At 45.0% G+C, this 144,179-nt stretch overlaps 2 protein-coding genes across 2 annotated transcripts; one reads left to right on the top strand and one right to left on the bottom strand.

Moving 5' to 3' along the window:
* Positions 1–16,022: 16,022 nt before the first annotated feature.
* On the top strand, positions 16,023–16,330 carry LOC120918504 (anaphase-promoting complex subunit 13-like). The gene has a single exon (XM_040330115.1). The coding sequence runs from the start codon at positions 16,041–16,043 to the stop codon at positions 16,263–16,265; it is 225 nt and encodes a 74-aa protein (XP_040186049.1). The 5' UTR covers positions 16,023–16,040; the 3' UTR covers positions 16,266–16,330.
* A 27,870-nt stretch (positions 16,331–44,200) lies between these two features.
* CYGB (cytoglobin) lies at positions 44,201–127,900 on the bottom strand. Its single transcript, XM_040330114.1, has 3 exons — positions 127,560–127,900; positions 50,321–50,552; positions 44,201–45,365 (listed from the first exon to the last, which is right to left on the bottom strand). Exons 1-3 carry the CDS (start codon positions 127,700–127,702, stop codon positions 45,201–45,203), a joined length of 540 nt encoding a protein of 179 aa, XP_040186048.1. The 5' UTR covers positions 127,703–127,900; the 3' UTR covers positions 44,201–45,200.
* Between the last annotated feature and the right edge of the window lie 16,279 nt (positions 127,901–144,179).

The raw sequence follows: 144,179 nt of genomic DNA, 5'->3' as shown, positions 1-144,179 counted from the left end.
ACAGGACCGCTCTCTTCCTCCTGCTCTTCCGCTTGAGAAGTTGGGGTGGTGGGGGGGGGAATCTCCTCAGCTTGCTCCTCAGCAGGAGCTGGGGTTGGGGAGTGGGAGGGCCCTGGCTGCTCCTCTTCATCCATCTCCTCCTCTGCCGCATCCTCCTCTGCCGCATCCTCCTCCTCCTCCTCATCGGCCTGGCGCCTTCTGCGCTTGGCGCGGATAACTGGCATTGGAGCTTCTATAATAACACAATGTTCATATATTATAAAAATGTTTTCTAATGACGTATGCAAATTCTGTGTACTCTGCTGTATTGTATATGAATACAAATTGATTTATATAGACAGTTAACCAATGGGACAATGTTATATTAAAGGGTCTTGTGGGCACTACAGGGGACTGAGCGTGAGCTGGGATGCAACCATGTTAAAATGAGCTGTTTTTGTCTCCTTTGTTTTGTTCAGACCATCTCATGTTAAAAAAAGGGCCTGATGGAGCACACGGGATTACTATAACAACCCCACTCCTAACACAGGAATTTAGTGGTAATCTATATATATAAAACTCAACGTGTGTGTGTGCATAAATGTATGTATGTATGTATGTATGTATGTATGTTCCAGCATCACGTACAAACGGCTAAAGATATTTATATGAAACTTGGCACACAGGTTACTTATATGTCAGCCACAAACATAGGATAGGTGGTTTAAACCTTACCCACCCCCACTTGCCATGGTCGGGGTTTTTCTTTAAAGTCCCATGCAAAGCAATGGGAAAATTATGTTCCCACATAACTTCTGTGTTCCTGTCTGCTGCCCCATGTCTTTTTTCAACAGTACTATGAATACCTTGGCCGGTGGTGATATATGTTAGCACAACATGGCATCTTGGTTAACAACATCTGACCTTACATGAATTACATATGACCTTACATAACTGTCACCAAAGGAGCTGCGGTGGCTCCACGCGATTGCCACTGCACTGACAACTGATTCACCTCTGCAGCTAGGGGTTCGGATCCCGCTCTCGGCTACCTGTGAATTGAGTTTGGTGGTCTCAGCCCCGCCACTGGTGGGTGTGCTATGCGAGGTTGGGTTGGGAGGACCCCCTCACACCCGCCATTGCCAACCGGGGCATGGAGAAAGGTGGCAGATTGCCTCTGGGGGAGGCCTCCCAACTCCTGCAGGCCGGCTCCTCTCTCTTTCGAGTTCACGCACAAAATACACTTTTTTAAAAAAAAACATAACTGTCAACAATAACTTACCTGGATGATATTTAGCCCGAAGACGTCTGACATTACCCATTTGGCGCCTCTTGAGGTCAGACCACTTCTTAACAATGGCCTTGTGGTCATGTTGGCCGCCAAAGTCAGCGATTAGGGCGCTGACCACAGCCCTTTTCTGTGGCTGCCGCCGCAGGTCATCATATCCTGTTTCCAGGAACTTCTGCAAGATGAAGAACAAAGTATATTGTAATACTTCTGTTGACAGCCTTATGGATATATGACGTAAATGTATGCTATTCAACAATTGGAAGCATTCTCGCCTTATTAATCAATGACAGGGGTAACATGAAAGATTTTATATCCTGCCATTTCGGTCGCCACCTTTTTTGCATAAATATAGCAGCCATTATCATTTGCATAATTATGAATATATTATTAACAACACAGGATACACGTATAGGGGAGATATGCGTTGCTAACTCTTTTCCCTGTCAGGAGCCTAACGCCCCGGGGGGTCAGAGACGGGACCTTTTTCGGAGGACCACTGACGTATGTACCAGTCGCAGTTTTTTGTGATGTCACTCTTTAGGTGTGTGCACATTTTTCAGTGCATCCGGGTGGAGTTTTTGGGTTGTGTTTTGCACGCCACAGGCTTTTCAACAGGAAAAAAACAGCTGGAGGCAGAATGGTTGCAAAACACTACGTGTTTGTTACTTAACTCTGGGTTTCAAGACCAGTCCACCTCCAGCTGTTGCAAAACTACTACTCCCATCAGCCACGGTCTGTCAGTGCATGCTAAGAATTTTACTTTTGCTGCATTTAGGGTGCCACAGTTTAGAGACCCGTGCATAAAGGCCTGAAAAATGTGGGCCTGCAGAACTTACAATACTAGAAGTGCCAGCATTCCCAGGCATGCTGGAAGTTGTAGTTCTGCAACATCTAAAGGGCAATATGTATTCGAACGTCCTTGGGCCTTGAGGACACTGAAGTCAGGACGTTCGCATACGTCCTATGTCCAAAAAATTTTTAAATTCATTATGCTAAATAACAAGGAAAAGTGCCTAAATACACAATTGCCAACCAGAGTGTCTGCAGCTGTCCAGGCATGCTGGGACTTGTAGTTTTGTAAAAGCAGGAGACACTTTTGTTGTGAAATACTAATATATGATCATATATACTAACTTTTAAACTAGACTTAAATGCTGGGCTGGGCTGGGACTTGTAGTTTTGTAAAAGCAGGAGACACATTTTTGGTTAAATACTAATATCTGATCATATATACTAACTTTTAAACTAGACTTAAATGCAGTTGAAGATGATGAAATAACAGTGGTCAAAATACTTACACAAATCAGCAACTTTTCCTCAGACTTAGTGAAATTGCTTCCAACCATGTTGCTGTGTGATTGCGCTGCGATCATAAGTTGGAAACTGGCAAGGCTCCAGGAAATGGTCGCGTGTTGTTCGCGTGTTGATTGCGCTGCTTGGACCGAGATGGGTCCATATGGCTTCGGCTGTATGGACCACAGTAACTCTTTTCCCTGTCAGGAGCCTAGGAGCCTAACGCCCCGGGGGGTCAGAGACGGGCCCTTTTCGGAGGACCACTGACGTATGCAACCGTCGCAGTTTTTTGTGATGTCACTCTTTAGGTGTGTGCAAATTTTTCCTTGCACCGGGTGGAGTTTTTGGGTTGTGTTTTGCACGCCACAGGCTTTTCAACAGAAAATAACCAGCTGGAGGCAGAATGGTTGCAAAACACTACGGGTTTGTTACCTAACTCTGGGTTTCAAGACCAGTCCACCTCCAGCTGTTGCAAAACTACTACTCCCATCAGCCACGGTCTTTCAGTGCATGCTAAGAATTTTACTTTTGCTGCATCTAGGGTGCCACAGTTTAGAGACCCGTGCATAAAGGCCTGAAAAATGTGGGCCTGCAGAACTTACAATACTAGAAGTGCCAGCATTCCCAGGCATGCTGGAAGTTGTAGTTCTGCAACATCTAAAGGGCAATATGTATTCGAACGTCCTTGGGCCTTGAGGACACTGAAGTCAGGACGTTCGCATACGTCCTATGTCCAAAAAAATTTTAAATTCATTATGCTAAATAACAAGGAAAAGTGCCTAAATACACATTTGCCAACCAGGGTGTCTGCAGCTGTCCAGGCATGCTGGGACTTGTAGTTTTGTAAAAGCAGGAGACACATTTTTGGTTAAATACTAATATCTGATCATATATACTAACTTTTAAACTAGACTTAAATGCAGTTGAAGATGATGAAATAACAGTGGTCAAAATACTTACACAAATCAGCAACTTTTCCTCAGACTTTGAGAAATTGCTTCCCACCATGTTGCTGTAATATTGGGAAACTGGCAAGGCTCCAGGAAATGGTCGCGTGTTGTTCGCGCAATTGCGCATGCGCGATCGAAAAATCGCAATCGCAATATGTATTTTGGTTAAAATATCATACATATTCGATTTCAGAGTGCTGCTACAGCAGTTTTCGAAATATCTGCAATAAATTTCGCATTCGCATGTTGCGATATTTCGATAAAATATCAGGAATATTCTGAGCCAATCAGAGCGCTCCTCCAGCATATCTCGAAATTGCGCAATAAATATCGCATTCGCATGTTGCGATATTTCCATAAAATATCACGAATATTCTGAGCCAATCAGAGCGCTCCTCCAGCATATCTCGAAATTGCGCAATAAATATCGCATTCGCATGTTGCGATATTTCGATAAAATATCACGAATATTCTGAGCCAATCAGAGCGCTCCTCCAGCATATCTCGAAATTGCGCAATAAATATCGCATTCGCATGTTGCGATATTTCCATAAAATATCACGAATATTCTAAGCCAATCAGAGCGCTCCTACCGCAGTTATTAAAAAAATCGCAATTATTTTCGCATTCGCAATAGCGAAAAATCGCATTCTATTAATTTCGATAAAATATCACGAATATTCGAATTTAGCGAATATATCTCGAATATTCGAATATATATTCGAGATATATCGCGAAATCGAATATGGCATATTCTGCTCAACACTAGTCAGCACTGCTTTCTTTTTTTTTTTTTTTATTTTTTTTTCTTTTTTTTTTTCACTTCAGACTCTACCTCATAGAGTGCGTGTTTTATGCTCATATTCTGCGTACCAGCCCATTGCATCTCTATTTTGGTTTGGCATCATTAGTGTTGCTTTTCTTTATACCCCTTTATTTTTCTTTATTTTTTTTTTTTTTTTTTTTTTTTTTTTTTTTTTAAATTTTATATATATATATTTTTTTTCCTTTTTCCTTTTCCTTTTTGTTCTGATTTTTCTCTTTTTTCTTTTTTTTTCTTTATATTCATATGCTGTTGTAACATGCACTTATACGAATAAACCAATATGAACCCAAATGTTACTCCATTTGCAAAAGAGCCAAGAAGAAACAACAAAAATTAACCATTTCAAATTTTTACCCCCCCCTTACCCCTACCCCTCCCCCCCCCCTGTCTCACCTTAGACATTCTCTTCATACCGGTAGGTCTTTCTAATTTTCTTCTAAGGGAGCGTTTAAATTTCTTCCCGTAGGTTTTCTGCGTAACTCCATGTTTTCTTGAAAATCCTCCAGTTTTCCCATTTTGTGCTTAATAAGATATTATTACCCTCTAACCCCTCTTTTAGTTCTTCCATTTTGTATGTTTCTTCGACCGCGTCGATCCATTCCCACATTAAAGCACTGCTTTCTAATATGGTTGTATGGCAGCTGCAATAAAACATCCACAATGGTAAGGAAGTGACAGCAAATGGACTGCTAAAATTCGTTAGATTTCAAGCAATGACCCTATTTCTGTCATGAAATGTCTTAAAATGTAACTTCCCTTAAAAGTAAAACCTCTACTCATCCTCCTCCTTACCCCTCACTGTAACATTATTGGTGGGTTTTTATTCTTTTCTGGAAGTGGGACCCTTTTTCTGACAGGTACCCATTCCAACTTCTGCCATTTCGGCCTTGACAGGATTCTCGGGCTGCTAATTGTCTTTACTATTTCTAGTTGCAGTCTTTAAAAAAATGTAATAGGGGACTTTAACACAGACTGCTGTGTCTGTGAACATTTTCTAGGACCTCCTGCAGGCTACAGAGTTGGTTATTTAGGACAAAATATCTCATGACTACAATGACGTTACTTGGGACTGTCCAGAGATATCAAAGATAGCTGACATCAATGTGTAGCACTACCCCCGAAAGAGCTGCTGGTTTAGATTTGGACCTGTAGTTACCTTACTGTTCCATATGCTCATCTCAGGGGTTCTCCTTGAAGAGTTGTCTACAAAATTGTCTGCACCAAACACAATGGGCCAGATTCACGTAGAAGTGCGGCGGCGTAACGTATCGTAGATACGTTACACCGCCGCAAGTTTTCATCGCAAGTGCCTGATTCACAAAGCACTTGCAATGAAAACCTACGCTGGCGGCCTCCAGCGTAAGCCCGCGTAATTCAAATTGGTGTGTGCCATTTAAATTAGGCACGCTCCCGCGCCGGACCTACTGCGCATGCTCCGTTTCGAAATTCCCGCCGTGCTTTGCGCGAAGTGACGTCATTTTTTCGAACGCCGACGACGTGCGACGTGCATAGCGTACTTTCGTATTCCCGGACGTTTTACGCAAGACACATTTTTTTTAAAATTTATACGCGGGAACGACGGCCATACTTTAAACAGCACATACGTGTGCTGTCTAAAGTTAGGGCAGGTCAAACGACGCCTAAAATTGCGACGGGAAACTATACTAGCGACGACGTACCGAACGCGAAAATCCGCCGTGGATCGCCGTAACTGCTAATTTGCATACCCAACGCTGGAATACGACGCGAACTCCACCCAGCGGCGGCCGCGGTATTGCATCCTAAGATCCGACAGTGTAAAACAATTACACCTGTCGGATCTAAGGGCTATCTATGCGTAACTAATTCTATGAATCAGTCGCATAGATACTCTGAGGCCCCGTACACACAAGAGGATCCATCCACTGAAAAATCTCAGCGGATCGGTTTCAGCGGATAGATCCCCTGGTGTGTACGTTCCAGCGGATATTTATCCGCGGATATTTCCGATTTCCAGCAGATAAAAATTTGTAGACATGCTTACAAATCTATCCGCTGGAATCGGAACCAGCGGATCGATCCGGTGGTCTGTACAGACTCACCGGATCGATCCGTCCGAACCCATCCCTCGCATGCGTCGTAATGATTCGACGCATGCGTGGATATCCTTATATGACAGCGTCGCGCACGTCGCCGCGTCATCATCGCGGCGACGGCGCGACACGTCACCGCGATGGGAATTCGGCGCGGATTTCGATCCGATGGTGTGTACACTCCATCGGATTAAAATCCGCAGAGGATTTATCCGTGGATACGGTCCGGCGGACCGTATCCGCGGATCAATCCTATCGTGTGTACCAGGCCTGAGAGATACGACGGAGTATCTGAGATACTCCGTCGTATGTCCGCTGTGAATCTGGCCGAATGTTTCTTTCAAGGTTTTTATTGAACAAAGTTCTCCAACAGAGGAGTAGAGGCATAAGGGAAGAGTCAGGTACCTTTGCTTTGCGGATCACGGGTACAACTCAGATCCAGAGGATTAATTCAGTTCCACACTGGATTTCAGCAACCACCAGATAGGCCTACTCTCACTGACCTAGCAGCTGGTGCAAAGCTCGTCAAAGCCTCTGCCACAGACTTGATAAGTGTTGTCAAACCGTCCCACGATCTTCTGCCACAAGATCGTGTAACCACTCGCACACTTTGTATAGTTCCAATAAAGTACACAACTCACAGTGCTAAGGCTCTTTCAGCCAGTCCTGCAGCACAGTGAGGTAAATTTGCCAGGATACGTCCTTCAATTGAATCCCACTTGTTCAGCTTCCTCCCGCAGGTAAGATAGCAAAGGGCCATCCCTGGATTAGTAGGCCCCAGAAACTCCTGGTCCTACTCTCAGTTGCGAGGCCTCGGACCAGCCGGCCTCGAAGCTACGAATCAGCTCACACTTTCCTGAGGCCAGGAGGGCCATCAGGTCAGGATCGGAAGACGAACCCCACCAAAACGGCGTCTGTCCCTTAACCACTTCACGACCGCCGCATGTAGATATACGTCGGCAGAATGGCACGTACAGGCACATTGACGTACCTGTACGTCCCTGCCTAGACGTGGGTCGGGGGTCCGATCGGGACCCCCCCCCCCCCGCTACATGCGGCGGTCGGAATCCCGCGGGGAGCGATCCGGGACGACGGCGCGACTATTCGTTTCTAGCCGCTCTGTTGCGAGCTGAAGAACAGGGAGAGCCGTATGTAAACACGACTTCCCCGTGCTTCCCTGTGGCGGCTGCATCGATCGAGTGATCCCTTTTATAGGGAGACTCGATCGATGACGTCAGTCCTACAGCCACACCACCCTACAGTTGTAAACACACACTAGGTGAACCCTAACTTCTACAGCGCCCCCTGTGGTTAACTCCCAACTGTCATTTTCACAATAAACAATGCAATTTAAATGCATTTTTTGCTGTGAAAATTACAATGGTCCCAAAAATGTGTCAAAATTGTCCGAAGTGTCCGCCATAATGTCGCAGTCACGAAAAAAATCACTGATCTCCGCCATTAGTAGTAAAAAAAAAAAAAAAAAAATCAAACTATCCCCTATTTTGTAAACGCTATAAATTTTGCGCAAACCAATCGATAAACCCTTATTGAGATTTTTTTTACCAAAAATAGGTAGAAGAATACGTATCGGCCTAAACTGAGGACATTTTTTTTTTTATATATATGTTTTTGGGGGATATTTATTATAGCAAAAAGTAAAAAATATTGAATTTTTTTCAAAATTGTCGCTCTATTTTTGTTTATAGCGCGAAAAATAAAAACCGCAGAGGTGATCAAATACCACCAAAAGAAAGCTCTATTTGTGGGGAAAAAAGGACGCCAATTTTGTTTGGGAGCCACGTCGCACGACCGCGCAATTGTCTGTTAAAGTGACGCAGTGCCGAATCGTAAAAACCCCTTGGGTCATTTAGCAGCATATTGGTCCGGTCCTTAAGTGGTTAAGAACCCCTCCCCAGAATGCACAGCGGGTTGACCACGCCCCCTGAGCTGCTTCTCTGAAAGAGATACCCAATGCATCCAGCCTGCTGCCTTTCCAACCTTGACCTGTGGTAACAGCGACAACCACCGAGACGGGGAAAATTGTGCAACCCAGCTGAACTGAAACAGAACCAACAATTTAGCATAATCCTTCTGAGCTAAACTACAGTTTAGACAACTAAAATTTAACACATAGCGCCTACTCAATGGGAGCATGGCGCTACAAATGTATGGAGTGATTTGCTATTTGGTTTCTACAACTTCTAAATGATATCTCTGAGAAAAGAAGCATAAAACTCAGCTACAGGCAAATTATTGATACTACAGTCGGTAGAAAGTATCCTCAGTAACTGATTTTTATTTTCTGTATATACTGTATAAATTAGACTTCTATTTTAAGCATGTCTTCATTTTTTTTAACCAGATTGCATTAAGTGGCCCAGAAAGTACTAATGCTAATATTTCAAATGCATACAGTTTAGCATGCTCTACAACTCACATTATTATTATAGAATGTTCTACAAACCAGATAATATTCCACGTCCTGAGTAACTGGCTGTGCAGTGCATTGCATAATTTGTAATGGGTTGTGCAATGCTCTGCAGGTCTCTAAGGGTCCAAGGCTTCCTTTCAGCTGTTCCATAGCTGGCTCCCTGCTCTTCCATGCGTGAGGAAGGGAGGGTGAGTCCTGTTTAGTGACCTCTTCTCTCTGGTGCTGGGGATGTGACAGCTCATACAGATGCTGCTTGTCACCTCTGGTTCTGCATGGTTCCACCAACTGTCACCCACGCACACATCGCACAGGATGATGCCTTAACCCTTCCCTGTCTCGATTTCTCTGGCAGTAAATGGGTTAACCCAGCACACAAGTTCCAAATGAAGTGAAGCTATTCAGTAAGCAGTAGCTTGGGATTAAAAAAAAAAAATACCACAAATGATAAAATACATTCCTTTATTAAAAGTTGAATTTTTTAAGCATAATTATTCGTTTCCTCATCTAATCAAAAAACATCCTGTGTATCCAACAAAGACCAGCTGCTGTTCCTGCTTGGTTATAGTGCTGGGTTTGCCTATGACCTTATGAATATAAATTATCAACCATCTAATGAACAATAACATCTTGGCTGCACATTTCTATGGAATCAGACTGTGTTGTGCGTTTGTTTAATATATGGTATTCAGGGCCAGCTAGAAAATCATAACCCATACTCAAGCAACTTCGCAGAATTTTCTCTGACATACAAAAAATACATTACAAATGTTGACTCTGTAACCCCTAGGCCACTTATCAAGACATACTAACGCAGTGGTGGGTCTGTTCATAATATGCTGGGATTAATACAATTTATTGTTTGGAGAGGAATTGTTATCTGCTTGCCAGAAGTAGGGTTGTCACCTCTGATAGAGAACAAAAATGCTGGCTTTCACATTGCCATCATAAATGCATTACTGATTATGAGGTTAATAAATTTAATTTTGTTGCACCCAGCTATGCTGTTTTGGAACAAGCAATGACATGCATATAGAAGGAAACACATAAATAAATGGTGACATCATTTCACTTAGGTTGGATAGCTTGTTTATCTGACCTCAAGTCATGGCATGCATTAAAAAAAATTATCCTTTTTTTATCAAGCTTGGCTATAGCAAATATCCGCTGATAGCCTTGTTACTTGATAAAATGGGCTTGGCATTCTGATAGGATCACATATAACTTGTTTGTACAGTTTAAGTCCTTAATGACCATAGCTATTAAATATAGCCGCATCCCCAAGACCAACCCAGACTTAGACATTGTTGCATGGTAAAAGTCTGAAGGGTTTGATGTTCTCTGGCCCTAAGAATAACCTGTTTTATGAACTAGTGGAGGAATGAAAGAGTTAATGGTTTAAAGCACATCTTAAAGCGGAGGTTCACCCTTAGAGAGCACTTTTTAGCCTTAGATTCCTGCTCGTTTTGTCTAGGGGAATCGGCTATTTGTTGTAAAATATGAGCAGTACTTACCCGTTTACGAGATGCATCCTCTCCGTCGCTTCCGGGTATGGGCTGCGGGAATGGGCGTTCCTTCTTGATTGACAGTCTTCCGAGAGGCTTCCGACGGTCGCATCCATTGCGTCACGATTTTCCGAAAGAAGCCGAACGTCGGTGCGCAGGCGCAGTATAGAGCCGCACCGACGTTCGGCTTCTTTCGGCTACGAGTGACGCGATGAATGCGACTGTCGGAAGCCTCTCGGAAGACTGTCAATCAAGAAGGAACGCCCGCTCCCGAAGACCCATACCCGGAAGCGACGGAAGAAGATGCATCTCGAAAACGGTAAGTACTGCTCATATTTTAAAACAAATAGCCGATTCCCCTAGACCAAACGAGCAGGAATCTAAGGGGATTTTTTTTTTTTTTTTTTAATAAATGGGTGAACTCCCGCTTTAAAGCAGACATCAAGTCAAAAACTGACTTTAGGTCTACCGTCTCCTTGAGGCTGGAATGCAAAAATCGTTCAAGTAAATTTAATGAAAAATAGCTGCTGACAGATACAAAGTGAAGGCACCTAGACTAGGGTGACCAGACATCCCCGGTTTCAGGGGACAGTCCCCAGCCCAAGGCTGTCCCCAGTTTTGTCCCCGGATTAAATTTGAACAGAGGCTGGGGCAAATGTTCCTCCAGTATTTTTTGATAACATACTGCATTCATCTTGCCAACAATTGTGACCAAATTTCCTGTGCCTTTGTAGCTCACACATCCCCAAAACATTAGCAATCCACCTCCGTACCTTTCATCATAGGCCTGGTTGCGTTTATGGTTGTGGTCAAAACGCTCAATTCTGGTCTCATCACTCCAAATGACTTTGTGCCAGAAGGTTTGAGGATTGTCTCTGTGCTGCTTGGCGTATAGTAAGTGGGATACTGTGTGGCATTTGCGTAATAATGGCTATCTTCTGGCGACTCAACCATGCAGCCCTTCTTTCTTCAAGTGCCTCCTTATTGTGCATCTTGAAACAGCCACACCACATGTTTTTATATAGTCCTGTATTTCACCTGAAGTTAGTTGTGGGTTTTTCTTTGCATCCCAAACAATTTTCCTGGCAGTTGTGGCTACCTGACCGTGGTTTGGTTTCAACAGAACCCCTCATCTTCCACTTCTTGATTAGAGTTTAAACACTGGCATTCTCAAATCCTGGATATCATTTTATATCCCTTTCCCATTTTATACAGTTAAACTACTTTTTCCTGCAGATCCTTTGACAATTCTTTTGCTTTCCCCATGACTCAGAATCCAGAAACATCAGTGCAGCACTGGATGAAAGATGCAAGGGTCTGTCAGGAGTCCAGAAACACATTGACCTTTTAGGCTGGGTTCACACTGATACGACACGACTATGACTATCATCCTACTTTTCCCTGCTACATCTGTCCTACATCGGTCCTACTTCCATCTGACTTGAATGAACAAGACAATCCCATTGTGAGATAAATTCCTTTTACTGCTGCTGTAATCACCATGTCGGATGTCACAAGTCGGATGGTTAGGAGGGATCCTACTTTGATCCGAATTCAATGATATTCAATGGGCTGAAGTAGTGCAGGGAGCATTTTTAAAGTTGGACTGACTTGTGTCGGACCAGTTAAGACGGCTCTTATAGGGAATCATTGATTTGCACATGTCATGCGACATGAGCTCCCAGTGTTGAAGAGTTTGTCATACCAGTGTAAACCCAGCCTGATACACACACACTAACTACGAGCAAACAGATCACAGGTGAGGATGGTTACCTTTAATAGCCATTCAAACCCCTTTGTGTCAACTTGTGTGCATGTTATCAGGCCAAAATTACCAGGGTATGTAAACTTTTGATCAGGGTCATTTGGGTAGTTTCTGTCTCCATTATGATTTAAAAAGAGTAAACACAGTTGATTTGATAATAAATGGCTTCAGCCAAACACTAACCATGAGTGAAAGAAATGTTTTTGTGTTATCATTCATATTCTCTTAAAAATGGCCAAGAAATCATAAATTCTGTAAACTTATATGTTATAATTCTCAAATCATTTTCTGCCACTGGCCTTGGCATCTGTTCACTGTTTTGTGAGTTTGTCTTTATTCAATACAAATATTGTGAAAGAAAAGTATTTTCAGTCTCGAGGCACCCAAGTCTTATGCCCTGTACACAGATATCCGATGAAGCTGACTTTCATCAGTCTTGCCTACACACCATCAGTTAAAAAAACTATCGTGTCTGAATTCAGTGACGTAAAACACAAGACGTGCTGAGAAAAATGAAGTTCAATGCTTCCAAGCATGCGTCGACTTGATTCTGAGCATGCGTGGATTTTTAACCGATGGACGTGCCCACAGAGGATCGTTTTTTTCTATCGGTTTTTTAACCATCAGATAATTTAAAAAAAAGTTCCTAGTTTTTTCACCGATGGATAAAAAACCGATGGGGCCCACACACGATCGTTTCGTCTGATGAAAACGGTCCATCAGACCGTTTTCATCAGACGAACCGATCGTGTGTACACGGCATAAGGCTTGGTTCACATTACTGCGTGTCACAGCATGCACGCTAAAATCGACACGCAGGGGTGTCATTAATTCTTCATGGTACCCCCACCGGTTCAAAAAGGCTGTTTTAGTGAATGGGTGTACATATTCTGTATTTTAATAAAAGTCACAGAGGAGAATCGATTAATGAACAGAGAGGAGTATAGTAATTAATCTAAAGACAAAGGGTTGCATAAAGAATTGAATAAGTCTAACCAAGGCCGCTGGTAGGAATCATGGGGCCCCGTACAGCCTACCTGACGGGGGCCCCCCCGGGCAACCCCCCTTCCCCCACACACACACACCTGATGGTATTCTAAACAATATTTTCATAAAAAACTACATTATTAATGTACACAGATGCCACTTCAATTCCCCCTCCCAGTACAAATCTCCCCTGCCTGCACAATTCTCCCAATCCCTCCTATTCACCCCGAATTCCCTCATCGGCTCCTGGTACACAATCACCCGCATCTCCCCTTCCAGCACAAATCTTCTTTCTTCATTCCCTTTCCTAGGACACATTCCCACAAATCCCTCCTCCTAGCACAACTCTCTCCCGGGGCAGGGGAAGAAGCTCAGCGGGGGCTGGCCAGGTTCATTATCCCTCCATGTCTCTCTCCCAGCAGCTAAAAGCCGACGGGAGGGACAGAGGGAGAAACCTGGGTGAGAGACACGGAGAGCATTGTTCTCCACTAACCCTCCTGCTGTCTGGGCCCCTCTGTGTGCCAGGGCCCCCTACAGGAGGGCTGGTGGTCCCCCCCTATCAGCGGCCCTGAGTCTAACGCACAAATAAGAAAACAGAAATATGTTAGAAGTCTATTTAACTGAAATCTGCAACATTCAGGATGACAGCTTTAAGAACCAATGCATACAGTATATACGTATACATAGATTTTAAAACATCTGGATTTAAAGAGTTTTTGTTTTTCTCAATTAGGAGAACTAGTAGAAATTCCAGACCCTTGCATCACCAAAGAAAAACTGCCTATGTCAAAAATAACTTAAGAAAGTAAATCACTAAAAAAATATATATTTATAGAACAGATGGTTAGCATATACATATGTCAGATTGGCACTTGAATACTGAGTGAGGGCCAAACAATCTTTAAGATGGCATCACACACAGCGGAGAAATACCATTTGGAGTTACAATAATATTACAGTTAATTTGTTGACTTAACTCAGGCTATGTCTATTATCTTAATATTTGTGTTTGAGAAGTAATGCTTAACTCTAGGATTTATAATTTTTGCATATTTACATTGGACAAGCTTGGCTCGTAAATTTACAGTACATTTGTAAGAATTCAAAGGCTTGCTGGGCATGCTGTATATGTAAATGTACTGACCACGGAGGTGGGGGAAGATTGCACGCTCAGCACCTCCTCCAATTATAGATTGCATTGTATTTTTTTTCAATAAATGAAAGGTGTTCTCTGATTGGACAAAGTGGAGATTGTGAAGCCACTGCCCCTCCTCTCCAACTTGTCCAATCAGAGAACGCCTTGTATTCATTTAAAACAATTATCACGTTTACTGTGAATGGCAGAGGAGTCAAGTGAGCTCCCCCCTCCCACGTGGCCAATGTGCAGAGAGGAATACACTGCATTCTCTGTTGGATTTAGAGAGGAGGGGAGTTGATCTCCAGCTCATCTAACTAGAGAACCTTGTATTCATTGAAAGAAATAGAATGCTTTCTATGAATGGCCCCAGTTCTCTACCTAGGGGGCTGCTAGATGATGGGGGTCCAAAGGAAATTGCCTCCACCCAATCTAATCCCATGTGTGTATGTATGTATGTATGTATGTATGTGTGAGTGAGTGAGTAACTTATATAGCGCTACAAATGCGAACTAAATCTTCTCAAGGTGCTTTGCATCCAGTGTCGTCCTGATCCTTCAGAAGAGGTGGGTCTTATGTTTTTCCTGAAGGCCCGATGGTTTTCTTCCATGCGGATGTTCGTGGGTAGAGCGTTCCATAGCTGTGGTCCTTGGACTGCAAATCTTCGTTCTCCTTTAGATTTGTAGCGGGTCTTGGGGATGTGGAGGAGGTTTTGATTAGTAGACCGAAGGGATCGACTAGGGTTGTAGTGTTTTATTTTCTCGCATAGGTATTGAGGAGCGTTTCCTTGTGTGCATTGTGTATGTATCTATCTATCTAGCTAGCTATCTATCTATTCTGACACAAGTATGACAGCATATTGCCCCTGCCCTATTCCAGGACCAGTAAGTCTCCTCCCTGCAGGCAGCATTCTCTTTTTTTTCCTCACTGCTCAGCCGGTTATGCTGCTGCTGAGAACAGGTTTTTTTTCCCCTTCATCTGGCCAAGATGCATAGGTGCAAGCCTCTAATGTGGCATAGTTCCCTGCTGTACAGGGTGTAAAATCTCCTATATGATGGAAACTTCCCCCTCTCAGAATTCAGGATGAGGGGGGTGCAGGCATCTGATCTAGGAGAGCATAAAATACCATTTGTAGTTACAATAATATTACAGCTGCAGGATTGTAAAATCGCTCATGCTGAGGCGGGGAAAGAACACCGGAGCGCCACACACTCCAGCCCACGTGTATCCTACACGTTACAGGACGGGAATACAGGTCTGCACACAGGATGGAGAGAGCAGACACAGAGGCTCTCTGCTACGGGAATCCCTGCTAGAGCTATCCACACCAGCAAATATATGACATTAAGTTTATTTTATTTTGTTTATACAATACATTATGGAGGTAGAGGGGGGGGGTAGGGTAAACAAGGGGGTCGTTACTAGCTACAAGGGAAAGCTGAGTAGGGAACAAAATAAGATATTAATCAGTCGCATGAAAGCGAGAGAGGAATATAACATTGGATTAATGGTAGAATATACATTTCTTTTTGGAGAATTGTTCAGAACCGGATGTTAATGGAGGGCCCCCTCATGCCTGCAGTGCCTGTCGGGGCTTATTATAGCGTGTCTGTGTTTTTTTTTTTTTTTGCTATGTTGGTCTTGTGTATTCCTGCAAAATTTGGGAATATTGTAAGTGGAATACTGTGGATATGAATAATATAATACATAGGTATACATATGTATCTATTATAGAGGGTGGACTCTAAAGAGATGTATATTATATTATATTAAAATAGGGTAGTAGCGCGGCGGAGGAGATCTTCAATGGATAGCGAGATTCAGAAGGACGGTCGGATTTTAGATTTAGTTGATGACGCCTGGAAGGAAGATAAATTACCGTATGAAGATGTGACCGTTCCACTGAATGAACTTCCAGAGCCTGAACATGATAACGGCAGGGCGGTGGAGTTTGTTAAAGAGCAAGAAATGAAATGGGCGGATCTGGCTTTGCAGTACCTGCATGAAAACATCCCTGTGTCAGGGAACTAAATGCCTCTGGCCTGCTCAGATCTTAAATGTTTGGAACAAGGTTTCTATTTGATTGGTTGCTTTTTCACTAAATAAATTGATAAATGCAAAAAAAAAAAAAAATAGGGTAAATATGGTAAATTAATATTGCATAAAATGTATGTGATTGAAGGTGTGAGGGGTGGAGGATATATAAAGATAGGGGGGAGATATACTAGGACGGTATTAGGAATAGTATTAGTAGTAGGAATAGTAATAGTAATAGGAAAGGGAAAATAATATTTATGAATGAGGGTGCAATATGTGGGATGCCGTGAAACTCCATTGGCGTACAGAGGGAGGAAAGTCGGAGGCGTTTTTTTCTTTTCATTTATTCTATCACTCGCAGGGTGCGCATAAACACCAAGGGTGGGAAGCCCTTTTGCGTCTGGGTTTTTTCTTTTTTTTTCTTGGGTCACAGGGATTTACCGGACTCTAAGATACAAGTTCTTTAATCTTTATAAAAAAATTTCCCTTTTCTACTTTTCTTTTTTTTTTTCTCTTTCTTCTTCTTCTTTTCTTCTCCTCTCTCTCTTTTTCTCCCCCTCACCTACCTCCTATTATTTTGGGGGTGTATGGTGGGCAGATAGGGTGGATCTCGAAGAAGTGGGGTCCAGTGATAGAACGTACAAAGAGACTGATTTTATAAATTTAAAAGGTAAAAAATCAAGGTGACTAGGATAACTTTTACATCCTATAATGTGAAGGGATTGAACTCTCCGGAGAAACGCAACATGTTGTTGGCGTAACTGTGGAGACTGAAATCTCACATTACTTTTCTCCAGGAGACACATTTAAAAGAAAAAAAGACTGGGCAATTATCGATTCCCGATGGTATATCACAGTGGAGCACAGACATCAAAAGCAAAGGGGGTATCGATTATACTATCAAAACAGATACTGTGGAAAGAAACAAAGTTAATTACAGATAAGGAAGGATGGCTCCTTATTGTAAAAGGGCTCATATACGATCAAAAAGTAACACTGGTGAATCTTTATTTATCTAATGAGGGCCAAGTGGTGGCACTGGAGACATATTTCACTCTAGTACGTCAAAATAAAGAGGGGATTTTGCTGTTGGGAGCAGACCTAAACATGGCATTAGACCCGACTTCGGGCAGCACCCACTTATCATATGTGAAACCATGAAAAGCAAAAAGATTACTTCAGGAACTGCAAATTAGGGATAGCTGGAGAACGCTCCACATACACGACAGGGATTACTTTTTTTTTCGGCAAAACATAAAACGTACTCTAGGATAGATTATCTGTTTATGTCTCAAAATGCCCTGCAGTGCATAGTCGAGACCTCCATTGGTACACGCACGCTATCAGACCATGCACCAACTAACTGCACAGTAGAATGGGAACAACAGCTCGAGAATGGCAATGGAAGTTAAATGAGACTCTCCTGAAAGAGATAGAATGTGAGACACAGATTGCACAGGAATTGGAAACCTTTTTTGCATTAAACGAGTCGGGAGAAGTGACCCCGACATGTTTATGGGAAACACATAAATGCTACATCCGAGGCATTTTGATATCATTGGGGGCACGGAGAAAATGACGAATGGGTGCTAGGCTAGAGTCCCTGCTTGCGGAGATCCGTATCCTGGAAATGGCACATAAGAAAACGCAAGAAAGCCAGACTGAGGAAAAGCAAAGAATTGAATATATTATTAATGAATAAAGTTAAAGCCACGATGACCCGATGCAGACGGGCTTTCTATGAGTGCAGTAACAAACCGAGCAGGATGCTGGCAAATGCACTCAGAGAAACGAGGATACGAAATTATATTGAACAAATTAAAACACAGGGAGATGTCCTAGTCAACTCATCCCAGGCAGTCGCAAAGGCGTTCAGAGACTACTATGTAAGCCTATATCAGTTAGGGGACCAACAACAGACCCCAAGGAGACTCAGTGGAGCAGAAGCTAAAGAATACATAGAGGACTCCGGAATGCCTAGACTGCCGCATGAAGGGGCTAAAGACATAGATGGCCCAATCACCATGAAAGAATTCACAGATGCCCTTAAAACATTAAAGCTTGGGAAAGCCCCGGGCCCGGACGGGTTCACTTTACTCTATTACAAAACTTTTTTCGATAAACTGGCACCCAGATTCTTGGAGGCTTTCAACTCGATACGAGAAGGGCAAATGATGCCAGAGGAAACATTGATGGCGCATATAACTGTAATACCCAAAGAAGGTAAAGACCCATCCCAATGTTCAAGTTATCGGCCAATTTCTCTTCTAAATGTAGATTTAAAGATTTTAACAAAAATACTTTTAAACAGACTATTGCCCTTTATTCCAGCATTAATTCACGTTGGGTTCACACCTGAGAGAGAAGGAAGGGAAAACACGCAGCGGGTCATAAGTGCAATACAATGGGCACAATACCACCAAAAATCACTAGTGCTTGTTTCAACAGATGCAGAAAAAGCGTTTGATAGAGTGGATTGGACATTTTTGAAGGCCACTATACAACATATAGGATTGGGGAGGGGTGTGCAGAATTGGATCATGAGTTTGTATTCTTCTCCAAAAGCCAGAGTCAGGGTAAATGATATACTATCTGAACCTTTTTCCATATGTAATGGAACACAGCAGGGCTGTCCACTATCGCCCATTATATTTATCCTGACTCTGGAATCATTATTGAGAACAATAAGGGCCAACCCAGATATTGGTGGTATCTTGGTTAAAGGAGAAGAACATAAACTGGCTGCCTACGCAGATGACCTTTTGTTTTTCATAACTTCCCCAGCAATATCTATGCCTTCATTATTAGCTGAGATAGGTAAATATGGGAGACTGTCGAACTTTAAGGTCAATTATAATAAATCAGAAGCAATGGGAGTTGAGATAAATAATACATTGAAACAGCAGCTAGCTACTTTTTTCTCGTTTAAATGGACAGACTCCCATATAGGATATCTGGGAACGAAAATACCAAAGAGATTAAATAGAATACTGGAACTCAATTTCATCCCCCTTGTACGACAGGTAAAATTGGATTTAAAGCGTTGGGATAAGGAAGTATTCACATGGTTTGGCAGAATCAATATTATAAAAATGAACATAATGCCGAGACTATTATATCTTTTACAGACCCTACCCATCAGGATCCCTATAGGTTTCCTGAGGGATTTGAGATCAAAGTTCGGGAGCTTTATCTGGGCTGAGAAACCAGACAGAATCCGGAGAAATATCTTGACCCTACCTAAGGAACAAGGAGGGGTGGGGTTTCCCGACCCAGTGGGTTACTACGAGGCTATACATCTATCAAGGGTACTGGATTGGTGTACATCCCCAAAAAAAACATGGGTGCAGATGGAGCAGGCAATGACTGAGATACCCCTGGAGGGTCTGGCATGGCTTATGAGCAGGGCCGCCATCAGGGGGGTACAGGCAGTACATCTGTAAGGGGCCCGGAGGTCCCCCAGGGGCCTGGAGGCCCACAGGACCCCAGATTCTTTTTTTTTTCTTTTTAGTTCTCTTATTTATATATATATATATATATATATATATATATATATATATATATATATATATATATATATATATATATATATATATATATATATATATTGTTTTTTTATTAAAAGGCCCAGAGGTTTATTTTTTTTATTTTTTATTAAAGGACCCAGAGGTCCCGGATGGCTACCCCCCTTTTTTTATATATATTTTTCTTTATTTCTTTTTTCTCAATTCGCGGCAGCACCCCCCCAGGCCCATGCCTGAAGCTGTGTAAGGGGCCTCATAATTCCTAATGGCAGCCCTGCTTATGAGCACAAGTATACCGAAGGCAGTAAGGCAACATCCAACATTGGGGACAACGCTCAGTTTGGTAAAAAAGACATTTAAAAAAATGTAAATGGATATGCCTTGGAGTCCGTTGACCCCAATTGTGGGTAACCCAGGATTCGAGCCGGGGGTAAAAGATAAAAAGTTTATGCACCTAAAACAACAGGGCAAAAATAGACTAATACATTTTTCAAAAAATAATCAAGTGATGTCTAGAGAGGAGATTGACCGTGAATTTTCAGAGGAATTAGATCCATTTAGGAGAATGCAGCTCAATGCATTCCTTCGAGCAATTTCTATACAAGTGAGAGAAATATCCATTCCCTCCAAGTTTGAGAAGCTATGTCTGAAGGGGGTGGAAGTGAAACATGCGCTATCTGTGCTATATGCGATGGTGAACGAGTTGAAGGCCCCACAAGAATTGGGTTTCATACAGGCCTGGGAAACAGACTTGGGGGTCACCTTTTCGGAGACACAGAAAAACAAGATATTCAGATATACACATAAGTCCTCATTAGCAACGAGATATCAAGAAGGGGGATATAAGATTCTGAGCAGGTGGTACAGAACCCCAGAAGTGCTGCATCGCATCTAGTATCCACAGGTATCAAACCTGTGTTGGAGATGTCAAGGCGCGGAAGGTACCCTGATGCACATCTTCTGGGACTGCCCGGGAATAAAAGATTTCTGGAAGATGGTTACTGAAACCATAAAAGAAATTACGAATGTATCTCTTGGAGAAAAAACAGCTACTTTCCTTTTGTTTGACATTCCGCTTTCAACAGAAAAGTATAAAAAAATCACTTTTACTACATAACTGAACTGTTCTAAACTAAATCCCGGGTGATAGTGCCTTGGGTACAAGGGGAGGGAGGGATCTAGGGAGGGGTGGGGGAGAAAATAACAGAGAGTTACGGCAGTCCAATGCAGATAATGATAGAATAGGATGAAGGAGACAAAAATAAAAAGAGAGCGAATCTAGAGGAATGATTTATTTTTTATTTTTTTGTGTAATATTGGAAAATATGATTTATGACAATATAAGGTAGATGAGATAGAAATATTTATTAGGATCGTTATATAAAATGTACTGCATTGAAGGTTATATCTATGTACATTTGAAAGAAAGACCAAAATAAAGAATTTATAAAAAAAATGACTTTCACTGCTTGGGTGACATCCTGCTGGTAGTCCACAGGTCTTGTTAGACCATCTGCAAACAGTCAAAGACAACCACAAAAAGCGCTAGTCGGGACAGTCTTGTGCGGACAAATTGTCAGAGGAAATCCATGGGATAAACAATATGTAAATTTATTGTTACCATATCATAAATTAAAAACAGTTTAATGTCATAATGTTAAAAATCTCCTTGCATGGATGCATGACAAAAAACGTGCTTCCTACTGTGATGGGACCTTATGGAGGTGGCCAGGGGTGGACTGGCTTGATGAAGGATTGCTGCGATGGTAAAACCCTCATGCAACCATAGATCCACAGAAATGTAATAGAGCTAAGGGCAGCCCTCTATATGCTGAAGGCATACCATACGCAGATTCAAGGGGCAAACAATGGTCCTCCAGATGGACAACAGAGCAGCAGTCACTTATGTGAAGAGACAAGGTGGAACACGAAGTCTGTCGCTACTGGCCGAGGTAACGCCTATAATTAATTGGGCTCAACAGAATCGAGCCCACCTATCAGCAGTCTACATTCCAGCTCCGCAGAACTTTGTAGCAGACACCCTGAGTTGGAAATCACTGGACCCCAACGAGTGGTCTCTGAACCAGTTGGTCTTCCACTGGATATGTAGACAGTGGGGGTACCCAGACTTGGACTTAATGGCAACCACAGACAATGTAAAATGGAGGCGATTTCCAGAGTGAAATTCCAAGAAGCGGAAGCAGTGGATGCCCTCAACTCCAGATGGAAGTGCAAACTAGCATATGTCTTCCCCCCAATTGCACTAATCTTCAAACTACTCAACAGAATAGGGGCACACCCAGGACTGGTGATAGCAATAATACAAATATGGCCATGCAGACCGTGGTTCCTACTACTGCAGTCCTTAGCGATGGAACCACTAATGCACTTAGCAAGAGCACCCACCACTAACCAGACCTATTCAATGATCTGGGAGAAGTTCAAATCTTTCGCGGAAGCCCAGAAATTTGATCCTAGAGTGCCACAGGAACCGCAAGTACTAGACTTTCTACAAACGGTCCTGGATAAAGGCTTTACGGTAAACACGCTGAGGATGCAAATTTCAGCCCTGACAACGCTAACACGGGTCAAGTGGGCTCCGAGGTGTCTAATCCATACATTTTTGAAGGTATGCGCAATAATTCATCCCGCAGAGCGATCATACATTTTGCCATGGGATCTTCAAATAGTGTTGGACTTACGGTCACAAGTCCCCTTCAGGGAGGAGCAGACCATGTCATTATGGGATGTCTCCTCGAAGTCGGTGTTCCTCATGACAAAAGGAGGGTGTCAGACATACATGCCTTAGGCTACAAGCCACCATACTGCTGCCACCTTACAGACAGAGTGGTATTACGGTCCCTTTCACACTACTGGCCAAGGGTCAATACATCCTTTCATCTAAATCAGGAAATAGTCCTCCCAACATTTCAGGCGGAAGCATCGGCAGCGCCTCACAGTCTGTACGTCGGATCCATCTTAAAAACCTACATAGAAATGACAGCCCTCCTTCAGAAGAAAAGAGAATCTGTTTATCATTCATGGAAAAAGCAGAAAAAGGCTGACGGGGATATCATTAAGATGATATCCCCGTCAAAGTCTTCCCTTCTCCCCATAAAGGAAATCACCCCAATATTCCACGAGGAGGGATATTCCTGGAATCGCCCAATAAGCCACACATGGGTCACGCTTACTGCTGGAACAAGACAGCTTTAATGGTACAACACAGAGCTTATAAGTAATTTACAAACTGTTACAATGACAAATCTCCGCCCCCTCACACTGGGGCTTCCATACAGATCATGGGCAGACATTTCGGAGCCGATTCTGAAAACACATTTTCTTTAGATAATGACATCAGTGAAGGTAATTACTAGTTGTACAGAATACATTATCTAGACAGCCTGACCCCGCATGTAGAAGCGATAATTACCACAATGAAGCAATCAGAATAATTAACATGAGCCCCTTCTAATAACAGTAGAACCACAGGGCTTCTTCACACAACACACTAGACCATTTACCCTTTGAACTAGGACTGGCTGAGGAAAGGTCATTACCATATCAACAGCCTGTTAGCCGAGGAATGAGTCACACCTGAAATCCTCTAACACACACACAGCATAACGAGCAGGGAGAATTAAACTGAAGCATCCTTCACAATGGCCCCCCTTTTTCTCCCTGCTCCGGCAACCCGGTTGGACCTTCCCTGGTCCAGTAGGGTTGACGGGTTCAGAGCTTTTAGTCCGAGGTGAACTCCGTTTGGCGTGACTGACCTCCCTTGGCAACTGCTTCCGACTCAGGTATGTCACCGGGTCGTCAGATCACGCGCCGGTCAGTCCCCAAGTCTTTGTGCGATCTGCACACTCACCAGAAGTCAGTGTGAAGACGGCGGATGGGTCTGTGCGCCGCCGTCTAGGTGTCCCGCTATGGGAGGGGGCAGGTTATGGCTCTGAAGTGACAATCACAGGAGATTCATAAAAAGAAAAAGTTATATTTGTTGAAGTGCTGTAGCACTGGTGCTCAGAGTTCGGGGGGGGGGGGATCAGTGCCCCATAGGGTCAGCTACCCCCTGCTCCCTCCGCAGCCGCCGGTTCTCCTCTTTGAGCTTCTCCAGCTCCATCGCCAGTTCATGGAGCCTGGGGGGGTCAGCCTGCTGTGACCTCAGGTGGTTGTTCTCCTCCTCCATGCGGCTTATGCACTCCTCCAGCTCTATGTACTCACGGATCAGCTCCTGCTTGCTCATGTCCTGCAGGCTCTCCACGTGGTCCTTCATCATCAGGAACTGGGTGGTGGTGTAAGGGGCCACCGGTGGGCCCTTGGCGAACATCTCGGCCCGCATCTGGGACGCCCGCTGCGACTCCCTCTCCCCAGTCGCTTCTTCTCCTCCCAGGTCCGCTTGTTATACGGCTTCCAGGACCTCTTCTTCTTGGAGGGTGGCCGGCGGTGCCTCTTTCTGCCCAGCTCCCTCCAGGGCCCCTCCGGCTCATGGCTGTCGCCCATGACCAGCTGACAATGGTGTTCCCTGTTGTCCGTAATAACAGATTGTACCGTGAGGATTTCGTAAATGGTGTCCAATGGTTCTTCCTGACCCAGCTCCTGGGGATCCCAAGCCGAGTCTACACAATGGGCTGCTGCTGGTGGGCAGTACCCAGGTCGAGACCAATTTGACCTGGTGTTGTCATTCATGGGGCAATTCTGCTTGAAGTGACCCAGCTGTTTGCACCGGAAGCAGCGTTGTTCGTTGTCCTCCTGGCGTGGATAGCGAGGGCTAGATGTCATCGGTCTGTTAGGAGGTTGGTATCTAGCGGTTGGTGGGTGTGAGGGCACCGTTGGTCGTGGAGGTTGTTCCTGTGGTGTGACCTGGTTCGTCTTGCGAGTATCCGCATATTCATCCGCCAACTTAGTGGCCTCTGGTAGAGTCATGGGCCTGCGAGCTCTCACCCAGTCTTTGACGTCCGTCTGGATGTGATTGTAAAATTGCTCCAGGAGCATTAGTTGCAAAATGTCTTCTGCGGTGGTGGCCTGGATGCTGTTAACCCAGTTAGAGGCCGACAGGGACAACTGGCATGCCCATTCCGCGTAAGAGTCTTTCGTGGTTTTGCGTGAGTCCCTAAACTTCTGTCGGTGGGACTCTGGGGTTACTGCTTAACGAGCCAGGAGCACTTCTTTAACCCGGGCGTAGCTATGGATATCCTGATCTGGCACGGTCCGGAAAGCATCAGAAGCTTTGCCTGACAGTTTGCCTGACAATATTGCAACCCACTCTCTTCTAGCTATTCGGTGCAGGTTACATTGTCGCTCAAAATCTGCCAGGTAGTTATCAATCTCACAGTCCTTTTCATCAAAAGCTTTAAAAGCGCTAAACGGAATCTTCCTTGTGTCTGCTGTGCTGTACTCACTGTTCGGAGAATGTGCGGCTGCTTGTTGGACTGCTGCCAGTTTTAACTGTAGTTCTGCGTCTCTTATTTCTTTAGCCTCCTGTAGCTCCATCACTCTCAGCACCACATCCGCCGTTGGGTTCGGACCGAACCATGCTAGCTTCTCTCTCATTACTTTGTTGGCTGGCGATTCCTCCTCCTGAATCACTGGTGTCTCCATCTCTTGTACTGCTGGGGTTGCTGCAATCCCTTCCTCCTGGTCTAGCTCCATTAATTCTGCTATGATGACCCGCTTGGTTTTGTTGCTAGCAATCCTTCCACGAACTTCCAGTAGTTCTTCCAGTGTCTGCTTGGAATCCGGGTGTAAAGGGGAATAGAAGGGAAAATCCCACTGCTGCCACCAGTTGTGACGGTATTAAGATGATATCCCCGTCAAAGTCTTCCCTTCTCCCCATAAAGGAAATCACCCCAATATTCCACGAGGAGGGATATTCCTGGAATCGCCCAATAAGCCACACATGGGTCACGCTTACTGCTGGAACAAGACAGCTTTAATGGTACAACACAGAGCTTATAACGTAATTTACAAACTGTTACAATGACAAATCTCCGCCCCCTCACACTGGGGCTTCCATACAGATCATGGGCAGACATTTCGGAGCCGATTCTGAAAACACATTTTCTTTAGATAATGACATCAGTGAAGGTAATTACTAGTTGTACAGAATACATTATCTAGACAGCCTGACCCCGCATGTAGAAGCGATAATTACCACAATGAAGCAATCAGAATAATTAACATGAGCCCCTTCTAATAACAGTAAACAGTAACCACAGGGCTTCTTCACACAACACACTAGACCATTTACCCTTTGAACTAGGACTGGCTGAGGAAAGGTCATTACCATATCAACAGCCTGTTAGCCGAGGAATGAGTCACACCTGAAATCCTCTAACACACACACAGCATAACGAGCAGGGAGAATTAAACTGAAGCATCCTTCACAGCATCCACAAGAATGCTAGCATTGTGGCTGATCAAGATCATACAGAGAGTTTATGTCGCAAAGGGTCACAATTATGGTGGAAAAAGTTCTGAAATTATTTATTTTTCAAAAATTTTTACATCACAGAAACCTGACATTTTAACAGGGGTGTGTAGACTTTTTATATCCACTGTATATAGAGAGCTACCTGTATATAAACATGACAGCATTACCCACCCATCTTGTCTGGTGATTGTTACATTCCATACATATATGCTGTCATGCTTGTGTCAGGATGGAAAGAGGAAAATGTTATACTTACCTGATGCAAAGCATGATGGCTTATAGGTCCCTCCCTAAAGGGGCTTCGCAATGATAATAAGTTATGAGAATGCTGCCTGCAGGGAGGAGACTTACTTATATAGTATAACGGGTCCTGGAATAGGGCAGGGGGCGGAGCCTACCCATAGGTATATGCTGTCATGCTTTGCATCAGGAAAGGAAAATTACCATCAGGTAAGTATAACATTTTCCTCTATCTATCTAACTATTTGGTCTCAAACAAAATGATGTGTTACTTATGTATTAATATTATTATGTATTTATTTATTATTATATTAATATATTACATGTTACTTACAAACTCGATCTAGTAGTTATCTGTATGTTAAAACAATTAGCACTCTTGACGTGATTAGGTATTGTTTGCAAAGTGAAGCTTTACCTAGTTTACTAAGCTCTGGAGCAACTGCAAAGTGCACAGTCTATTTTCCTTTAGTAAATCAACCCCTATGTATGTTGTTCTTGGTTTACCTGAGAAGACAGCCTTTCATTATAGAAGAGGAATAGTAATGGAAAACCACTGTTCTGCACTACTAAGTAGAAAGTACAGCAAGTGTATAAAAGTGAACAAAAAATTGCTGCATCTGCATACATACATACATCATATAACAACTATATGATTGGTTTCACTTCCTGTTTACATTGACACGCAGCGGCTCTGATATAAGCTCAGCCGTCTATCACAGTCATGTAGCGACCCATGACTAAGTCACGTGACGAGTGACGTAACGCATGGGGGAGGAGCCTATGTGACGGGACAACGATCCGAGTGAGGAGACCATCACACTGAGCGGCAACTTGTCTTTGAGCCTGTGTCAATCGGCGGATCTGTGAGTGCACACACCGTCGGTGTAGTTCCTGTCCCCCCCTCCTTGTCATACAATATTGCACTAGGAGGCTTGTCCTCTCTCTCTTGTTCTTTTCCCTATATATCGTGGAGCTTCTGGCTGAATCTGCATGAAGGTCGGTTCTATCTATCTGAAGCAGTGAGAAGGAAACGCCGGCTGATTGCCTGCAGGTCTTCATATGGGTCTATTCCATTAACCCATTATGGACTCACTGTCAGTTTTTGGATAGACGGTTTTCAAGAGTGTTGTTGTTTCTTATGTTTTATTTATTCACTATTGATTACCATAATAGCATTTATTGTACTCACCTTGCACTAGTTGATGTTAGCGCTATCTTTATTCATTTTATATATTTTTGGGTTTTGTTCACCTTTATGATACGCAGCTTATATCATTTAATGTTTTTTGCTGGGTTATTTTTCTATTTGTAATTTCTTCACATGGTAGTGCAGAAGTACCACTGTTTTTATATGTAAAAAGAGGCTTTAGAAAAAATATGCATTAAAATATAATTTTCAAAGAATAAATCATACTCATGCACATTTATAAAAGGCTTTATAAAACATATATATTCTTTTTAAGAAATTTTATAATAGAAACGTATTATTCAACCTGAAAAAAAGGGGCATTGTTTTCTTTATCAGATGACTCAGCAATGACCTCCTTCCCATCCTTACCAATCTACATTGTAGTGCATCCAAGCTGGTTGGCTTCTGTCCAGGTGGGTCCAGAGCTATGAGATTGGGTGAAATTATCTTGCAATAAGAATTAGTGCAATGCATCTATGTAACTGTCAGTTTTAGGAGTATATATGGCATATTTTTACACCACAATCAGTATATAATGAAGGGCGTAAATAACAGCGGAAAATGGCAGCTGCTCAGATCAATTTATAGAACAGGAAAGGTGCACATGGGCAGGGCAGTACACCGAACAATACAAACAATTTCCAGCAATGAGCCACATGCCTTGATATGTACAACATTCAGCAAACTATTTACTTCACTTTACTTTATTTAGAATTAAAATGAACTCAGACTAGGCCTGTTGTTTCCAAAGTCTACATTCACTACCACTTCCTGAAGAGTAACCCCAGGTAGTGATCATTGGATTGGAATAAATAGTGGGTGAGGCTGGATTCACACTACTACACTACTTTCATCCTACTTTGCTCTGCTACATCGGTCCTACATTTATCCTACATTGGTCCTACATCCATCCTACTTTCATGAACAGGATACTACTTTGGTCCGACTTCAATGATATTCAATGGGTTGAAGTAGGATCAATGTAGGACCAAAAGTAGTACAGGGAGCATTTTCAAAGTCGGACCGACTTGTTTAGGACCAGTTAAGACGGCTCTCATAGGGAAACATTGATTTTCACACGTCATGCTACATGAGGCTCCCAATGTAGGACCGTTTGTCGGACAAGTGTGAACCCAGCCTCAAGCCTGAAAGCTGGATGAGCGTAGCATCCAGCACTTGTGCGTATTCAGTCTTTCTACAGGAAAGAGTTAATATCTTTCCAATTACATCCCTCAGCTCATTAACATACATGGGAGAACTGGGGGTTGTTTGATGTCCAAGTACTTATCTTTGATCAGTCTTCTAAAAAGATTGATTATTAGAGGAAGTGCTGCTAAAAATAATCATAGAACTAAGTGGGTAGCCTCTTTGAAGGAATCATAGTTTTGGAAAATAATTGTATAGATATAATATACATGTACACGAGATCAGCTTGATGTACATACTATTTCAGCATGTTACTGTGTTGCAGCACATTGTTTCTGAGCCATATTTGCTCATTACATATATTATAGTGCTAGACAAACGTTCAGGTCTAGCGTCTCTCTTCTAGCAATGCAAGCCTATGGGCCAGATTCACATAGAGATACGACGGTGTATCTCCTGTATCTATGCGACTGATTCATAGAATCAGTTACGCATAGATATGCCTAAGATCCAACAGGTGTAACTGTGTTACACCGTCGGATCTTAACTGCAATTTTAAAATGGCCGCTGGGGGCGTTCTCGCTGATTTACGTTGAGAATATGTAAATCAGCGAGATACGCCAATTCACGAATGTACGCGGGCCCGACGCAGTCACTTTACGCCGTTTACGTAAGTATTTTCCCTGCGTATAGTTACCCCTGCTTCTATGAGGCGCAGCCAATGTTAAGTATGGCCGTCGTTCCCACGTCGAGTTTTTGAAATTTTACGTTGTTTGCGTACGTCGATTCACAAACCCGCTGGACGCAAGTTACGCTCACGCCGAAACCAATGAAGTCCTAGCGACGTCATTGGGAGCAATGCACGCCGGGAAAATTTCCGGACGGCGCATGCGCTATTCGATTGGCGCGGGGACGCGCCTGATTTGAATAGTACACTCCCCCTACCTGCGGAATTTGAATTTTGCTGGGGGATTTACGAGGTTTTGAGGTAAGTGTTTTGTGAATTACCCACTTGTCTCAAAAACTTGCGGCAGCGGATCTTAAACCACATAGGTTACGCGGATCTAAAGATCCGCTAACCTATGTGAATCTGGCCCTATGAGTTGGCTGACCTTCTCAAAACAATACACTTCCTGTGTAGCTTATATCAAATCTTAAAGGGGTTGTAAAGGTTTGTTTTTTTATTTTCTAAATAGGTTTCTTTAAGCTAGTGCATTGTTGGTTCACTTACCTTTTCCTTCGATTTCCCTTCTAAATGTTTTTTCTCTTTGTCTGAATTTCTCACTTCCGGTTTCTCCTCCGCAGGGATGTAGTCCCAAGTGAGGGGGCGAGCATGCCGACTAACCCCCAGCCAGAACGGCTCGGATGATGGGGGCAAGCTTACTGAGGAGAAACAGGAAGTGAGAAATTCAGACAAAGAAAAAAAACATTTAGAAGGGAAATGGAAGGGGTAAGTGAACCAACAATGCACTAGCTTAAAAGAACCTATTTAGAAAATAAAAAACTAACCTTTACAACCCCTTTAACAGTTTCTAAAGAGATTCTGTTGTTCTGGGATGGCCCAGTGCTGGTCAGGATGATCAGAAGCTCTGAAAGCAATAAATCTACTCTCATGCCTCGTACACATGACCGTTTTCCTTGGCAAAATCCATCAAGAAAAATGCTGGCAGAGCATTTTTGCAGAGAAAAACGGTCGTGTGTATGTTTTTCATCGAGAAAACTGTCGTGGATCTCGACGAGAAAAAAAGAGAACATGTTCTCTTTTTTCTCGTCAGGAGTCTCAATTTCCTCGTCGGGCTGGTTTAAGACGAGAAACACATTCATGTGAATGCTTAGAAACCCGCGCATGCTCAAAATAAAGTATGAGACGGGAGCGCACCTTTGGTAAAAGTAGTTTTCATAATGGAGATAGCACATTCGTCACGCTGTAACAGACTGAAAAGCGCGAATCGTCTCTCACCAAACTTTTACTTAACACGCAGTAACATGACATTAGCAAAAGCAGCCCCAAGGGTGGCGCCAGTGGAATCAAACTTCCCCTTTATAGTGCCGTCGTACGTGTTGTAAGTCACCGCGTTTGAGAACGATGAGATTTTGTCTTGACAGTGTGTATGCAAGGAAAGCTTGACAAGATTCTCGTCAAGCTTGACAAGAACCTCGTCGAGGAAAACAACGTTTCTTTTACGACGAGATTCTCGGTCATGTGTTCAAGGCCTCAAGCACACTGAGGCCCTGTACACACGACCGAACATGTCCGCTGAAACTGGTCCGTGGACCAGTTTCCGCGGACATGTCCGACCGTGTGTACGGCCTAGCGGACAGTTTTCCGGCCTAGCGGACAGGTTTCCAGCGGACAAAAGTTTCTTAGCATGCTAAGAAACTTGTCCGCTGGAAACATGTCCGTCGGACATGTCCGATGGTTAGTACAACTCATCGGACATGTCCGCTGGTTATGACATATAACCAGCGGTCCGAAATCCCGCGCATGCGTCGAATTGATTTGACGCATGCGTGGAAGCATTGAACTTCCGTGTTAGAGAACGTCGGTGTCTTCAACGTCACCGCGTTCTCTGTCCGCGGTGATTTTGGTCTGATGGTGTGTACACACATCAGACCAAAAGCTCCCAGCAGACATGTCCGATGAAAACGGTCCGCGGACCGTTTTCATCGGACATGTTCGGTCGTGTGTAAAAGGCCTAAGGTTTTTTTGCTTCTGCCCAGTGGGCTAAGCAGAAAAAATTACAGCTCGCCATACCAACACAAGCAATGTTTGGTACAGCGATCTCCCCCCACTGTGTTTTTGCTTTCTAACAAGGACCCCCTCCCCCCAGAATACACTGATTAGGGCTTGCAGCCATTGGTTGTGAGCTCTGACTGGATGTCTGTTTTCCAGCACATTCCTTTGACAAAAGCCAGTCATTAGACTGGCTTCTGTTGGACAAACAGTTGTACACACTGACCAAAATTCGGCAGGTTCCTGCTGAACCCTCCGATTTTCTGCCAGTGTGTACCCAGCTTCAGATGGGGTGAAGGACGGGACTGTGCCGCTACTTACTGCGCAGAGAAAACTAGGCATAGCAACGGTATCTGGGTCTGTGCTCTATTCACTATCACATTTTCTGTTGAATTTACCTCAACAGCTTCCCTACAGCAAATGATTTTTTAAGATCCCCATCCAAATGAAACATCAACTCAATGATGAGAGGTATTTAGGCTTGCATCAGCAGAGCTGCCAGGGGGCATATGAACCTGTTACATGGTAGACAAAGTAAGAGTAGCCTTGTATGCCTTGTATGCAGACAGTCAAAAGAGAATGTCTGTGTTTACGTACTGTAGGTCAATTTGAACATAAAATTGACCCAAAGAAGACAAGTGAATGTTTTTAACCACAATACTGTGCATTTTCACCCTTTCCTGCCCAGGCAAATTTTCAGCTTTCAGTGCTGTAACGTTTTGAATGACAATTGCGTGGTCAAGCAAAACTGTACCCAAATTAAATTTTGATAATTTTTTCCCCCACAAATAGAGCTTTCTTTTGGTGGTATTTGATCACCTCAACAGTTTTTATTTTTTGCGCTATAAACAAAAAAAGAGCGTACATTTTGAATTTTTTTTTTTTTTTAACATTTTTGCTATAATAATTATCCCATTTAAAAAAATATATACCGGTATGTATGTTTTTTCCTCTGTTTAGGCTGATATGTATTATTTTACATATTTTTGGTAAAAAAATTGCAATAAGCGTATATTGATTGGTTTGCACAAAAGTTATAGCGTCTACAATATAGGGGATAGATTTATGTCATTTTTATTATACATTTTTTCTACTAGTAATGGCGGCGATCTGCGATTTTTATCGTGACATTGCGGCGGAACATATCGGACACTTTTGACACTATTTTGGGACTATTGACATTTAGAAAGCGACCAGTGCTATAAAAATGCACTGATTGCTTTATAAATGTCACTGGCAGGCAGAAGCGGACTGACCATTGAGGCTCTTGGGCACTGCCTGAGGGCCCCATGCCACTAGGGGGCCCCATCAGGGTTGCCAGGCTCAATTAAACCAGGGACAGTATGTAAAAATCTGTGTTTTTTTTACATCTGTCCCTGATATGTCCGAAACCGACATGCTTTTGATGTGAAAATCCTGAGATTTTAGCTGCCCTGCCTCTGCACAGCCTCTTGCGTGGTGGCCATCTGTAAGCCCGGGGGGCCCCATAATCTTCTATTGCCCGGGGGCCCCATGAGTTGTCAGTCCGCCCCTGCTGGCAGGGAAGGGGTTAACACTCTAGGGGGCAATCAAGGGGTTAAATGTGTGTCCTAGGGAGTGATTCTAACTGTGGGGGAGGGGACTGATGAGGGGAGGTGACCGATCAGTGTTCCTATATACTGTACAAGGAACACACAATCAGTTCTCCTTTCCCCTGACAAGACGTGGATCTGTGTTTATGTCCCTGCTCTGTGATGAGCAATCACGGGTGCCCGGCGAACATCGCGCCCACCAGGAACGCGCATGGGAGCCTAGCGGCTGGGAAGCTGAGGACGTCATATGACGCCCGGCCGGTGGGACAGAAGGTTCCTGCAGGCATCATAAGAAAATGGGCGGTAGGGAAGTGGTTAAAAAAAGAAAATTCTCCACTAGACCTCTGTTCCTCCAGATGGTCAACTCTGTGGTAGGCTCTCTGTTCCCAGTGATACTTAGAGAGTGTTCCAAACATAAGAAACATTCTTCTTTATAACAGCCAACTCAAACTGAGTGCACATCTGGAAAGGAGGAAAATCCTAACTCCGGAGGACCGCAGAATTTTCCTAGGGGCAATCAGAATTGTAAGACCAACTAGGAGGTGCAGAGCCAAAATCCTTTACTGGGTGTAGGTGAATTTATTATTACATATCCTGGCAATTCAATTATTACTCATTCAAAATAAGCACAGAGTGGCTCTTTGCAAAAGAGAGGTTTTCTATTTGAAATACTCCATGGCTATGCAGCTACAAGTGCTGGAAATCAACCTTGTAGCTTTGTTAATACACTCTCGCTGATATAGCCTCCAAAGACTATGAATTGTAATAGTATATAGTAGGGGTGTCAAATCTAATCGCTGCATCGGTGCATCGTGATTCGGGTGCACCCGATGCGGCACCGATGCATGCGACCGTATTAATCGATGTCTGGCCCCGCCTCCGTCTCCGCCCCTCCCGGGAGAGCGCTCCGTTCACTAAGACGATGCCTTGTTTGTATAAGGCACGCTCATGTGACTGCCTGGCCCGCCTCTCTCCTCGTACGTCTCTCCTGGCGTCAGCCCCGCCCACTGACTGTAACGAACAGATCAGTCGAAAGGCGGGAGGTGCACTGCTGACGCAGAGACGTGAGACGTTGAGAGCATGGTGGAGAGAGGCGGGCCGGGCAGTCAGTCACATGAGCGCGGCACATTCAAACACCCTGCGTGCTGATGAGCTGGAATGGAGATCGGGGGATGGTGAGCACTGAGCAGGCAGATCGCCCATCTCATTACCGCCTGCAATGACGTAATGTGTAAGTAAGATTAGATAAGATGACTATTCTACAAGCCCTATTTTTTGTGGTGTGGCACCATCTATGTGATATTAAAAAGCAGAGCGGTCACTTAATGTATGATTCTCTAATAAGTGCTATTGCTTCTACTCGTGTGCAATGAGGAAAATACATTTGCCTGATTTTCTTATAGTGTGCACCCCACTTTAGGCTGGATTGTCACCATTCAATGCATGTTTTTATGCATTTTATTGTGGATTTTTAAAATACACTAATGTGCATTTTCAGTGTGTTTTTATGTACTGCCATTGTCATCAATACGCCCTTTAAAAATGCACAGATGACAATGAACCCTCAATAAAAAATATCAGTACAGCGAGGACTTGGACTTTTAAATACACTGAGGAAATGTGTCAATTGTAATAGAAAATAAATAACACGGTAGTGTATTTTAAAAGTCCAAGTCCTCGCTGTACTGATATTTTTATTGAGGGTTCATTGTCATCTGTGCATTTTTAAAGGGCGTATTGATGACAATGGCAGTACATAAAAACACACTGAAAATGCACATTAGTGTATTTTAAAAATCCACAATAAAATGCATAAAAACATGCATTGAATGGTGACAATCCAGCCTAAAGTGGGGTGCACACTATAAGAAAATCAGGCAAATGTATTTTCCTCTGTGCGCAGAACAGCATGCAAGTACAGAGGAGGAGGGGGTGCTTTGATCCGGGGACACAGGTGGGGTATGGGCATGTAGTGGAATCTGATGTGTAACCTGTGATAAGTCATTGTCACTGCAGGCAGGGACTGGGCTGTATGAAGGAGAAATATAGACCATCTCCTGTACTATGTCCACATTCTCTGATCATCTCCTGTACTATGTCCACATTCTCTGATCATCTCCTGTAGCATGTCTGCAGTCTCTGATCATCTCCTGTAGCATGTCTGCAGTCTCTGATCATCTCCTGTAGCATGTCTGCAGTCTCTGATCATCTCCTGTAGCATGTCTGCAGTCTCTGATCATCTCCTGTAGCATGTCTGCAGTCTCTGATCATCTCCTGTAGCATGTCTGCAGTCTCTGATCATCTCCTGTAGCATGTCTGCAGTCTCTGATCATCTCCTGTACTATGTCTGCAGTTTCTGATCATCTCCTGTACTATGTCTGCAGTCTCTGATCATCTCCTTTAGTATTTTGGGGGGAGAGCCAGGCGCACTTGCGCTGCAATCGTGATGCATCGCGGAATCTAATCGAATCGTGGACTTGATAATCGTAATCGCATCGAATCGCGAGACCGGTGAAGATGCGCAGCCCTAGTATATAGTAGACAGTTCTGTGCTGCTGCTCATTACTATGTACAAGTAGTTTTCAAACTTTTATTACAGAGACTTAAAGTGGATGTAAACCCACTCTCGTCCTTTCTAAACTACTGCCATAGTGCTGATCTATAAGGATATAGATGCCTCCTGCATGTATCCTTACCTGTCAAATGTCTCCCCTCTGTATGTTATAAGAACTGAAAATCTGCAGATTCTGTGGGTGGGTCTGTTGTCTTGAGCCCTGTGGGTGGAGTCGTGATGTCAGTAGACTCCCCGCCCACCTCTACACTCTTCTTGTCAACATGCATTTTATACTGTGTAATCCTTACACTACATTCTGCTATGATCACTAACATCCAGTCAAAATCCAAAAAAGTAACCACATGACTTCAGAAAAGGAGTGGGGGTGGGAATTAAAAAAGAATGCCTGTCTCCAGGCTAGTGCATGAGATATGTAAATAACCTGTCACTCACAGCAAGGGGGCGGAACCGACTAAGGTTTTTCTCTGTAAGTCTGTTTTATTTCACTGAACAATGAAAGAGGATTGCTCAGAGCTGGATTAACTTTGGGTGGCAAGACTGGGCACAGATGATAGGAAATCGTATACTCTACATTGTGACATTGTGGTTTACATCCACTTTAACCCTACCTTAATTTTTTTTTTTTAAATAAGCAAGGTAATTTTTCCCACATAGTAAGATAAAAATCTTGTTTTGGGAACTTTGACATTTAAAAAAAAATGATTAGGCTCTTACCCCTTTTTCTGGCCAGATACAGCAACATAACTAATTCAGTAAAATTTGTTAGTCACAGTTAGTTCATCTTGATTAGTGACTAACTACTACTAGTTATATAATAAGCTGAATAAATGAAAAAAAAACTCATACATAACACCTGCAATGCCACCTCCTGGATCTTACTGTATAAGAGAACTTCTTTGTAGTGGAAGATGGTTCTACCACATATGAAGATTTAAGAGTTTTGCTCACAGCAAGACCACATGGAGAAAAGAGTGACAACACCACCCAGATGTACCTCTTAACCACTTCAACCCCGGACCATTTGGCTGCCATATGACCAGGTCACTTTTTGTGATTCGGCACTGCATCGCTTTAACTGACAATTTGACATCCTTTTTTTCCCACAAATAGAGCTTTCTTTTGGTGGTATTTGATTACCTCTGCGGTTTTATTTTTTGCGCTATAAACAAAAATGGAGCGACAATTTAGAAAAAAAAGCAATATTGGCCCGGATTCACAGACGACTTACGCCAACGTATCTATTGATACGCAGCATAAGTTCATAGATGCGCCGTCGTATCTATGCCCTGTATTCAGGAACCTAGATATGCCTGAAATATGGCTTCAGCCGACCGACGTAAGTTGCCGTACGCCGTCGTATCTTGGGTGCATATTTACGCTGGCCGCAAGGGGCGCTTCCGTAGATTTACAGTACAGACCAAAAGTTTGGACTCACCTTCTCATTCAAAGAGTTTTCTTTATTTTCATGACTATGACAATTGTAGATTCACACTGAAGGCATCAAAACAAAATATAAAAATAAATAAAATATATTTCATATTTTAGGTTCTTCAAAGTAGCCACCTTTTGCTTTGATTACTGCTTGGCACACTCTTGGCATTCTCTTGATGAGCTTCAAGAGGTAGTCACCTGGCGCAGCACCCCATCACTCTCCTTCTTGGTCAAATAGCCCTTACACAGCCTGGAGGTGTGTTTGGGGGTCATTGTCCTGTTGAAAAATAAATGATGGTCCAACTAAAAGCAAACCGGATGGAATAGCATGCCGCTGCAAGATGCTGTGGTAGCCATGCTGGTTCAGTATAGCTTCAATTTTGAATAAATCCCCAACAGTGTCACCAGCAAAGCACCCCCACACCATCACACCTCCTCCTCCATGCTTCACGGTGGGAACCAGGCATGTAGAATCCATCCGTTCACCTTTTCTGCGTCGCACAAAGACACGGGGGTTGGAACCAAAGATCTCAAGTTTGGACTCATCAGACCAAAGCACAGATTTCCACTGGTCTAATGTCCATTCCTTGTGTTCTTTAGCCCAAACAAGTCTCTTCTGCTTGTTGCCTTTCTTTAGCAGTGGTTTCCTAGCAGATATTCTACCATGAAGGCCTGATTCACACAGTCTCCTCTTACCAGTTCTAGAGATGTGTCTGCTGCAAAAGGAGAACCTAGAATATGAAATATATTTTCAGTTGTTTCACACTTTTTTGTTATGTATAATTCCACATGTGTTCATTCATAGTTTTGATGCCTTCAGTGTGAATCTCCAATTTTCATAGGCCCAGATTCAGGTAGCAATTGCGTCTGCGTAACCATAGTTACGCAGCGCAATTGCTTACTTGCGCCGGCGTTTCGAATGCTCCTGATTCAGGAACCTTGTTACGCCGACTGCAGCCTAAGATATGACTAGCATAAGGCTCTTATGCCAGTCATATCGTAGGCTGCATTCTTACGATGGCCGCTAGGGGGCGTTCCCGTAGTGGTCAGCGTATAGTATGAAAATTGCATACTAACCCTTCACTACCGATCACTAACGATTCACTTTCCTACGCGAGCCCTGCGTACGCAGTTTACGTCATTTCCGTTCGTCGGGTTTCGCGTAAGGCTGCTCCTGCTATTAGCAGGGGCAGCCAATGCTACGTACACCCGTCGTTCCCGCGTCGCGAAGTTTAAATTTAACGTCGTTTGCGTAAGTGAATCGTGAATGGCGCTGGATGCCATTTACGCTCACTTTGAAGCAAATGACGTCCTTGCGACGTCATTTGCCGCAATGCACATCGGGAAAGTTTCCCGACGGAGCATGCGCACTACGTTCGGCGCGGGAACGCGCCTAATTTAAATGATCCACGCCCCCTACGGGATCATTTAAATTACGCGCCCTTACGCCGGCCATTTTTGAGGAGCGCCCACGCAAATTACGTGGCTACTGCTTCGTGAATGAAGCGTAGCTCAGATAATTTGCGGGGGCGCAGGGCAAAAACGGGACGCTGCGCCTCCGTAAGAAGTGCGCAGCGGTACCTGAATCTGGCCCACTGTCATGAAAATAAAGAAAACTCTTTAATTGAGAAGGTGTGTCCAAACTTTTGGTCTGTACTGTACGCGTAGAATATGCAAATGACCTAGATACGCCGATTCACGAACGTACTTGTGCCCGTTGGATTTAGCTACGCCGTTTGCGTAAGGCTTACGTCCGGCGTAAAGTTACCCCTGCTATATGAGGCGCAGGTAATGCAAAGTATGGACGTCGGAACAAGCGTATATTTTTACGTCGTTTACGTAAGTCGTACGTGAATGGGGCTGGGCGTAGGTTACGTTCACGTCGCATGAATGGACCCGGCGTATCTTTGTGAGTAAATTCGACGTGATTCTGAGCATGCGCGCGCATGCGCCGTACGATCGGCGTTCCATTTACATGGAGTCACGATTCATTTCCATACAACACGCCCCCTACCAGCCTACTTTGAATTAGGCAGGCTTACGCTGGCCCATATACGCTACGCCGCCGTAACTTAGGGAGCAAGTGCTTTGTGAATACAGTACTTGCCTCACTAAGTTACGTCGGCGTAGCGCATATGAGATGCGCTATGCCCGACTATAGATACGCCGCGGTACGTGAATCTGGCCCATTGTATTTAACTTTTTGCTATAATAAATATCCCCAAAAAATGTATAAATTGTTTTTTTTTCCTCAGTTTAGGCTGATACATATTTTTCTACATATTTTTTGTTAAAAAAAAATAATAATAAAAAAAAAAGTTTATTGATTGGTTTGCGTAAAAGTTATAGCGTCTACAAAATAGGGGATAGTTTTATGGCACTTTTAATAATATTTTTCTTAAGTGGTTAACAATTATACTACTAGTCAAAAGTGTTAGGCAGGTGTGAATAAATGTTGAAAATTAAAAATGCTTTTTAAAAATAGAAGTGGCAACAGTTTATTTTTATCAATTAACAAATTAAAAAGGAAATGAACAGAAGAGAAATCAAATCAATATTTAGTGTGACTAGCCATCAATTTTTCTAGGTACTTTTTCACCAAGTTTTTAAAGTAATTTGGCAGGTAGGTTGTTCCAAACATCCTGGAGAACTAACCACAGATCTTCTGGGAATATAGGCTGCCTCAAATCCTTCTCTCTTTTCATGTAATCCTGGACAGACCTAATGATGTTGACCAAACCACCACTTCCAAGACAATGATCTGTCTGTATTTCTCAGCATTGGGGGACACCATTGATCCTGACCAAATCTCCAACTCCATTAGCACAAATCCAGCCCCAAACAAGCAAGGAACCTCCACCATGTTTCTCTGTTGCCTGCAAACACTTAGGCCGGGTACTCACGAGCAAACATGTACGGTGAAACCGGTCCGTCGGACCGTTTTCACCGTACAGGCCTGCCAGAGGGCTTCTGTACGATGGTTGTACTAACCATCGTACAGAAGTCCGCGCGTAAACACTACGCGGGGCGTGTCCGCGTCGTCGCCGCGGCGATGACGCGGCGACGTGGGCGGGCCTGCCATTTAAAGGCTTCCACGCATGCATCGAAGTCATTCGACGCATGCAAGGGACGGCGGGCGCTCGGACATGTACGGTAGGTCTGTACTGACGACCGTACATGTCCGAGCGGGCAGGATTCCAGCGGACGGTTTTAAAACACGTCCAGGAATATTTGCCCGCTGGGAAAAGGCCCGGCGGGCAAATGTTTGCTGGAATTCGGCCCGCTCGCGCCTACACACGACTGAACATGTATGCTGAAACTGGCCCGCGGACCAGTTTCAGCATACATGTTTGGTCGTGTGTACGGGGCCTTAGGGGTTGGTTTACTAAAACTGGAGTGTGTAAAATCTGGTGCAGCTGTAAATGTTAGTCAATCAGCTTCTTCAATTAAGCTTTGACAAAAAACCTAGAAGCTGGTTTCTATGCACCAGATTTTGCACTCCCCAGATTTAGTAAATCAACCCCTTATTGTTGTACTCTCCAGCCCTTCGATGAACAAACTGCCTCCTGCTATAACCAAATATTTCACATTTTGACATCAGTCCAGAGCACCTGATGCCATTTTTCTGCACCCCAGTTCCTGTTTTCCTGCATAGTTAAGTCGCTTAGCCTTGTTTCCATGACGGAGGTATGGGCTTTTTTCCTGCAATTCTTACATGAAGACCACTTCTGATTTCTTTGGACAGTAGATAGGTGTACGTGGGTCCCACTGGTTTCTGCCAGTTCTTTGCTGATGGCACTACTGCACATCTTCTGATGTTAAAGGTAAGTATGCATAATGTGTCTCATCTTTTACATTAAGTCACCTTGGCTGACCACTGTATCTATGATCCTAAATGTTGCCCGTTTCTTTATGCTTCTTCAAAAGAGCTTGAACATCACATCATGAAACCTTGCTGATACAGTATAACTACCTTGTGTCTTGCTGTTGTGCTTAGTATTGCCATGGTGTATGACCTGTGACATGAAACGGTCTTCCACAACCTCACCTTAGTAGCAGAGTTTGGCTGTTCTTCATCCAGTTTCCAGCCTTCTACACAGTGGTTTCTGTTTCAGTTAATAACTGTGTTTCAGCCTACATATGAAATGAATGATCATTAGCACCTGCTTGGTATAATTAATGAATCATACGCCTGTTTTTTTTTCGAAGTATGCCCATGTTAGGCCCCATACACACGAGAGGATTTATCCGCGAATACGGTCCAGCGGACCGTTTCCGCGGATAAATCCTCTCGAGGATTTCAGCGGATTTCTCTGCGATGGAGTGTACTCACCATCGCAATGAAATCCGCGCCGAAATCCTCTGGCGATGATGTGTCGCGCCGTCGCCGCGATTATGACGCGGCGACGTGCGCGACGCTGTCATATAAGGAATTCCACGCATGCGTCGAATCATTACGACGCATGCGGGGGATCCCTTCGGACGGATGGATCCGGTGAGTCTATACAGACCAGCGGATCCATCCGTTGGGATGGATTCCAGCAGATAGATTTGTTTAGCATGTCAGCGAATATTTGATCTGCTGGAATCCATCCCAGGGGATAAATATCCGCGGAAACAGATCCGCTGGAGTGTACACACCATAGGATCTATCCGCTGAAACCCATTCGCTGGGATTTTTCAGCGGATGGATTCTATCGTGTGTATGGGGCCTAAGAATTGATGCCGTGAACACCAGGCCTCCCCAGTGGTATAAAGGTTTAAATCCTGCTCACAGTGATATCTCTAAGGAAGATCACCGGTAAAATAATGTTTAAAATGTTATACATTCTGGATATGATACAATATCTTTAGATAAATAATGTCATTTGTGGTCTCTATACAGTAGGAATTTGGCAAAAGAGAGGGAGAAAATCGTATATTCTGGTCTATTGTTGGTCACACGTTCACAGTACGGGGGAATGTTGACACACAGATCTAGTGGCATAACAATGAGAGAAGAAAAAGACCCTCTACAGTAGACGCTGTTGGGGAAAGGTAGCCAGGGCTGTCATGGGACTAGCATGCTGGAATTATGGAAGTCATGAATACTGATAAACAGCTAAATTCTCTTGCAAGTATGATGTACAGGGAATGTATACCATTGTTTTAACAGACCATACAAGCAATAATGATTACAAAGGTGTACCCCTATTGTGTTTTTCTGGTCAAAAAAACAAAACTTTATAGCTAGGGGTTGAAGTAAAATTGTAATAGGTTGGTTGGTTGAAGACTGAAGAAATGTATTTGGACTAGGATGACTAAAGCCTCATACACCCGATCGGACTTCAAACAAACTTTTCTGTGGATTTTTGTTCACAGGGCGTTGGCCGTGAACTTGGTATGCCTACACATGGCAGGACTTTTTCAGCCAACTTTCACCAAATCACGTGGGTTTTCTGCTCTTTACCGCCACCCTTTGGCCAATGGAGCGCACACACGGTCGGATTTTTTTGAAAACCCGCTCATTTTGAAGTTTGTTGTCAAAAAGTCCGACCGTGCCTTAACACAACTTCCTCCACCACTACCAGCATAATTGAGGCATAGTGACCCCTGTGAATTAGTGTCCTCACAGACATAAAATTACAGTCATCTAATCTGGTAAAATTGATCGAGTAATGATCTTGGGTGACCACAAGTCTACCAGCTAACTGCTTTTGGAAAGATCAAATAATGGGGCATAATTTTCACCCCTGAACAGCCAAAATCACAATCTGTTGAGCCCAGCCTATGAGTTAACAGACTGCAAACCTGCAGGAGATCATATATACTGTAAAGCTTTATTGGACAATAAGTTGTGCATTATGCCTCCAATAACACAGTCAATGATGGATTTTTTTTTTAATTGTAAAATAAAAAAAACATTTTAATTTCCATATATATATATATATATATATATATATATATATATATATACACACAGCACAGACCAAAAGTTTGGACACACCTTCTCATTCAAAGAGTTTTCTTTATTTTCATGACTATGAAAATTGTAGATGCACACTGAAGGCATCAAAACTATGAATTAACACATGTGGAATTATACATAACAAAAAAGTGTGAAACAACTGAAAACATATTTCATATTCTAGGTTCTTCAAAGTAGCCACCTTTTGCAGCAGACACATCTCTAGAACTGTTAAGAGGAGACTGTGTGAATCAGGCCTTCATGGTAGAATATCTGCTAGGAAACCACTGCTAAAGAAAGGCAACAAGCAGAAGAGACTTGTTTGGGCTAAAGAACACAAGGAATGGACATTAGACCAGTGGAAATCTGTGCTTTGGTCTGATGAGCCCAAACTTGAGATCTTTGGTTCCAACCCCCGTGTCTTTGTGCGACGCAGAAAAGGTGAATGGATGGACTCTACATGCCTGGTTCCCACCGTGAAGCATGGAGGAGGAGGTGTGATGGTGTGGGGGTGCTTTGCTGGTGACACTGTTAGGGATTTATTCAAAATTGAAGGCATACTGAACCAGCATGGCTACCACAGCATCTTGGAGAGGCATGCTATTCCATCCGGTTTGCGTTTAGTTGGACCATCATTTATTTTTCAACAGGACAATGACCCCAAACACACCTCCAGGCTGTGTAAGGGCTATTTGACCAAGAAGGAGAGTGATGGGGTGCTGCGCCAGGTGACTACCTCTTGAAGCAAGAGAATGCCAAGAGTGTGCCAAGCAATAATCAAAGCAAAAGGTGGCTACTTTGAAGAACCTAGAATATTAAATATATTTTCAGTTGCTTCACACTTTTTTGTTATGTATAATTCCACATGTGTTAGATCATAGTTTTGATGCCTTCAGTGTGAATCTACAATTTTCATAGTCATGAAAATAAAGAAAACTCTTTGAATGAGAAGGTGTGTCCAAACTTTTGGTCTGTACTGTGTGTATGTGTATATATATATATATATATATATATATATATATATATATATATATATATATATATATATAATGTTAACGTTATACAAACACCGCTGGGCACACACAACGACAGTAAGCAATGATGGCATGACACAATGAGACAAAAACAGATTCCAGTACAGATCCAATAGTATGATTTTATTTCTATATCACAGTAAAACAGTATATTGTATGGACAGACACATTTTGACACAAAATTTCACAGGCCAGGAACGTATATATCTCTATTCCACAATACAGCTCAAAAAAACCATCCAAAATATTCTGCCTCTGTGTCTTTTTCGTGGCTAATGAGCCTGCCGACTTCCTGGCCAGGGTAAAGATTCCCAGCTGATATACTGTAATATTAAGTAGATACTTTCTTTATATCATATACTCTAAAATCATTAATATCCTCTTATATTTGGTCCCATAGAAAGTTTCTGATAATCAGGCATAAAATTAAATGGTGGGCAAAACTGAGTGAACCCTTTGCATGCTGGTCTCATGACATTTCATCAAATGAGAACCAGCCAAGCTAATGATTATGGGAAATGAAGACGGATCACCATAAACAAGTGCATGCCAAGCAAAACTGTTGGGTTTAGGGTGGTGTTGTATCTGAGCCATGAAGACCTGTTAACCCCTTCACTTGTAGGGGTCCATTTTGTACTAGGAAGTGTTCAAGAACCATCTGTTTCTCATGCCTGATAGTACTTGGAACACGTGGACAATATGGGACAGAGAAGAACAGGGCAAGGACAATCTCAAAATAGCCTGGCTTACAGTGCTAGATTTTTCCGCTGGTATAATACTACATGGATGTTCAGAGCAGCCACACAGTAAAACGTTAGCTCCTCTGTCTGATATGTCTCTGTTCCCTTCCTGTTCCTCATGCTGTTATATAACCTGCATTTTAGAAGTTTGAGGCTAGTTCAAATGCACCATACTTTACTGCCATATTAAAAAGCCCATCCCACCCTTGTTGTAGTGACCCTGTAGTTATAACCGCATGCCCACCCAATTACCCACCCCGTATTCCCAACACCCGTACTCCCTCGCTGCCCCAGGTTCAGGAAGCCTGAGACAGCCAGGAGCTGAAGTCCTTGACTGGGCCCTCTCTGGAAAATGGATGGGCTCACACTGAGTTACTGGGGTACTGTGTCCAGCCCACCTCCTTGTATGTTGCTTGTATATGACTGCATATGAGGCTCCGTAATTTGCTCCAAGCTAGCTGTACTTCTGGGGTAAATTCTTTGGCAAATGCTTCTGCAATGACTTCCAGTATCACCCCAGTCAGGATCTAGTGTAAAACAAATTCAAAGAAATTAATAGCAGACAGCAATCTTAATGAACAGCATTATACAATGTGTATCTACAAAGATAAACTTCAATATTAAGTTTAATTTTGGGTCACCCCATTCAGCTTACACCTGTGTCACTTCACACATTTTGACCCTCTCGGGGTGCTGTTTGTGTTGGCTGCCATCGCCATTCAGCTCCTGGTTGTGACTTTTTGTCCGGTTTGTGATTTGCATGGCCGCACCACCATTGCGCAGATGTATATGTAAGTTTGTGGGCTAAATGTATATATGGGGGGTCTCTCATATCCTATATTTGCCCACATGTTCCCAAATTTCTTTAGATCACTGAAATTTGATTGTCTTTCTTATTTATAGATGATCACTATGGTTTTTCTCCTGATGAGTGGCTAAAAGGTCCCAAAACGCGTAAAGATAATAACTACCGATATGTGTATATATTCATCAACTTTTTATGGACGTTCCTTTTAATTTATTTAATCTTCATTTAGTGACACTTGAGTAGGTCATTAATCTGTAGAGGTATCAACTGCAATGTGTGTAAATATGCATCAACTACTCCACGTATTTGTAAATATATAAAAAAAAATTGTTGGAATGTTAATTACTGTGCAATATTTGGTTCTAATGTAATGTAAAAAATATTGATATATAGCAAAAATGCATAGAGCTTAAATATGAAATTATGACAATTTGAACCAATTAAAGGTTGTCTTTTATCCAATGTATCCATGTGCTTCATGTAAAGTCCCGCCTCTTGTCCTCTTTTTTAAATATTGAACCGGGATGGAATAGGGGACCCAAGCGGCCCCTTGAACCTAATTTAAAGTTCCAAAAATCCTTCTTCCTCTTCTTTTCTTTCAATATCAAGTTAAGTTATCTACAGATCTCTTTATACTATTGCTCTTTCACTAGAAAGGTCATTCTATAAATATACATGTTCTCATCTATACAAATGGGCATGTTTGCCCATTGAGAAGAGAGGAGGGAGGCACTGGGGCTCCGACTTTTAGCTCCTGGAAGAACAATAGCTGATAAACTTAGTTGGTCACTTTGTGACCTGAAAGTGCTTGACCAGGAGATGTCCACTTCAGGATTGGGAGAATGTTCTGTTTCTGTCGGCACATTTATTGACATTGGTAATAAGCATTATAATACAGTTTCTCTAAGTCCTCACCCAGATGGCACATAGCAGGGGCTAGTAGGACACTACTAAAGTAGATACGTCTAGTTCACCATCCTATTTCACAAAATTTTGAATATTTTTTTTTACATCATCACTCACATCTGTAAGAATACAGAATCTATTCTGGGGATAACTGCCATGCAATAGAGGAAGCGCAGAGCAATAGATTAGAAATATAAATATCTATGACCTGTCATAACCATTTTCCCTGACCATAAACTTATACTCTGGAGGGAGGAGAAGCAACCAACTGAGGGAATGTACAGCAAAGGAAAATGCACTGAGAGAGAACAGAAGACAGACGAAAACAGAAAGAGGTGGCTGCAAAGCCAAAAAGAGGTACACAATTCCGGCAGGAAGCTATGACAGAGTACAAAGGTGGTATATGATACCCATATAGCTCAATCCAAAATGTAGGTACATCAACAACATTATGGATGGTGTGTTGACATTAGTCGTTATTTTGACCTACCACCAGGCCCAATCCGGGCCTGGTGGTAGGTCAAAATAACTACTAATGTCAATATAGGGCAAACTGGGCACTTGCCCGGTGGGCTGCGTCCACCAGTCCTTGCGGGGCCCAAAGCAGCTGGGCTGCTCTTTGAGCCCGGCTGCCTGCTAAGCTCAGCCATCGGCGCTGTGTAGATGGAAACATGAAGGGGAAGGAGCAAGAGGAGACACCTGCTGCACCTTGGAGCCGAATGACTGAAAACATGAGTGCAGCCCCCCTGTAACCTGGATAGGAGGAGCAGTGGGTGCGGCTGCATATAAAACAATCATTCTCTCCATCTTCCTCCTGCAGTCTCTGAATGCCTGCGAGAGGTAGAGAAGAAGCAGGAGGAAGATGGACATAATTATTGTTCTACAGTATATGCAGCGGCCTCCACTGCTCCTCCTATCCTGCTTATTTCTGCTGCCCCCCCTGGGCTCTCCACCTCACCCATACTCTTTGCCTCTCATGCTGTCCACCTCCCCCCATGCTCCCCAGCCCCCCCCCCAAGCTCTCCACCCCCCCATGCTCTCCACCCCCCCCATGCTCTCCAGCCCCCCAATGCTCTCCACCTCCCCCACGCTCTCCACCCCCCCCATGCTCTCCACCTCCCCCAATGCTCTCCACCTCCCCCAATGCTCTCCACCTCCCCCAACACTCTCCAGCCCCTCTGTGCTCTCCACCTCCCCCCATGCTCTCTGCCACCCCCTTGTGCTCTCCACATCCCCTCATGCTCTCCGCTGCCACCTCTGTGCTCTCCACATCCCCCCATGCTCTCCACCACCCCTGTGTTGTCCACTTCCCCCTGTGCTCTCCACCTCCCCCATGCTCTCTACTGCCCCTTGTGCTCTCCACCCCCCCCCCCGTGCTCTCCATATTCCCCATGTTCTCCGCTGCCTCCTCTGTGCTCTCCAAATCCCCCCAGTGCTCTCCACATCCCCCTGTGCTCTCCCCTTTTTTCCCTGTGTTCTCTGCCTCACCTGTGCTCTCACCCCACCCCATGTTCTCAAGGTTCTTCTCTGTGCTCTCCACACCCCATGCTTTTTCCTGGTCCCCCCTCGCCACCCCTTCCACACACATACCTTTGCTGGGTTTCGTCAGGGTGGAGAGTGGGGAAAGGGGCGGTTAACATGTCATGGGCTGCTCAATCCAAAATGCCCAGGCTTATTTTTTGTCCCAGTGCGGGCATGCCTACCACTAACCAAAGCATTGGAAACGCTACAAAACATCAAATACTATGCTATAGCTTTAAATACAACGATTATAACATTTCTGTTATAACTTCTGTCTATGTTCAGCTTTAGATTTTCCAGATGTCCCCTTTGTTTTCAGCATTAAAGCTGTTGAATACCTGGCATTAAAGCAGGCTTGCTCACCGTGAATCTGTGCCCAGGTCTTGCACACTAAAGCCTCGTACACACGTTCGACAAGAAAACTGCTGTTCTCTATTTTCTCTTCGTTAGATTCTCTGCAGTTTTCCTGCCGAGAAACCCGAGTGTGTATACTTACCTGTCGATGTGGAAACCCGCGCATGCTTGAAATTACTTTGTGGGCAGTTTTCTCGTTGAGAAAAATGCTATGGAGCATACACACGAATTTTCACTACCAATCTAAAAAATGTCAGTTTTCTCGTCATGAAAAACGATCGTGTGTACGTGGCATGATAAGGGTTCACGTATACTTGTGAGTTTTATAACAGATTCTTACAAATGGTTTCTCATGGCAGTTCTGCATAAGTCTGGGACATTGACAGCTAATTATATAGCTAATAAACAGGGCCGGCCTTTGGGGTGTGCGAGCTGTGCGGCCGCACAGGGCGCCATGGGCAACAGGGGCGCTGTGCGGCTACCCAGAGGCGTACTAAGGGGGGGCGAGCCGCCCCCGGGTACCACACACTGGGGGGGTGTCAGACCGGCACCCCCCTCCGCGATTGTTTTACACCCGCGGTGGCATTTTTTTCCTCTATGTGTATGTTTAGGTGACAAGGGGGCGAGGGGTGAAGATGGGGGGGGCGCCACAGGATTAGGTCGCACAGGGCGCCTGAACACCTAAGGCCGGCCCTGCTAATAAAGCTTCCTCTACGGGAGCTATATAAAATAATACATCAATGCTGTAACTAAAACTATAGTCGACCCCTGCGAAGTTGCGTATCAGAGTTTGCAGCCTCAGTCGTTTGCAGATTTTTTCCCAGCCTAGAATTTCCGCATCACAAGTGCCAGTTCAGCTTGACAAGTTGCACTCCATGCAGTACAATTGAATCGCTCTAATAGGAGCGACTCAAGTCGTTCTGACTTAGAAAAAGGTTTGTGCCTGTACTACTTGGGGTGACTTCGGAGTGGCTTGCATTGACTTCTATACAGAGGTCGTTTTGCAAGCCGCGCTGAAATCATGCTTTAGAGTCGCCCCTGTGTGAACCCTTTATAGGCATTTTTTTTACCACATCCAAAATGTGAGGATTTTCACAATTTGCGGGTGCTCAAAGAACGTAACCCCTGCGAATTCCAGGGGTTGACTGTATATAGAAAATGTATAAATCATAAAGCAAGAAGAAAAATTCCCAGGCAGATTTGACTGATATTTTCAAAAAACAGTAGATTTTTTTTCTTCTGGTCTCTGAAAAAATACTGAGGCCTCGTACACACGACCGAACATGTCTGCTGAAACTGGTCCGTGGACCAGTTTCAGCAGACATGTTCGGTCGTGTGTACGGCCAACCGGACAAATGTCCAGTGGATCGGACAGGTTTCCAGCGGACAAATGTTTCTTAGCATGCCAAGAAACATGTCCGCTGGAAACCTGTCCGTCGGACATGTTCGGTCGTCTGTACCACTTACCGGACATGTCCGCTGGGCCGCCATCTCTCGCATGCGTCGAAGTGATTCGACGCATGCGTGGAAGCATGGACCTTCCAGGGTCGCGCACGTCGCCGTCGCGGCGACAGCGCGGCCACGTCACCGCGCTGTCTGTCCGTGCGGATTTCGGTTTGATGGTGTGTACAACCATCAGACCGAAATCTCCGAGCGGACATGTCCGATGAAAACGGTCCGGCGGACCATTTTCATTGGACTGTCCGCTCGTCTGTACGGGGCCTGAGAGTCCTACTTACCTGCTTTTTTCATCTGATCACACACACAGTAGTTGCCTGTTGTGCCATTCACTACAAAGCCTTTCTATACATAGGGGCTTTGGGATCTCCCATAGATATGTAACATAGGGGTATGTGCATTTTAACCAGGCATTATGAATTTGAGTCTACACACCTTAAAGAATACGGGGTCCACTTTATGTTTCACCGCATGGCTTTTCCCCACAATTCCCAGGACAGTTGCCACCTTTTCGGGGTCCCCAAGGTTTTCCACCACACTGTTGATAGCCCCCATTACCCTTCGACCATGTTTGCGCAACTGAGCACTTTGTTCCATCTCCACGGGGTCTTCCATGTCCTTAAAATGGCTGAAGTACTGCTTGGCGGTTGGAAAATTGACAAAGAACCTTTTGAGAAAGAAGAGAAAGAGGTAAAATAAAGATGTTAGTGTAATTTGTGCTAAATAATGTTACACAGTGTAGCAAATGGCTATAGACACTCAGGTTTAATAAGACAAAACAGTGAAGATGATTTGGAAAGTTTAGAGTGGTTGAAACAATGAAAGATGTCTGCTGATTTGTAGATAAGGGTTACTAAAATTAAGCAGGCTACTTTCTGACTTATGACCCAATCTGCAAGCGGTGTAAACAAATAAGTCATTAAGTTGATTATGTGAGGATCACGTTCCTTATACCTTTAGGCTAGCAATGCATGGCTAGATTACTCATGTTCAGCCCAATCAATAGATTCTGCACTGCCAGCCATTGCATTTCAGCAGCTTTAGCACTTGTGGCTGCTTAAATACCCAAACAGCTGCATGCTCTCGCCACATGAGGCTAGGCATTGTCATGTACCAAGAGAAACCCAGAACCCAGGGTCTGACAGTGGGTTCAAGGATTTCATCCTGATACCTAATGGCAGTCAGAGTGCCATTGTCTAGCCTGTAGAGGTCTGTGCATCCTTCCAGGTATATGCCTCCCCAAACCATAATTGACCCACCACCAAACCGGTCATGCTGAACAATGTTACAGGCAGCATAATGTTCTCCACGGCTACTCCAGACCCTTTCACTTCTGTCACATGTGCTCAGGGTGAACCTGCTCTCATCTGTGAAAAGCATAGGGTGGACCTGCCAAGTCTGGTGTTCAATGGCAAATGCCAATTGATCTCCACGATGTTGGGCAATGAGCACAGGGCCCACTAGAGGACTTCGGGCCTTCAAGCCACTCTCATAAAGTCTGTTTTCTGATTGTTTGGTCAGAGACATGCACACCAGTGCCCTGCTGGAGGTCATTTTGTAGTGGAAGTGCTCATCTTTTTCCTCCTTGCACAAAGGAGCAGATATTAGTCCTGCTGATGGGTTAAGGACCTTCTATGGCCCTGTCCAGCTCTGCTAGAGTAACTGAGGAAGTTCTAGGTGAACGTAACGCGTACGTGGGAGGAGCTGCGTATGACGTCACCCGCTGCTGTCTTTCAGAAGTGACATCCATGTTGGATTTACATGCCGTCTTTCACTTGTTTTAATGTGAGTAGTTTTTATTTGAATCTATCAATACATTTTCGATATAAGCAGTGAGTACTTAGACATAATAATATGGATTGATAAGCTTTTGTGTTTTTTGGGGTTTAAATATGGGTAGTTGACAGCTATATTCTGCCACTGGTAAGGAGAGGAAGCTATGTGTAAATTATGAGTAGGCTAATCAGAGCTAACACAGGGTTGAGGACTGTCTGCTCTGACCACGTAACAGAGCTGCATCAGTGACCAAATATGTCACATGAGTCCTGCGCCTACATATCAGAAAGTACACAGTACCTGAACAAAGCAGCAACAAAGTGATGGAAAGGTAAGTACTGTATATGCTGCTGGGTAGTAGTGCATTAAAGCAATTGTTTTCTCCTGCACAGACGAACAAACAGGTTTGCTTTAATTCTGTTAAGAGCAGAATAACTTCTAGATACCAACAGTACTTCCTACTACTCTCCCATGCAAAACTGTAACATAAGAACATTGGCCCAGATTCAAGTAGAATTGCGCAATATTTGCGGGGGAGCAGGGCAACGATTTTGCCCTGCGCCCCCGCAAATATTTTGCGCTGCCCTCGATTCACGGAGCAGTAGCTCCGTGAATTGCGAGGGCGCGCCGGCAAATTTGCCCGGCGTAAGCGCGCGCAAGCTTGTGAATCAGTGGTAGTATGCAATTTGCATACTACACGCTGATACACAATGGGAGCGCCCCCTAGCGGCCCCTGCAAGAATGCAGCCTAAAATCTGCAAGGCATAAGAGCCTTATGCCGTGCAGATTTTAGCCTGCAGTCGGTGTAACGAGGTTCCTGAATCAGGAGCACTCGTTACACCGGAGCAAGTAAGCACTTGCGCTGCGTAACCTATGGTTGCGCGGGCGCAAGTGCTTCTTGAATCTGGGCCATTGCTTATTTGCACTACTTTAAATAACCCCTTGGGAATGTTAACCATAGGTTTTATTGCTAATGCCAGTATATATCTGTATTTTCCACTTTGAATTTAAAGCGGAGCTCCGGCCACAATTTCACTTTTTAAATATAAATACCCCTGTAATACACAAGCTTAATGTATTCTAGTAAAGTTAGTCTGTAAACTAAGGTCCGTTTTGTTAGGTTGTTACAGCATTTAGACACTTTATAAAATGGAAATTGACTGGGGCCATCTTAAGTGTGGGCATCATGAAGCCAGACTGTATGACTTCCTGGATTTCAGCCTTGCACATGCTCAGTGCTGCACAAGCAGTGTAATAGGTTTCAGATCAGGTTTCAGCACCTGTACTGTCCAAGTCACATGATTCTTCGAGACTGGGGAGTGCACAGACTCCTGGAAAGTTACACCCACTACATTCCCAGGAGTCTGTGCGGTGTAGGTTAGGAAGCTTAAGCACCTAGGTGCAGGAAGTGGGAAGATTAACTATTCTGCCTAGCAACAACACTTTGAAGGCATCTAAAAATAAAAAATAAATGTCTTAAAGGACTAATGACATTTTTTTAAAACTACTGATGTAATGTTATATTTATGGGTGGAACTCCACTTTAAAGTCTACTTGTTCTGTAAAACTGACAGTCAGCTCTGCCCCAGTATCAATTAAATGCCAACTCTTGTTACCATAATGAAGCCCTAAATTCACATCCTGACTTTAGGTCCATTGCTTTAAAAGCCTTAAGCAGGCCATAGATTATGCAATTTTCTTTCCTGCAGCCACCACTGACTGTGTTGATGGGGGAATCTCTCCTGCTGAGCTACTGTGTTCTCCCTAGTGGCCATAGCCGCTGGCAATAATCGTATGCTAAAAAATTCAACACGCTGGTTGTACCCAAGTTGATTGATAGACCGACTGACCCAGGTCGATCGATGGATCAATGGACCAACTTGGGTGCAACCAGCCTGTCCATAGATGGATCTATCCTCAGTTGGTGCCTGCTGAACTGGCCGAGATTCATTCCATCTATGGCCAACTTTATTACAAAATCCACTTTACCATTGCTAAAATACTTATCTGTCAGCACCATCTGAGTCCTGCCACCCTCTGTTTGTTTTTCTACTTCTGTCCAAGTAAGAAAACATCAGCTGATAGGAGAGATAGATCCAGCCCCAGCAGACATCTACATTGGTGCTACTAGGAGGACATAGGGACTAGTGAATTTTCTCATGTATATTAATTACATTTAGCCGGATTCAGGTAGGGGCGCGTATCTTAAAGGCGGCGCAGCGTATCGTATTTACGCTACGCCGCCTTAAGTCAGAGAGGCAAGTACTGTATTCACAAAGTACTTGCCTCCTAACTTACAGCGGCGTAGCGTAAATGGGGCCGGCGTAAGCGCGCCTAATTCAAATGAGGATGAGGGGGCGTGTTTTATGTTAATGGGGGGTGACCCGCCGTGATTGACGTTTTTTACGAACGGCGCATGCGCCGTCCGTGTACATATCCCAGTGTGCATTGCTCCAAAGTACGCCGCAAGGACGTATTGGTTTCGACGTGAACGTAAATTAGGTCCAGCCCCATTTACGGACGACTTGCGCAAACGACGTAAAATTTTCAAATTTCGACGCGGGAATGACAGCCATACTTTGACATTGACTATGCCTCCTAGGGGGCAGCTTTATCTTTACGCGGCGTATCTTACGGAAACGGCGTATCTTTACTGCGACGGGCGCACGTACGTTCGTGAATCGGCGTATCTAGTCATTTACATATTCTACGCCAAACTCAACGGGAGCGCCACCTAGCGGCCAGCCTAAAAATTACACTTTAAGATACGACGGCGTAGGAGACTTACGCCGCTCGTATCTTAGCCTAATTTAATCGTATCTGGTTTCCAGAATACGCTTAAATTAACGCCGGCGTAGATTCAGAGTTACGACGGCATATCTACTGATACGCCGGTGTAACTCTCTATGAATCTGGCTAATTGTTTCCACTCAACACAAATGAAAAGATGAAAATAGGATTGACCTGCAGAAAGGGGGCACTTGTGCATTGACCTGCAGAAAGGGGTCTCAGGTCTTTCCATTTATTTATTTTTTATTTTAGACTGGGGTGCATCAACATACTTTTGCAGGGTCTCAAACTGGCGGCCCTTCAGCTGTTGTGAAACTACAAGTCCTATGAGGCATTGCAAGGCTGAGAGTTACAAGCATGACTCACAGGCAGAGGCATGATGGGACTTGTAGTTTAGCAACAGCTGGAGGGCCGCCAGTTTAAAACACCGGTTTTAAAGGGTGCCATGGCTGACAAATGATTGAAGATGTTGACAACCAGCAGGTGTTTCTAAGCACATGTGAGCATATATGTTTGTATACACATACGAGTATGCAAGTTTATATACAGTACATTTCAGTATGTTTAGATACATACGAGCATGCATGTTTATATACATAGGTTCCCCAAGACTACGTCAAATTGTGACAAAACGTACGTCGGGAGGCTGTCATCGCTAGTGGACGGATGTCTGCATGTTGTTTGGCTTTAACAAGATCTATGGACGCTTTTTATCCTTCATGTTTGTAAGTGTATTTTTATTCTCCAATAACCCCCATACTTAAAGAGGAAGTAAACCCTCTCGTCCAAAGAATTGCATCGCACAGACATTTTGTGACCTGCATATCATTGAAATTTGCCTAGCCCCCCGATATTTGCCTAGCCCACCAAAAATACCTGATATGGTGGAGCATGTGGTCTCCTCCCATGTGACAGCGCACAGCTCTAGCAGCCAATCACTGTCACATGCCAGGAGGAGTCAAGTCAAAGATCCACCTAGCGATATGTATTTTTTAAACACAAAAATAAATAAAAATAATGACAAATAAAGTTTTTATTTGGTACAACTGTTTTAATAAAAACAATACCTGCTCTAATTTATTATTGGCTAATAATGCCTTTAAAATGTTTTTATTTTTTAACTTCTTATATAACTTCTAACTTTGATGTCTATTTTTGTATTAATGTTTTATAGTATGCAACTTAATCTTTACACTGTAAGGCCCCTTTCACATTGGACCTGTAGCCGCGGTGGCGGTATATCGCCGCTAAAAATAGCGGCGCTATACCGCCGAGATTGCCGCGGGGATAGGCCGCTAGCGGTGCGGTATTAACCCCCCGCTAGCAGCCGATAAAGGGTTAATACCGCCCGCAATGCGCCTCTATAGAGGCGCATTGCGGGCGGTATTGCCACGGTTTCCCATTGTTTTCAATGGGAAGGAGCGGTGAAAGAGCGGTATACATGCCGCTCCTCTCACCGCTCCAAAGATGCTGCTGACAGGAGATTTTTTTGTCTCCCGCCAGCGCATCGCCTCAGTGTGAAAGCCCTCCGGCTTTCACATTGAGGTAGCTAAGCAGGAGTTTTTCAGGCGGTATAGCAGCGCTATTTTTAGCGCTGTACCGCCTGAAAAACTCCTCAATGTGAAAGGGGCCTTATGGTACCACAGATGAACACTGCAGACCACAGAGTGCTCATCATCAAGCTGAAGGCTTTTATTTTATTCAACAATGCCTATAAGCCTGCATGTGATCACTATAGTGGAGCTGATATAGCAATCATAAGATCAAGGCCCACTCTGATAGGTTCGTGATCGTTAGTGGAAAAAACAGGCTGCCAATGACAGCTGGTATTGAAGGCCAGCAGGTGTGCAAAACAACACGATTACAGTTGGGATACAATTTTTACCCCCTAACAGGCAGTGTCTGAACATTAACATTTTGCATTGTATACAATTAATGGTTGGGGTTAGATCTTCTTTAAAGGGTTAGTAAAGTTTTTTTTTTTTTTTTAAATAACAAACATGTCATACTTACCTCCACTGAGCAGTTAGTTTTGCACAGAGTAACCCCAATCCTCGTCTTCTGGGGTCCCTCGGCGGCTGTGTTCGCTCCTCCCCGCAAGAGCTAACCCCCTTCTGGGAAGCGCTCTCCCAAGGGGGTTAGCTTGCAGGCTCACTCCCGTGTGATACAGTGGCGGCCAAGTGTATCACTCGGCCCCGCCCCGGCACGCCACGTAATTGATTTGATTGACAGCAGCGGGAGCCAATGGCTGCACTGCTATCAATCATCCAATGAACAGCCGAGAAAAACGGCCGAGAAACCAGCACGTTCAGGACGCGGGACTTTCGAGGGCTCTGGTAAGTAAACGGGGGGCTGGGGGGCTTGTAAGCATCGGATGTTTTTTCACCTTGATGCATAAAACGGAAAGCTTTACAACCTCTTTAAGCAATGCTCCTGCATAAGCCCCTTGTCTGAGTTGTTGTTGATGCAATGTTGTGGTTACATCTGAGCTTAAATCCTAATGTAGGATTATGTTACAACTGTGCTGGCTCTCGTTATTTGCTTCTGATGCCAGGCATGACAGACCACACTGATTTGAACTGAAGCTTGCATAGTGACCGCAACTCTTCCGACCCCTTGGTATCGCATCTGCCTATTAAACCTGCCTTTACTAGTTTTAGTACAGCCCTGTAACCTGTGCAGGGAAAGTTTTGTTACTTAGGCCAGCCATACATGGTTCGAATCTTGGCCGGCTCAGCAGGAACTGGCCGAGATTCAAACCATAAATGGGAGGGATGAATGTACCAAGTTAATCGATCAATCAACTTGGGTACCACCAGCCTGCCAGGTTAGCTTGCAATTGTCTCTAGCGATAATCACTGTCACAGTGGGGATGGCTTCTCCCGCCCACTCTGGTCCCACCGCCGGGAGAAGACAATATCTGTGTTGATGGGGGAATCGTGTGAATTTCTTTCTAACAACCACCGTCTATGACCTGTCTTTGACTTAAAAAATCCAGACCCAGGGGCATGCAGATACAAAACACACAGGTTCCAAAAAGGATGGTTGATAAAGGTACAACACTTAATCAGTGGTTACAGTTCTATGATTGGACCCATGCAGCTTGATTTTGCATTTTACTACTGAAGGTTCACAGAAAAGTAAAATGGATAGCTGTACATACCTTATAATCTATATTTGCAATCCGGCTTCCGGGTACTTCTCCCCGTGGGAGTAGGCGTTTCTATGCTGAGGGGGAATTTCATCTGTGAGGTCGCCCAGATGATTGACGTCCTTTCAGAAAAAGTTCCACCCAGCGGATAAGGCCCCGCCCCCCATATTGCGTAGGCGCGTCACGAGTCACGGCGTTTCCGAAGGAACACAAACATGCAGAGCTGCGAGTCGGCTCTATACGGCGCCTGCGCACCGACTAGGAGCCGTGTAGAGCTGACTGTGCAGGTGCCGTATAGAGCCAACTCGCAGCTGTGCATGTTCGGCTTCTTTTGGAAACGCTGTGACGCGCCTACGTAATACGGGTGGGCGGGGCCTTATCCGCTGGGTGGAACTTTTTCTGAAAGGACGTCAATCATCTGGGCGACTACTCCCGCAGGGAGAAGTACCCAGATGCCGGATTGCAAATATAGATTATAAGGTATGTACAGCCTAAAAAAAAAAAAAATGCGGACTGTACATGTTAGAAGTATAAAGAAGTTGGTCTGATATAGATGTTATTTCAGTGAACCTCCGCTTTAAGAAGCTCTGATGTTAAATGGTCACTAAAGGAAAAACATTTTTGGGGGGTTTACAGGGTATAGACAGGGCCGATCCTAGGGTCACAGGCGCCCGGGTGCAAAAATATTTCTGGCGCCCCCGCATGGGTGTAGTCATCTTACTAACTCCTCCCCTTTATAAGTGTTTATGTGGCAACGACTCAAACCCAGAGATGCTCCCCTAAGGAATCTTTGTTACCCTGGGATCCTCCCATGATCTCTTAACAATAAACAAAATATAGAAAGAGTACTCTAATGGGACCTGGAGGGGTGTCTCTCTAATGGACACAGAGAGGGATTCTGTTAGAAAAAGCCCCCAGACACACTACAGGAGATGGACAGAGACTGCAGACATGATACAAGAGAGAAAATGTGGTTGGTATGTCCTTAATAGATATGGCACCTCATCTCCGGGTTATGGAAAGAACAAATGAATACAGATGGGGAATATTACGGTGCCAAAGCAACTCAGAGATAAAGGTTAAAATGACAATTTTTTTATTACACTGAGGAAAACAATACATATGATAGACAATCAAAGGGAGTCAAAAATAGAGGAGCATATATAATGTATAAATGGCCCAGATCATAAAGGCCTGTTCTGGTGACGGATCTAGTCTTCCCTACATGTTTCGCGGAAACATCAGCTTCCACAGGGGAATACACCATAACCAAGGTAGCGTATATTGCTCTAAAAAAGAGAAATATACAACAGCAAGTGGGTATAATGAAAAAAATTAAGGGCCAGATCCTCAAAAGGGATACGCCGGCGTATCTACGGATACGCTGTTGTATCCCTGTTTCTATCTTTGGAACTGATCCACAGAATCAGTTTCCCAAAGATAGGCAGAAGATCCAGCATGTGTAAGGGACTTACACTGCCGGATCTTAGGATGCAGTACCGCATCCGCCGCTGGGGGCAATTCGAGTCGAAATGCTGCTTCGTGTATGCAAATGAGCACTTACGGAGATCCACAAAGCGGTTTAGCTTCGTGAAATCTCCGTAAATACTTACGTTGCAATCGTAAAATTAGGGCTGCTTTTACAAAGTGTAAACTGTTTACACCTTGTAAAAGTAGACCCTTCTTTGCAGCGACGCTGATTTTTTTTTTCGCCGTATCTTTTTTTTTTCCCGACGCAACTTTTTTTACCCGGCGCGATTCACAAAACACGGCGTAACGTAATTTCGCGATATGCCCGTCGGGAAAATGACGTCACGAGCATGCGCAGTATGTCCGCCGTGGGAGCACGCCTAATTTAAATGGGACTCGCCCCATTTGAATTGGGAACGCCTTGCGCCAGCCGGATTTAAGTTACACAGCCGAAAATTTCTAGGTAAGTGCTTTGTGGATCGGGCACTTAGGTAGAAATTTTGCGGCAGTGTAACTTAAATCAGAATATTTAAGTTACGGCGGCTCTTTGTGGATCTGGCCCTAAGTAATGAACAATGCAAAAACTGTATACAATGCATATGGGTGTCATAATGGGACAACAGGGCTCCTGGGATATCGGAGCCCCCCAACCACAATTAGGTGGGAATCAACCACAATGAGCCCCGCAATGCACTCTCCCCAAAAAATATATTGTTCATTACTTTAATTTTTTCATTATTCCCACTTGCTGTTATATATTTCTCTTTTTTGGAAATAGCAATTGGGGTTTGTTTATATAGAGTGGGCTGCATGTCAGTTTGGGAAATGTCTGTCAGCTCAGGGGGGTTGCTGCTGACTCCAATTTCAACCCCCCCCTGTCTTTTCCAGTTCTCCTTGTCACCTCCTGCTGTCCCCACAGTGGCAAGTATGCTGACCTGAATGCTCAGTTCACCCCTGTCGCCGCCGGAACATTGGGCATTTCAGAGAAAAGCACACGAGGAGGAGGGAGGGGAGCACTCTGGCACTTCGGCGCCCCCCCTCTGCTGCGCCTGGGTGCGGTGCACCCTACGCACCCTCCTAGGATCTGCTCTGGGTATAGAGACATAATAGTTAACTGATTCCTTTTAAAAACGATTAAAAATAGATAAAAATCAATCATATAATGTGCCTCTAGTTTTCACTTTCGTTTTTGCAGCTAGCTTAGTTTTTGCATGTAATTTAATGCCTCTGTGCTGGACAGACCCATAGAGAGTGATGGTTAGGAAAACGAAACTAGAATCTCCCAGTACTGTGGTGATCAGGAAACAGACAACCAGGAAGTGTCCAGAACATAGCAGAATTACAGCAACATCAGAGCAAAAACGAACAATGAGGACATGAAACCAGGACTGCAGTAAGGTAAAGGAAGCTATTTAGCAAAAAAAATAAAAAATTCCTTTAGTGACCCTTTAAACCTGGTGTTTAGCTGGCTTCCTTACTCTGTGAATCTCTAATTCTGGCAATAGACACAGCAATTTTCAAGCAATTTCAAAATTTAAGGCAATTTGCCACCAAACAGATTAAGCCAACCTGCCGTCAAAACTTTAGATCACTTTACAGTGTCAAAAGAAATAGATAGTGGTAGAGTACATTCCTCTGGTCATATTAAAGGCCCATGACACTCTAGCTGTTGCTCGTGAGAATCCATCAGTGACAGCATTGCTAGAGAATACAGGGAAGACCCATACCTTTGTATGTGTTGCTCCCCTGCCAGGTTAAGCAATGGGGTGATGCTCCCTTGCTGCTACAAACACTGAAAAACCTGAGTGGCTGGTGAGAAAATGATGCCTCGTTCTTCCAGCTGGCAAAGGGACAGCGCTTGCACGTAGGATAGTGTTTTCACTCCTTGTGGAAGCGTTGAATCCCCATATGTTTGCCCAAGTGTTTCCTGGAGCCCCTCTAGGATTTGGACATTTTCCTTTCATAGAGCGCGGGAGGGAGGCTGGACCCCTGCGAAAGCCCGTGCACATACCAGGGAAAAAAGGTGTCAAAAACTTTAACCCCTTCCCCCTGACCTGGGCAGCCAGGTGCTAAGGGTCGTATGGTACAGCCCACATATTGCACTTTAAGTTTATCACACTGGATTAGATACAGTTGTGCTAATAAGGTCAAACATACCGTGGCAGAATTTATGATTTCTTGGCCATTTTTCAGAGAATATGAATGATAAAACAAAAACATTTTTACTCATGGTTAGTGTTTAGCTGAAGCCATGTATTATCAATCAACTGTGTTTACTCTTTTTAAAACATAATGGCGACAGAAGCTACCCAAATGACCCTGATCAAAAGTTTACATACCTTGGTGATTTTGGCCTGATAACATGCACACAAGTTTACACAAAGGGGTTTGAATGGTTATTAAAAGGTAACCATCCTCACCTGTGATCTGTTTGCTTGTAATTAGGCTGCATTCAAACCTGAGCGTTTTGTCGCCTGAAGCGCGACGCTCAAATACGCTAGAGGGGAAAAAATACATTATACCCTATGGAGATGGTTCACATCTGCACGCCGATACGCCTGACGCCGAACGACTGAAGCTCAAACAAGTTCCGGACCCTTTTTTGTCGCGCGTATCGGGCAGTTTGGGCGTATTTGAGCGTTTCCATTTCCCATAGAAAGTAATGGAAACGCTCGATTAAAGCAACTTGCGCGACAACGAGCGTTTGCTACGGGCGTTTTGTCGCTTTAATCAATAGAACTTTTCACCCAGGCAGAAGATTAAAAAAATCTACCAACATAGCAACAAGTGATGAAAAGATGATAATTTTTCCTATTGGCTAAAATAAAAAAACGTCGAAGTACAAAAACGTCGGACGACGCTGTATGCAAACGCGCAAATAAGCATGAATACGCGCGACAAAATGCCGGAAAAAAATGCCCTAAAAAAATGACCGAACGACCGACGCTCAGGTGTGAATGCAGCCTTAGTGTGTGTGCATAAAAGGTCAATGAGTTTCTGAACTCCTGACAGACCCTTGCATCTTTCATCCAGTGCTGCACTGACGTTTCTGGATTATGAGTCATGGGGAAAGCAAGAGAATTGTCAAAGGATCTGCGGGAAAGGGTAGTTGTAGTTGAACTGTATAAAACCAGAAAGGTATATGAAAAAAGATATCCAAGGAATTGAGAATGCCAATCAGCAGTGTTCAAACTCTAATCAAGAAGTGGAAAATGAGGGGGTTCTGTTGAAACCAAATTACAGTCAGGTTGACTAACTAAAATTTCAGCCACAACTGCCAGGAAATATGTTCGGGATGCAAAGAAAAACCCACAAATAACTTTGGGTGAAATACAGGGCTCTCTGAAAACATGTGGTGTGGCTGTTTCAAAATGCACAATAAGGAGGCACTTGAAGAAAGATGGGCTGCATGGTCGAGTCGCCAGAAGAAAGCAATTACTACGCAAATGCCACAAAGTATCTCGCTTACAATAAGCCAAACAGCCAACCATAAATGCTACATTTGTCAAGACCTACGATGAAAGGTACACCATTCCTACTGTGAAACACGGAGGTGGATTGCTGATGTTTTGGGGATAAGTGAGCTACAGAGGCACAGGAAATTTGGTCAAAATTGTTGGCAAGATGAATGCAGTTATCAAAAAATACTGGAGGAACATTTGCATTCATCAGCCAGGAAGCTGCCCATGGGACGTACTTGGACATTCTAACATAATGATCTAAAACACAAGGCCAAGTCGACCTGTCATTGGCTACAGCAGAATAAAGTGAAGGTTCTGGAGTGGCTATCTCAGTTTCCTGACCTCCATCATTGAGCCACTCTGAGGAGATCTCAGACGTGCAGTTCATGCAAGACAGCCCAAGAATTTACAGGAACTGGAGGCTTTTTGGCAAGAAGAATAGGCAGCTTTACCATCTGAGATGATAAAGAGCTTCATCCACAAATACCACTGACATAGCTGTCATTGGTGATAAAGGGGGCAATACACGGCATTAAGAACTGGGGTATATAAAACTTTTGATCAGGGTCATTTGGGTAGTTTCTGTTGCCATTAGGATGTAAAAAGAGTAGGGCTGTGCAAATTAACTTTTAATTAATCGATTAATCTTTAATTTTGTTGATCGATCAAAATTTTTTTGATCGATTAAAATTCTTTTGATTGGTACTCACCTCTCCGCCGGCTTCTGGGCCTTCAGGGAGTTCCGTCGGAGATCCAGTAACGTGACGTTACTGGATCTCCGACGGAACTCCCTGTGACGGACACCGGCGGGGCTTGCCGTGTCCATCTGAAGGGCTCCTTTGCTGTGACTTCATATCTGCATGCCGGCGTGACCTTACTATCTGCCACACGCAAGGGCTGTTACACTTCCCTCTATCAACCTGGGATTCTACAGCCATCCACTGGGAGTTGTGATAGTTCCCTTCATGGGACATCTACATGCCGACGGACTGATGTTAACCTCTCCTCATCTGGATTCAGCAGTGGCATTGTTGTACCCATTTTTATACCAGTACCATACTTAGCTACATGTTTTTATGACTGCTTTTGGCACCGTTTGGTATTACTTGCACCATTTTTACAGTTTATGTAGCTACATCGATTTTATCTCCAGTGCAATATTTATTTGGTTACCTACTTGAAGACTATAAAAGTTTTAATGCTATTCCCATTGAGCGCTGCCTTTGTGTGTTTTTGTATCCTGCTATACATTTTTTTAGTGGTTGGTAGCTGCACTGGGAATCAGCCTGCAAGGAGATCAGCTAAAAGTAGTTGGATCTGTATGTGCGTTATAATTAATCGAAATTAGTCGATTAATCGATTTAAAAAACAAAACGATTAATTGAACAGAACATTTTTGATCAGCAACAGCCCTAAAAAAGAGTAAATACAGCTGATTGATAATAAATGACTTCAGCCAAAACACTAACCATGAGTGAAAGACAAGTTTTTGTGTTATTATTCATATCCACTGCAAGAAATTATTAATTCTGCCAGGGTATGTAAAATTTCATGTGTTTCTACTGTGGCAAAATATGTAATTCTCTAATTCGGTTTATGAACCCGACAATATTTGTATGTACTGACCCCGCAGTAAAATTATCCTGGATAAGAAAGCCAGGTTTTGTTGGTGACATGGGAGTAAACATGGGCTCTATGGCTACTGAAGCCAATACCTTTGGATAACAGGTTATGTAATGCCCCAACAGTGTACAAAATGGGTATGTTCTTTTTCAATAAACTCACTATTTTATTGTACTCTGCCGAATAACAAAATTTAACCTCCCAGTGTGACATGGCCCAAAAGCTAGCTGAAAGTGATTGAATTTGCCGGAAAATGGACATTTTTCTTCAACAAGCTGCCAGTATCTCTATTTTCGAAATGCTGCTGACAAACTGAAAAAGCAGGTCAATGGTTCCTAGTATTCAAACAGGTATATGAAACAACATAGAATCATGTGATAAGTGCCTGCAGCGCTACCAAGATGCAAAATCCAGCTGTAATGGATAATATGAAATTCCCACCCAGCCATCATTTGACAATAGGCAGGGCAGGAAGTGGTTAAAGCTTAACTATGGGCTGGCCCACAATAAAATCTGTCTGTCCCCCTCCTCCAGTATATTTGGAATACAGTGCTAATTTTGTCTAGATTTATCTAAAATGTACCTTTCTTCGTGGCCCCATGGCAACTGGCCATAATTTATTCTTCACTCCATTCAAGGGAATGTGTTCCAGCCTGGTCCTGCATCTAACGTGATGACATCAGCAAAAGGGGCAGAAACACAATTGGTAGTGGACCAATTATCACTACCGTAACCAGCAGGAAGGAATAATATCTGGTTTAACCTATTTTACAAAATTGCAATGCCAAAAGAAATATGCACTTGGCGTAAACTATACTCATTGTGGTCACTTGGATAGCATATTACTCATGACCTGACATTTTTATACATGACATCATATATATCACAAGTCAGATGTTAAAAAATTTTTTCTCTGTATGAGGCTTGTAAAACACATGGAATTTGTTTATTGTAAAAGAGAACATCCACTCTGAAGAGAATTGGGGGGGGGGGGGGGGGGTCCATAATGTTCAACCTTTCATAGATCCCAAAGTCTACTGTCACTGAGCCAGAAGACAGAACAACAACACTAAAGCCTTTCCAGCCCAGCCTGAGGAAAGGAAGAATTCTTTCCTGACTCCTTCAAATTAGCTATGAGAATACATTCTGCATTAATCAATAATGAGCTGACAGTAAAATACTATGGCTGGGATTCACAGACACTGGCGCATATTTATTTATTTATTTCTTTTTTACACTACGCCGGCACAGCGCGGAGAGGCATGAACTGTATTCAGAAAGCCATTACTCACCAAGATGCGCCAGCGTAACGTATTTTGGAAAGGCGTAGGCCAGCGTAAGTGGGCGTGACCCCATGCAAATGATGGTCCGAGCGTGTCGTAGTGGTTTACGTTGGGCGTATCTTAAACGGCGCATACGCCGTGACGCGAACGCATGGCCTGCACCCCTCTGTGCATGCTCACAACTACGCCCGGCGTAACCCCTAAGATTCGCCGGCCCACCGCCTACGCCCAGTGCATAAATACGCCCAGACATGCGCCTGTAGAGCGCAAAAGTACACCAGCAGCTTTTGGTGTAGGTACTTTTGATTTCTGAGCCATGTCTGCTCCAGTGACTGGGAAGGAGAGGAGGAAAACTAATTATACACCGGAGGAGAAGACAATCGTGATCAATGCCATCTCCAGGTACGACGTGTACCTCCATGGGGCACAGAGTGGCACGACCACCAAGGTCAAGAAGGAGGAGATCACCATGCAGGTCAATGCCCTTGGACATGAGCGGAGGACCTCAAGGGACATTGGCAAAAAGATCAACGACCTGCGTAGTCTGGTCCGAGACAAGCTGGTCACGATGAGGAGGCACGCCAGGGGCATGGGAGGTGGACCAGCCAGTATAATCAGGCTCACTCCTGATGAGGAGGTGATTGCCCGGTGTCTGCAGAGGGAGCAGGTGGAGGGCTATGACTCTATTGATCAGGCCTTTAGGACAGGTAAGTGTGTTTTTTCCCCTATCCGGTGTGTAGCATGTGAGGGGGTGGAAGGGAATATGTGACAAGTGTGTGGGTCCACCAACATGTGAATGCTTTGTGTCATCCACAGATGTGCTGGAGGGAGCTGGGCCGTCGTCGGCTGCTGGGCGACCCACGCCATCCCAGGAGTAGTGTGCCCACACCTCTCCACTAGAGGAAGTTGAGGAGGAGCACGGTGCTCTTGAGGAAGGTGTATACCTGGTGGAGGAGAACATCATCCTTGGACCCTCCCAAACCTCCTCCCCCATCAGGGGAAGCCCCTCATTCTCCTCCCCCATCAGGGAAAGCCCCTTTAAGGGCCTCCCCCATCAGAGAAAGCCCCTCAAGGGCCTCCCCCATCAGGGCAAGCTCCTCAGTGTCCACCCCCATCAGGGAAAGCTCCTCAAGGGCCTCCCCGTACAGACGGCCCCAAGCCTCTCCTGCCCCCAGGAAGGCTACACGCAAGACCAGGGGTGTTCTTGATGCCTTCAAGGAAAATCTTGCGAGGGACCAGGCCCGGCAGACCCGCCATATGGGTGCTATAGCGGGTGACCTGCGCCATGTGGCAGAGAGCCTGGCCTCCTCGGCCCAGACCCAGGCTGCCTGCACATTGGCTGTCCAGCAGGCCCTCACACAGCAGGCTCCGTCTCTGACAGCCTGCAGGATGTGACTGCGAACTGCACTGCTATAGTGACCTGTCTTGGGGAGCTGCAGGCCACAACATCAGGCCTTGTGGCAGAGGTCAGGAGCCTTGCAGTGGCTGTATGGGCCAACACTGCTGCCATCAAGGTGGAGGGGAGGCAGACGAGGCGCCACCAGCGGCACACCACCACCCGCCAGCTGCGGATGCAGGCGCAGACTAATGCGGTCCTCACCCGCATTGCCCTGGCATTGGAGGGCAGACAGCCAGCCAGGGAGAGACCAGGGGATGATCCTACTCCAGATGCCCCACCCCCCCACCCGAAGCTCCCCCCAGGCAACTGAGGAGCAGGAGCCGTGGCACCAGGCGTAGCCCATGACAGGGCAAATAAGTGCCTTTTTTTTTTTTTTTGGGCTCAGGTTATGAGCTTTTTTATTTGTTATTTTTGCTCAGGTTATGAGCTTTTTAATTTTGTAGTGAATGCACACGGTGAGGAGTGCAGGCTACAGTGTGACTGGTGTGTGAATGTGGGTGACATACCTGCCAGCAAGGCGTGTCACCCTGGGTCGTCGGGTAGAGGTTATCCCAACGACCGTGTGAATGTGGTATGAATGGACAGCGACACCATTGGGGCCTTGGCGTGGCGTTGCTGCTCCCAAGTCCTGCATGGTGGACTTGGGCTAATCCAATGTGAAGTGGATGTGGTGTGTGTGAGCACAGGACCCCAGATGGCAAGCCCCCTTTTTTTTTATTTTTTAGAAAAAAAAAACAATTTGGATATTTAAATTTTTTTTTTTTTAATCTTTTTAGTTCCTTTTTTTCTGTATATTTTTCTTTATTTCGTCTTTCTCAATTCGTGGCACCACCCCCCAGGCCCATACCTGAAGCTGTGTAAGGGGCCCCATAATTCCTGATGGCGGCCCTGCCTGGCATGTTGGCATACAGATGTGTTGTCCTGCAAGTGTGGTTGCTCAGCTCGTCTGTAACGGTGCTGCTGTAGCTGCTCTCCTGCTGACCTGTGCACGTCTGTTGCTGAGTTACACCTGCTTTATGAGGAATAAATTTAGGCCGGACATACAACTTACGTGCAGATCGCGTAGCCTGCGCCGGGCGCTTGTACGTTCGCTAATCACCTTATCTCCCTCATTTGCATATTTGAATAGGAAATCAATGGTAGCGCCAGATGCGTCCAGCGTAAATATGCGCCCACGATACGCCGGTGTTGGAAAGTTACGTCGGTCGGAAGAAGCCTATTTTCAGGCGTATCTAGTTCTGTGGGCACGGCGCACAGATACGTTGGCGCACATTTACACTTACGCGGCGTATCTCGAGATACGCCGGCGTAAGTGCTTTGTGAATCCAGGCCTATCTTTTAAAATTTAAAGAGCAAATGGTGTCCATTTACAGTACATACATATACTTTGTACAGTGCCTTGCAAAAGTATTCACCCACTTGGCATTTTTCGTTGCCTCACAACCTGGAATTAACATGGATTGTTTGAGGATTTGCATCATTTAATTTACAGAACATGCCCTTTGAAGATTTTTTTTATTGTGAAGCAAACAAGAAATAGGACAAAATAACAGAAAAAGTCAATGTGCATAACTATTCACCCCCCTAAAGTCAATACTTTGTAGAGCCACCTTTTGCTGCTATCACAGCTCCAAGTCCCTTTAAATAAGTCTCTATGAGCTTGCCACATCTTACCACTGGGATTTTTGTCTATTCCTCCTTGCAAAACTGCTCCAGCTCCTTCAAGTTGGATGGTTTGCGCATGTGAACAGCAATTTTTAAGTCTGACCACAGATTTTCTATTGGATTAAGGTCTGGGCTTTGATTAGGCCATTCCAACACATTGCTTTAGCAGTGTGTTTGGGGTCATTGTCCTGCTGGTAGGTAAACCTCCGTCCTAGCCTCAAATCACACACAGAGGGGTAAAGGGTTTTGCTCAAGAATATCCCTATATTTAGCACCATCCATCTTCCCTGAACTCTGACCAATTTCCCAGTCCCGACTGCTGAAAATCATCCCCCACAGCATGATGCTGCCACCACCATGTTTCAATTGAGTACTGTCTGTGATACTTTTTTTTATTTATTTGCACTAACATACAATTTTTCAGGACAAGCTTTTGGGGTATGCCCCCTTCTTCAAGGTCCAAGCAGTACTGATTCACAATTTTTTTACCTTTTATGGCCAAAAAGTTTAATTTTAGTCTCATCAGAGCAGAGCAACTTCCTCCATACATTTGAGAGTCTCCCACATGCCTTTTCGCAAACTCAAAACGTGCCATTTTGTTTTTTGCTGAAAGTAATGGCTTTCTTCTGGCCACTCTGCCATAAAGCCCAACTCTATGGAGCGTACAGCTTATTGTTGTCCTATGTGTACAGATATTCCTGTCTCTGCTGTGGAACTCTGCAGCTCTTCTAGGGTTACCTTAGGTCTCTGCGCTGCCTCTCTGATTAATGCCCTCCTTGCCCAGTCCCTGAGTTTTGGTGTGCGGCCGTCTCTTGGCAGGTTTGCTGTTGTGCCATGCTCTTCCCATTTGGTTATGATAGATTTGATGGTGCTCCTAGGGATCATTAAAGATTTGGATATTTTTTTATAACCTAACCCTGACTTGTACTTCTCACATTGTCCCTTACTTGTTTGGAGAGTTCCTTGGTCTTCATGGCAGTGTTTGGTTAGTGCTGCCTCTTGCCTAGGTGTTGCAGCTTATGGGGGCTTTCAAAAAGGTGTGTATATGTAATGACAGATCATGTGACACTTAGATTGCACACAGGTGGACATCATTTCACTAATTATGTGACTTCTGAAGGTAATTGGTTGCACCAGAGCTTTTTATGGGCTTCATAACAAAAGGGGGTAAATACATACGCACATGCCAATTATCAGTTTTTTATTTTACTTCACCAACTTAGACTATTGTGTTCTGATCAATCACATATAATTAAAAAAACATCGAACTAAAGGCTGTAATGTAACAAAATAGGTAAAAAGCCAAGGGGTGTGAATACTTTTGCAAGGCAATGCATATTGTGAAATATATATAAGAGTGACATAGAGAACCTTTTCTTTGCCCATGCATGGCCAAGAACAGGTTTCGATCACAGGTTTCTGTAAAGGCAGAAGTTTTTTTTATCTTACTGCATTCTATGCAGTAAGGTAACAAAAAACTTCTGCATGACCATTGTATCCAATTCAAAATAGTACACCGCGCTTATTATACGCCATATAGAGTGCATAAGATGGTTCCTAATGCACCATCTGATTGTTGGAGATGCTCTCACTCTGGAGGAGACTTCATCCACATTTTTTGGTCATGCCCAGCCATAATAAAATACTGGGCGGCAGTGACTCGGATCATACAGAGGGTCTCTGGTTGGAACCTTTATCCCTCCCCATATATCTGCCTATTGGGTCTGGTTGAAGAATTGGCCTCTACAGTGGCAGAACAGACGATGCTGGGTCTCCTATTTTTTTTATGCTAGGAAGGCAATAACACTAGCATGGAAAAAACCTGTGCCAGTTTCAGCCTGGTTGAGGCTGGTCAATTATGCTACCCCTTTCTTTGAGGACACCTACTATAATAGGGGCTGCCCGAAGAAGTTCAATAAAGTCTGGGATAAATGGCTTAAAGTAGTTGTTAAGCCACTCTAACCTTTATACACCATCAGCACTGCCTCCTATTTTAGTATCCCCCTCTGTGTGCGATTTATAAAAATAAATGCTGCAAATACCTAATTTCACTGCAGAGATTGCGATCACATGTCTGGCCAGCATTCTCCTTTTCTCAGCTATGAGTAAGCACTGAGTATCAGTGCGAAACGTCAGCGGTGTATCCCATTTTCACCTTTTGCTGTGGATTGTAGTGTATTCCATTTTACCATTAAAGGACAATTCAGGAATCTTTTCCAGGAGTGCGGCTGTCAAAATATTTTCTTTTTTGTTTTCTATTCTCCTTTTCTCCTCTGAAAGACGCAGCAGGCGGGGCTGAGATTCCGCTGCTGAGGTCAGTCTGAAGGGGAGGAGGAGAGAGCTGGCTGGTCATGTGATCACAATCTCGGCTCTTAAATTAGGTATTTACAGCATTTATATTTATAAATCATTCACAGAGGGGGGGGGACACTAAAATAAGAGGCAGTGCTGATGGTGTATACAGGTTAGTGTTATGAGAGCAGCAGGAGGGGGAGGGGCAGGTCACACACAGACATAGATCAGAGGGGGGAGGAGTACACAGGAGCAGAGAGAAGAGCAGATAGCAGGCTGCTGATGACAAAGGCACATAAACTGACAACGGTGTCTGGTTTCAGCAGCCATGATACACTGTGGTCAGTTCACAGAGGGGTGGGGAGAAACTGGCAGGATCAGCCAGTTTATTTTTAGGTGTTACAGGGGGCCAAATGACACAGGACAAGCACTGTGTCATATAACATGCTTTAAAGGAGCAGGATCCATTTCTTTTATTTCCTGGGTTAACAAACTCTTTATGAAAGACCCTATGGCAAATATGTCTAATGCTTCTTATTAAGGGTTGAAGTACTGTTAAAGTACTGTATTGAGTGGGCTTTACACACACTTATGAATGGTTCTGTATGTTGTATTCTTTTTATGTTGCCAGCTGAGTGGCGCTCCTTGGTTCTGCTTAAGTAACCCCTGCGGGTGATGCTTGTGTTATGTAAAACCTAATAAACAGAATTAAAAAATAAATAAAAAATAAAATCTTCTGCATGCAACTCTCCCCCCCCCCCATACATACATACCTGAGCTCAATCTCGATCCAGCGATGTGCACGAGAGCAGAGGCTCTCTCAGCTCTGTCCCTCCCCACTGGCTTGGATACAGCAGCAGGAGCCACTGGCCTCTGTTGCTGTCAATCATAGCCAATGAGGAGGGAGCAGGAGGTTCTATGGACACACAGAACTGGGCTCCAGAGCGAGCACACTCGAGTGCCCCCCCCCCCATAGCAAGCTGCTAGGCAGTGGGGAGGAGCCAAGAGCACCGGCAAAGGACCCGAGAAGAGGAGTATTCGGGCTGCTTTGTGCAAAACCACTGCACAGAGCAGGCAAGTATATCATGCTTGTTATTTTAATTAAAAAAAAAATGAGACTTTACATTCACCTTACGGCAAACTTCGGCCAGGCTATGGACAGTTAAAGCGGAAGTAAACCCATCCATAAAACTGTTTAATTTCCGGCATGTGCCAGAAATGTAACACTCCCATTGGTTGTGCTCTCAACCGAATTGTCAAACCATCCAATGGCTGGTGTCATAACTGCTCCCATTTGCAGCATCATGGCAGTTGTAGATTAACCTCTTCCGGCCCGCGCTATAGCCGAATGACGGCTTCAGCGCGGACCTCAAAATCCAAGAGGACGTCATTTGACATCCTCCTGTTTGTTCGTTCCCCGCGCGCGCTCCCGAGCGCGCTGCGGGGAAATTCTGTGTTGGCCGTGTCCCCTGGACACAGCCAATTACAGATCGCCGCAAACGGCCAATCAGAGTGGCCGTTTGCGATGCGATCTGTGTGGCCAATGAGAGATGATCTCAAATGTAAACATATGAGATCATCTCTCATTGCCGCCTCTCCCTCCTCACACAGACAGCGCGTGTGAGGAGAGAGAAGGTCTGATTACTGTGATTACTGTGAAAAGTTTACAGTGCCCATCCCAGTGCCCATCCCAGTGCCATCCTAGTGCCATCCCAGTGCCATCCCTGTGCCATCCCAGTGCCATCCGTGTTGAACATACAGTGCCATCCTTTTGCCACCTCATCAGTGCCAATCAGTGCCCACCTGTGCCGCCAATCAGTTGCTACCTGTGCCGCCAATCAGTTGCTACCTGTGCCGCCAATCAGTTGCTACCTGTGCCGCCAATCAGTTCCCATCTGTGCCGCCACATCAGTGCCCACCTGTGCCGCCACATCAGTGCCCACCTGTGCCGCCACATCAGTGCCCACCTGTGCCGCCACATCAGTGCCCACCTGTGCCGCCACATCAGTGCCCACCTGTGCCGCCAATCAGTTCCTACCTGTGCCGCCACATCAGTGCCCACCTGTGCCGCCACATCAGTGCCCACCTGTGCCGCCACATCAGTGCCCACCTGTGCCGCCACAACAGTGCCCACCTGTGCCGCCACATCAGTGCCCACCTGTGCCGCCAATCAGTTTCTAACTGTACACTTGTAATAAGCAAGTGTATGTGGAGATCATTATATCTAAATAAATGATCCAATATAATCGGGAAGTCAGGGTTTTCTACCCTGCTGCTATTGATATATGTGAACCCAGTGATCAACAACATAAACAGTGATAAACCATAACTTCAAATGATTAAGTAGACAATAAAAATATTAGTGTTTAAAAAGTCCATAAAGTCCAAGACTAGTTTTAAATTAGATGATAAGTCCATATAATGAAATAAGAACACCCGTGAAGAATCCAGAAGTGTTTGCAATTAATACACCAGACGTGAATCCTCCACCGATCATGCAGCTGCTTACCAGATATCTGGGTCCTGCCGGACCACTATCCACATATCTCTCAGCCAGAGATTTTGTAAGGCAGTAGTAACTCCTTCAATGCACTAAACCACTCCGTGCTCAATGAGGCTCAACGAGGGATATAGAAGACAACAAACAGAGCTCCACATAGCATAAATCCGGATAATTTATTTTTAAAAGAACATAAGCATATGTACATACAACTCACATTTGGGTTGAATAAACCAGCATTTGGCCTGTAACGCCGGCCGGACGTGTCCAGGAACAAAAAGAGGCCACTCGTTTTTGGAGGAATGAAGGGGATGGCGTCCACACGTCACTCAATCCACCCGACGCGTTTCGTGATAAGATCACTTCGTCTCAGGGTACGAGTGGCGTGGGACGCCACCCCTTTATATAGAAATACAAATACAATTAATTGATGAAGCAAATTCACTAACCAAGCCTCGTTCCGGGATTCCCCCATGCACCGGAAGTGTATTGATCCACATCCGGGTCGCAAGTCGTAACACCGCCCAAATGGGCGGACACCTGCAGGACATGTAGAATCCACTACGGCGAGGCGTGGCAGGAACATCTGAGAGGCGGGACCGCAAGGTCACTGCTCCGGATTCAGCAACACAGTCCAGCGCGTCGGATGGTGGGATATTGAGTATTGCACACGATCGTAATATATGCGCCATCAAACAACATCCAAATCACCACCCGGCCCGGGAACTGCATTTTTGCAGTTCCCGGGCCGGGTGGTGATTTGGATGTTGTTTGATGGCGCATATATTACGATCGTGTGCAATACTCAATATCCCACCATCCGACGCGCTGGACTGTGTTGCTGAATCCGGAGCAGTGACCTTGCGGTCCCGCCTCTCAGATGTTCCTGCCACGCCTCGCCGTAGTGGATTCTACATGTCCTGCAGGTGTCCGCCCATTTGGGCGGTGTTACGACTTGCGACCCGGATGTGGATCAATACACTTCCGGTGCATGGGGGAATCCCGGAACGAGGCTTGGTTAGTGAATTTGCTTCATCAATTAATTGTATTTGTATTTCTATATAAAGGGGTGGCGTCCCACGCCACTCGTACCCTGAGACGAAGTGATCTTATCACGAAACGCGTCGGGTGGATTGAGTGACGTGTGGACGCCATCCCCTTCATTCCTCCAAAAACGAGTGGCCTCTTTTTGTTCCTGGACACGTCCGGCCGGCGTTACAGGCCAAATGCTGGTTTATTCAACCCAAATGTGAGTTGTATGTACATATGCTTATGTTCTTTTAAAAATAAATTATCCGGATTTATGCTATGTGGAGCTCTGTTTGTTGTCTTCTATATCCCTCGTTGAGCCTCATTGAGCACGGAGTGGTTTAGTGCATTGAAGGAGTTACTACTGCCTTACAAAATCTCTGGCTGAGAGATATGTGGATAGTGGTCCGGCAGGACCCAGATATCTGGTAAGCAGCTGCATGATCGGTGGAGGATTCACGTCTGGTGTATTAATTGCAAACACTTCTGGATTCTTCACGGGTGTTCTTATTTCATTATATGGACTTATCATCTAATTTAAAACTAGTCTTGGACTTTATGGACTTTTTAAACACTAATATTTTTATTGTCTACTTAATCATTTGAAGTTATGGTTTATCACTGTTTATGTTGTTGATCACTGGGTTCACATATATCAATAGCAGCAGGGTAGAAAACCCTGACTTCCCGATTATATTGGATCATTTATTTAGATATAATGATCTCCACATACACTTGCTTATTACAAGTGTGTATTTGGGTTTAGCGCAATTACTTTCTTTTTCCATTTGTTAATTTTGTTTATACACAACTTAATTGCTGCTTATTAATCCCGATCGCTCATCTTAGCGCAGTTGTTTCCAACTATTTTTCTATAGTTTCTAACTGTGCCGCCAATCAGTTTCTAACTGTGCCGCCAATCAGTGCACATCTGTGCCGCCACATCAGTGCCCACCTGTGCCGCCACATCAGTGCCCACCTGTGCCGCCACATCAGTGCCCACCTGTGCCGCCACATCAGTGCCCACCTGTGCCGCCAAATCAGTTCCTACCTGTGCCGCCAATCAGTGCACATCTGTGCCGCCAATTAGTGCACATCTGTGCCGCCACATCAGTGCCCACCTGTGCCGCCACATCAGTGCCCACCTGTGCCGCCACATCAGTGCCCACCTGTGCCGCCACATCAGTGCCCACCTGTGCCAATCAGTGCCCATTTGTGCAGCATTATCAGTGCACATCTGTTCAGCATTATTAGTGCACATCTGTGCAGCATTATCAGTGCCTACCTGTGCTGCCAATCAGTGCCCACCTGTTCCGCCACATCAGTGCCCACCTGTGCCGCCACATCAGTGCCCACCTGTGCCGCCACATCAGTGCCACCTCAGTGCCCACCTGTGCCAATCAGTGCCCATCTGTGTAGCATTATAAGTGCACATCTGTGCAGCATTATCAGTGCACATCTGTGCCGTCTCATCAGTGCCCATCTGCTCCGCCAATCAGTGCCCATCTGCTCCACCTCATCAGTGCCGATCTTCTCCACCTCATCAGTGCCCATCAGTGAAGGCTTAGCACACACCTGTGCAGTTGCATCAGCAACCATGTCCAAAAGGTCCAAAAGGTCCTATTCCCTTCAGGAGGCATTCCAAATCATTTCTGCCCCCGACGAGAGCAACGGGGAGCTCTCTCTTTCAGAGTCCCTTTCAAATTCAAATTCTGAGTTGGACGTCAATTATGAGCCCGCCCTCAGTAGCGGAACACTGAGTGACTCAGAGGAGGAAGATAGCCGGCCGGCTAAACGAAGGCGTTCTAGTGAGGAGGCAGTGCCATCCACCAGCACCGCAGTGCCATCCGCCAGCACTGCAGGGCCATCCGCCAGCACTGCAGGGCCATCCGCCAGCACCGCAGTGCCTCGGCAACAAACTTCCAGGACCCATGCCAGCCTTCCCTATGCCCTTCAGAACCCCTTGTGGCTTCCTCCTAATTCAGGAGAAGCCAACATTCCCCCTTTCATGGCCCAGCCAGGAATCCAAGTGGACACAGAGAATTTTTCACCAATCAATTATTTTAACCTCATGTTTACAGAGGACATGCTATCCGAAATTGTGGCCCAGTGCAACCGATTTGCACAGCAATTTATTGAAAATAATCCCACGTCATACCATGCCCGTCCCTTCCAGTGGAGAGACCTTACGGTGGAGGAGTTTAAATTTTTTTTAGGCCTAACATTTTGTATGGGACTCAACCCAAAAAACACTTACCGTGCCTTTTGGTCCAAAAACCCGATCTACCACATGCCCATCTTCTCCAGCGTAATGCCCAGATCCCGATACTTTGCCATAATGAGATTCCTACATTTCAACGACAATACCCAGAGCCATCCCCGAAATCATCCAGAACATGACAGACTTTTCAAAATTCGGCCCTTACTGAATTATTTTTCAGAAAAATTCCCCCAATTATATACCCCGGACCAACACATCTGTGTGGATGAATCGCTTGTTAAATTTAGTGGCAGACTCCAAATAAAACAATTCATGCCCAGCAAAAGAGCCCGCTATGGCGTGAAGGTCTACAAATTGTGTGACCGAGTCACAGGATACCTGTATGCCTACAGAGTATACGAAGGCAAGGACACCCAGCTCAATCCCCCTAATTGCCCAGACTACTTGGGATCAAGTGGCAAAATTGTTTGGGAACTCATTAACCCCCTATTGGAAAAAGGCTATCATCTATACGTAGATAATTTCTACACCTCTCTTCCCCTGTTCCACAACCTGCACCGGAAGCAGACGCCAGCATGTGGCACCGTCAGAAACAATAGGAAAGGCTTTCCTCAAAGCCTGGTGAACACAACGCTGAAAAGAGGAGAATCAGCAAGTCTGCGTAACAATGCGGTTCTGGCGGTGAAGTGGAAGGACAGAAGAGACGTGTACATGCTATCTTCCATCCATAATGATACCGTCGTTGAAACCCGCAGAAGGCGTGGCACCACCATCCGAAAGCCCACTTGCATCCAGGACTATAATTTGTTTATGGGGGGGGTCGACTTCAACGACCAGATGCTTGAACCCTATCTTGCTACAAGAAGAACGTACCATTGGTACAAAAAAGTTGCCATTTATTTTTTTCAATTGGCCATATACAATTCTTATGTAATTTACAGCAACTCCACCCAAAACCCCAAACAGTTCCTTGGCTACCAAGAGGACCTTATCACTGCCCTTATTTTCCTGAACGGCCCACCCCAAACCATCCGATCTGATGTTTTAAGTCGTCTCGCCGAACGTCATTTTCCCGATAAAATCCCTCCCACAGAAACAGGCCGACGACGTCAAAAAAAATGCAAGGTATGCGCCAGTGATGGAGTCAGACGAGACACATCTTTCCATTGTGTGGATTGTCCTTCCCAACCAGGCCTCTGTATAATTAACTGTTTTCGCCGTTACCACACCAAACTAAAGTATTAATCCTCCGTTCCTGCCTTCACACACCTTCACACCCCTTATGCCACCGCCTGCTCTGTAACTGACCCCGGCTTGTTTTTTGACCACGATTCTGCCTAATGATTTTGTAATACCTCTGCCCGATATGGAACTGACCCCGGCTTGTTTTTTGACCACGATTCTGCCTAACGATTTTGTAATGCCTCTGCCCGATTTGGAATTGACCCTGGACTGTTTTTTCGACCATTCTTCTGCCTAACGATTCTGTACTGCCTCTGCCTGATCTGGAACTGACCTCGGACTGTTTGACCATGTTTTTGCCTGCCTCATGGACTGATCTTGTACCCTGCTACTGAACTAGTGGGAACACAGGGGTCTCACATATGTGAGGGGCGCCAGAAAAGTTTTTCTGGATGAAGAAAACTTTTTTGTTTTCTCATCCTAGATTAGGGTCTGGTTGCCCGGAGGCTTCAAAGAGATTTGGGTGGGAGAAGCCTCTACCCCTGTCCCCATTCTGTCCTGAACGAGGCCCTACTTCTGCCTGCTGCCTGTAGGACCTATGCCATCATGCCTCTGCCTGTTGCATGAACTGACCACCTGCACTAACCCTGACGGGACAGTATCCCTGCCTGGACGTTGCTGACCAAGTCCCTGCCTGCTGCCTGGACCAGTGCTATCCTGCTGTAGAACTGCGCTACTATTACCACAGGTAATCTTTTGTTTACGCTTTGCTCAGCATAATGTATTTTGAGGTGTAATTCTTGGTATGTGCATACTATGTGTCTCTGGAACACCTGACGGTGTTCCTTGCATGTTGGATCTCTGTATGTGGTCAGGCTATGTAGAAGTCTCACACATGTGGTATTGTTGTACTCAGGAGGAGTAGCAGAATGTATTTTGGGGTGTAATTTTTGCTATCTAAATGCTATGTGTTGGAAATATCTTAGAAACATACAACTTTGTGTAAAAAAAAATGCGTTTTCATTTTTCTTCCACATGTTCCAAAAACTTCTGGAAAAAAATGAACCATTCAAAAGACTCATTATGCCTCATAGATTATACGTTGGGGTGTTCGCTTTCCAAAATGGGGTCATTTTGTGGGTAATTCCATTGTCCTGGTGTTCCAGGGCCTTCAAAAGTGTAATAGGTAGTCAACTAGTTAGATGTGCAATGTATGCTCCTAAAACCCCTGATGGCGCTTCCTGCATGTTGGGCCTCCGTATGTGGCCAGGCAGTGAAAAAGTCTCACACATGGGGTATCATTTTACTCAGGAGGAGTAGCAGAATGTATTTTGGGGTGTAATTTTTGCTATGTACATGCTATGTGTTGGAAATATCTTATCAATGGACAACTTTGTGTAAAAAAAATGCGTTTTCATTTTTTTTCCACATTTTCCAAAAACTGCTGGAAAAAAATAAACCGTTCAAAAGACTCATTATGCCTCATAGATTATACGTTGGGGTATTAGCTTTCCAAAATGGGGTCACTTTGTGGGTAATTCCATTGTCCTGGTGTTCCAGGGCCTTCAAAAGTGTAATAGGTAGTCAACTAGTTAGATGTGCAATTTATGCTCCTAAAACCCCTGATGGCGCTTCCTGCATGTTGGGCCTCCGTATGTGGCCAGGCAGTGAAAAAGTCTCACACATGGGGTATCGTTTTACTCAGGAGGAGTAGCAGAATGTATTTTGGGGTGTCATTTGTGGTATGTACATGCTATGTGTTGGAAATATCTTATCAATGGACAACTTTGTGTAAAAAAAATGCGTTTTCATTTTTTTTCCACATTTTCCAAAAACTGCTGGAAAAAAATAAACCGTTCAAAAGACTCATTATGCCTCATAGATTATACGTTGGGGTATTAGCTTTCCAAAATGGGGTCACTTTGTGGGTAATTCCATTGTCCTTGTGTTCCAGGGCCTTCAAAAGTGTAATAGGTAGTCAACTAGTTAGATGTGCAATTTATGCTCCTAAAACCCCTAATAGCGCTCCCTGCATGTTGGGCCTCCGTATGTGGCCAGGCAGTGAAAAAGTCTCACACATGGGGTATCGTTTTACTCAGGAGGAGTAGCAGAATGTATTTTGGGGTGTCATTTGTGGTATGCACATGCCATGTGAGAGAAATAAGCTATTACAATGACAATTTTGAGAAATTTTTTAAATGAAAAATAAAAATCTTAATTTTGCAAAGAATTGTGGGAAAAAAACACAACTTCAAATAACTCACCATGCCTCTTAATAAATACCTTGGAATGTCTACTTTCCAAAAAGGGGTTATTTTGGGGGCATTTGTACTTTCCTGGCTTGTTAGGGTCCCAAGAAATGAGATAGGCCTTCAGTACATCAGGTGTGAGCAGATGTGACAATTTTTTATGATTTGCACTATAGCTTGTAGACTCTAAAACTTTCACACAGACCAAATAATTTCCCAAAATTTTGGGTTATTTTTATCAAAGACATGTAGCAGTATAAATTGTGGCCAAAATTTATGAAGAAATATTAATAATTTGCAAAATGTTATCACAGAAACTAAGAAAAAAATCATTTTTTTTCCAAATTTTCGGTCTTTTTTCATTAATAGCGCAAAAAATAAAAAACCCAGAGGTGATCAAATACCACCAAAAGAAAGCTCTATTTGTGGGAAAAAAAGGACAAAAAAATAATTTGGGTACAGTGTTGCATGACTGAGTAATTGTCATTCAAAGTGTGACAGCGCTGAAAGCTGAAAATTGCTCTGGGCAGGAGGGGTGTTTAAGTGCCCAGTAAGCAAGTGGTTAAACAGAGGCAACTCCCCACGCATCAGTAAGCATCTACCACGTACTTCTGAATTGCATTTCTGCTCAGACACCCACAGGGGTATCTGCTGGGGATCACACACGCATGGGTTTTCATGATATGGAATTAGCACACAGCTCATGTAAATATTTTTGATGTATAGTTCACATGCATTTTACGACACCGTTCTACACCATCATGTGCATTTTTGCCATGTTTGCAACCAGTTTTTATTGTAGCCGGTCATCTGGGGAGGCCCCTCTGTGCCCCCGGGTGGGGGGGGTTTCCGCGGTCCCATGGGAGTTCCCGGTAAGGTGGTGGGGGGCGGTGGAGTGTTCCACATTCCCACCCCCCCTTTTTCTGCTCAGGTGCGGCGGGGGGATCTCGGCCGCCCACTGGGCTTTGCCTTGCCGGCGGCGTTCTGCGATCATCCCCGTATGGCCGTGGCGGGCTGCGCGCGCATGAGGCGCCGGCGTGCGCGGCTCGCCACAACATCATGCAGCTTGCGACGGGGGTGACGACAGTGGTCGGGGTCCCCCGACCTTCCGGAGCGCCGAGGGAGCCGCACCAGGGCCGCTCGTGTAGCGGCCCTTACGTCATCTCCGTGATCTATGGGGAAGCCTGGAGCCAGCATGTGTTTAGCCCCCACTCATGGCCACGCCCACTGGCATATAAAAGATAGTCTGCCTGTGAGTCAAGTCTTGATTCCAGGCAGCTGAGCATGGACAGCAGTGTTAAGCCCCCATTCATGGCCACGCCCACTGGCATATAAAAGATAGTCTGCCTGTGAGTCAAGTCTTGATTCCAGGCAGCTGAGCATGGACAGCAGTTCATTCCTTTTATCTCCTCCAACATTGGAAGCCTGGGTCTTCCCTGCACTGTCTGCAGCCTAGATCTGAATACTCAACAACAAGCCTTACAAGCCCACAATTTACCTACTCATATCCATTTAATCCTCTATCAGGTAACAGCACCCTTTTATTAGTACACTCCCATGTTGATTTTTCAACTATCACTCCCTCCTTCTTTTTGTTTATTTATTCATTTATTTGTTATGTGCCCCTACATGGATAAAATTAATGTGCAAACAAACACCAAATGGTATAATATATAGCTTGTCACGGCATAATATCAGACAGGTGTTATATGGAGCTTGCCAACATGTTTCCTGGTGCAATGGCTGCTTCTTCAGGGCTTCGTTCCAGAGAGTCTAGCTCCACACCTATGCTGTGTATAGAGAAATATAACCAAGATCAACATACATAGTAATGCATAACGCTATATTGCTACCTATCCCTCAAACAATGGAGATGAAAACAGTCAGGGAAAGGGGAAGAGGGGAGAAAGGGGGAGGAAGAAGGGAGAGGGAACAAAAAAAACCACTAACAACAAAGGGCCAGATTCACATATAACTGCGGCGGCGTAACGTATCGTCTATACGTTACACCCCCGCAAGTTTTCAGCGCAAGTGCCTGAATCACCAAGCACTTGCGTGTAAACTTACGGCGGTGTAATGTAAAGGCGTCCGGCGCAAGCCCGCCTAATTCAAATGGGGCGTGTACCATTTAAATTAGGCGCGCTCCCGCGCTGGACGTACTGCGCATGCTCCGTTTTGAAATTACTGCCGTGCTTTGCGCGAAGTGACGTCATTTTTTTGAACGGCGACGTGCGTAACGTACTTTTGTATACCTGGACGTCTTACGCAAAAAAATAATAATTTAAATTTGACGCGGGAACGACGGCCATACTTTAACATGGCTCGTCTAAAGTTAAGCCATGTAAAAGCATGCTTAACTTTGCGACGGGAAAAAATTACTAGCGACGACGTAACGAACGCGAAAACCTTTGTGGATCGCTGTAAAAGCTCATTTGCATACCCGACGCTGGAAAACGACGCGAAATCCACCCAGCGACGGCCAAAGTATTGCAGCCTAAGATCCGACGGTGTAAGTCAATTACACCTGTCGGATCTTAGGGCTATCTATGCGTAACTGATTCTATGAATCAGCCGCATAGATACTCTCAGAGATACGCCGGTGTATCAGGAGATACGCCGTCGTATCTCTTCTGTGAATCTGGCCCAAAGTCTGTAAGTGTGTTGTGGTGGTTTGTGTGTTTTTTTTTTCTCCAGCTCCCTCTTACCTCTCCCTTCTTCCTCCCCTTCCCCTCTTTTCCCTGTCTTTTTTCACATCCATTGTTTGAGGGATAGGCAGCTATATAGCATTATGTAAAACTATGTATGTTGGTCATATTTATATTTCTCTATACACAGCATAGGTGTGGAACGAAGCCCTGAAGAAGCGGCCATTGCACCGGGAAACATGTTGGCAAGCTCCATACAACACCTGTCTGATATAATGCTGTGACAAGCTATATATTATACCATTTGATGTTTGTTTCCACATTTGGTAGTGTTATCCATGTAGGGGCACAGTTGGTAGCCCATTCTGTGTATTTGTATACATAATTTTTTGTATATATTCTAATAAATGTTTGTTTTAACAAACTTATGCATATGCTATTTCATCAGGGAATCACCACTTAAAGCCCATTTACCCACAATCCTTACCATTTCTTTGCAAATATTCCGGGCTGGTGTTCCCTGCTAGCAAGCAAGCCTTTCTTGAGCTTGGGGCTCTGACTATATATCTTTACAGCACTTGGATCGATGAGCAAATTTTCTGCTGAATCAGAGCCAAAATAGGGACACTTATTGAACTACTCCTTTTTGGCCTTGGATAGGAGAGACTGCCGCTCCAGGTAAGCACACCTACGGCAATCAATGTCCACTCAAGAACCAACGGGTGCTGGAAATGCACGAAGCATGCGAAGAAAAGGAACGTATATGGACAGCCGCACTCCAATAAGTCTAAAAAAGACGTGCCCTTTATTGGGTAAAAAAAAGCATGCACTACAAAAAAACAGCATACAGTGGGAAATGAACAGCTGACGCGTTTCACATTGAACTTCAATGCTTAATCATAGCTCAATGTGAAACGCGTCACCTGTTCATTTCCCACTGTATGCTGTTTTTTTTGTAGTGCATGCTTTTTTACCCAATAAAGGGCACGTCTTTTTTTAGACTTATTGGAGTGCGGCTGTCCATATATGTTCCTTTTCTTCGCATCCTTTTTGGCCTTGCTTCCACTTGTTTGGAACAAACCGTGCCCGTTAGTCTGCTCTATGCACACTACAAATCCCATAGTCCATAGTGCCAAGCCATCTTAGAAGCGAGCAGATCATGAATAAGGAATGTCGTTTTTCAGATCTGGCAGAGGCTGAGAGCAATAGAAGAATAAAAGGTACTTTTTTGAACTAAGAATACATACTTGAATAGAATATATTTTTATACCAGGTTTAGTGTTCCACTTGCAGTAGGCAAATGGACGTACCTGTACGTCCCCTTTAAGAAGCTGTGTAGTCGTGACAGCGCATGTGGGCCTAGTAAACTCGATTGTATCATGGAGCTGCAGAACAGAGGGGATGCCTGTGTACACAAGGCATTCCACTGTTCTGCCTTGTGTCAGGACACTGATCTACTGCTCCCTGTGATCGGGAGCAGTGATCAAGGTCATGTCACAGGTAGCCTAGCCCCCACACAGTTATAATCACTCCCTAGGACACACTTAACCCCTTCCTCGCCCCCTAGTGCTTAACTCCTTCCCTGACAGTATAATTTACACAGTAATCAGTGCATTTTTATAGCACTGATCACTGTATAAATGACAATGGTCCCATATGTCCGCCATAATGTCGCAGTCTCGATAAAAAAATAAAATTGCAGATCACCACCATAACTAGTAAAAAAAATTATCATAAAAATGGCATAAAACGACTCCCTATTTTGTAGACGCTATAACTTTTGCGCATATTACGTTTATTGCTATTTTTTTTACCAAAAATATGTAGAAAAATACATTTCGGCCCAAACTGAGGAAAACATTATTTTTTTTATATATATTTTTGAGGGATATTTATTAAAGCAAAAAGTAAAAAATATTGGATTTTTTTCAAAATTTACGCTTTTTTTTTGGTTTATAGCGCAAAAAATAAAAAAAACGCAGAGATGATCAAATACCACCAAAAGAAAGCTTAACCGTTTTAAAATGGTTGTAAACCCTCTCTGAGAACTTTCACCTACAGGTAAGCCTAGTTTAAGGCTTACCTGTAGGAACTTGAAATATCTCCTAGACCTACACGGTTTACGAGATATTTGCAATAAATAATGCACCGATGTCTATGGCACATGCGCACTGTAGTCAACGGCGCAGGCGCACTGAGCGTGCCGTTGTTCAACGGCATCATGCCGTCAGTGACGTTATCGCTGCTCCCGCCAGTCACAGCGCCGGAGCAGCGATACCCGGAAGGAAGAGAGTGAAAGATGGATGCTTTGTGGAGGCGAGGAAATCGGGGACATTGCAGGCTTCGGTTTTGCGATGCATAGTAGCCCATTATGCTTTACCTTTGCAGAGAAACAAAGAGGAAGTAAACCCATCAGGGTTTACTTCCTCTTTAAAGCGATGCAGTGTCAAATTGCAAAAAATGGCCTGGTCATTGGGCAGCCAAATCCTCTGGGGTTGAAGTGGTTAACTAGAAGGAACAAGCTTTTACCCTCACTAACCTCTGTAGCCACAGGCACTCTGGAGTAATTGATCCTCAAAATTCACTGTTTGTTATGTTGTTAGGCTAAAGTAGAATCCTAGGCAAAAAGTTAAAAACAAAACATATGAAATATACTGTATATTTGGAAATAATTGACCTACCTAGTCATTTTTGCAATTCAAAACACCCTTGCAACTATGTATACCCGAGTCCTGGACCTCCGCAAAAAAACGTAAAATAAGTTTGGTCAAGTACCCATCCTAGCCTGCTAATTGGAAAATGACTAGGTAGCGGCACACTGATGAAGTCATCCCTGTGCCCTTCTCTCCTGGAAGAATGTTCACAGGGTTTGACTAACAGCACTGTGGAAAACAGGAAAGCTTTAATTGGCTCAGGATATTCCGCCTCCTATTCAGATATTAACACTTGCTATATTTAGAAATACATGTTAAGGATTTAGCAATAACGCTGGATTAAATGGTATTTTATTACATCTGCCTATAGTTCACTTAGATTATCAATTACTATAAATTGTATGGCATCACAACTGTCTTCCAGGGTGGACTGCAATGCTAAATGTAGACCTAGAGCTAATAGCCACTTTTTCTTTTCACTCTTGTAATTGAAAGATTAATAAAACATTTGATACTGCTGATCAACTTTTCATTTTCTCTCCGTACCGAGACTCATATGCTGTATACCTAATCTTGTGTATAAGCAGCATATATTGTAGGAATGAGCGCTGATCATTTTAACTGCTTTTTTTTTCTCTTGGAAAAAAAAACACAATAAAAAATAATGGATTTTTCCTTTAGCAAAATAATTCCCTACCGTCTCACTGCTTGTTTTCAAATTACTTTGAAAAACCTGTAATCACAGCACGGCAGACCAGCAATCATGTACAATGCACATTACATTTACTGGTTTTAAAATGCAATAAGTCCACTGGGATATTCCCAGAAAGCCTTTAAATGGAAGTACTAGAGGATGAGATCAAAGTAAGCGTTTAAAGGCAAACAGCACTTTCATTATAATAGTGGCACAACATATACAGCTACTACACAAGTAACGGTATTAAATTGGAACTTTACTCTCCCCGGTTTTATTTTGCTTTTAAACCCCTCTTACCTTGATCGCTGGCTTAGGCCTCTTTCACACGGAGCGGACCGTTTTTGTGTCCGCTCCGTGTGTGTCCGTCGGCTCAGCGGGGATCATCCGTAATCCCTGCTGAGCTGTCGGCGGACAGGGCGGTCCCCGCACACTGTGCAGAGACCGCCCTGTCTTTCCTCCGCTCTCCCCTATGGGGAATCGGATGAAGACGGACCGTCTGTCCGTCTTCATCCGTTCCGCCGGACGGAAGAAAAATAGGGTTTTCTTCCATCCGAAAAACCGGATCCTGACGGACGCGGGTGGTTGCGGACGTTAGCGGATGCTCCATCCGCTAACGGACGCGATCCCATAGGGAAGCATTACAAGTCCGTAAACGGACTTGTAATAAACGGACGAACGGTCCGCTAATGTGAAAGGGGCCTTATGCTAAATAAACATACTCAGGGCCATCTTTAATATTGATTGGGGGGGCAAACATTTTCTCCCCCCCCCCCCCCATGCAATTTCACTCTCATCCTGCCTGCACACCGTGGACTGGAGAGGGGAGGGTGTGATCAATGGCAATGCTGACTTTTTTACTGACTACCAATATAAAGAGGAGTTTCAACACTGGCCACCAATGTAATAGGGGTTTACACTGACCACTAATGTAATAGAAGCATTCACAGTAACCACCAATGTAAGGAGGGGGACCTTCACACTAGCCACTACTGTGAATAAAAGGATTGTACACCAAGCCCCAATGTAATGAGAAGATTTACAATGACCACCAATGTAAAGGGGATTTACACTGACCACTAATGTAATAGGAGCATTCACAGTAACATTCCATAAAGACATGGATGAGTGAGTTTGGGGTGGAGGAACTTGACTGGCCTGCACAGAGTCTTGACCTCAACCCGATAGAACACCTTTGGGATAAATTAGAGCAGAGGCAGCAAGCCAGACATTCTCGTCCACATCAGTACCTGACCTCACAAATGCGCTTCTGACAGAATTGTCAAACATTCCCATAGACATACGCCTAAACCTTGTGGACAGCCTTCTCAGAAGAGTTGTAGCGGTTATAGCTGCAAAGGGTGGGCCAACTCAATATTAAACCCTATGGACGAAGACTGGTATGCCATTAAAGTTCATTTGTGTGCAATGGCAGATGTCCCAATACTTTTGGTAATATAGTGTAGGTGCCCATGTGAAAGTGCATTGGGGTTCCATTAAAAATGAATGATATGACAAGTAAGGCGCAACACAGTGGTGTGAATCCAGCCTTAAAGAGAATAGTTTGTGAAATAAAAGAACAGGTGTGGAAATAAATGGGATTCCCCATGTAAGTAATTTCTAGCCGTAAGGAAAATACTGGGGGCCAGATTCACAAAGAATTGCCCTGGCGCAGCGTATCAGAGATACGCTACGCCGCCATATCTTACCTGACGGATTTTCGTATCCAGGAAGATTTTGCGCCGTAACTTACGGCGGCGTAGTGTATTTCTCGGCGCGTATTTCAAATTGGGCGGGTAGGGGGCGTGATTCATTTAAATGAAGCGCGTCCCCGCGCCGATTGAAATGCACATGCTCCGTTTCGAAATTTCCCGCCGTGCTTTGCGCGAAATGACGTCGCACGACGTCATTTTTTAAAATTAGACGTAAGTTACGTCCTTTTTCCTATTCACGGACGACTTACGCAAAAAAAAAAAAAAATTCAAAATTCGACGCGGGAACGACGGCCATACTTTAACATGGCAAGTCTATCTATACGCCACGAAATAGCAGCTTTAACTATACGCCGGGAAAAGCCGACTAGTGACGACGTAAGAGAATGCGACGGCCGCGCGTACCTTCGTGGATCGACGGAAAAAGCTATCTAGCATACCCGACGCGGAAAACGACGCAAACTCCACCCAGCGGGCACCAAAGTATTGCACCTACGATCCGAAGGCGTACGAAGCCGTACGCCTGTCGGATCGAAGCCAGAAGCCGTCGTATCTTGGTTTGAGGATTCAAACTAAAGATACGACGCGGCAAATTTGAAAGTACGCCGGTGTATCAGTAGATACGCCAGCGTACTCTCACTGTGAATCTGGCCCTGGATGTCTACTGTGAAATTCAAATTTACTATTACCACTTATCCTGGGGTGCTATAGGCTTCTTTTTCATATGTTTATCAGGTCAACCCTAACTGCTTTCCGGAAAATGTTGTTTACAGACCAGGATGACTAAAGATTTAATGAAATTCTCTGTAAAATTAATTATGGGAGGGACTCTTCTCGCTTCCATCCCTCCATTGCAGAGTTCCATACAGAATTTCAGTTAGAGAGAGAAAGTCTGAAAGGAAACAGATACTGCTGTGATCTCTCTTTATAAAATTCACATCACTCTGCAAAACCTGCATTATTGCTGCATCCTGCATTAAAAGTTTATAAAAATAAATATTTTATATAAAATACAAAATTTCAAAAACATGTAAACAAATACATAAATAAAGCAAATGTACCTAAACTTTGGGCTGCCCCGTCCCATGCACAACACATGCACCAAGGATGGATTTTAAGGTTTCCATGGACCCAATATCAAAACCCAAGAATAAAAAAAAGTAATATATTGCAGTATACCAGTCCTAGCATATGGTGGCTGCACTTTCTGACTTAGGCCCCTTTCACACTGGGGCGTTTTTCAAGCAATTTTCAGGCGCTTTGACGTTAAATAAAACATGAAAGAAGCCTCATCTGCAATCCCAATATGAAAGCCTGAGTGCTGTCAGAGACCTTTCACACTGCCAGCGCCCAAAAAACGCTGGTAAAGCGCCGGTAAGACCCCTTTCACACTGGGGCGTTGTTCAGGCGCTTTGGCGTAAAAAAAAAAAAACTCCCTCAATGGGAAGGGGGCTTTAGGAGCGGTGTATTCAACGCTCCTAAAGCGCTGCAAAGAAGCTGCTTGCAGGACTTTTTTTGACGCCTCAGTGTGAAAAGCACTCGGGCTTTCACATTGGGATTGCAGATGCAGCTTCTTTCAGGCGCTTTTTTTAACGCCAAGACCCCTTTCACACTGGGGCGTTTTTCAGGCGCTTTAGTGTGAAAGCACTCAGGCTTTCACATTGGGATTGCAGATGCAGCTTCTTTCAGGCGCTTTACGGGTGCTTTTTTTAACGCTGAAGCGCCTGAAAAACGCCCCAGTGTGAATGGGGTCTAAGGGTGACAATACTCCCTCTATGAAGGAGCAATGTTTACATCTTAGACAGGAAGCGTTCTACTTAGGGGGAGAGAAATAAGAACAATGCTACCTGATAATACTCAGTGGACGCTGAATGAAAAGATTTCTGGCGGAATCAACAGGCATTTCTTTATACCTGGACCCCTTTCACATGGGCATTCTGGCCGCCCATTTTTGACCGATAAATTACATGGATCAAAAATAGAATGCAATGTATCCCTCTGGGTGTCTGGATGTATGTGAACTATACCTGCTCGCATATGGGTCTGTTCACGTTCATCGGATCAAATCAAATGGGATTATAGGCAGGATGCTTGGACACACCGAATAACTTGACACTACACATTATTAAATCCTATTTTTTTATTTTATTTTAATTTTAATAAATAAATAATAAACACACACTCTTTATTAAATATAAATATTACTCATAAATATTACTATATATATTTTTTTTTTGGATAAAATAATGGCCGCGGCATGACTATTGTATTTAATTATTATAACCATTAACTCAATTACATATACACCTTACTCAACCATTTGTTCAAACTAAAAATTACAGCTCAGCCACTACGACTCGAGCTGCCATAAAATGACTTAAAACAATTCAACTATCCCCTTTGTTTCTGCAAAGAGATTTATCCACATAGCCTTTCTGCCGCGACATGGGTGGGTGGGAAGCTCTGCTGAAACGGTCCTCCTCAGGAGCGGCTGGCCCCGAACCCCCTCAGCCAGCTCCTTAAATAGGGCTTACCCCACATTCTGGAATGACCTGTCAGATGACCCTAACTGACCTATCAGGTAACCTTAAAATACTAAATTCTCCCCAGTAACCTGGCTGACTGAACCAATCCCTACCTTTCCCGCCTAAGGACCCTACTGACCTATCCTGGCTTTAGCCTTTACCCCTAGCAACAGCTATCAACTACCAATACCTGCTGTTCCCGCTCAAAATTAGCCAGACAGGACTTGAAACTCCCCCTGCCATGAATCCCATAAGGAAATGGGGGGCCTTGAAACAGTCCTTTCCCCTTTTCCCTCCATTCTAGTTTGTGTCTAGGCCGGCTTTTACTGACATAGGCGGACCCAAGTCCAACTGCATCCAGCTACCCATAAGGATTACATGGATCACTTATTCCTAATTCACAAGATGGAAAAAAATCAAAATGGACAAAGCTGTCACATGTGAAATCTGTTTCTGTTTCGATCCGATTTTACTGACCTGAGCAGATGTGGGGCAAATATTTGTGGACACACTTCTGTCTATATGTGGCCACCCAAAGAGATTACATGGATCTCTTGTTCCTTCATCACATGATGAAGGAAAAATCGGAACAGAAACAGATGTCACATAAGACTTCTATTTCCGTTCTGATCCATCACAGCAGGGAATCAGTCCAGTATCCCCTGCTGAGATGGAACAAAGGGCGTCCAAGTGAAAGGGCCTTATTAAACAGATAATAAAACACTTCCAATGGTATTTTTAACAGACCAAAAGAAAGCAAATAAAATAAGTTCATCTTTAGGGTTTACATACACTTTAAGGTTCTAAGAATTCCTATGCTTGTCAAATATATATATAGTTTTATCGTAAATTGCAGAAAATAAGTTTCATTGGAGAGATCAACTTGTTTGGTGTGTAATGGCCCTTTAATTTGATTTCCATCACGTCTCTGTGAACACGTCCTGTGCTGATGAATATGTAACTGGGTCTGCTGGCACAAACACTGTGTAGTAGTCAGTGTCAATGTGTGCATTCATGTCTGTTCTGATGTATTGATGGTGCTGCTTTGCAATAAGAGTATTCCCGCCCCATGCTGTGCAAATCTAATGTGCATCACAATCTACGAATGACCCAAGGAGACACTGCCGGTGGTCTGCTTTAGACCCTGGTGTAATGCGGGTTGAATATCAACAACAAAAAGGTACAGAAACACTTTACTGGGAGAAAAAAAAAAAAACGCCTCAGAAAGGGTTAACGCGTCTCAATGCCACAGGGCCTAGAATTCATTAATTGCATGAATACCCACAAGTATATACGTTATATAAACACATTATATATTAATACATCTGCACAGTGGCAGGGCCTGGCCCCTCGCAGACAGCATGTAATTCCAATTTAATGAGCAGATGCTAATTAACTATGTAATTATAACAGCCGCCCTCGGCTAATTCACAAATGGTCCAGGAGATGCTAGGGAAGCAGCAGGAGGCAGCTAAAGAAGAGGAGGAGAAAAGGGACTGAGAGAAAACAGAGTAGGAGGAGGGAACAGGTACTGAAGCAAGGAAAGAGACCGAGGAGAATGGCTGAGGTGATGAGAAAACCCAATTCTACAAAGGATTCCTCGTTTTCCTGCGAATCCTACTTCTCTCCCCATTAAATGCGTGACTTATTCTGGTCACATGTGGCCCAGGTGACTGGCTAGATCTGATGAAGATTTGCATGGCACTTAAGACAATATTTACATGCATATGAGTTAGCTAGATGAGATAAGCTGTTCTTCAATTGGGTCTCGCCAGGCTTTTATGGATATTCTTCCCTTTGGGGGCAAAATTAGACACAGAGGCCCGGATTCACAAAGGAGATACGCCGTTGTATCTCTGAGTTGTGCCGTTGTATCTATGCGCCTGATTCTTAGAATCAGTCACGCATAGATTTCAATTACATCCGACCGGCGTAAGTCTGTTACGCCGTCGGATCTTAACTGCATATTTACGCTGGCCGCTAGGGGCGTGTACGCTGATTTACGCTTAGAAATATGTAAATCAGCTAGATACGCGAATTCACGAGCGTACGATCGGCCAACGCAGTACAGATACGCCGTTTACTTTAGGCTTTTCCCGGCATAAAGTTACCCCTGCTATATGAGGCGTAAATGCGGCGTACCAATGTTAAGTATGGCCGTCGTTCCCGCAACGAAATTTGAAAATTTTACGTTGTTTCCGTGAATGGGACTGGAAGTAATTTACGTTCACGTCAGAAACCAATACGTCCTTGCGGCAATGCACACTGGGATAAGTCCACGGACGGCGCATGCGCCGTTTGTGAAAAACGTCAATCACGTCGGGTCACATAAAACACGCCCCCCGTCCCACATTTGAATTAGGCGTGCTTACGCCGGCCTATTTACGCTACGCCTCCGCAACTTACGGAGAAAGTGCTTTGAGAATACAGCACTTGCCCGTCTAAGTTGCGGAGGCGTAACGTAAATTGGATATGTTAAGCCCGCGCAAGGATAGGCCGATGTACGAGAATCTGGCCCAATAAGGGTAAAAAAATCAATCAATATACTTTTCACTGAATCCCCAACCCTCTTAAATGGAAACCTTACCCATGTAATCTGTAAAATATGCATGACTTAAATACTATGGGGTAGATTCAGGTAAGAGATACGACGGCGTATCTCTGAGTGTGCGGCGTCGTATCTATGCGCCTGATTCATAGAATCAGTTACGCATAGATTTGACTAAGATCCGACCGACGTAAGTCTCTTACGCCGTCGTATCTTAGTTGCAATTTTAGGCTGGCCGCTAGGTGGCGCTTCCGTATATTTACGCGTCGAATATGCAAATTAGGTAGATACGCCGATTCAGAAACGTACGTTTGCCCGGCGCATTTTTTTACGTCGTTTACGCTAGGATTTTTCCGGCGTATAGTTACCCCTGCTATATGAGGCGTATCCTATGTTAAGTATGGACGTCGTTCCCGCGTCGAGCTTTAAATTTTTTACGTCGTTTGCGTAAGTCGTTCGCGAATAGGGCTGGACGTAATTTACGTTCACGTTGAAAGCAATGACGATTTGCGGCGGAATTTCGAGCATGCGCACTGGGATTTTTTCACGAACGCTGCATGCGCCGCTCGTAAAATACGTCACATACGTGGGGTCACAGTAAATTTAAATAAAACACGCCCACACCATCCACATTTGAATTACGCGGGCTTACCCTAGACAACATACGTTACGCCGCCGTAACATAGGGCGCAAGTTCTTTCTGAATACGGAACTTGCGCCCTAAATTACGGCGGCGTAACGCATCTGAGATATATACACCAATGTATCTGAATCCAGCCCTATATATTTTACCCATAATCATTCACCAAATGCAACAGCTACAGTATATTGGCAAGTGATTGCATAGCCAGACAGTACAGGAAACTGTTTTGTGGTGCTTTTATTACAGCATATTAGTTATACACAGGGGTCAAGTCCTGGGGAAAAAAGTGTGGGAACTGCCACCCAAGATCCACTCCCCCACCCAAAAAAGAAAAAAATGATACGCTCATATGCATAATTACTAAACCGCATGTTTTTTTTTTTTCCGATTCACTGTACCTTAGTAAGTTCTTTCTAAATCCCGGGATAACTCGCGGCAGACCTCCGCAATGTCTACTGGGAACAATGACAAAAGCTCCCAGGAGACATTGCGGCATCGAGGAAGTGACGGAATACACTACCTGAGGAATCCATATACAGGAAGCGGCCAGTAACATAAAGGATTACTAAGGTTCGCCTGCCCCTGACAGTGACTCGAGCTGGGCATCGCCGCTTAGTGAAGGATTGGCTGCTCTAGTACTGCAAAGGGAACTGATTTCCTGCTGTGAAAAAAGTGCAGGAACTCCGTTCCGACACGTTCCCGCAGGACTTGAGCCCTGGTTATACAGTTATAAAGTTGCCAATCTCCCTGCCTATTAGTTATCTGTTCCAATGTTGTTAGATGGGACTAAAGGCAGTATCTTTTGAGGACTACATAATGAAGGCCTCTTGAGCCCCTTAGGGAAAGAGAGACTTGACTGATGGAGGCATGGCCAGGTACAAAACAAGGTGGTGGTCACCCGAGGATTGGTTAAGGGGGATAGGATGGGCCTGAGCTCGGGTATAAGGATTGCCCCAGGGAATTCTGATTTTTTTTTTTAGGAAACGTGTCTGGAAGAGCTGCCCACCCTCCCGCCCCCTTTTTTCTATGGTATGTCACAGCTTGCTGCGGTTTTTGACCTTGCCAGCATAAAATGTCTGTAAAGGGCCATGCCCTTGATGGAAATCGGAAGTAGGCGGCATGTACAGCACTTATGGTAAGGACAGGCCCCTTCCCCCTTTTGGAATTGTGTGCTCACAATACAACTGACTGGCGCTGGTTGAAAGTGTTCACATATTATGTTTGGATTTAATAAAGCTGTGGCCTTGCCCTTTTCAACCTAATGGTTTTAAGTGTGTTTATTTAATAGTGTGAGGGGGCAAGGGGAAAGATTTTATATACATCTATGTTACAGTTAATTGTACCTGGGCTCATTGCATCTCAGCAGTCATGTGTAAAGCTCTCAAACAATTTAATTTGGAGTCAATCTAAACCAGCGATTCTCAAACAGGTTTACTCCAGATATTGCTATGGGTTCCTTAACCACTTAAGACCCGGACCTTTATGCAGGTAATGGACCTGGCCAGTTTTTGCGATTTGACACTGCGTCGCTTTAACTGACAATTGCGTGGTAGTGCGATGTGGCTCCCAAACAAAATTGGCGTCCTTTTTTTCCCACGAATAGAGCTTTCTTTTGGTGGTATTTGATCACCTCTGTGGTTTTTATTTTTTGCACTATAAACAAAAATACAGCGACAATTTTGAAAGAAAATGCAATATTTTTTACTTTTTGCTAAAATAAATATCCCCCAAAAATATATAAAAAAAAGTTTTTTTCCTCAGTTTAGGCCAATACGTATTCTTCTACCTATTTTTGGTAAAGTATCGCAATAAGCGTTTATCGATTGGTTTGCGCAAATTTATAGCGTTTACAAATTAGGGGATAGTTTTACTGTCCCGCCATCCTTGTTGAGGAAATCAGGAAGTGAAGCGTTGCGGCTTCACTGCCCGACTCCCTACTGCGCATCTGAGAGCCGCGCGGCGCTATGTGAATGGGCGGATGTCTCCTGGGGGACACACAAGGTCCCAGAAGACATCACTCCCCATTTCCCAGGAGGCAGCATGACGAGGAGAAGAAAGAAGACCCACCGCAGACAAGGAAGTGGCAGATTTGCCTAGTAACAGCCACTTCTGGTAAGTATAAAAAAAAAAAAAAAAAAAAAAAAAATTGCCTTTTTGGCTATTTTTTTTTTTTTAAGGGTGGACCTCCGCTTTAACCTGTGGCTGATTGTCTTTGCATTTGCTAGTACCTTCTTACAGTGGGTATAGAAAAATATCACCCCCCTGTAAAATAATCACATTTAGTTGGAAAAAAGTATCACCCCTTATGTCAGTATTTTGTTGGACCACATTTTGCTTTAAATACAGCCTTTAGTCTGTTGGGATATGTCTCTACTAATTTTGCACATCTAGACTGCAATCCTCTTTGCTGGACTGCTCAAGTTCAGTTAAATTTGATGGTGACTGTTTGTGGACTGCAGTCTTCAAGTAATTGCACAGATATTTAATTCTGGTTTAAAGTCTGCGATCTGACTAGGCCATGTAAGGACATTCACCTCTTTTCTCCTTCAACCACTGTGTGGTAATTTTTGCTGTGTGCTTTGGGTTAATGTCATATTGGAAGGTAAACGTTCTCATTAAAGCGGGGGTTCCGCGGGAATACGTTTTTTTTCCCCCAGATGATTCTCCCGCTGTTACCTTTGCAAATCGGGTACTCACCTGTCCTAGTATTACAGCCGCCAGCATTGTCTTTTACCCGCAAAAGATATTTTATAAAGTTCATAGATGGACGTTTCCATCTTGACTGTGGGCACTCTGAAGCCCACCAGGATTTCCTTCCGGGATACGGTGAATACTGACGTCCCAGCATTCACTGCTCTATCCCGCCCATGTGCAGTGTTGATGGCGAGCGTTCCTGTCAACACTACACAGTTGCCATCATAACGGCCGGCGTACTGAGAAGGTCACGCCCTGTTGTAATTACACTACAGCGCGTCTCCTGGGAGTCTCGACACATCACTCCCAGGAAAAAATCGCGCTCAGCCGGGGAATTGTAAAGGCACGTCCACTCCCGCGGGGAAAGGATCCCTGAAACACAAAATGCTGCCGAATCAAGGTAAGCAATCAGATTAAAAAAAAAAAACGATGGATTATACATACAGGATGGCTAGTGGTATGAATAAGACAAAGTTGACATTTAGGGTGAACCTCCGCTTTTGGCAGAAAAGCAGCAGCAGATTTTCCTCAAGAAGGGATGTTCCTCCATAGGAATGTCCATAAATTGGGCTTCAGCCTGGGGTGGAGTTACAGTCAGCACAAACGGGGCCACTGGTTAAATGCTAAATGCACTTGGTGCATTCTGGGGTAAACAACAAGGATGTTTTATGTTGTAGTCAGGGATTTTTTTCCCCCTCAGAGAATAGGTGCAGGTACCCCCAAGTTACCCCTTGTCTCAGTTCCCTGCCCACCTCTAAACCCCCCCCCCATAAATTGTACCCCCTACATACCTACCTCCTAGTACCACCCCTCTTAGAGAGTACAGAACCAAGTATCATTTATGGTGCTCAGTAATTTGTATGAAATGTGTTAGTGAGAACAATAAAAGCAGTTAAATAGATCCCTTGTAGCCAGCAACATTAGACCCCCACAGCAAAAATCGACCCCCAGGAATAATAGACCAACAGCAACAATAGACCCATCCAGCAATAATAGACCCCTCAAGCAATAAAAGACCCCCAGCAACATTAGCCCTCCCCAGCAACATTAGCCCTCCCCAGCAACATTAGCCCTCCCCAGCAACATTAGCCCTCCCCAGCAACATTAGCCCTCCCCAGCAACATTAGCCCCCCCCCCAGCCATATTAGACCCCCTGCAACAAATTATTCCCCCAGCAACATTAGCCCCCCAACCATAATAGACCCCCTGCAACAAATTATTTCCCCAGCATCAATAGACCCCTTCAATAACAGTAGATCCTCACAACAACCGACCCCCTTCAACAATAGACCCCCTGCAACAAAATACTCCCCCAGCATCAATAGACCCCTCAATCAACAGTAGAAAACCCCCCAGCAACAATAGCACCCCCCATCCAGCAAAAATAGACCCCCTGCAACAGAATACTCCCCCCCCCCCCAGAATCAATAGAGCCCTCCCTCAACAGTAAAACTCTCCCAACAATTGATCCCCCACCAGCAATAATATACCTCCCCAGCATCAATAGAAACCCTGCAACAAAATACTCCCCCAGCATCACTAGACCCCCTCACTCAACAGTAGATCCCTCCCAACAACAACTGACACCCCCCCCAGCACCCCTTACCATTACCTACATTCAGTGCTGCGTTTCCCCTGAAAAAAATGCTCTGGTTGTAGTGATTCTTATTCTTTAATGTAAACTGAATGCATCTCAAATTTAAAAACATGCTCTGGACAAGGACAAAATCTTTTTGATAAGAAGTGGTTATTTAGGCAATTGCTCGTCAACATATTGAAACATTAAAAAACGGTGACAGTGACATTTCTCATCTGTCTAGAATGGTGGACAATTATGGACACACGTTTGTGTTCTATTTCCAAACGTTGCATCATGCATTGCCAAAATGTGCAAACGATTTGCAGTTTATTTTCTACCTGTCACGGCTGAACTTTGAGTGCCACTCCACTTCCTGTTTTGCAAATATTTGCATCCAATGTGTGAATGTCTGCCCGTTATCACACATTTGTCATAAATGCCGTGTGTTATGTTTTTTTTATTTATTTTTAGGCAGATTTGAACAAGTTGAAAAAAAAAATCTATAGAAAATTTGCCACACTTTTGCATAATGCAAGTGAGAACTACACAACACGACACATTACAGTGAGGGAAAAAAGTATTTGATCCCCTGCTGATTTTGTACATTTGCCCACTGACAAAGAAATGATCGGTCTATAATTTTAATGGTAGGTTTATTTTAATAGTGAGAGACAGAAAAACAACAAAAATATGCAGAAAAACGCATTTCAAAAAAGTTAAATTGATTTGTATTTTAATGAATGAAATAAGTATTTTGATCAACAAGCAAGATTTCTGGCACCCAGGTGTCTTCTATACAGGTAATGAGTTGAGATTAGGAGCACTCTCTCAGAGCCAGTTCACACTGGGGCGACTAGTCAGGCGACTAGTCAGGCGCCTGACAAGTCGCGTCCCGTTCTATTCAATAGAACCGTTCTAATAGGAGCAACGCAAGTCGCTCCGACTTAGAAAAAGGTTCTTGTACGACTTGCATTGACTTCTATACAGAAGTCATTTTGCAAGTTGCCTCTGAAGTTGTCTTCAGGTCGCCTTGCCGAGTCGCCCCCAAAGTGGTGCCGCCCCAGTGTGAACCAGGTCTCAAAAGGGAGTGCTTCTAGCTTGTAACCTGTATAAAAGACACCTGTCCACAGAAGCAAGCAATCAGATTTCAATCTCTCCACCATGGCCAAGGTCAAAGATCTGTCCACAAATGTCAGGGACAAGATTGTAGACTTACACAAGGCTGGAATGGGCTACAAGACCATTGCCAAGCAGCTTGGTGAGAGAATGACAACAGTTGGTGCGAGGAGTGCAGTTCTGGCAAAAGCCCACTGTCAGATGACATCACAAAACTAGTCCAGGCTCTGAAAAGGTTCGGGATATATGGTTTGTATCCTGGAATGGCAGCTGGCTAGAGCCTGAGCCAGTAACTCCCATTAAGAGCCTTAACCAGTCACTCTTGCCCCCTCCACAGCCCAGTGCTTCAGTGAGCGCTGGAGGGGCAGAGCAGAGAGTTGGTGACTAATGCCTCGTACACACAATTGGTTAACCAGAGAACAACGGTCTGATGGACCGTTTTCATTGGTCAAAACCGATCGTGTGTGGGCCCCATAGGTTATTTACCTATCGGTTAAAAAAAAGCCAACTTGCTTTAAATGTAACGGATGGATTCCTAACCAATGGGAAAAAAACCATCGTTAGTAGGCACAACCATCGGTTAAAAATCCACGCATGCTCAGAATCAAGTCGACGCATGCTTGGAAGCATTGAACTTAGTTTTTTTCAGCACGTCGTTTTGTTTTACACCGATGGTGTGTAGGCGTGACGGACCATCAGTCAGCTTCATCGGTTAACCGATGAAAACGGTCCATTCTCAATCGGATTGGCCGATCGTGTGTACGCGGCTTGACAGTCCATAAAAGCTGAGAACTGAGCGATTAAATTATCAAATCAAATCTTACAGCAGGGGACACATGCTGCATCCATCTAGGTGAGTACCACCCCCCCCCTTTCTTGAAACCCATATTTCTCTTTAAATGGATGCAACTTTTTTAATCTCATGTCATGACTTCCAATACAAATTGAAAGCACAATGGATTTGGCCCCTACAGTGTAAAATCCCAGTCTTTTTTGGACAAAGGGAACCCTGTCAAAATCAATGATAGGCTGAAATAAGTAGCACACTGGATGCTGTCCCGAGCAGAACTTGCTTTTAGGGCTGCATGACCTAAATCCTTGTTCGGGACATACAGTATGTCACAAAAGTGAGTACACCCCTCACATTTTTGTAAATATTTTATTATATCTTTTCATGTGGAAAAACTGAACAAATTACACTTTGCTACAATATAAAGTAGTGAGTGTACAGCTTGTATAACAGTGTCTATTAGCTGTTCCCTTTAAAATAACTCAACACACAAAAGTGAGGTACACCCCTAAATAAAAATGTCCACATTGGGCCCAATTAGCCATTTTCCCTCCCCGGTGTCATGTGACTCGTTAGAGTTATAAGGTCTCAGGTGTGAATGGGGAGCAAGTGTATTAAATTTGGTGTTATCGCTCTCACTCTCTCATACTGGTCACTGGATGATCAACATGGCACCCCACTTGCGAAAGAACTCTCTGAGGATCTGAAAAAAACTGTTGCTCTACAAAAAGATGGCCTAGGCTATAAGGAGATTGCCAAGACCCTGAAAATTAGCTGCAGCATGGTGGCCAAGACCATACAGCAGTTTAACAGGACAGGTTCCACTCAGAACAGGCCTCGCCATGGTCGACCAAAGAAGTTTGAAAGGATGGGGGTGGGGTGGGATTCAGCCTGTCAGTGCTCAGACCATACACCGCACACTGCATCAAATTGGTCTGCATGGCTGTCCTCCCAGAAGGAAACCTCTTCTAAAGATGATGCACAAGAAAGCCCACAAACAGTTTGCTAAAGACAAGCAGACTAAGAACATGGATTACTGGAACCATGTCCTGTGGTCTGATGAGACCAAGATAAACCATATTTGGTTCAGATGGTGTCAAGCGTGTTTGGCGGCAACCAGGTGAGGAGTATAAAGACAAGTATGTGTGTTGCCTACAGTCAAGCATGGTGGTGGGAGTGTCATGGTCTGGGGCTGCATGAGTGTTATCGGCACTGGGGAGCTACAGTTCATTGAGGGAACCATGAATGCCAACATGTACTGTGACATACTGAAGCAGAGCATGATTCCCCTCCTTTGGAGACTGGGTCACAGGGCAGTATTCCAACATGATAATGACCCCAAACACACCTCCAGGAAACCACTGCCTTGCTAAAGAAGCTGAGGGTAAAGGTCAAGCCAAGCATGTCTCCAGACCTCAGCCCTATTGAGCATCTGTGGGGCATCCTCAAAACGGAAGGTGGGGGAGCGCAAGGTCTCCAACATCCACCAGCTCTGTTATTTTATCATGGAGGAGTGGAAGAAGACTCCAGTGGCAACCTGTGAAGCTCTGGTGAACTCCATGACCAAGAGGGTTAAGGCAGCGCTGGAAAATAATGGTGTCCACACAAAATATTGACACTTTGGGCCCAATTTGGAAATTTTCGCTTAGGGGTGTACTCACTTTTGTTGCCAGCGGTTTAGACATTAATGGCTGTGTGTTGAGTTATTTTGAGGAGACAGCAAATGTACACTGTTATACAAGCTGTACACTCACTACTTTACATTGTAGAAAAGTGTAATTTCTTCAGTGTTGTCACATGAAAAGATATAATAAAATATTTACAAAAATGTGAGGGTTGTACTCACTTTTGTAAGATACTGTACACGTTGGGGGTTATCCTCAAAAGAGATACTCCGACTTAACTGCTGTTCAGTCTGTGTGTAACTTTGGAAACGATCCTCAAAAGGCTTTTTCCAAAGTTACACAGAAGATCCGGCATGTGTAATTGAATTACACTGCCTAATTTTAGGATGCAGTACCGCATCCGCCGCTGGGGGCATTTCGAGTCGAAATGCCGTTGCTAGTATGCAAATTAGCACTTAAGGCGATCCACAAAGCTTTCTAGCTTCCTTTTTGCGCCGTAAGTGTTATTTTGCAAGTGTAAAATTAGGGCTCGTTTTACAAAGTGTAAAGTTAGTAACACCTTGTAAAGGCCCATTCCAGCGACGGCATTTGGTATGCTTTCCCGAGGGAGAACTCCACGGCAATTTGTAAAAAACAAAACCGGCATGGGTTCCCCCCCAGGAGCATACCAGGCCCTTAGGTCTGTCATGGGTTGTAAGGAGACCCCCCCCACGCCGAAAAATTGACGTAGGGGGTCCCCCTACAATCCATACCAGACCCGTATCCAAAGCACGCTACCCGGCCGGCCAGGAAGGGAGTGGGGGCGAGCGCCCCCCCCTCCTGAGCCGTGCCAGGCCGCGTGCCCTCAACATGGGGGGGTTGGGTGCTCTGGGGCAGGGGGGCGCACTGCGGGCCCCCCCCACCCCAGAGCACCCTGTCCCCATGTTGATGAGGACAGGACCTCTTCCCGACAACCCTTGCCATTGGTTGTCGGGGTCTGCGGGCGGAGGCTGATCGGAATCTGGGAGTCCCCTTTAATAAGGGGGCCCCCAGATACCGGCCCCCCACCCTAAGTGAATGGATATGGGGTACATCGTACCCCTATCCATTCACCTGGAGGCAAAAAGTAAAATGTAGTAAACACACAACACAAGGCTTTTTAAAATAGTTTATTATTCTGCTCCGGAGGCCCCCCCTGTCTTCGTTATTAGCTCAATTACCAGGGGGGGCTTCTTCTTCCACTCTCCGGGGGTCTTCTCCGCTCTCCGGGGGTCTTCTCCGCTCTCCGGGGGTCTTCTCCGGACTCCGGGGGGGCTTCTTCCATCTTCTCCCCTCTTCCGCTCTTGACTCGGCGAACCCCGGTTCTTCTTCAGCTCTCCGGCAGGTACCCACGTGGTGGGTGCCTACCCACGTGCACCCACCACGTGGGTACCTACCGGAGCATGATGGGACGGTGATGCCTATATAAATGTGATGCAAGGCGCGCTTCCATCATTACAGCGACAACAGGCGACGAGGCAACATCGGAAGAACAGAAGACCAGAAGAGAAGATGACGCCACAGAAGACCGCGCCGGCTGCCTGTTTGAAATCGAGCTAACACACAAACATAGCAGGCAGCCAGCGCTGAAGAAGAAGGCACCGGAGAGCTGAAGAAGAACCGGGGTTCGCCGAGTCAAGAGCGGAAGAGGGGAGAAGATGGAAGAAGCCCCCCGGAGTCCGGAGAAGCCCCCCCGGAGAGCGGAGAAGACCCCCGGAGAGTGGAAGAAGAAGCCCCCCCTGGTAATTGAGCTAATAACGAAGACAGGGGGGGCCTCCGGAGCAGAATAATAAACTATTTTAAAAAGCCTTGTGTTGTGTGTTTACTACATTTTACTTTTTGCCTCCAGGTGAATGGATAGGGGTACGATGTACCCCATATCCATTCACTTAGGGTGGGGGGCCGGTATCTGGGGGCCCCCTTATTAAAGGGGACTCCCAGATTCCGATAAGCCTCCGCCCGCATACCCCGACAACCAATGGCAAGGGTTGTCGGGAAGAGGTCCTGTCCTCATCAACATGGGGACAGGGTGCTCTGGGGTGGGGGGGCCCGCAGTGCGCCCCCCTGCCCCAGAGCACCCAACCCCCCCATGTTGAGGGCACGCGGCCTGGCACGGCTCAGGAGGGGGGGGGGCGCTCGCTCGTCCCCACTCCCTTCCTGGCCGGCCGGGTAGCGTGCTTTGGATACGGGTCTGGTATGGATTGTAGGGGGACCCCCTACGTCAATTTTTCGGCGTGGGGGGGTCTCCTTACAACCCATGCCAGACCTAAGGGCCTGGTATGCTCCTGGGGGGGGAACCCATGCCGTTTTTTTCTTTGAAAATGGGCATGGAGTTCTCCCTCAGGAATGCATGCCGCTGTCATTTTTTTTATCCCCGACGCAATTTTAAGCCGTCGCGATCCTCAAAACTCGGCGTAACGTAACTTCGCGCATGCGCAGTACGGCCGGCGCGCATGCGCAGTACGGCCGGCGCGGGAGCGCGCCTCATTTAAATGGGACTCGCCCCATTTGAATAGGAACGCCTTGCGCCGGCGGAATTTTAGTTACACAGCCTGAAATTTCTAGATAAGTGCTTTGTGGATCAGGCACTTAGGTAGAAACTTTAAGGCAGTGTAACTTAAATTGGATTTTTTAAGTTACGTCAGGTTTTTGTGGATCTGGCCCTATATTACCAAAAGTATTGAGACACCTACCTTTACACGCACATGAACTTTAATGGCATCTAGTCTTAGTCCGTAGGGTTGCATTGGTCCGCCCTTTTCAGCTTCAACTCTTCTGGGAAGGCTGTTTCACTCGAATTCATCCCAAAAGGTGTTCTATCGGGTTGAGGTCAGGACTCTGTGCAGGTCAGACAAGTTCCTGCACCCCAAAATCACTTATCCGTAACTTTTTTCTGGACCTTGCTTAGTGCACTGGTCCAAATAATTTGGTGAAGGGAGGATTATGGTGTGGGGATGTTTTTCCAGGGGGTTTTGCGTGGCCCCTTATTTCCAGTGAGGGGAAGTCTTAAGGCGTCGGCATACCAAGACATTTTGGACAATTTCATGCTTACAACTTTGTGGGAACAGTTTGGGGATGGCCCCTTCCCGTTCCAACATGACTGCTCAAAGCAAGGTCCATAAAGACATGGATGAGCGAGTTTGGGGTGGAGGAACTTACTTGACTGGTCCTGATCTCAACACAATAGAACACCTTTGGGATGAATTAGAATGGAGACTGCGAGCCAGGCCTTCTCGTCTACATCAGTGCCTGACTTCACAAATGCGCTTCTGTAAAAATGGTCAAGCATTCCCATAGACACACTCCTAACCCTTGTGGACAGCCTTCCCAGAAGATTTTAACTACTTGCCGACCAGCCGCCGCAGTTATACAGCGGCAGGTCGGCTCCCCTGCGCGAGAGCCTGTAGCTATACGTCGGCTCTCTAAGTGGCAACTAGGGGCGCGTGCGCGCCGCCGGAGACGCGTGCCCCCCGCTCGTCCCTGACTCCCGTGCGCGTGCCCGGTGGGCCGGGAGCTGTGTGTGTATAAACAATGTATGAACAGCGATCAGTCATTTCCTCTAGTAAGTACACCCCCCCCCCACAGTTAGAACACACCCAGGGAACATACTTAACCCCTTCCCCGCCCCCTTGTGTTAACCCCTTCCCTGCCAGTGACATTTTTATAGTAATCCAATGCATTTTTATAGCACTGATCGCTATAAAAATGCCATTTTGCGCAAACCAATCAATAAACGTTTTTACGAAAAATATGTAGAAGAATACGTATCGGCCTAAACTGAGGAAAAAAATAGTTTTTTTTTATATATTTTTGGGGGATATTTATTATAGTAAAAAGTAGGGTTGTCCCGATACCACTTTTTTAGGACTGAGTACAAGTACCGATACTTTTTTTAAATGTGTCCCCAAATGCAGCCATGTCCCCCACATATGCAGCCATGTCCCCCCAGCCATGTCCCCCACATATGCAGCCATGTCCCCCTAGCCATGTCCCTTACATATGCAGCCATGTCCCTCTAGCCATGTCCCTCACATATGCAGCCATGTCCCTCTAGCCATGTCCCTCACATATGCAGCCATGTCCCTCTAGCCATGTCCTTCACATATGCAGCCATGTCCCTCCAGCCATGTCCCTCTAGCCATGTCCCTCTAGCCATGTCCCTCACATATGCAGCCATGTCCCTCCAGCCATGTCCCTCCAGCCATGTCCCTCCAGCCATGTCCCCCATACCTTTGCCGCCGAAAGCCGCCACCGCATGGAGAAAATCACAGCATTCATTTGAATAGCTGTTTTGCCCACGCGTATAGACACTCCCCCTTGCTCGGGATTGGACAGATCATGATCACCCATCCAATCCCGGGCAAGGGGGAGTGTCTATATGCGCGGGAACACTTCAGCTATTCAAATGAAAGCTGTGATGTTCCCGCACTGCGTTTAACCCATGCGGCGGCTTTCGATGCGGCGGTGCGATGCAGCAGCTTTCGATGCGGCGGCTTTCGATGCGGCGGCAGCGGCGGGGGGGGAAGTATTCTATTTAGGTATCGGGCGTATTTGCGCGAGTACGAGTACTCCCGCAAATACTCGGTATCGGTCCCGATACTGATACTGGTATCGGTATCGGGACAACCCTAGTAAAAAGTAAAAAATATTCATTTTTTTCAAAATTGTCGCTCTATTTTTGTTTATAGCGCAAAAACGGAAAAAAAAACGCAGAGGTGATCAAATACCACCAAAAGAAAGCTCTATTTGTGGGAAAAAAAGGACGCCAATTTTGTTTGGGAGCCATGTCGCACGACCGCGCAATTGTCAGTTAAAGCGACGCAGTGCCGAATCGCAAAAAGTGCTCTGGTCTTTGACCAGCAATAAGGTCCGGGGGTTAAGTGGTTAAAGTGGTTGTAAACACTATAAAAAAAAAACTGCTAGACAAAGGCATAATGAGCTAGTATGCATAGCATACTAGCTCATTATGAATTACTTACCTTAGATCGAAGCCCTTGCAGCGGGCCTTGTACCCCCCTCTGGCCAGCGATGTCACTCCCGGAGTTACTTCCGGGTATCGCGGGCTCCGGCGCTGTAATTGACCGGAGCCACAATGGCGTCACTCCCGTTAACGGCACACAAACGTACGTGCCATTGCTTCAGTGCGGATGTGCCGATCACATTGGCACATGCAGATACAATGGAAATCTCCTAAACCGTGCAGGTTTAGGAGATATCCGGGGTAGCTACAGGTAAGCCTTATTATAGGCTTACCTGTAGCAAAAAGTGGTTGTAAAGGGTTTATAACCGCTTTAATTTCAGGATAGTGGGCAGAGCCAAGCAAATAATTTTTTTATGTGAATGGAATGTATTCCAGCTTGGATGAACTTGTTTCAGATTCATTTTGTAATAATTAACGCCAGGTATAGAACACGTGAGGCAGTTCAAAAGATACTGAACAGTACAAAGTACAGCAATGTCACATTCTGCTCCTAAGAACAGAATGTGACATTTCTGCTGAAAAATGCATTTCAGAGATACACTTAATAAAAAAAAGTTGCCTAAAGCAGCATTTCTCACCCTTTTGTCAGCCACGGCACCCTTTAATATTATGCAAAAGCTTGAGGCACCACAGACTAAAATGTAAAAAAACATAAATGGTACTTATCAATGGGAGGGGGATGAATAAGCTAACTCTGGCTCTAAAAAAAAAAAAGTTCACCTTTTTATTCACTTTTTTTCCCCCTTCTAAATTCCAGCTCCCCGATGTACCAATACAGCATGAATGTACTTATTTTGCAAAAATAAAAAGCTTTCCATTTATTTTACACACGCTTACCTCACTGTCTTTATGGATGTGTCGAAACACTGCTCCATTACTTCTGCCTTACTTCCCGCCTTCCTTCACAGGGAGGAGTTGACCAGCTGATCTAATTAGCACACGCCCTGCATCATCTACCCCCAGCTGGTCAACTCCTTCCTGTGTCATGACCTAAAGTCTGTCCAGGAAGGCAGAAATAATCGAGCAGTGTTTTGAAACAGCCATAAAGCCAGTGAGGCAAGCCTGCGTGGAATAAATGGAAAGCGGTTTTATTTTTGCAAAAGAAGTACATTAATGTTATATTGGCACATAGGGGAGCTAGAATTTATATATAAAAAAAAAAAAAAAGGTGAACTTGGCCATTAAATTAAAGGGTCACTAAAGGAAAAAAAATGTTGCCTAAAATTAATGTCTGCAAGGTAGACAGACAGAATAGTGTAATGATTCTGTTAAAAAACGAGTAAATACCTATTAAATTCCTTCATCTATATCACCTCCGGCATTCTAGTTTCTGTTCTCTCATTCACTTCCTGGTTTGCCTCATTTGTTCATGTAAGAACTACATTTCCCAGTATGCATTGCGGCACGCCCAGTAATTCACACCTCCTTGAAGTCTCTAACATGTAGAGAGCGTCCTGCCGCACAGATGTAGTTCCCAGGAGGGGGCGAGCATGTTACTGACCACCGCAGTAAAGCTTCCCTTCACGGTGGTCAGTAAAATCAGACAAGCAGGAAGTGAACAGAACAGAGAAGAAATAGAGCAACTTCTGAGCAAAAACGAACAATGAGGAAGTGAAAAGAGGAATGTCTGCAGGTAAAGGATGCTTATTATGAAAAAAAAAATTCCTTTACAACCCCTTTAAGTCTACGTTGATCAATCTTCTTTACCTATCATTTTTATATTGCGGACAAATACTTTAACAAGCTTCTATATTTCACAGATTTAATGCCTGGGCATCTTGGCATCACCCCCATCACTATCCCTACTAACAATGACCCCCCCCCCCCATTTATTTCTAACAGGACTCATGACTTTCTTCTGACCCATCTGGCAGCCATTCAGAGCCCTTGAATCTGTCACATGCAGGGATCATCTGCTCGATGACTGGGTCCCTGCTTGCCCCTCACCCGTTGTTGGTCTATGAGCAGATGAGCTGGCCCTGGCCCAGCAGGGAAGTGTCTTTTAGGGTGAATGTGTATCGCTGGCAGCATTCGATGTGTACATCGCTCAAATCAGAGCCTGCAGGCAGCCCCCATGACAAACCCACACGCCACCCAGATTGAGAAAGGCTGGCTTGGCGCAACAGAACTAACAATATAAGAATCAGCATGTCCGCTGAAGGATACAGGATTTTAATACCACCTTAACCCAGGGTTTGACAAATTTGCTTGGAATCTAGGAGCCAGCTAAAAAAGTTTGGAGCCAGAAAAACGCACCGGTCCCGACGAGCTTGCACGCAGAAGCGAACACATACGTGAGCAGCGCCCGCATATGTAAACGGTGTTCAAACCACACATGTGAGGTATCGCCGCGATTGGTAGAGCGAGAACAATAATTCTAGCCCTAGACCTTCTCTGTAACTCAAAACATGCAACCTGTAGATTTTTTTAAACGTCACCTATGAAGATTTTAAAGGGTAAAGGTTTGTCGGCATTCCACGAGCGGACGCAATTTTGAAGCGTGACATGTTGGGTATGAATTTACTCGGCATAACATTATCTTTCATAATATTAAAAAAAAATTGGGAGAACTTTGTGTAATTTTTTCCCAAAAAAGTGCGCTTGTAAGACTGCTGCGCAAATACGGCGTGACAGAAAGTATTGCAACGATCGCTATTTTATTCTCTAGGGTGTTAGGATAAAAAATATATATAATGTTTGGGGGTTCTAATTAGAGGGAAGAAGATGGCAGTGAAAATAGTGAAAAATGACATTAGAATTGCTGTTTAACTTGTAATGCTTAACTTGTAATACCAACGGCCACCACCAGATGGCGCCAGCTCACACAAGGAAGAGCTGGAGACTTCACAAAAAAAAAAGATTTTTTTTTTTGCCCACCTTCCAAGCCAAGTCGCCAGGATGCTATTTCTAGTCGCCATGGCGATCTGGCGACTGGGATTTGTCGAGCACTGCCTTAACCACTTAAGGACCGCCGCACGACTATATACGTCCTTACTTTGAAGAGGAATATCTCGGTAATGGCAGCAGCTGCTGCCGCAACCGAGGTATCCATCTCTTCAGGCGGCGGTCTTGTAAACGATAATGGTGGTCTCTGCAGTGGATTCGCTCTCCCACGCCCTCCGCCAATTACCGGAGCCGTCGGCAGCAGCGGAGGCGATCCGGTCCTTCCTTGTACTGGCCATGGATACGAGTGAGGGCAAGATGGCCCCCACCCGTATCCATACCATGACATATCAAAACGTCACTTCCGCCCATACGTCTTAAAAGGGACAATTTATTTTTGTCATTTTTTCAAATGACAATTTTTTTTTTATTGCATTTTAGTCTAAATATGAGATCTGAGGTCTTTTTGACCCCAGATCTCATATTTAAGAGGACCTGTCATTCTTTTTTCTATTACAAGGGATGTTTACATTCCTTGTAATATGAATAAAAGTGACTAGTTTTTTTTTTTAAATAGTGTAAAAATAAATAAAATCTAGGAAAATAAATAATAATTGTTTAACATTTTTAAAACGCCCCGTCCGGACGAGCTTGCGCGCAGAAGCGGACGCATATGTGAGTAGCGCCCGCATATGAAAATGGTGTTCAAACCACAAATGTGAGGTATCACCGCAATCGTTGGAGCGAGTGCAATAATTCTAGTCCTGGACCTACTCTGTAACTCAAAACATGCAACCTGTAGAATTTTTTTTAAACGTCGCCTATGGAGATTTTTAAAAGTTTGACGCCATTCCACTAGCGGGCGCAATTTTGAAGCGTGACATGTTGGGTATCAATTTACTCGGTGTAAAATTATCTTACACAATATAAAAAAAAAAATTGGGCTAACTTTACTGTTGTCTTATTTTTTTTATTAAAAAAAGTGATTTTATTCTTAAAAAAAAAAAAGTGTGCCTGTAAGACCGCTGCGCAAATACGGTGTGACAAAAAGTATTGCAATATTCGCCATTTTATTCTCTAGGGTGTTAGAAAAAAAATGTATAATGTTTGGGGGTTCTAAGTAATTTTCTAGCAAAAAAACGTGTTTAATGTGTAAACACAGAGTCTGAAAAATGAACATTAACATTTATACATATTCTTAAAGTGTATTTAAACCTCAAAACAAATAAGCAATAGACCACAGTTTACCAGTCCTTAGATTTCGTCGGTATTTGTTTTATTTTTTCAGGCATTTTTTTTTCACCTGGTAATCCTGTCAGTAATCCTTCCTTATCTACACTTATTTCTCAATTGTATCTACTGTCTGTGTTTATGTCACACATACATAGTAAATTGATGGGACCAGTACTGCAACCTTATGGCGGACACTTCTGACACATTTTTGGGACCATTGGCATTTTTATAGAGATCAGTGCTATAAAAATGCATTGATTACTGTAAAAATGTCACTGGCAGGGAAGGGGGTTAACACTAGAGGGCAAGAAAGGGTTTAATTATGTTCCCTAGGTGTTTTCTAACTGAAAGGGGGGGTGGAACTGACTAGGGGAAATGACAGATCGCTGTTCATACATTGTATGAACAGACGATCAGTCATTTCTTCCCCTGACAGGACCGGAGCTCCCGGTTCTCGCTCTGTAACGAGCGATCGCTAGTGCCTGGCGGTAATCGCTCCCGCCTGCACGCACCCCTCATGGCTGAAATGCGAAATGACTTAATATTACGTCATTTCGCGCAGCCGAGCCGACCTGCTGCCGTAAAACTGCGGCGGCTGGTCGGCTAGTGGTTAAAGCTTCAGTGGGGTAGCATAAAATTCCCTTGCAGTGGGGCTCCAGCAATGGTTATGCCCAGTGCACCAGTAAAAAGGATTTTTTCTTACCTAATCCCTACGTTCCCCAGCAATTGCCATTCAGCATTTTTCCCTGGTGCTCCAGGTGTTGGGTTATGCCTAGGGTACCAGTAAAAAGGACCCAATCCTTTGCTTCCCCAGAAGTCGGCATTCAACATATCCTTCTGGCTCTCCAGGTTGTGGGCAGTCCCTCAGCATCCTCACAATGCAGGGTAATTGGCTCTGCGTTGTACTTGATGTCATAGTACCTGTGACTGTCTGGACATTAGAGGGAAAAAAAGAGACTGTGGGGTCTGGTCTATAGCATGGAGGGAGCATTCGGGAGCATGGGATAAAGTAGGTAAAAGTCCTTTTTCACTGGCACCCTAGACATGAATGAACATTTAATTGTTGCAGTGTGGGGAGAACCTCACTGCAAGTGAATTGTTCTTGTTTTCTCCAGGGTACAACCATTACTTACCTTTATAACTACAAGCACTGTGGAGGAATTCATCCTCTAAGGTTGTCAAAGGAAGCACTATAATCTTTAAAGATTTGTGTTTTTTTAATTAAAAAGATACTGGAATTGTCCTTACATTTGACACTTCCTTAAGCTCAGTGGTGGCTGGTGTAGACAGACAGCAATCGGAGGTGGTGGAGACTCCTGGAAGCTGCCCCTGGCACCCTTGGACGGCATCCATGTCAAGCCACAGGCCCCCCCCGCGGGAGACGGATGGGAATTGGAGGTGGTGCAGGCTCCTGATAGCTGCCTGCTCGAACTAGCCCCCCCGGACGGGTCGGATGCCATACATGTCCTTACCTTAGGAGGTGGTTCTGGTGATCTGAGGTAGGGCTCCTGGAAGCTGCCCCTCCACCTGCTGCAGCTTGCCATGACACCGGGCTGTTGCTTCTCCTCCCAGTCGAATAGAAAGTTGGTCCTGAGACCCAACCCGAATAGGAAGGGAGTCCTAAGACTCCCTGGCCAATCAAACCCGCTTCCTGATTGGCTGGGAGGAGAATCAGGAACACAATAGTGAATAATAATTCGCTATTGTCACACAACTGGGTGGGCTCAGGGCGCAGTGCTCTGCGCCTTGATCTTACCCTTTTTTTAAGCCAATTAGAGCCTCCGACTCTGATCACATGCTTAAAAGAAAAAACCTCCATTGAAATCCATGCGTCCGGCGCCCTGCATGTACATTAGGGGGGGGGGGGCACATGGATTAGGGGGGTGGCACCCCATAATGAAGCAGGCGATACTGCTTAAGCTGGATTATACACCAGTAGAATTTCGCTCTCAAACATCTTGCTATCTCTGATTCAACCAATTTTGTTTGAAAGCCCTTAAGCCCCTTTCAAACTGAGGCGGGAGCCGCGGCCACTATTCGGCCACTATCGGTGCGGTATTAACCCCCGCTAGCGGCTGATAAAGGGTTAATACCGCCCGCAAAACGCCTCTGCAGAGGCGCATTGTGGGCGGTATTGCCGCGGTTTCCCATTGTTTTAAATGGGAAGGAGCGTTATACATACCGCTTCTCTCACCACTCCAAAGATGCTGCTGACAGGAGATTTTTTTCTCTCCTGCCAGCGCATCGCCTCAGTGTGAAAGCCCTCTGGCTTTCACATTGAGGTTGCTGGGCAGGAGTTTTTCAGGCGGTATAGCAGCGCTATTTTTAGCGATGTACCGCCTGAAAAACTCCAGTGTGAAAGGGGTCTTAAAGATTCCTTCAAACCTGCTTCTAAAATGGAATTTCAGATGTATTAAGCAGGATTCTTTTGTGCCTAGAAAACAAAGAATAAAAAATGTGTACATTTTTCCTGAACTAAAAACCACATTCACAGTGTTCATTAAGAAAAAAAAAAAAAAAAATCCATCCTGCTCCTTTTGAATTTTTTCACCACTACGATGAAAACTATTGTCAATTTAAGTCCACTAACCTCTAGAAAAGCAAACAAACGTTACAAAATTAGAGTTTAACAACATTCTAAGGGTCTTTTTATGCCACAGAGCACACCTTATACTCTGTATAATATTCCAGTACAGTGCATCACAACAGGCTGAAAGCAAATGCAACCTACCCCACTTTATTTTAATGCACACCAATGTAGTGCATTGGAGTGAACTGAAGCAATAGGACAACTTTGTCCTATAGAACTCAACTGGGCTGGTGTGTAGGAACCCCAAATTTAATTTTCATTAGTATTCCTGTACCATGCAATTGGTTAACACCATCATAATTCTATGCAAAATATATACACCTTTGCAGTCTATGGGGCAGATCCTCGTACAGCGGCGTATTTATGCGCCGGGCGTAGCGTATCTAAGATACACTACGCCGCCGTAACTTATTTTTTATTTTTTTAATCCACAAAGAATCCGCGCCGCAAGTTACGGCGGCGTAGTGCATCTTTTGCGGCGTAAGGGCGCGGAATTCAAATGGAAGTTATGGGGGCGTGTTTTATGTAAATACGTTGTGACCCGACGTAAACAACGTTTATTTTGAACTGCGCATGCGCCGTCCGTGGGGGTATCCCAGTGCGCATGCTCGAAATTAACCCGGAACAAGCCAATGCTTCCGACGATGACGTCATTCTACGCAAATCCCTATTCGCAAACGACGTAAAAATTTCAAATTTCTACGCGGGAAGGACGGCCATACTTAACATTGAGTACGCCTCATAACAGCAGCTTTAACTATACGCCGGAAAAAGCCGAACGCAAACGACGTAAAAAAATGCGCCGGGCAGACGTACGTACGTGGATCGCCGTAACTAGCGAATTTGCATACTCGACGCAGATTTCGACGGAAACGCCACCTAGCGGCCGCCGAAAAATTGCAGCTTAGATCCGACAGTGTACCAAGACGTACGCCTGTCGGATCGAGCCGAGATGCCGTCGTATCTTGTTTTGTGGATACAAAACAAAGATACGACGCAGGAAATTAAAAAAACTGCCATTTTTGCTTAGACAGTTTTGTAGAAAATGCATAGTAACGTGTTAAAATACACATACAAGTAATAACAATGCAAGAAAACACAACAAACTGCATACCAACTAAGCAAAAGCAAACTTAATTTTCTTCCCTTACCATGCTTCTAGATGCTGAGAAAAAACACTTCCATGTGAACCTACGATGGAAAACCTGCTGATAAGACGAACTCATTTGTTTGTATATGGAATTACAGATCAGAATCGCCTACTTACACAAGCAAAAAGGGGGGGGGGGGGGGAGGAAGCCATGGGTTACCATCTTTCATGGTGGCAAGAGAGCCACTGAGGTTGTGTGTATGATATTTTCACACTGATATTACTTTATTCCCTGTTATTTTTACATGTGGAACTAAAGAAACCCCATTTTAACTGCGGATATGTGTGAATCAGGGAGTTCAAGATACAATTTCAATAACTTCAGGAACACTATGGAAGTTTTACTACCTTGTGTTTTTTTATGCCTCTCTGTTTTGTGCAGTTTTTACGTATATGCTTTTTAAGGATTTACAATATCCTGGACTCACAAGTCCTACCTACACAATAGAGTCAGCAAAGCCATATCAGTGGGAAGAATTGTGCCCCAAAGGCCAGATAAAGGCTAACAGAGGGCCACTTCTGGCCCCCGGGTCACAGTTTGGAGACCCCTGGTCTAGAAATTCCTCAGGCCGATCGATCTCAGCAAAAGGATCCATCAACAAGCTGGCTTTTTGTGATCATTCCATATTGTTACCTTGGTATTATAGTGGCATCAGAATTGTCTCTTCAGGTCATAAACATGCACACTCAGCTGGTACAAGCATGTCTGTTAAAGAGGAACTTCGGTCATTTTTTCATCTTCCCATCTATTAAGTCCTATGCCCTTGTTGTTTTAACTTTGGATAGTAAAACATTTTTTTCTGCCATCAAATACCTTATACATCCCACTATTTTTTGTCTGGTAAAAAGCCTAGGCTTATGACATCATGCACAGATTTCCCTCTCTCTCCCTCCCCCTCTCGTGAGAGTTTGCCAGGAAGGGATGGGGTTGAGTTGTAAGAGGGCCAATGAGAGATGCAGAGCTGGAGGTGTGCCTCTGTGTGTCTGTGTAAAACCAGGAAGTGAACAGGCAGTATCTTCAGCTGCCCAGTTAAAATGGTTGCAGCCAGACTTGGTGGAGGGGGATTTCTGCACCATATTTGGCAAGTACAGAATCATAGTATATATAAAATAATATGCAGTCATTGGAGTGAAGCTTCAGAATGGCAAAGATGTTTCTTTTTACAAATTATGTGAGCAGACTGCAGTTCCTCTTTAATGTTGCAATTGTACTATAGAGCAAGCATTTATTTTTTTTACTACCATTTAAAGTGAAGGTACACACAAAAAGTGAACCTCTGCTTTTTGGAACCCTCCCCCCTCCGGTGTCACATTTGGCACCTTTCAGGGGGGTGCAGATACCTGTATAATATAGGTATTTGCACCCACTTCCGGGCATAGATATCCGCGGAATCTGTGGATAATCTATGCCATGTCCTGCCCCCCCCCCCTGCTGTCTTCTGGGAGATAGAAGACAGGAGGGACCATTTCGATTGTGCAGCACGACTTGCACATGCATAGTAGGGAACCAGGAAGTGAAGCCACAAGGCTTAGTTTCCTGATTCCCTTAGCGAAGATGGCGGCGGCAGCATCTGAGGACCGAGGCACGCGACGGCCTCGGGTGCCGACATTGCTGACGCACTGGACAGGTAAGTGTTCATATTTTAAAAGTCAGCAGCTGTATGATTTTGTAGCTGTTGGCTTTTTTTTTTTTTTTTTTTATGTTGGCAGACCTCCGCTTTAATGTGTATGGGCACTTCAATTTTCTCCTTTCTTTCTAAACCATCATACCCTCATCATCTTTGGTCAGACTCTAGGGGTTATGTATCCCCATTGGTCAATAAAAAAAACTGAACTGGTAGCAAGACCACGTCTTGCTGTAATACTATGTTACATTTCTTAGCAAGAAAAAAGAAAAAAAGAAAAAAAAAACAGTATTGAACTTATTGATAAAGAAAACAGCTACAGTATTATTATTAAAGTGCAGTAACCCACAGAGAATGAATGACATTCGATTGGCTGGTATGGGTAATTTTTCACCTTTGACCTTGGTTTTTTTTTTACCCCAAGTACAAATTCTGTGTAATATATATATATATATATATATATATATATATATATATATATATATATATATATATATATATATATATATATATATATATATATATATATATATATATATATATATATATTATAATGTTACTATAAATGCAAACCAAATATTCTAATTGTTGAAGATCATATTTTTTAATTAACATCCACCTCTAATGCCGTACACATGATCAGACGTTCCAACATCAAAACCGTGGAATTTTTTTCTGACGGATGTTCGTTCAAACTTGTCTTGCATACACACGGTCACACAAATGTGGTCTGAAATTGCGAACGTCAATTTACAACGCTACAACGCAGAGAAAAATAAAATTCATTGAGTCCGAGCATGCATAGGATTTTTGTGCGCTGAATTGTGTACACACGGTCGGGACTTTCCTACAAGAACTTTTGTTGTCGGAAAATGATAAACAGCTCTCAAACATGTTTAGCTGGCTTTTCCTTGTCAGTTGATAATGCCCCCCTAATATTATTTTTTTTTGTAGGGTTGGCTCTTTAGGGCAAATACATGCACACTTGGTCTGTACTAAAATGCATGTTAAAACGGGGGTTCACCCGAAAAAAAATTTTTAACATTAGATTGAGGCTTTTTATGGGAAGCACAATCAGGTGTTTTTTTTTTTTTTTAAATCAATGCAGTACATACCTTTTTAGAGATAGATGTTCTTCGCGGCTTCCGGGTATGTCTTCTGCGGGACTGGGCGTTCCTATTTGATTCACAGGCTTCCAACCGTCGCATACAGCGCGTCACACGTTGCCGAAAGAAGCCGAATGTCGGTGCGGCTCTCTACAGTGCCTGCGCACCGACGTTCGGCTACTTTCGGCAACTCGTGACGCGCTGTATGCGACGGTCGGAAGGCTGTCAAATAGGAACGCCCAGTCCCGCAAGCCATACCCGGAAGCCGCGAAGAACATCTATCTCTAAAAAGGTATGTACTGCATTGATTTTAAAAAAAAAAACCCGATTGTGCTTCCCACAATTAGCCTCAATCTAATGTTAAAAGTTAGTTTTTTTGGGTGAACCCCCGCTTTAATGTTGCAATCTATAGAGCAAGCATTTGACATATATTGTGATTATCATTTTTTATCAATAAGCAACTTTAATCAAAGTCGCAAGATTTTAACATGATTTTGCTGCGATTCGTGGCCACGATTTCAGGGAATGCCTGTGTAACTGCCATCAAAGTCGGACCAAAGTAGTGCAGGGACTACTTTGAAGTCAGCACGACTTGAAGTTGTACGAATATGAATGGTTGTCATTGGAAATCATGGGGAAGGACTTGTCATGCTACTTTGCAGTCCCAAATCGTGGGACAAGTCGTACAAGTCTGAAAGGGGTCTTAGAAGGTGCAATGTATCTATATTGGTAAGTGAAGTATGTCCTACTTTCTCAACCAGTTTGCCCTGGGGGAACCCGTGAAATTACTTTCAAGTCTCAGTAATCCTTTGCTGAAAATACATCTATAGCTCATGGTACATTTGTATGATCAACAAGATTTAGACATAGTAATAATAAGCAAAAAGTTAAAGAATGTGACACACCTAGAGGGTTATTCACGAAAACTACAATTGCAAAGTGCACTTGAAATTGCACTGAATGTTGTAGTGCAAAGTGGAGTTGCCTTTAGTAAATAACCCCCCTAGAGTTTAAACATGTGGTGTCCCTAGAGTTTAAATACCTGTAATAAATAATAATTAACCACTTAAGGACAGAAGGGTTTTTTCAGATTTGGTGTTTACAAGACTAAAAGTTTTTTTGCTAAATATATAATATATATATATTTTTTTTTTGTTTGTTTCTAACACCCTAGAGAATAAAATGGCGGTCATTGCAATACTTTTTGTCACACCGTATTTGCGCAGCGGTCTTACAAGCGCACTTTTTTTTGGAAAAAAATCACTTTTTTTAATTAAAAAATAAGACAACAATAAATTTGGCCCAATTGTTTTATATGTTGTGAAAGATAATGTTACGCCGAGTAAAATGATATCCAACATGTCACGCTTAAAAATTGCGCCCGCTCGTGGCATGGCGTCAAACTTTTACCCTTAAAAATCTCCATAGGCGACGTTTAAAAAAAATTCTATAGGTTTCATTTTTTGAGCTACAGAGGAGGCTCTAACGATCGCGGCGATACCTCACTTGTGTGGTTTGAACACCGTTTTCATAAGCGGACGCTACTCGCGTATGCGTTCGCTTCTGCACGCGAGCTCGTCGGGACGGGGCGCTTTAAAAAAATGTATTATTTTTTTTTTTATTTAAAAAAAAAAAAAAAAAAAAAAATGTATCACTTTTATTCCTATTACAAGGAATGTAAACATCCCTTGTAATAGAAAAAAAGCATGACAAGTCCTCTTAAATATGACATATGGTGTCAAAAAGACCTCAGATCTCATATTTAGACTTAAATGCAAAAAAAAAGAAAATTTTGTCATTTGAAAAAAATGACAACAAAAAAAATTCTCTTTAAGACGCTGGGCGGGACTGACGTTTTAAAGTTACTTCCGCCCAGCAATGCTATGGGGACGGGTGGGGGCTATCTTGCCCTCACTCGCATCCCCACACAGCAGCTGAAAGGACCCGATCGCCTTCCGCCGCTACCGACGGCTCCGGCAAGCGGCGGAGGGCGCGGCGGGAGCCCCTCTCCCGCCACCGAGGATCCCGCGGCGAATCCGCCGCGGAGACCGCCGTTATCGTTGACAGGACCGCTCACTGAAGAGATGGATATCTCAGTTGTTGCAGCAGCTGCTGCCGTTACCGAGATATTCATCTTTAAAAACAGGACGTATATATACAGTGGGCGGTCGTTAAGTGGTTAATATTCAAGATGGATAAATATTCAACATCCCCCTTGTCCGACAAAAGTATTTTCAGTAATATTAAATCAAAATTAATCTAATAATAATGGTAAGAGGAAATAAAAACAGACCCTCTGACTTTTGTGATCAGAGTAGTGCTCCCTTACATTGGTGATCTGTGGAGACATGGTGGTCAGTGTGAAGAATGCCTTGTGACATTGCTGGCCACTGGAAAGAATGCCCTGTTACATTGTTATTCAATGGGAAGAATTCGTCCCTTATGCCCTGTACACACGATCAGATATCTGATGGAATCTAATCCGATGGATTTTTTCCTCGGATATCCGATGAAGCTGACTTTCATCAGTCTTGCCTACACACTATGGCCCGGATTCTCAGTGGAGATAAGACGGCGTATCTCCAGATACGCCGTCGTATCTCTGCGTTGTGCCGTCGTATCTATGCGCCTGATTCAGAGAATCAGTTACGCATAGATAACTGTCAGATCCGACAGGCGTAAGTCTTTTACGCCGTCGGATCATAACTGCATTTTTACGCTGGCCGCTAGGGGCGTGTACGCTGATTTACGCGTCAAAATATGTAAATCAACTAGATACACAAATTCCCGAACGTACGCCCGGCGCAGTAAAGTTACGCCGTTTACGTTAGGCTATTCCCGGCTATTTGGTGGCGTAAGTGCGGCGTAACAATGTTTATGGCCGCAACAAAGTATGGCCGTCGTTCCTGCGTCGAAATTTGAAAAAGTTACATTGTTTGCGTAAGTCATCCGTGAATGGGGCTGTACTTTGGAGCAATGCACACTGGGAAATTCCACGGACGGCGCATGCGCCGTTCGGGAAAAACGTCAATCACGTCGGGTCACAGAAGACTTACATAAAACACGCCCCCCTGATCCAAATTTGAATTAGGCGGGCTTACGCCGGCCGATTTACGATACGCCGCCGCAACTTATGGAGCAAGTGCTTTAAGAATACAGCACTTGCCCGTCTAAGTTGCAGAGGCGCAACGTAAATCAGATACGTTACGCCCGCACAAAGTTACGCGATCGTACGAGAAGATCAATGCTTCCGAGCATGCGTCGACTTGCGTGGATTTGGAGTTCCACACAGACAATCGGAATTTCCTATCGTTTTTTTATCCATAGGAAAAATTTAAAACATGTTCTATATTTTACACCAATGGAAAAAAGACAGATGGGGCCCACACACGATCGGTTTGTCCGATGAAAACAGTCCATCTGTCTTTTTTCATTGGACAAACCGATCGTGTTTACACGGCATTACTGGTATGGTGACTTATCTGAGACATATGAGGGGAGGATCCACTGGTGCCATGCAGTTGGTTCTACCAAGTGACATAGGGCCAGATTCACCAAAGAGATACGACTGATTCATAGAATCAGTTACGCATAGATATCCATAAGATCCGACAGGTGTAATAGTTTTACACTGTCGGATCTTAGGATGCAGTACCGCGGCCGCCGCTGGGGGGAGTTCGCGTCGTAAACCAGCGTCAGGTATGCAAATTAGCAGTTACGGCGATTCCCGACGGATTTTCGCGTTCGCTACGTCGCTGCTAGTCTAGTTTCCCGTCGCAAAGTTAGTCGTCGTTTGATCTGCCCTAACTTTACTCAGCAATCGTATTGCTGTTTAAAGTATGGCCGTTGTTCCCGCGTCGAAATTTTTAATTTAACGTCGTTTGCGTAACACGTCCGGGTATACGGAAGTACGCTACGCGCGTCGCCGTTCGAAAAAGTGAAATGGCACACGCCCATTTGAATTGGCCCGCCTTGCCAGCGTAGTTTTCATCGCAAGTGCTTTGTGAATCAGGCACTTGCGATGAAAACTTGCGGCGGTGCAACGTATCTATGATACGTTACGCCGCCGCAGTTCTATGTGAATCTGGCCCATAGTCCCCAGCAAAGCTCCAGGATTTCCTAGCAACCTCTACAGCAGCCTTTCTCAACCTTTTCAACACAGAGGAACCCTTGAAATACATTTCTGGTATCAGGGAGCCCCTGTTAAAAAATGACTATATCTACAACTAATGATACATTAGTGTGATGGTCAGTGTAAAGAATGCTCCTTGTGGTCATTGGAAAAGATCAATGGTGTTAGTGGGAACTAATCTGAGAGGCAGAAATTTCTTAAAGCGGGAGTTCACCCATTTCTAAAAAAAAAAATTTTCTTCCCCTAGATTCCTGCTCGTTCGGTCTAGGGGAATCGGCTATTTGTATTAAAATATGAGCCGTACTTACCCGTTTTCGAGCTGCATCTTCTTCCGTCGCTTCCGGGTATGGGTCTTCGGGAGCGGGCGTTCCTTCTTGATTGACATTCTTCCGAGAGGCTTCCGACGGTCGCATCCATCGCGTCACTCGTAGCCGAAAGAAGCCGAAAGTCGGTGCGGCTCTATTTCCTCGCCTGCGCACCGACGTTCGGCTTCTTTCGGAAAATCGTGACGCGATGGATGCGACCGTCGGAAGCCTCTCGGAAGACTGTCAATCAAGAAGGAACGCCCATTCCCGAAGCCCATACCCGGAAGCGACGGAAGAAGATGCAGCTCGAAAACGGGTAAGTACTGCACATATTTTAATACAAATAGCCGATTCCCCTAGAGAAAACGAGCATCCATCTAAGGGGAAAAAGTGCCCTCTAAGGGTGAACCACCGCTTTAAGGAGCACCGAACAACCTCTGGAGGAACCCTAGGCTTCCATGGAATGCTGGTTGAAAAACTCTGCTCTAGAGGAACCCTATGGCTCCACAGAACCCTGGTTGAGAAAGGCTGCTCTAAACTATTTATCTAATTTTCCTTGTTAAATGAATGCAAAATGTCAACATTACTTTTAAAATCTTTTTTTTTTTTTTAAATAACAAACTGGTTCATTCTTATCTGCAGTGGAATTGCACAGAGTGTCCCCAAACCTGCTCTTCTCTGGTCCCCCACAAGTATTTCTGGCTCCTCCTCTTCTTAGTGTGCCTCCATAGCAACCCACTTGCTATGGGGATGCACCTACAGGCTCGCTCCCAAGCCGTGCTGACTGTGTCCATACACGCAGAGAGCACAGCTCGGCTCCGCCCCCTCATTGCAGAATATGACTGACAGCAGCGGGAGCCAATGGCTCCTGCGGCCCAAGCAAAGCCTGTGAGGGTGTAGAGTCACTACAGACAGGAACTGGATAGAGTGAGGAGTCAAGTATAAGGGGAGTTAAGGGGCATACTGCTATATGCTACCGAAACATTTCTTTACCCTAATGCAGGGTTCACACATGCGGACCGTATGTCCGGCTTTCATCGATCTGTTTTCGGATAAAAAAAAAAAAAGAGACATGTATCTCTATGGGATTGAGGATGTCAGTGGACATCCGCTGACATCCGATCGCATCGGTCTCCGCTATGCTCCGTTTCTGCAGATGGAGGAAAATCCTATTTTTGCCGGTTTCTGAAATACCAGCCAATGAGGCTGTATCAATGTTCCTGCATGTCGTTAGCCCTCCTGTTTTTGTGCGTGTTTGCAAAATTAAATCTGGATGAAGTCAATGGACAAATTTTTGTCCCAGTCTAGCCCCGCTCACGGGATCCGTACGTGTGAAAGGGCCCTAAGGGAAAGAGCCCTTTCTTTTCACCACGTGAAAGTCATTTTTTTAAATCCTGGAAACAACTCTCACTTTCATAAAACTTCACTCTCATAAAAGCAAATCTTCTTATCCTGGTGTGATAGCTTTGTCAGTTGATCTTGTAGAAGTAAACAAGAAGAATATTTCTCATAACAAACAGAAAAGGTTAAACAAATATAGGAAGTGGAGCGAGGCATAATAGATAATAGAGAGGAACGATGATCAGATCCAGCAGTGAAATGATGTTACTATTGAGCTGTCCTCATTGTCCCTACACACTCTTGTCAGAACCCCCTGCTGGAACATGCCAGAGACGAGGAAAAAATAGAAAATGGAACATAAACAGAGCAGTCACAGGATGACTTTCCCCAGGATATTATGACATCGGGATCCCGGGGTGATCTCAAGTCATTCACTAGGTTCAAGTCTCCATGGGTCACCATACACCTGACAATTGGACCGCACAATGGCCCGGATTCAGATACATTGGAGTATCTACCGGCGGGGCGTAACATATCTCAGATACATTACGGCACCGTAAATTAGGGCGCAAGTTCCGTATTCAGAAAGAACTTGCGTCCTAAGTTACGGCGGCGTAACGTATGAGGTCCGGCGTAAGCCCGCCTAATTCAAATCTGGATGATGTGGGCGTGTTTTATTTAAATTTCATGTGACCCTGCGTATTTTACGAACGGCGCATGCACCGTTCGTGAAAGAATCCCAGTGCGCATGCTCGAAATTTACGCCACAAATAGTCATTGCTTTAGACGTGAACTTAACTTACGTATAGCCCTATTCGCGAACGACTTACGCAAACAACATTTTCAAAATTTGACGCGGGAACAACGTCCATACTTAACATAGGATACCCCTCATATAGCAGGGGTAACTTTACGCCGGAAAAAGCCTAACGTAAACGACATAAAAAAAAATGCGCCGGGCGGACGTACGTTTCTGAATCGGCGTATCTACCTAATTTGCATATTCGACGCGGAAATCTACGGAAGCGCCACCTAGCGGCCAGCGTAAATATGCAGCCTAAGATACGACGGTGTAAGAGCCTTACGCCGGCCGTATCTTAGTAAAATTCTGGCGTATCTTGCTTTCTGAATACAGAAAGAAGATACGCCGGCGCTTCGTAGCATTTACGCGGCGTATCAATAGATACGCTGGCGTAAAGGCTATCTGAATCCGGGCCAATGTTTGTACAATCAACTTTAAATCTACCAAATCCATGTAATATGAGGACCTGGCTAAACGATCCAATCCATTTGTATCCAACTAGGCAGGTCCTTGTATTACATAGTAGTTCTTAAACTCACTGCACACATTACAATCTGATTGTACAATCTTAGATCTACCAACAATTATGTAGCGCCTGATTGAATACAGATCCATTGGATCTATTCAATGGATCTGAGGTAGGTCCTCATATTACATCATTTTGGTGTATGCTTTGATTTTATTATCTGATTGATGTGATCAAAACAATCGAACCAGAAACGGATCAAACAGTCATAACTTCCCCTGCAAATGATTCAGACCAAACCAGGTTGATAGGCCTGGGAGGGAAATATTAATCGTTTTGCATCAATTGGCAGTCATACATTCATTAAGATTTCAAATGATAAGATTAGGAGGCTGCCTAGTGATTGTACAGTGAGATTGGCTGAAACGTATACAGGATACAAACAGACTGCCAGGCAGGGGGAACTCCTATTGGGAACTATGGCACAGAACAATCGGTGAAGATGGCATGCACACAGACCCTTCTTGTAGGTAGAGGAGCTCATTTAACGGTTGTCATACACACTTCAATAAATTATTGATTGATTTTCCGATTGCTCTCTTTTGATGGTTGACAACCCATTCAATTCGTATCACACACACACATATGGAAGTAGATTTTCGATCGATAGTTGGATGATATGATCATAAATTTTCAATTGCATCTACTTTTTTCACCATGTAATCTGAGAATCTGATTGATTGTAATAAAATCTAATATTCAATTAATAAACAAAGCATCTCAGTACATGATCAATGCAACATAATTGATCATTTTCCACCCTGGCCAATCATTTGATTGAATCCAATCTAATTCAATAGGAAGGGAAGTAATGTCTATTCAACAGTTTGATCGCTTTGATTGAATCGCACATCATTTGCGAAGTAAAATTGAAGTGTGTGGCAAAGTAGGTAGAGTGTAAGTGATGGTGCTGTGTGCATGGTAGGTAGGTAGGTAGGTAGAGACTGAGGGATGGTGCTATGTGCATAATGACAGTGCATTGTAGGTAGGGAGAATTGTACATGTATGGTGGCAGTGCATGGTAGATAGGTACAGAGTGTCAGTGCTGTGTGACAGTGTGCATGGTGGCAATGTATAGTAGGTTGATAGTGAGAGATGGTGCTGCTGTGTGCATGATGGCAGCGCATGGTAGGTAGGTAGCGAATGATCATGTTGTGTACATAGTGGCAGTGCATGGTAGGTACATAGTGATCATGCTGTGTACATAGTGGCAGTGCATGGTAGGTAGGTACATAGTGATCATGCTGTGTGCATGATGGCAGCGCATGGTAGGTAGGTAGCGAATGATCATGTTGTGTACATAGTGGCAGTGCATGGTAGGTACATAGTGATCATGCTGTGTACATGGTGGCAGTGCAACGATAGGTAGGTGGAGAGAATTTGTGCTGTGTACATGGTGGCAGTGCATGGTAGGTAGGTAGAGAGTGATCTTGCCGTGTACATGGTGGCAGTGAAGGGTGGGTTGGTAGGTAGTGATTGTGCACATCGTGGCAGTGCAGGGTAGGTATGTGGAGAGAAATTGTGCTGTGTACATGGTGGCAGTGCATGCTAGGTAGGTAGGTAGGTACAGAGTGACCATGCTGTGTACATGGTGGCAGTGCATTATAAGTCGATAGGTAGGTAGTAAACATGCTGTGTAATAGATGGTGGCAGTCTAGGGTAGGTAAGTAGGTAGGTAGTGATGGAGCTGTTTAGTAGAAGGTGGTAGTGCAGTGCAGGGTAGGTAATTTGGTTAGTGATGGTGCTGTGTAGTAGAAGGTGGCAGTGCAGGTAGGTAGGTAATAATGGTGCTATATAGTAGAAGGTAGCAGTGCAGGCTAGGTAGGTAGTTAGTGATGGTGCTGTGTAGTAGAAGGTGGCAGTGCAGGGTAGGTAGTGAAGGTGCTGTGTAGTAGAAGGTGGCCGTGCAGGGTAGGTAGGTAGTGATGGTTCTGTGTAGCAGAAGGTAGCAGTGCAGGGTAGGTAGGTAGTGATGGTGTTGTGTAGAAGAAGGTGGCAGTGCAGGTTAGGTAGGTAGGTAGTGATGGTGCTGTGTAGTAGAAGGTGGCAGGGTAGGTAGGTAGTGACAGTGCTGTGTAGTAGAAGGTGGCAGTGCAGGGTAGGTAGGTAGTGATGGTGATATGCATTAGAAGGTGGCAGTGCAGAGTAGATAGTGACGGTGCTGTGTAGTAAACGGTGGCACTGCAGGTTAGGTAGGTAGGTAGTGATGGTGCTGTATATTAAAGGGGGCAGTGCAGGGTAGGTAGGTAGGTAGTGATGGTGCTGTGTAGTAGAAGGTGGCAGTGCAGGTTAGGTAGGTAGGTAGCGACGGTGCTATGTAGTAGAATGTGGCAGTGCAGGGTAGGTAGGTAGTGACGGTGCTGTGTAGTAGAAGGTGGCAGTGCAGGGTAGGTAGGTAGTGACGGTGCTGTGTAGTAGAAGGTGGCAGTGCAGGGTAGGTAGGTAGTGACGGTGCTGTGTAGTAGAAGGTGGCAGTGCAGGGTAGGTAGGTAGTGACGGTGCTGTGTAGTAGAAGGTGGCAGTGCAGGGTAGGTAGGTAGTGATGGTGATATGCATTAGAAGGTGGCAGTGCAGGGTAGGTAGGCAATGACGGTGCTGTGTAGTAGACGGTGGCAGTGCAGGGTAGGTAGTGATGGTGCTGTGTATCAGAAGGTAGCAGTGCAGGTTAGGTAGGTAGGTAGTGATGGTTCTGTGTAGCAGAAGGTGGCAGTGCAGGGTAGGTAGGTAGTGATGGAGATATGCATTAGAAGGTGGCAGTGCAGGGTAGGTAGTGACAGTGCTGTGTAGTAGATGGTGGCAGTGCAGGTTAGGTAGGTAGGTAGTGATGGTGCTGTGTATTAAAGGGGGCAGTGCAGGGTAGGTAGGTAGTGGTGGTGCTGTGTAGTAGAAGGGGGCAGTGCAGGGTAGGTAGGTAGCGGTGGTGCTGTGTAGTAGAAGGTGGCAGTGCAGGGTAGGTAGGTAGTGACGGTGCTGTGTAGTAGAAGGTGGCAGTGTAGGGTAGGTAGGTAGTAGTGGTGCTGTGTAGTAGAAGGTGGCAGTGCAGGGTAGGTAGGTAGTGACGGTGCTGTGTAGTAGAGGTGGCAGGGTAGGTAGGTAGTGACGGTGCCGTGTAGTAGAAGGTGGCAGTGCAGGTTAGGTAGGTAGGTAGTGATGGTGATATGCATTAGAAGGTGGCAGTGCAGGTTAGGTAGGTAGGTAGTGATGGTGATATGCATTAGAAGGTGGCAGTGCAGGGTAGGTAGTGATGGTGCTGTGTAGTAGAAGGTGGCAGTGTAGGTAGGTAGTGACAGTGCTGTGTAGTAGAAGGTGGCAGTGTAGGTAGGTAGTGATTGTGCTGTGTAGTAGAAGGTGGCAGTGCAGGGTAGGTAGGTAGGTAGTGACGGTGCTGTGTAGTAGAAGGTGACAGTGCAGGGTAGGTAGGTAGGTAGTGATGGTGCTATGTAGTAGAAGGTGGCAGTGCAGGGTAGGTAGGTGGTGCTGTGTAGTAGAAGGTGGCAGTGCAGGGTAGGTAGGTAGTGATGGTACTGTGTAGTAGAAGGTGGCAGTGTAGGTAGGTAGTGACGGTGCCGTGTAGCAGAAGGTGGCAGTGCAGTGCAGGGTAGGGTAGGTAGGTAGTGACGGTGCCGTGTAGCAGAAGGTGGCAGTGCCAGGCGGTGACCCGATTACCTGATGAGTATGGAGACCCCCGCGTCCTCACAGTTGGCATAGATCCGCTCCCAGGTCTCCTTGATGATGCCCCTGTCGGTGTCCGTTATGTCCTCGGCTCTCCCCCAGCGCTCGGTGTCATTCTCCTCTTGGACTTTCTCCATGGACCCGGCTCGGGATGGGCGGACACACACACACACACGGAGAGGTCGGGGACGGAAGGTCGGTGTGTCACCGGGCTGCGCACAGAGCCGTCTAATAGTCGGAGCTCAGCGCTCTGTCCATATTACGCTGCGTGTGAATGGCAGCCCGCAGATAAACTGAGGAAAAGTAAGATATTTCAAGGCATTGTCAGAATGCTGAGAGCCAATCTCCCGTCCCACCTCTCCCCCCTCCTCTCCTTCTCTTTCCTCCTGTCCCTGCCTTCTTCCCTCCCCTTTTCACCTTCAATATCTTAACTCTTTCTTCTTGTCCTCCCTTCTCCCCATCTGCCAGCATGCTTCCAGCGCCCCCCTATTTACATTCACCCCCCTCTGCATCGGTCCTGATCGCCCCATTCCTCCCCTGCATTGGTTGTCATGTTCACCTGTCACCTACTTTCCAATCCCAGGCTGCCCTTTTCTGTACACATCTCCCCCATGCCAAACATCTACCTGGTAAATGAGAGAACACCAAATGATGGTCTCAAGAGTTCCACATCCTTTATTGTTATTATTACAGGAAAGTAAAAGACAGCCAGCGCATATCAGAGAGTCAATGTGGAAAGAAAGAGCGCCAAACAGTGGGGGCTGGTGCTCAAAATGGGGGGTGCAAACAACCTGAACCCCCCCCCCCCCCATCAATTGCAGCCACTGTGACATCAATTGCCACCAATGTGCCCATCAAGCGGAGCTACTGTGCCCATCAAACAGCCACTGTGCCATCAATTGCTGCCACTGTGCCATCAAACGCAGCTACTGTACCCATCAATTGCTGCCAATGTGCCCATCAATTGCTGCCACTGTGCCCATCAATTGCTGATTCTGTGCCCATCAATTGCTGCCAGTGTGCTCATCAATTGCCGCTAATGTGCCTATCAATTGCTGCAGTGTGCTCATCAATTGCTGCTAGTGTGCCCATCAAATTCTGCCAGTGTGCCCATCAATTGCCACTACTGTGTCCAATTGTTGCCAGTGTGCTCATCAATTGCTGCTAGTGTGCCCATCAAATTCTGTCAGTGTGCCCATCAATTGCCGCTACTGTGCCCATTAAATGCTGCCAGTGTGCCCATAAATTGCCGCTACTGTGCCCCATCAAATGATGCCGGTGTGCTCATCAATTGCCACTACTATGCCCATCAATTGCTGCCAGTGTGCTCATCGATTGCTGCCAGTGTGCCCATCAATTGCCGCTACTGTGCCCATTTATGGCTGCCATTGTGCCCATCAATTGCCGCTATTGTGCCTATAAATTGCTGCCAGTGTGCCCATCAATTGCCGCTACTGTAACCCATCAAATGCTGCCAGTGTGCCCATCAATTGCCGCTACTGTGCCCCATCAAATGCTGCCAGTGTGCATCCCCTGCCCGCCCGGCACTTGTCTCGGTGAGGCAGCGATTCACGGCGGTGTCCACGCTCCTCGATGTCTTCTCCCCTCCTCTCTTCCAGTCCTCTGCTATGATTGGACGCCAGACAGGCGTCCAATCACAGCGCCTGCCGTTTCAGCCAATCAGGTGACAGGTAACATACCCAAACACCTCATTCGCTTTCCTAACGCAATGCTGAGCAGAGATATTTCACAAATACACAGGCGATTACATTTGCCTACAAGGGAGGGAGGAGTCTGATGACCGCGATGCCTCGTAACTTCTCTACAACGTACAGTAGCGCAATGAAAATGATACCACATGGAAGTGTATACATTTATCTTCACTCTGAGACTAAAGATTATTACCTTCCTGTCATTTCTTGTTCTTTTCTTGCAAGGTACATTTGTCTTGGTCAGATCCGCTACATCTGATGGCTTGTGGAAGTGTCATTACCTAACATTTCCAAGGAACCGTTGCATGATATTTTCCCTCAGAAGCCAAGTTGCCTCTAAACTGTGTAAAACAATAAAAATAAAAAGGCAGATAACATCTGCTACATTTGTGGTTACATTTGTATCTTAAAAGTGCAGTATGATAGCGTGGTAAAGAAGGCATACACCTATATTTTGGATGCAAAATAGGAGATCAGTACAAGAGTTGGGCCTCTCATGGGGTTGCTGGCTGCAATATTCCAATAAAACACAAAAACACCCAAAGAAATCGGAGTAAACACGGCCGCGGTACTTTATTGGTTTAAATAATTAACAAAATGAATTTATAATATCTTTCAAGATATGCATTTGAAGCAATAAATCTGCTCAGTCCTCATGACTCAAGCATTAATTATTAGGGTTGTCCCGATACCGATAATAGTATCCGTATCCGGACCGATACCGAGCGTTTGTGCGAGTATTTGTGCTCGCACAAATGCTCCCGATGCCTGACCCGATACTTGGTCGGCGGCGAGCGGACTCAGTGGGGGGAGAGGGCGGGCAGCGTCAGTAGGCGGATCAGGCCGCTTCAGTGGGTGGAGTGGGCGAGCGTCGAGCGGATTCAGTGGGCGGGGAGGGCGGACGGCGTCAGTAGGCAAATCGGGCAGCCTCAGTGGGCGGAGCGGTCGCCGTCAGCTTGGACATCCCGACACGCGTTGTGCGACAGGTCACCTGTTTCACAAGCCGTCAATCATCGGAACCCTGAGGCTGGGAGAGGAACGCCCAGTCCCGGAGTCATCAGAACGCGGAAGCCCTGGACAAAATCAGGATATAAAGGTAAGTACAGAGAAAAAAAAAAAAAACCTGCCGAAATGAAATGTCCTTACTATGCTGGCTGTAATGTAAAAAAAAAACGCTTTTAGGGTGAACCTCCACTTTAAGTGGTTAAGCTTGTGTGAGAGTTTAGAAAAAAAGGGGGCGGAGAGGTGAAGTCACACTCTGCAGAGCTCAGTCAGGAGAGGTCTGATTGCTAATTGGAGGGAAGGGACACACCCCCTTCACACAGCACACAGTAACAGAGCTGAGGCTGAGGCATCTTTTTTTTTTCCCGACGCAACTTTATTGACCCGTCGCAATCCACAAAGCCCGACGTAACCTAATTTCGCGCTATGCACGTCGGGAAAATGACGTCACGAGCATGCACAGTACGGCCGGCGCAGGAGCGCGCCTCATTTAAATGGGAATCGCCCCCATGAAATGAGGAACGCCTTGCGCCGGCGGAATTTAAGTTACACGGCCAGAAATTTCTAGGTAAGTGCTTTGTGGATCGGGCACTTAGGTAGAAATTTTAAGGCAGTGTAACTTAAATTAGAAATTCGCCGTTACGCCGGGTCTTTGTGGATTTGGCCCATAGCGCCTACAAAATAGGGGATAGATTTATGGTTTTTTTTTTTTTTACTAGTAATGGCGGCGATTTGCGATTTTTTTTGTCAGGCCTGCGATATTGCGGCGGACATATCGAACACTTGACACAATTTTGGGACCATTCACATTTATACAGCGATCAGTGCTATAAAAATGCACTAATTACTGTATAAATGTGACTGGCAGTGAAGGGGTTACTGTGTGGGGGGTGGGGACTGACTGGGGGAGGTGACCGATGCTGTGTCCCTATGTAAAGGGACACAGATCGGTCTCCTCTCTCCCTGACAGCACGTGGAGCTCTGTGTTTACACACAGAGCTCCAGGTCCTGCTGTGTCACCGACGATCGCGGGTGTCTGGCGGACATCGCGCCCGCCAGGCACACGCATCGGCTCCCGAGCGATGCGCCGGGCACGTTTTTGGCGCGCACGGGGAACAACAACAACAGGACGTCCAGGGACGTCCACCCGGCACTTGAGAGCCGCACTGTGGATGTCTTTCGTCCATAGCGCGGATCCCAAGTGGTTAAAAAAATAAAAGCTGCTGTAATTCATGCGCCGGGAAACCAGAAGAGGGGCCGGACGCATGAATAGGGGTGGCACCGGTGATGGAAAGGGGAGGCGGCGCCCGTGTACCCTTAATGGACAGGCCACCCCTTCCTATGACTAGGTTTGGGGTCCCAGGGATCTACAAGAAACCTTTACACTTAGAACCTCTATGCAGGACCTCCGATTAATGCCAGGATTTGTATACACAAGCGCCAAATTAGGATAAGGGATGCACATTACTGCCATCATCAAGTGCTCCCTGGGGCCAGGGTTAGGGAATGTATTTTGATGTGTACAACTCAATACACACAAGTGTTCATTGAATGCAGTACATAGAATGATCCTCATTCACTTCCATAACCCCCCCCCCCCCCCCCCGGATTGTATTTGGATAGCTTTCTTGAGTGGGCCCCTAACAGGGAATGTCTTTAATTCTGGAACAAACTAAGGCATTTATGAGGCCCTATAGTTGGTATATATAGTTGGTATCCATGTTTAATGGCATTGACTCACTATGCAAATTTATGTAACACTGTTTATGTGAGTTTGCATTATCACACTTGCTGGCCTCCGGTCTCACAAAAGGCTTCCTGAAAGGGGGGGGGGGGGGCTGTTGTCTTTTAGCTATACATGTGAACGTGATGATTTTAATGTAAATCAATGCATGGTATTGTACTGCAAACCAGGGGCTAGATTCAGCATTGATTTACGCCGCGTAAATTCAAAGCTGTGCCGGTGTATCTTCTTTCTGTATTCAGAAAGCAAGATACGCCGAAATTAGGCTAAGATCCCACTGGCGTAAGTCTCTTACGCCGTCGTATCTTAGGGTGCATATTTCCGCTGGCCGCTAGGTGGCGCTTCCGTCGTGTTCGGCGTATAATATGCAAATGACCTAGATACGCCGATTCACAAACGTACGTGTGCCCGGTGAATTTTTTTTACGTCGTTTGCGTAAGGCTTTTCCGGCATAACGTTGCTCCTGCTTCTATGAGGCGTACGCAATGTTAAGTATGGACGTCGTTCCCGCGTTGAATTTTGATTTTTTTTACGTCGTTTGCGTAAGTCGTTCGCGAATAGGGCTGGACGTAATTTACGTTCACGTCAAAACCAATACGTCCTTGCAGCGTAATTTGGAGCAATGCACACTGGGATATATACACGCCGTTCGTAAAAAACATCAAACACGTCGGGTCACCACCCATTTATATAAAACACTCCCCCCTCATACTCATTTGAATTAGGCGCGCTTACGCCGGTCCCATTAACGCTACGCCGCCGTAACTTAGGAGGCGAGTGCTTTGTGAATACAGCACTTGCCTCTCTGATTTACGGTGGCGTATCGTAAATACGATACGCTACGCCGCCGTAACAATGCACCCAGCTACCTGAATCTAGCCCCTTGTTTTTTGCATTTAGCATACTTCCCACTTTTACATACTAGCCACAATCTTTGTCCCAGTCGCAGGGACACTGCCACCACTGCCCACAGCCACACACAAAAAGAGGGATTCTGTGACCTCTAGATACAGCCCATACATAGTATCACTGGGACAGAACACATAGCTGCGGGGCCGTCCTGGCAAATTCAGGACAGTTGCCATCTATAAATAGTTTGGATTTAACCCTGCATCTATATTTGCACCTTAGATATGAAGGATCTGTTTGCGATGTGCCTTACTGCTTTTCTTATCTCACTGCACATATACCGCACATTGGATGCCTTGTAGTTCTCTCAGGAAGGGAAAGGAAAATCTTGCCAACGGGATACAGAAAGCAAAATGCAGTGATTTTAATGAGTCTCTTCTCTATCCATTACCAAGAAAACATTTGGCATAAATCTAAAGGATACCTTTACTTATAATTGTTGATGTGAAGAAAGGAGGAGTGAGGGCTCTGATGTGAAAGGGGAAGCGATTGAGGTCTCTAATGTTCTGATGTAAATGGTCGGGGACATTTTTCTTTAGGTAACCATAACAAACATCTTAAAGCGGGGTTCCGGGCATAATTATTTTTTTTTTTTGCAAGCTAAAATTAATCACATTAAATAGTCCTTAAACATATTAATAGCTCCCCAATCGTTCCAGAGATCATTGCAAACACTTGCCTTATATCCTCCAGCTCATGTTGTGGCCGTATCCATCATATGTGTGGGCATGTGAAGCCCAGTTCATTTTTCTTCCTGGTTTTCAGGGAGAGGTGCATGCTGGGCGATTTTTAGGCACAGTAATGTCCAGAGACTCCTGGGGCCAGATTCAGGTAGATCAGCGGATCTTTAGATCCGCGTGATCTATCTGATTTAAGATACGCTGCCGCAAGTTTGAGAGGCAAGTGGGTAATTCACAAACCACTTACCTCCAAACTTGCGGTGGCGTCTCGCAAATCTCCCGGCGGAATTCAAATTCCGCGGCTAGGGGGAGTGTACTATTTAAATCAGGCGCGTTCCCGCACCGATTTAAATGAGCATGCGCCGTCCGCGAAATTTCCCGGCGTGCATTGCTCCCACTGACGTCACTAGGACGTCAGTGGTTTCGACGTGAGCGTAACTTGCGACGCGCGGGTTTCTGAATCGGCGTACGCAAACGACGTAAAAAAATTCAAAATCGACACGGGAACGACGGCTATACTTAACATTGGCTGCGCCTCATAGAAGCAGGGGTAAGGATACGCCGGGAAAACCGCTACGGAAACGTCGTAAGAAACTGCGTCGGGTCCGCGTACGTTCGTGAATTCGTGTATCTCGCTGATTTACATATTATTCAGTGTAAATCAGCGGGAACGCCCCCCGCGCCATTTTCAAATTGAAAATAAGATCCGACGGTGTAACACAGTTACACCTGTCGGATCTTAGCCATATCTATGCGTAACTGATTCTATGAATCAGGCGCATAGATATGACCAGTGTAAGTCAGAGATACGATGGTGTATCAGGAGATACACCGTTGTATCTCTTTGTGAATCTGGCCCCTGGAAAATAAGTGTCATCATTTCCCAGGAGGCAATGGGGTCTTAGGACAGGAAGTTGAACCACCTAGGACCAGGAACTAGGCAGATTACGAAATTTGCCTAGTAACAGCCAGATAGAAGTGAGTAAAAATTAATATTTTTTTAATTAATTTTTTTACATTAAGGGCAAGCTGTTCATAGAAAGTTCATTTTTAGGGTGGAACTCCGCTTTAACTTACCTGCCCTGTGCAGTGGATTTGCACAGAGCAGCCTGGATTCTCCTATTCTCGGGTCCCTCTTCAATGTTCCTGGTCCCTCCCTCCTGTTGAGTGGCCCCACAGCAAGCAGCTTGCTATGGGGTGCAGTGTCACATTTCGCTCCCTATCACAGAATGCTGCGGAAGTGATGTTTTTTCGCCGCCATCTTGCTACACCCCACACTCCTGGACAGTAAAGATAGAGTGAGAAGGGGGCAAGCGGATATCTTGTTACACCCACCAGAGTTTTAGATTTGAAACTTATTTTCAACACAAAACGGAGCTTATATGCTTAAAGACAATGGGCTAGATTCAGATAGGTTAGCGGATTTTTAGATCCGCGTAACCTGTGATTTACGATCCGCCGGCGCAAGTTTTTGAGGCAAGTGCTTTATTCAGAAAGCACTTGCCTCTGAAGTTGTGGCGGCGTATAGTAAATCCCCCGGCGGAATTCAAATTCCTCGGCTAGGGGGCGTGTAGAATTTAAATCAGGCCGAACGAACTGCGCATGCGCCGTCCGCTAAATTTCCCAGCGTGCATTGCTCCAAATGATGTCGCTAGGACGTCATTGGTTTCGACGTGAACGTAAATTACGTCCATCCGTATTCGCAACCGACTTACGCAAACGACGTAAAAAATTCAACCCCGGAATGACGGCGGTCGTTCGTTTCTGAATCAGCGTAACTCCTCATTTGCATATTTGTCGCGAATACAAACGGAAGCGCCACCTAGCGGCCAGCGTGAGATTGCAGCCTAAGATCCGACGGTGTAAGTCACTTACACCTGGCGGATCTTAGGGAGATCTATGCGTAACTGATTCTATGAATCAGTCGCATAGATACAACGGACGGAACTCGGAGATACGCCGTCGTATCTCTATCTGAATCTGGCCCAGTATTTGGAAATCCGACGGACTGTTTAAATGTTAAATGTTGAAAGCAGCAGCAAACCTGATGACCTTACATGTTTGCTCATGCGACAAAACACCTCATATTTTCACATTTAACATCTAAACAGTCCGTAGGATTTAAAAACACTGGGGCAGATTCACGTAGATCGGCGCTTCTCTCCGCCGGGCGCAGCATATCTAAGATACACTACGCCGCCGTAATCTTTTTTTTGAATCCTAAAAGAATTTGCGCCGTATGTTACGTTGGTGTAGTGTATCTTTGGCGGCGTAAGGGCGCGGAATTCAAATGGATGTGATGGGGGTGTGTTTTATGTAAATACGTCGTGACCCGACGTAAACAGCGTTTTTTTTAACCAGTTAAGCCCCGGACCAATATGCAGCCTAAAGACCCAAGGTGTTTTTACAGTTCGGGACTGCGTCGCTTTAACAGACAATTGCGCGGTCGTGCGACGTGGCTCCCAAACAAAATTGGCGTCCTTTTTCCCCCCACAAATAGAGCTTTCTTTTGGTGGTATTTGATCACATCTGCGGTTTTTAGTTTTTGCGCCAAAAACTAAAATAGAGCGACAATTTTGAAAAAAATGCAATATTTTTTACTTTTTGCTGTAATAAATATCCCCCAAAAACATATATAAAAACATTTTTTTTCCTCAGTTTAGGCCGATACGTATTCTTCTACCTATTTTTAGTAAAAAAAAATCGCAATAAGCGTTTATCGATTGGTTTGCGCAAAATTTATAGCGTTTACAAAATAGGGGATAGTTTTATTGCATTTTTATTAATTTTTTTTTTTTTACTACTAATGGCGGCGATCAGCAATTTTTTTCGTGACTGCGACATTATGGCGGACACTTCGGACAATTTTGACACATTTTTGGGACCATTGTCATTTTCACAGCAAAAAATGCATTTAAATTGCATTCTTTATTGTGAAAATGACAGTTGCAGTTTGGGAGTTAACCACAGGTGGCGCTGTAGGAGTTAGGGTGCACCTAGTATGTGTTTACAACTGTAGGGGGGTGTGGCTGTAGGAATGACGTCATCGATCGTGTCTTCCCTATAAAGGGAATGACGCGATCGATGCGCCGACACAGTGAAGCACAGGGAAGCCGTGTTTACACACGGCTCTCCCCGTTCTTCAGCTCCGGGGAGCGATCGCGACGGAGCGGCTATAAACAAATAGCCGCGCCGTGGTCCCGGATCGCTCCCCGAGCGGACCCGACCTCCGCATGTAGCGGGGGGGGGGTCCCGATCGGACCCCCACCCGCTAATAGGCGAGGACGTACATGTACGCCCATGTGCCTGTACGTGCCATATTGTGGACGTATATGTACATGCGGGGGTCGGGAACTGGTTAAAGGGCGCATGCGCCGTCCGTGGGGGTATCCCAGTGCGCATGCTCTTAATTAAACCGGAACAAGCCAATGCTTACGACGGTGACGTCATTCTACGCAAATCCCTATTCGCGAACGACTTACGCAAATGACGTAAAAAATTCAAAATTTGATGCGGGAACGACGGCCATACTTAACATTGAGTACGCCTCATAATAGCAGGGGTAACTTTACGCCGGAAAAAGCCAAACACCAACGACGTAAAAAAATGCGCAGGCCGGACGTACGTTCGTGGATCGCCGTAACTAGCTAATTTGCATACTTGACGCGGAATTCAACGGAAACGCCACCTAGCGGCCGGCGGAAAAAATGCACCTAAGATCCGACGGCGTACACCTGTCGGATCGATCCCAGATGCCGTCGTATCTTGTTTTGTAGATACAAAACAAAGATACGACGCGGGAACTTTAAAATTACGCGGCGTATCAATAGATACGCCGGCGTAATTCTTTTGTGGATATATAAGCTCCGTTTTGTGTTAAAAATAAGTGTGAAATCTAAAACTCAGATGGGTGTAACAAGATGTCTGCTTGCCCCCTTCTCACTCTATCACTACTGTGCAGGAGTGTGGGGTGTAGCAAGATGGCGGCGACGGAACGTGACTTCCGGAGCATTCTGTGATAGGGAGCCGAAGAGACAACACAGGGGCACCCAAGCCAAGCCACAGCTCTATGTGTCCATTCAGACATGGACCTGTGAACCGTCCCCGCCCCCTTTCTCTCTTCATTGGCTGACTGACTTTGATTTCAATGGCGTCCCTAGGGGGGGGGGCAGAGGTGGCCCTGATCCCCCCAACATTGTGCTGTGCCCCACCATGTGATTCCCCCCCCCCCCCCCAAAATATATTTTTTTGCATCTTTTGTATTTTGCTCAGGCGGCCGCTGGAGTAACACAATCTCTCCTGAGAGGGAGAGCATCCCCAGTCAGCTCCTGCGGGGGATTCCTCCCCCTCCCTCTGCTCGCTGACACTGCATAATGCAAGCGCTCACACAACCACAGCCGCCCGATCTGCTCCTTCCTCTTCATCTCAGTTACTGAAAAAAGACTGATTTCTCCCATCCTTAGGACAGGAGAACTAGCCTGTAAATTCTGAGAGTGGTGACTGTAAGCTGAGCCGAGTGACACTCTTTCACAGCCCAGCAAGTCCAGCCATCCCCCCTCACTCTTCTCACATACAAGCAGGGAGGAATACAGCTCCTCCTCCTCCTTCCAGTTCCGCCCACACTATCCCGGCGTGCTGTATCTAAAGAGAGGGGATGTGTGGGCGGGAAATATGAAAATCAGCAGCATTCCTGGCTGTGTGTGAATGATATCTGAGATTGTAGCTGGGACCGTGGGTGAGTGTATGCACTGCAGACTGCAGTGCACTGTAATCACTAAACTGCATTATCTCCATCCATTCTCTCCCTCTCCCCATCTGTCTCCCTCCCCCTCTCCTGTTCTTTCAAGACATTCACAATTTACTTTCACTTTCAGTTAGGCAGGTAATATATGGTGCAAATTTATTGTCTGCATCCACAGATTGCAGGAAAGAAACTTGCATGATTCCCCCATCAACACAGACAGTGCTGACAGGGGAATATCCCTCCTGCCCAGCAATTGTATTCTCCTGACAAACAGCGATTATCACTAGTGGCTATAGCAACTACTAGTGATAATCATAAGAGAATTTGCTCATTAATGGTTCAAATCTCAGCCAGATCCTGCTGAACCAGCTGAGATTTAAACTGTCTATGGCTGGTCTTAGCTCTTAGGCAGCCCATACATTGATCACTTTTTTTTCATTCAACTATTAGTGTCATGCCTTTGGCCTACAAGGAAATGCAGTAATATCTTATGGACTTGTAATTCAAATAATGTCCACTAGATGCCACTCCTAAAGGACTGTTGATGGGCAGTGTTCTATGGTAATGTATATTTCCTGTCATGTTACTGAAAACTGTCTTCACTTCCTATCACAACTCTTTCATCTTGGACCACTGGACAGTCCACATGGAGTCAGCTAAGCCTGCACCACGTGTTTCCTAAGTCTTGATCCTCCTGGGACAGCATCGCTGGTATGATAAATGCTGTTATATATATGCCTAGTAGACATTTGTTTGTGTTCATATAATTCTTATATGTTCATTTATTTGTTTATCTCTAGTTTCACCATTATTCATACGCATCTTATATGGCCACCACCTGTTCATCATAATAAAGATCCAAAGTTACAGACAGTCTGGTTATTTAGGATGCAAGGTTTAAGCTGTATGTTGGGCTACATACACGTCAGGGGCAACAATTAGGTTGAGTGAAAAAAAAAAAGGAATGATCCAATTCTCCCATCTACACATTATAGGTTGTTGGGGGAATCCTCCCAGTGCTGGAACAACCAGAGTTGCTGTCCTGTCCCAGCTAATCATAGCACTGGTCTCTGTCACCATGGCAGCGGCGGCAGCACATTGGAACCCAGTGATCGGGATCCGGCATGTGGGATTTCAAACTCACCCGAGCCCATCTCTATTGGTTGTAGACAGTTGAGCTCCCTGCAGGTTGCTTAGCAGCAGTGGAGCCTTCTCTGGCATGCTGATCGTGATGCAATCCAGGTGATGCTCCTAGTCAAATCCTAGTGTTAAATATCAGTGATTTTATTGATCAAAGCCCATACTTTACAGGCTAATAGCTGGATTCAGGATTGCCGGCGCATAGTTGCGGCGGCGTAGCGTATGGCATTTACACTACGCCGCCGTAAGTTAGCGAGGCAAGTACATGATTCACAAAGTACTTGCCTGCTAAGTTACGGCGGCGTAGCGTAAATCGGGCGGGCGTAATGGCGCCTAATTCAAATTCGGCTGAGGGGGCATGTTTTATGTTAATAGAGGGTGAGCTGACGTGACTGACATATTTTACGAACGGCGCATGCGCCGTCCGTGTACATATCCCAGTGTGCATTGCGGCAAAGTACGCTGCACGATCCTATTGGTTTTGACGTGGACGTAAATTCCTATTCACGGACGACTTACGCAAACGATGTAAAATTTTCAAATTTCGACGCGGGAACGACGGCCATACTTAACATTACTATTCCAGCTATTTTATGGAATAACTTTAGGCCTGATAATGCGTTACGTAAACGGCGTAGCTGTACTGCGTCGGCCGGGCGTACGTTCGTGAATAGGCGTATCTAGTGATTTACATATTCTACGCCGACCGCAATGGAAGCGCCACCTAGCGGTCAGCCTAAAAATTACACTTTAGGATACAACGGTGTAAGACACTTACGCCGCTCGTATCTGAGCCTAATTTAAGCGTATCTGGTTTCCAGAATACGCTTAAATTAGCGCGGCGCACATTCAGACTTAGGCTGCCATAATGGTGCCAGTCAGTTTTCATTTGTGGGCACTGATTGGCATATGTTGGGCATTAATTTGCACATGTGGATGGCCATCTACATGTTAGGTGCTTGCCTGGTGATACTGGGGGCTCTCCTGGTGGTCCAGTGTGGGCATCTGAGGGGGGGTGCGCTGATAAACAATCAGCACAGACCCCCAGTGTCAAGAGAGCCTCCGATCGGCTCTCCTCTACTCGTGTCTGTCAGACGCAAGTGAGGAAAAGTCGGTCAATGACTCTTCCTGTTTACATTGTGATCAGCCGTGATTGGACACGGCTGATCACGTTGTAAAGAGCCTCCATCAGAGGCTCTTTACTGAGATCGGTGTGTCAGCTCCACTGATTGCCGCAATGCGCGCCCCCACGGGTGGCGGCTTATATCCTGCTGGACGTCATATGATGTCCAGTCAGGATAACTGAACCACCGCCCGGCCGTCATTCTGCTATAGGCCAAGTGGTTAACCACTTAACGACCGCTTCCTGCATATATACGTCAGCAGAATGGCACGGCTGGGCAGATGTACGTACAGGTACATCCTGTACATCTACCAAGCCGTGGGTCGCGGGCGCGCTCCCGCGACTCGGTCCGAAGCTCCGGGACCCGATCGCCGATGGGGTCCCGCGATCGGTCCCCGGAGCTGAAGAACGGCTTCCCCGTGCTTCACTGTGGCGGCTGCATCGATCGTGTCATCCCCTTTATAGAGAGACACAATCGATGACGTCACTCCTACAGCCACACCCCCCTACAGTTGTAAACACACACTAGGTGAAACATAACTCCTTCAGCGCCGCCTGTGGTTAACTCCCAAACTGCAACTTTCATTTCCACAATAAACAATGCATTTTAAATGCATTTTTTGCTGTGAAAATGACAATGGTCCCAAAAATGTGTCAAAATTGTCCAAAGTGTCTGCCATAATGTCGCAGTCACGAAAAAAAAAAAAATAAAAAAAAAACGCTGATCGCCGCCATTAGTAGTAAAAAATAAATAATAAAAATGCAATAAAACGATCCCCTATTTTGTAAACGCTATAAATTTTGCGCAAACCAACCGATAAACGCTTATTGCGATTTTTTTATCGAAAATATGTAGAAGAATAAGTATCGGCCTAAACTGAGGAAAAAAACAATTGTTTTATATAATTTTGGGGATATTTATTATAGCAAAAAGTAAAAAATTGTCGCTCTATTTTTGTTTATAGCGCAAAAAATAAAAAACGCAGAGGTGATCAAATACCACCAAAAGAAAGCTCTATTTGTGGGAAAAAAAGGACGCCAATTTTGTTTGGGTGCCACGTCGCACGACAGCGCAATTGTCAGTTAAAGTGACGCAGTGCCGAATCGCAAAAAGGGGCCTGGACCTTTACCTGCATTTTGGTCCGGGGCTTAAGTGGTTAATGTAATACTAAAGTCTCATTTCTTTTTTGCTTAAGAATAACAAACATGTTATACTTACCTGCTCTGTGCAGTAGTTTTTACAGAGCAGCCCAGATCCTCCTCTTCTCGGGTTCCTCTTTGGTGCTCCCGGCCCCTCCCATCTGACAAGTACACCCACAGCAAGCAGGGGACCAAATAATATTACATTGTTTTAAATACCCCTGTGCTAGTAAGTAAGCTTTTGTCTACCCAGAACAGCATTTATTGTAGTTGGCAGGTTAGGGGGCAGCCAACATTGGGGTAGCTGAAGCTTTGTTAGTTTAAAGTTGAATTCCAAGTATGGGTATTTTTGCTAGGTTTCATTGGTTCAGCTTGGACCAATGAAAGTCTAGCTCCTTCCTGTAGAACAGGGGTCCTCAAACTACGGCCCGCGGGCCACAATTGGCCCACCAGTGTGATTTACCCAGCCCGCGGACTGCCCCTTTAACATTGCAGCAATCCCACTCCCCTCTGCTGCCTTTATCACACAAGACGAGAAACATGACAGGTTCGGAAGCGGGTTACTAGGTAGTGGGACGTTCCCAGCAATCAATCACTTGCCTTTCACTCGCAAAGTCCCGCCCTTTGTCCGGACCTCACTCTCAAAAACATTCCAATTGCACACCTTCCTGCAGAGTAGCCAATGAGAAAAGAGGGTGCTGAAGCGATCACCAGCTGGGAACTGGAAAAGCAATCATATAGATATATTCGCCAGCACACCAAGGATCGCTTAAAACGTCCAAAAAATGTTTAATGCATAGAAACGATCACAGAGAATAGCAACGTTTCGAAGTCGCACAGGACCTCTTCGTCAGGCAAGTGACGAAGAGGTCCTGTGCGACTTCGAAACGTTGCTATTCTCTCTGATCGTTTCTATGCATTAAAATTTTTTTGGACGTTTTAAGCGATCCTTGGTGTGCTGGCGAATATATCTATATGATAACTTTGTCCGGACCTTCCCTGCTTCATGTCTTGTGTGATTAAGGTAGCAGCGGGGAAGGGGGGTGCTGTGATATTATAGAAGTGTAATATCGATGGAGGGGATCTGTGATTGGGGGGATCCGTTATGGGGGAGTCTGTGATGGGCGAGTGTTATGGGGGGATCCATTATGGGTGGAGTCCGATTGGGGGATCTGTTATGGAGGGATCTGTTATGGGGGAGTCTGTGATGGGGGGGATCTGTGATGGGGGGGATCTGCGATGGGGGGGATCTGCGATGGGGGGGATCTGCGATGGGGGGAGTCTGTTATAGGGGAATCAGTTATGGGGGAGTCTGTGATGGGAGGAGTCTGTTATGTTATGGGGGAGTCTGTGATGGGAGGAGTCTGTTACGGGGGAATCTGTTATGTTATGGGGGAGTCTGTGATGGGGGGGGGGGGAGTCTGTCATGGGGGAGTTTGTGATGGGGGATCTGTGATGGGAGGAGTCTGTGATGGGAGGAGTCTGTGACGGGGCGGAGACTGTGATGGGGCGGAGACTGTGATGGGGCGGAGACTGTGATGGGGCGGAGACTGTTACGGGGAGGCTTTGTGATGGAGAGATTTGTGATGGGGGATCTTTTATGGGGGGGCTTTGTGATGGAGAGATTTGTGATGGGGGTCTGTGATGGGGGATCTTTTATGGGGGCTTTATGATGGATGACCTGATATGGGGGCTTTTTGATAGAGGGAATCTGTGATGGGGGGATCTGTGATGGAGAGGTTCTGTGATGTGGAGGGGTTCTGTAATGCGGGGGAGGGGTAACTGTGATGGGGAGGGGATCTGTGATGAGGGGAGTCTGTGAAATACTAACAAGTTTATGTTGATTAAAATTGTTTTTTATTTAAAATATTAAAAATAGTTATTTATTCTGTTTTTGCATTACAAATAAGATGTGTGTATAGGAATTTGCTTTTATATTTTTTTAAACTATAGTCCGGCCCAAAGAGCACAGTGGCCTCCATCATCCGTAAATAGAAGAAGTTTGGCACACTCTTCCTAGAGCGGGCCAAACTGAGCGATCGGGGAGAAGGGCCTTAGTCAGGGAGATAACCAAGAACCCAATGGTCACTTTGAGAGAGCTCCAGCGTTTCTCTGTGGAGAGAGGAGAAACTTGCAGAAGAACAACCATCTCTGCAGCACTCCACCAATCAGGCCTGTATGGTACAGTGATCAGACAGAAGCCACTCCTCAGTAAAAGGCACATGACAGCCTGCCTGGAGTTTGCCAAAAGGCACCTGAAGGACTCTCAGATCATGAGAAACACAATTCTCTGGTCTGATGAAAGATTGAACTCTTTGGCCTGAATGGCAAGCATAATTTCCGGTGGAAACCAGGCACTGCTCATCAACTGGCCAATACCATCCCTACAGTGAAGCATGGTGGTGGCAGCATCATGGTGT

Source organism: Rana temporaria, chromosome 12 (assembly GCF_905171775.1).
Source record: "Rana temporaria chromosome 12, aRanTem1.1, whole genome shotgun sequence".
NCBI lineage: Eukaryota > Metazoa > Chordata > Amphibia > Anura > Ranidae > Rana > Rana temporaria.
Note: the sequence above shows the minus strand (reverse complement) of the source record. Positions and strands in the feature narration are given on the sequence as shown.

Excerpts from the sequence above, each read along its gene's own strand:
- LOC120918504 (XM_040330115.1), top strand. The coding sequence starts at position 16,041 with ATGGATAGCGAGATTCAGAAGGACGGTCGGATTTTAGATTTAGTTGAT.
- CYGB (XM_040330114.1), bottom strand. The coding sequence starts at position 127,702 with ATGGAGAAAGTCCAAGAGGAGAATGACACCGAGCGCTGGGGGAGAGCC. Across the intron at positions 50,553-127,559 it reads GGGGTCTCCATACTCATCAG|GTTCTTTGTCAATTTTCCAA; the intron begins GTAATCGGGTCA and ends CTTTCTCAAAAG. Across the intron at positions 45,366-50,320 it reads TGGACCCCGTATTCTTTAAG|ATCCTGACTGGGGTGATACT; the intron begins GTGTGTAGACTC and ends GTTTTACACTAG.